We start from the raw sequence: 132,959 nt of genomic DNA, 5'->3' as shown, positions 1-132,959 counted from the left end.
GAGATGTAGCTCCTGGTCCTCGTGTCGGGAACGCCCCCACACTACACGTCGTCGTGTCCTACCAGAGCCTCTCGTCGTCCCACCGTTTAGCGCGTCGTCTCCGTGCCTCCTCACTGCAGGTCCGTCCTCCTCCTTGACTTCTTGAAGGTTGGAGTCGGTCTCCTGGCCGTCGTCTTCTCCCAGCAACGGCTGTCGCCTACGTCTCAGCTACAGTCGTTCGGTTTCCCCAACTAGTCCTCTCTTCCTCAGCTACCCAGTGGCTCTGTCAGCCACTACGCTGTCACGAACTGGTGAATTGCCACAGACGTCAACATACGTCACTGCACGGCTTCACTGCTACTGGCACAGTACCTGACTGGAGCACTTGTTGCTCAAATAACCGTCAATTCCCTCTTCTGGTTCAACACATGAACTAGGGAAGACTTCTCAGAGTACTGGCGGACTTCAGGTGACGCGTAAATCCACGGTAGTGGGAAACAGCTGTCCGACAGACAGGACCACTCGTCGCACGTCCGACCTCTATGACGTGTCGTGTTTGACTGATGGCGCCAGCCCGGCGCGCTGGCCGGACCCCCTTCCTTCGTGACGTCACTTTCGCCACGGGAGGTTTTCATTGGCTCCCAGTGCCACATTGCTGTCGGTGACCAATCCGGTGCCACTGACGTCACACGGTTTTGGCGGGAGATCAGAGAGGCCAGCGCCATCTTGGCTCCCTAAAGGGCCTAAACCACAGGCCAAAACATTACTATTTCACAAATTTCTCGGCTCTCCGAGAACACTTCACTCTCTCCCATATATCAAATTGTAGCCTGCAACGTAGAGAACGCTTGGGAAAAGTAGACATGACTCTTACTGCAGGCGTGGGAGAATTATAAGGGGGGGAACTCCGTCACAGGGTGAAGGTTGGTGTGTGGATAAAGGTTGGTGTGTGGGCGCAGGCTGATGTGAAGGTGAAGGTTGGTGTCAAGGTGAAGGTTGGTGTGTGGGTGAAGGTAGGTGTGTGGGTGAAAGTTGGTGTGTGGGTGAAAGTTGGTGTGAGGGAGAAGGTTGGTGTGTGGGAGAAGGTCGGTGTTTGGGAGAAGGTTGGTGTGTGGGTGAAGGTTGGTGTGTGGGTGAAGGTTGGTGTGAGGGAGAAGGTTGGTGTGTGTGTGAAGGTTGGTGTGTGGGTGAAGGTTGGCGTGAGGGAGAAGGTTGGTGTGTGGGAGAAGGTTGGTGTGAGAGTGAAGGTTGGTGTGTGGGTGAAGGTTGGTGTGAGGGCGAAGGATGGTGTGAGGGCGCAGGATGGTTTGAAGGCGCAGATTGGTGTGAAGTTGAAGGTTGGTGTATGGGACAAGGTTGGTGTGTGGGTGAAGGTTGGTGTGTGGGTTAAGGTTCGTGTGTGGGTGAAGGTTGGTGTGTGGGTGAAGGTTGGTGTGTGGGTGAAGGTTGGTGTGTGGGTGAAGGTTGGTGTGTGGGAGAAGGTTGGTGTGTAGTTGAAAGTTGGTGTGTGGGAGAAGGTTGGTGTGAGGGTGAAGGTTGGTGTGTGGGTGAAGGTTGGTGTGTGGGTGAAAGTTGGTGTGAGGGAGAAGGTTGGTGTGTGGGAGAAGGTTGGTGTGTGTGGGAGAAGGTTGGTGTGTGGGTGAAGGTTGGTGTGTGGGTGAAGGTTGGTGTGAGGGAGAAGGTTGGTGTGTGGGTGAAGGTTGGTGTGAGGGTGAAGGTTGGTGTGTGGGTGAAGGTTGGTGTGTGGGTGAAGGTTGGTGCGTGGGAGAAGGTTGGTGTGTGGGTGAAGGTTGGTGTGTGGGAGAAGGTTGGTGTGAGGGTGAAGGTTGGTGTGTGGGAGAAGGTTGGTGTGAGGGTGAAGGTTGGTGTGTGGGTGAAAGTTGGTGTGTGGGTGAAGGTGGGTGTGTGGGTGAAAGTTGGTGTGTGGATGAAGGTTGGTGTGTGGGCGCAGGTTGGTGTGAAGGTGAAGGTTGGTGTCAAGGTGAAGGTTGGTGTGTGGGTGAAGGTTGGTGTGTGGGAGAAGGTTGGTGTGTGGGTGAAGGTTGGTGTGTGGGAGAAGGTTGGTGTGAGAGTGAAGGTTGGTGTGTGGGTGAAGGTTGGTGTGTGGGTGAAAGTTGGTGTGAGGGAGAAGGTTGGTGTGTGGGAGAAGGTTGGTGTGTAAGAGAAGGTTGGAGTGTGGGTGAAGGTTGGTGTGTGGGTGAAGGTTGGTGTGAGGGAGAAGGTTGGTGTGAGATTGAAGGTTGGTGTGTGGGTGAAGGTTAGTGTGAGGGAGAAGGTTGGGATGAGGGTGAAGGTTGGTGTGTGGGTGAAGGTTGGTGTGTGGGTGAAGGTTGGTGTGTGGGAGAAGGTTGGTGTGTGGGTGAAGGTTGGTGTGTGGGAGAAGGTTGGTGTGAGGGTGAAGGTTGGTGTGTGGGTGAAGGTTGGTGTGTGGATGAAGGTTGGTGTGTGGATGAAGGTTGGTGTGTGGGCGCAGGTTGGTGTGTGGGTGAAGGTTGGTGTGTGGGAGAAGGTTGGTGTGTGGGTGAAGGTTGGTGTGTGGGAGAAGGTTGGTGTGAGGGTGAAGGTTGGTGTGTGGGTGAAGGATGGTGTGTGGGAGAAGGTTGGTGTGTGGGTGAAGGTTAGTGTATGGGAGAAGGTTGGTGTGTGGGTGAAGGTTAGTGTATGGGAGAAGGTTGGTGTGAGGGTGAAGGTTGGTGTGTGGGAGAAGGTTGGTGTGAGGGTGAAGGTTGGTGTGTGGGTGAAGGTTGGTGTGTGGGAGAAGGTTGGTGTGTGGGTGAAGGTTGGTATGTGGGAGAAGGTTGGTGTGAGGGTGAAGGTTGGTGTGTGGGTGAAGGTTGGTGTGTGGGTGAAGGTTAGTGTATGGGAGAAGGTTGGTGTGAGGGTGAAGGTTGGTGTGTGGGAGAAGGTTGGTGTGAGGGTGAAGGTTGGTGTGTGGGTGAAGGTTGGTGTGTGGGAGAAGGTTGGTGTGTGGGTGAAGGTTGGTGTGTGGGAGAAGGTTGGTGTGAGGGTGAAGGTTGGTGTGTGGGTGAAGGTTGGTGTGTGGGTGAAGGTTGGTGTGTGGATGAAGGTTGGTGTGTGGATGAAGGTTGGTGTGTGGGTGAAGGTTGGTGTGTGGGAGAAGGTTGGTGTGTGGGTGAAGGTTGGTGTGTGGGAGAAGGTTGGTGTGAGGGTGAAGGTTGGTGTGTGGGTGAAGGTTGGTGTGTGGGTGAAGGTTGGTGTGTGGATGAAGGTTGGTGTGTGGATGAAGGTTGGTGTGTGGGCGCAGGTTGGTGTGTGGGTGAAGGTTGGTGTGAGGGAGAAGGTTGGTGTGTGGGTGAAGGTTGGTGTGTGGGTGAAGGTTGGAGTGTGGGTGAAAGTTGGTGTGAGGGAGAATGATGGTGTGAGGGTGAAGGTTGGTGTGAGGGAGAAGGTTGGTGTGTGGGTGAAGGTTGGTGTGTGGGTGAAGGTTGGTGTGTGGGTGAAGAATGGTGTGGGGGTGAAGGTTGGTGTGTGGGAGAAGGTTGGTGTGTAGTTGAAAGTTGGTGTGTGGGAGAAGGTTGGTGTGAGGGTGAAGGTTGGTGTGTGGGTGAAGGTTGGTGTGTGGGTGAAAGTTGGTGTGAGGGAGAAGGTTGGTGTGTGGGAGAAGGTCGGTGTGTGGGAGAAGGTTGGTGTGTGGGTGAAGGTTGGTGTGTGGGTGAAGGTTGGTGTGAGGGAGAAGGTTGGTGTGTGTGTGAAGGTTGGTGTGTGGGTGAAGGTTGGCGTGAGGGAGAAGGTTGGTGTGTGGGAGAAGGTTGGTGTGAGAGTGAAGGTTGGTGTGTGGGTGAAGGTTGGTGTGAGGGCGAAGGATGGTGTGAGGGCGCAGGATGGTTTGAAGGCGCAGGTTGGTGTGAAGTTGAAGGTTGGTGTATGGGACAAGGTTGGTGTGTGGGTGAAGGTTGGTGTGTGGGTTAAGGTTGGTGTGTGGGTGAAGGTTGGTGTGTGGGTGAAGGTTGGTGTGTGGGTGAAGGTTGGTGTGTGTGTGAAGGTTGGTGTGTGGGAGAAGGTTGGTGTGTAGTTGAAAGTTGGTGTGTGGGAGAAGGTTGGTGTGAGGGTGAAGGTTGGTGTGTGGGTGAAGGTTGGTGTGTGGGTGAAAGTTGGTGTGAGGGAGAAGGTTGGGATGACGGTGAAGGTTGGTGTGTGGGTGAAGGTTGGTGTGTGGGTGAAGGTTGGTGTGTGGGAGAAGGTTGGTGTGTGGGTGAAGGTTGGTGTGTGGGAGAAGGTTGGTGTGAGGGTGAAGGTTGGTGTGTGGGTGAAGGTTGGTGTGTGGATGAAGGTTGGTGTGTGGATGAAGGTTGGTGTGTGGGCGCAGGTTGGTGTGTGGGTGAAGGTTGGTGTGTGGGAGAAGGTTGGTGTGTGGGTGAAGGTTGGTGTGTGGGAGAAGGTTGGTGTGAGGGTGAAGGTTGGTGTGTGGGTGAAGGATGGTGTGTGGGAGAAGGTTGGTGTGTAAGTGAAGGTTAGTGTATGGGAGAAGGTTGGTGTGTGGGTGAAGGTTAGTGTATGGGAGAAGGTTGGTGTGAGGGTGAAGGTTGGTGTGTGGGAGAAGGTTGGTGTGAGGGTGAAGGTTGGTGTGTGGGTGAAGGTTGGTGTGTGGGAGAAGGTTGGTGTGTGGGTGAAGGTTGGTGTGTGGGAGAAGGTTGGTGTGAGGGTGAAGGTTGGTGTGTGGGTGAAGGTTGGTGTGTGGGTGAAGGTTGGTGTGTGGATGAAGGTTGGTGTGTGGATGAAGGTTGGTGTGTGGGCGCAGGTTGGTGTGTGGGTGAAGGTTGGTGTGTGGGAGAAGGTTGGTGTGTGGGTGAAGGTTGGTGTGTGGGAGAAGGTTGGTGTGAGGGTGAAGGTTGGTGTGAGGGTGAAGGTTGGTGTGAGGGAGAAGGTTGGTGTGTGGGTGTAGGTTGGTGTGTGGGGGAAGGTTGGTGTGAGGGAGAAGGTTGGTATGTGGGTGAAGGTTGGTGTGTGGGTGAAGGTTGGAGTGTGGGTGAAAGTTGGTGTGAGGGAGAATGATGGTGTGAGGGTGAAGGTTGGTGTGAGGGAGAAGGTTGGTGTGTGGGTGAAGGTTGGTGTGTGGGTGAAGGTTGGTGTGTGGGTGAAGAATGGTGTGGGGGTGAAGGTTGGTGTGTGAGAGAAGGTTGGTGTGTAGTTGAAAGTTGGTGTGTGGGAGAAGGTTGGTGTGAGGCTGAAGGTTGGTGTGTGGGTGAAGGTTGGTGTGAGGGAGAAGCTTGGTGTGTGTGTGAAGGTTGGTGTGAAGTTGAAGGTTGGTGTGTGGGTGAAGTTTGGTGTGAGGGTGAAGATTGGTGTTTGGGTGTAGGTTGGTGTGTGGGTGAAGGTTGGTGTGTGGGTGAAGGTTGTTGTGTGGGTGAAGGTTGGTGTGTGGGTGAAGGTTGGTGTGTGGGTGAATGTTGGTGTGAGAGTGAAGGTTGGTGTGTGGGTGAAGGTCGGTGTGTGGGAGAAGATTTGTGTGAGGGTGAAGGTTGGTGTGTGGGTGAAGGTTGGTGTGAGGGAGAAGGTTGGTGTGTGTGTGAAGGTTGGTGTGTGGGTGAAGGTTGGTGTGAGGGAGAAGGTTGGTGTGTGGGTGAAGGTTGGTGTGTGGGTGAAGGTTGGTGTGAGGGCGAAGGATGGTGTGAGGGCGCAGGTTGGTGTGAAGGCGCAGGTTGGTGTGAAGTTGAAGGTTGGTGTGTGGGAGAAGGTTGGTGTGTGGGTGAAGGTTCGTGTGTGGGTTAAGGTTGGTGTGTGGGTGAAGGTTGGTGTGTGGGTGAAGGTTGGTGTGTGGGTGAAGGTTGGTGTGTGGGTGAAGGTTGGTGTGTGGGTTAAGGTTGGTGTTTGGGTGAAGGTTGGTGTGTGGGTGAAGGTTGGTGTGTGGGCCCAGGTTGGTGTGAGGGCGCAGGTTGGTGTGAGGGAGAAGGTTGGTGTGTGGGTGAAGGTTAGTGTGTGGGAGAAGGTTGGTGTGTGGGAGAAGGTTGGTGTGAGGGTGAAGGTTGGTGTGTGGGTGAAGGTTAGTGTGTGGGAGAAGGTTGGTGTGTGGGAGAAGGTTGGTGTGAGGGTGAAGGTTCGTGTGTGGGAGAAGGTTGGTGTGAGGGCGAAGGATGGTGTGAGGGCGCAGGTTGGTGTGTGGGTGAAGGTTGGTGTGTGGGAGAAGGTTGGTGTGTGGATGAAGGTTGGTGTGTGGGTAAAGGTTGGTGTGAGGGAGAAGGTTGGTGTGTGGGTGAAGGTTGGTGTGTGGGCGAAGGATGGTATGAGGGCGCAGGTTGGTGTGTGGGTGAAGGTTGGTGTGAGGGAGAAGGTTGGTGTGAGGGCGAAGGTTCGTGTGAAGGTGAAGGATGGTGTGAGGGCGAAGGTTGGTGTGTAGGTGAAGGTTGGTGTGTGGATGAAGGTTGATGTGAGGGTGAAAGTTGGTGTGAAGGAGAAGGTTGGTGTGTGGGTGAAGGTTGGTGTGTGGGTGAAGGTTGGTGTGAGGGAGAAGGTTGGTGTGTGGGTAAAAGTTGGTGTGTGGGAGAAGGTTGGTGTGAGTGGGAGAAGGTTGGTATGAGGGTGAAGGTTGGTGTGTGGGTGATGGTTGGTGTGTGGGTGAAGGTTGGTGTGTGGGAGAAGCTTGGTGTGTGGGTGTAGGTTGGTGTGTGGGTGAAGGTTGGTGTGTGGGTGAAGGTTGGTGTGAGGGGCGCAAGTTGGTGTGAGGGCGCAGGTTTGTGAGAAGGTGAAGGTTGGTGTGTGGGTGAAGGTTGGTGTGTGGGTGAAGGTTGGTGTGTGGGTGAAGGTTGGTGTGTGGGTGAAGGTTGGTGTGAGGGGCGCATGTTGGTGTGAGGGCGCAGGTTGGTGTGAGGGCGAAAGTTGGTGTGAGGGCGCAGGTTTGTGAGAAGGTGAAGGTTGGTGTGAGAGAGAAGCTTGGTGTGTGGGTGAAGGTTGGTGTGTGGGAGAAGGTTGGTGTGTGGGTGAAGGTTGGTGTTTCGGAGAAGGTTGTTGTGAGGGTGAAGGTTGGTGTGTGGGAGAAGGTTGGTGTGTGAGTGAAAGTTTGTGTGAGGGAGAAGGTTGGTGTGCGGGAGAAAGTTGGTGTGTGGGAGAAGGTTGGTGTGTAGGTGAAGGTTGGTATGTGGGTTAAGGTTGGTGTGAGGGAGAAAGGTAATGTGTGGGTGAAGGTTGGTGTGAGGGTTAAGTTTGGTGTGTGGGTGTAGGTTGGTGTGAGGGAGAAGGTTGGGATGAGGGTGAAGGTTGGTGTGTGAGTGAAGGTTGGTGTGTGGGTGAAGGTTGGTGTGTGGGAGAAGGTTGGTGAGTGGGAGAAGGTTGGTGTGTGGGAGAAGGTTGGTGTGAGGGTGAAGGTTGGTGTGTGGGGTGAAGGTTGGTGTGTGGGTGAAGGTTGGTGTGTTGATGAAGGTTGGTGTGAGGGCGAAGGATGTTGTGAGGGCGCAGGTTGGTGTGAGGGAGAAGGTTGGTGTGTATGTGAAGGTTGGTGTGAGGACGAAGGTTGGTGTGAGGGTGAAGGTTGGTGTGTGGGTGAAGGTTGGTGTGAGGGAGAAGCTTGGTGTGTGTGTGAAGGTTGGTGTGAAGTTGAAGGTTGGTGTGTGGGTGAAGTTTGGTGTGAGGGTGAAGATTGGTGTTTGGGTGTAGGTTGGTGTGTGGGTGAAGGTTGGTGTGTGGGTGAAGGTTGTTGTGTGGGTGAAGGTTGGTGTGTGGGTGAAGGTTGGTGTGTGGGTGAATGTTGGTGTGAGAGTGAAGGTTGGTGTGTGGGTGAAGGTCGGTGTGTGGGAGAAGATTTGTGTGAGGGTGAAGGTTGGTGTGTGGGTGAAGGTTGGTGTGAGGGAGAAGGTTGGTGTGTGTGTGAAGGTTGGTGTGTGGGTGAAGGTTGGTGTGAGGGAGAAGGTTGGTGTGTGGGTGAAGGTTGGTGTGTGGGTGAAGGTTGGTGTGAGGGCGAAGGATGGTGTGAGGGCGCAGGTTGGTGTGAAGGCGCAGGTTGTTGTGAAGTTGAAGGTTGGTGTGTGGGAGAAGGTTGGTGTGTGGGTGAAGGTTCGTGTGTGGGTTAAGGTTGGTGTGTGGGTGAAGGTTGGTGTGTGGGTGAAGGTTGGTGTGTGGGTGAAGGTTGGTGTGTGGGTTAAGGTTGGTGTGTGGGTGAAGGTTGGTGTGTGGGTGAAGGTTGGTGTGTGGGTGAAGTTTGGTGTGAGAGTGAAGGTTGATGTTTGGGTGTAGGTTGGTGTGTGGGTGAAGGTTGGTGTGTGGGTGAAGGTTGTTGTGAGGACGAAGGTTGGTGTGTGGGAGAAGGTTGGTGTGAGAGTGAAGGTTGGTGTGTGGGTGAAGGTTGGTGTCAGGGAGAAGGATGGTGTGAGGGCGCAAGTTGGTGTGAAGTTGAAGGTTGGTGTGTGGGAGAAGGTTGGTGTGTGGGTGAAGGTTCGTGTGTGGGTTAAGGTTGGTGTGTGGGTGAAGGTTGGTGTGTGGGTGAAGGTTGGTGTGTGGGTGAAGGTTGGTGTGTGGGTGAAGGTTGGTGTGTGGGTTAAGGTTGGTGTGTGGGTGAAGGTTGGTGTGTGGGTGAAGGTTGGTGTGTGGGCCCAGGTTGGTGTGAGGGCGCAGGTTGGTGTGAGGGAGAAGGTTGGTGTGTGGGTGAAGGTTAGTGTGTGGGAGAAGGTTGGTGTGTGGGAGAAGGTTGGTGTGAGGGTGAAGGTTGGTGTGTGGGTGAAGGTTAGTGTGTGGGAGAAGGTTGGTGTGTGGGAGAAGGTTGGTGTGAGGGTGAAGGTTCGTGTGTGGGAGAAGGTTGGTGTGAGGGCGAAGGATGGTGTGAGGGCGCAGGTTGGTGTGTGGGTGAAGGTTGGTGTGTGGGAGAAGGTTGGTGTGTGGATGAAGGTTGGTGTGTGGGTAAAGGTTGGTGTGAGGGAGAAGGTTGGTGTGTGGGTGAAGGTTGGTGTGTGGGCGAAGGATGGTATGAGGGCGCAGGTTGGTGTGTGGGTGAAGGTTGGTGTGAGGGAGAAGGTTGGTGTGAGGGCGAAGGTTCGTGTGAAGGTGAAGGATGGTGTGAGGGCGAAGGTTGGTGTGTAGGTGAAGGTTGGTGTGTGGATGAAGGTTGATGTGAGGGTGAAAGTTGGTGTGAAGGAGAAGGTTGGTGTGTGGGTGAAGGTTGGTGTGTGGGTGAAGGTTGGTGTGAGGGAGAAGGTTGGTGTGTGGGTAAAAGTTGGTGTGTGGGAGAAGGTTGGTGTGAGTGGGAGAAGGTTGGTATGAGGGTGAAGGTTGGTGTGTGGGTGATGGTTGGTGTGTGGGTGAAGGTTGGTGTGTGGGAGAAGCTTGGTGTGTGGGTGTAGGTTGGTGTGTGGGTGAAGGTTGGTGTGTGGGTGAAGGTTGGTGTGAGGGGCGCAAGTTGGTGTGAGGGCGCAGGTTTGTGAGAAGGTGAAGGTTGGTGTGTGGGTGAAGGTTGGTGTGTGGGTGAAGGTTGGTGTGTGGGTGAAGGTTGGTGTGTGGGTGAAGGTTGGTGTGAGGGGCGCATGTTGGTGTGAGGGCGCAGGTTGGTGTGAGGGCGAAAGTTGGTGTGAGGGCGCAGGTTTGTGAGAAGGTGAAGGTTGGTGTGAGAGAGAAGCTTGGTGTGTGGGTGAAGGTTGGTGTGTGGGAGAAGGTTGGTGTGTGGGTGAAGGTTGGTGTTTCGGAGAAGGTTGTTGTGAGGGTGAAGGTTGGTGTGTGGGAGAAGGTTGGTGTGTGAGTGAAAGTTTGTGTGAGGGAGAAGGTTGGTGTGCGGGAGAAAGTTGGTGTGTGGGAGAAGGTTGGTGTGTAGGTGAAGGTTGGTATGTGGGTTAAGGTTGGTGTGAGGGAGAAAGTTAATGTGTGGGTGAAGGTTGGTGTGAGGGTTAAGTTTGGTGTGTGGGTGTAGGTTGGTGTGAGGGAGAAGGTTGGGATGAGGGTGAAGGTTGGTGTGTGAGTGAAGGTTGGTGTGTGGGTGAAGGTTGGTGTGTGGGAGAAGGTTGGTGAGTGGGAGAAGGTTGGTGTGTGGGAGAAGGTTGGTGTGAGGGTGAAGGTTGGTGTGTGGGGTGAAGGTTGGTGTGTGGGTGAAGGTTGGTGTGTTGATGAAGGTTGGTGTGAGGGCGAAGGATGTTGTGAGGGCGCAGGTTGGTGTGAGGGAGAAGGTTGGTGTGTATGTGAAGGTTGGTGTGAGGACGAAGGTTGGTGTGAGGGTGAAGGTTGGTGTGTGGGTGAAGGTTGGTGTGAGGGAGAAGCTTGGTGTGTGTGTGAAGGTTGGTGTGAAGTTGAAGGTTGGTGTGTGGGTGAAGTTTGGTGTGAGGGTGAAGATTGGTGTTTGGGTGTAGGTTGGTGTGTGGGTGAAGGTTGGTGTGTGGGTGAAGGTTGTTGTGTGGGTGAAGGTTGGTGTGTGGGTGAAGGTTGGTGTGTGGGTGAATGTTGGTGTGAGAGTGAAGGTTGGTGTGTGGGTGAAGGTCGGTGTGTGGGAGAAGATTTGTGTGAGGGTGAAGGTTGGTGTGTGGGTGAAGGTTGGTGTGAGGGAGAAGGTTGGTGTGTGTGTGAAGGTTGGTGTGTGGGTGAAGGTTGGTGTGAGGGAGAAGGTTGGTGTGTGGGTGAAGGTTGGTGTGTGGGTGAAGGTTGGTGTGAGGGCGAAGGATGGTGTGAGGGCGCAGGTTGGTGTGAAGGCGCAGGTTGTTGTGAAGTTGAAGGTTGGTGTGTGGGAGAAGGTTGGTGTGTGGGTGAAGGTTCGTGTGTGGGTTAAGGTTGGTGTGTGGGTGAAGGTTGGTGTGTGGGTGAAGGTTGGTGTGTGGGTGAAGGTTGGTGTGTGGGTTAAGGTTGGTGTGTGGGTGAAGGTTGGTGTGTGGGTGAAGGTTGGTGTGTGGGTGAAGTTTGGTGTGAGAGTGAAGGTTGATGTTTGGGTGTAGGTTGGTGTGTGGGTGAAGGTTGGTGTGTGGGTGAAGGTTGTTGTGAGGACGAAGGTTGGTGTGTGGGAGAAGGTTGGTGTGAGAGTGAAGGTTGGTGTGTGGGTGAAGGTTGGTGTCAGGGAGAAGGATGGTGTGAGGGCGCAAGTTGGTGTGAAGTTGAAGGTTGGTGTGTGGGAGAAGATTGGCGTGTGGGTGAAGGTTGGTGTTTGGGTTAAAGTTTGTGTGTGGGTGAAGGTTGGTGTGAGGGTGAAGGTTGGTGTCTGGGTGAAGGTTGGTGTGTGGGTGAAGGTTGGTGTGTAGGTGAAGGTTGGTGTGAGGGTTAAGGTTGGTGTGTGGGTGAAGGTTGGTGTGTGGGTGAAGGTTGGTGTGTGGGTGAAGGTTGATGTGTGGGTGAAGGTTGGTGTGTGGGTGAAGGTTGCTGTGTAGGAGAAGGTTGGTGTGAGGGAGAAGGTTGGTGTGTGGGTGAAGGTTGGTGTGTGGGTGAAGGTTGGTGTGTGGGTGAAGGTTGGTGTGTGGATAAAGGTTGGTGTGTGGGCGCAGGCTGGTGTGAAGGTGAAGGTTGGTGTCAAGGTGAAGGTTGGTGTGTGGGTGAAGGTAGGTGTGTGGGTGAAAGTTGGTGTGTGGGTGAAAGTTGGTGTGAGGGAGAAGGTTGGTGTGTGGGAGAAGGTCGGTGTTTGGGAGAAGGTTGGTGTGTGGGTGAAGGTTGGTGTGTGGGTGAAGGTTGGTGTGAGGGAGAAGGTTGGTGTGTGTGTGAAGGTTGGTGTGTGGGTGAAGGTTGGCGTGAGGGAGAAGGTTGGTGTGTGGGAGAAGGTTGGTGTGAGAGTGAAGGTTGGTGTGTGGGTGAAGGTTGGTGTGAGGGCGAAGGATGGTGTGAGGGCGCAGGATGGTTTGAAGGCGCAGATTGGTGTGAAGTTGAAGGTTGGTGTATGGGACAAGGTTGGTGTGTGGGTGAAGGTTGGTGTGTGGGTTAAGGTTGGTGTGTGGGTGAAGGTTGGTGTGTGGGTGAAGGTTGGTGTGTGGGTGAAGGTTGGTGTGTGGGTGAAGGTTGGTGTGTGGGAGAAGGTTGGTGTGTAGTTGAAAGTTGGTGTGTGGGAGAAGGTTGGTGTGAGGGTGAAGGTTGGTGTGTGGGTGAAGGTTGGTGTGTGGGTGAAAGTTGGTGTGAGGGAGAAGGTTGGTGTGTGGGAGAAGGTTGGTGTGTGTGGGAGAAGGTTGGTGTGTGGGTGAAGGTTGGTGTGTGGGTGAAGGTTGGTGTGAGGGAGAAGGTTGGTGTGTGGGTGAAGGTTGGTGTGAGGGTGAAGGTTGGTGTGTGGGTGAAGGTTGGTGTGTGGGTGAAGGTTGGTGCGTGGGAGAAGGTTGGTGTGTGGGTGAAGGTTGGTGTGTGGGAGAAGGTTGGTGTGAGGGTGAAGGTTGGTGTGTGGGAGAAGGTTGGTGTGAGGGTGAAGGTTGGTGTGTGGGTGAAAGTTGGTGTGTGGGTGAAGGTGGGTGTGTGGGTGAAAGTTGGTGTGTGGATGAAGGTTGGTGTGTGGGCGCAGGTTGGTGTGAAGGTGAAGGTTGGTGTCAAGGTGAAGGTTGGTGTGTGGGTGAAGGTTGGTGTGTGGGAGAAGGTTGGTGTGTGGGTGAAGGTTGGTGTGTGGGAGAAGGTTGGTGTGAGAGTGAAGGTTGGTGTGTGGGTGAAGGTTGGTGTGTGGGTGAAAGTTGGTGTGAGGGAGAAGGTTGGTGTGTGGGAGAAGGTTGGTGTGTAAGAGAAGGTTGGAGTGTGGGTGAAGGTTGGTGTGTGGGTGAAGGTTGGTGTGAGGGAGAAGGTTGGTGTGAGATTGAAGGTTGGTGTGTGGGTGAAGGTTAGTGTGAGGGAGAAGGTTGGGATGAGGGTGAAGGTTGGTGTGTGGGTGAAGGTTGGTGTGTGGGTGAAGGTTGGTGTGTGGGAGAAGGTTGGTGTGTGGGTGAAGGTTGGTGTGTGGGAGAAGGTTGGTGTGAGGGTGAAGGTTGGTGTGTGGGTGAAGGTTGGTGTGTGGATGAAGGTTGGTGTGTGGATGAAGGTTGGTGTGTGGGCGCAGGTTGGTGTGTGGGTGAAGGTTGGTGTGTGGGAGAAGGTTGGTGTGTGGGTGAAGGTTGGTGTGTGGGAGAAGGTTGGTGTGAGGGTGAAGGTTGGTGTGTGGGTGAAGGATGGTGTGTGGGAGAAGGTTGGTGTGTGGGTGAAGGTTAGTGTATGGGAGAAGGTTGGTGTGTGGGTGAAGGTTAGTGTATGGGAGAAGGTTGGTGTGAGGGTGAAGGTTGGTGTGTGGGAGAAGGTTGGTGTGAGGGTGAAGGTTGGTGTGTGGGTGAAGGTTGGTGTGTGGGAGAAGGTTGGTGTGTGGGTGAAGGTTGGTATGTGGGAGAAGGTTGGTGTGAGGGTGAAGGTTGGTGTGTGGGTAAAGGTTGGTGTGTGGGTGAAGGTTAGTGTATGGGAGAAGGTTGGTGTGAGGGTGAAGGTTGGTGTGTGGGAGAAGGTTGGTGTGAGGGTGAAGGTTGGTGTGTGGGTGAAGGTTGGTGTGTGGGAGAAGGTTGGTGTGTGGGTGAAGGTTGGTGTGTGGGAGAAGGTTGGTGTGAGGGTGAAGGTTGGTGTGTGGGTGAAGGTTGGTGTGTGGGTGAAGGTTGGTGTGTGGATGAAGGTTGGTGTGTGGATGAAGGTTGGTGTGTGGGCGCAGGTTGGTGTGTGGGTGAAGGTTGGTGTGTGGGAGAAGGTTGGTGTGTGGGTGAAGGTTGGTGTGTGGGAGAAGGTTGGTGTGAGGGTGAAGGTTGGTGTGAGGGTGAAGGTTGGTGTGAGGGAGAAGGTTGGTGTTTGGGTGTAGGTTGGTGTGTGGGGGAAGGTTGGTGTGAGGGAGAAGGTTGGTGTGTGGGTGAAGGTTGGTGTGTGGGTGAAGGTTGGAGTGTGGGTGAAAGTTGGTGTGAGGGAGAATGATGGTGTGAGGGTGAAGGTTGGTGTGAGGGAGAAGGTTGGTGTGTGGGTGAAGGTTGGTGTGTGGGTGAAGGTTGGTGTGTGGGTGAAGAATGGTGTGGGGGTGAAGGTTGGTGTGTGGGAGAAGGTTGGTGTGTAGTTGAAAGTTGGTGTGTGGGAGAAGGTTGGTGTGAGGGTGAAGGTTGGTGTGTGGGTGAAGGTTGGTGTGTGGGTGAAAGTTGGTGTGAGGGAGAAGGTTGGTGTGTGGGAGAAGGTCGGTGTGTGGGAGAAGGTTGGTGTGTGGGTGAAGGTTGGTGTGTGGGTGAAGGTTGGTGTGAGGGAGAAGGTTGGTGTGTGTGTGAAGGTTGGTGTGTGGGTGAAGGTTGGCGTGAGGGAGAAGGTTGGTGTGTGGGAGAAGGTTGGTGTGAGAGTGAAGGTTGGTGTGTGGGTGAAGGTTGGTGTGAGGGCGAAGGATGGTGTGAGGGCGCAGGATGGTTTGAAGGCGCAGGTTGGTGTGAAGTTGAAGGTTGGTGTATGGGACAAGGTTGGTGTGTGGGTGAAGGTTGGTGTGTGGGTTAAGGTTGGTGTGTGGGTGAAGGTTGGTGTGTGGGTGAAGGTTGGTGTGTGGGTGAAGGTTGGTGTGTGTGTGAAGGTTGGTGTGTGGGAGAAGGTTGGTGTGTAGTTGAAAGTTGGTGTGTGGGAGAAGGTTGGTGTGAGGGTGAAGGTTGGTGTGTGGGTGAAGGTTGGTGTGTGGGTGAAAGTTGGTGTGAGGGAGAAGGTTGGGATGACGGTGAAGGTTGGTGTGTGGGTGAAGGTTGGTGTGTGGGTGAAGGTTGGTGTGTGGGAGAAGGTTGGTGAGTGGGAGAAGGTTGGTGTGTGGGAGAAGGTTGGTGTGAGGGTGAAGGTTGGTGTGTGGGTGAAGGTTGGTGTGTGGATGAAGGTTGGTGTGTGGATGAAGGTTGGTGTGTGGGCGCAGGTTGGTGTGTGGGTGAAGGTTGGTGTGTGGGAGAAGGTTGGTGTGTGGGTGAAGGTTGGTGTGTGGGAGAAGGTTGGTGTGAGGGTGAAGGTTGGTGTGTGGGTGAAGGATGGTGTGTGGGAGAAGGTTGGTGTGTGGGTGAAGGTTAGTGTATGGGAGAAGGTTGGTGTGTGGGTGAAGGTTAGTGTATGGGAGAAGGTTGGTGTGAGGGTGAAGGTTGGTGTGTGGGAGAAGGTTGGTGTGAGGGTGAAGGTTGGTGTGTGGGTGAAGGTTGGTGTGTGGGAGAAGGTTGGTGTGTGGGTGAAGGTTGGTGTGTGGGAGAAGGTTGGTGTGAGGGTGAAGGTTGGTGTGTGGGTGAAGGTTGGTGTGTGGGTGAAGGTTGGTGTGTGGATGAAGGTTGGTGTGTGGATGAAGGTTGGTGTGTGGGCGCAGGTTGGTGTGTGGGTGAAGGTTGGTGTGTGGGAGAAGGTTGGTGTGTGGGTGAAGGATGGTGTGTGGGAGAAGGTTGGTGTGAGGGTGAAGGTTGGTGTGAAGGTGAAGGTTGGTGTGAGGGAGAAGGTTGGTGTGTGGGTGTAGGTTGGTGTGTGGGGGAAGGTTGGTGTGAGGGAGAAGGTTGGTATGTGGGTGAAGGTTGGTGTGTGGGTGAAGGTTGGAGTGTGGGTGAAAGTTGGTGTGAGGGAGAATGATGGTGTGAGGGTGAAGGTTGGTGTGAGGGAGAAGGTTGGTGTGTGGGTGAAGGTTGGTGTGTGGGTGAAGGTTGGTGTGTGGGTGAAGAATGGTGTGGGGGTGAAGGTTGGTGTGTGGGAGAAGGTTGGTGTGTAGTTGAAAGTTGGTGTGTGGGAGAAGGTTGGTGTGAGGGTGAAGGTTGGTGTGTGGGTGAAGGTTGGTGTGTGGGTGAAAGTTGGTGTGAGGGAGAAGGTTGGTGTGTGGGAGAAGGTCGGTGTGTGGGAGAAGGTTGGTCTGTGGGTGAAGGTTGGTGTGTGGGTGAAGGTTGGTGTGAGGGAGAAGGTTGGTGTGTGTGTGAAGGTTGGTGTGTGGGTGAAGGTTGGCGTGAGGGAGAAGGTTGGTGTGTGGGAGAAGGTTGGTGTGAGAGTGAAGGTTGGTGTGTGGGTGAAGGTTGGTGTGAGGGCGAAGGATGGTGTGAGGGCGCAGGATGGTTTGAAGGCGCAGGTTGGTGTGAAGTTGAAGGTTGGTGTATGGGACAAGGTTGGTGTGTGGGTGAAGGTTGGTGTGTGGGTTAAGGTTGGTGTGTGGGTGAAGGTTGGTGTGTGGGTGAAGGTTGGTGTGTGGGTGAAGGTTAGTGTGTGTGTGAAGGTTGGTGTGTGGGAGAAGGTTGGTGTGTAGTTGAAAGTTGGTGTGTGGGAGAAGGTTGGTGTGAGGGTGAAGGTTGGTGTGTGGGTGAAGGTTGGTGTGTGGGTGAAAGTTGGTGTGAGGGAGAAGGTTGGTGTGTGGGAGAAGGTTGGTGTGTGTGGGAGAAGGTTGGTGTGTGGGTGAAGGTTGGTGTGTGGGTGAAGGTTGGTGTGTGGGTGAAGAATGGTGTGGGGGTGAAGGTTGGTGTGTGGGAGAAGGTTGGTGTGTAGTTGAAAGTTGGTGTGTGGGAGAAGGTTGGTGTGAGGGTGAAGGTTGGTGTGTGGGTGAAGGTTGGTGTGTGGGTGAAAGTTGGTGTGAGGGAGAAGGTTGGTGTGTGGGAGAAGGTCGGTGTGTGGGAGAAGGTTGGTGTGTGGGTGAAGGTTGGTGTGTGGGTGAAGGTTGGTGTGAGGGAGAAGGTTGGTGTGTGTGTGAAGGTTGGTGTGTGGGTGAAGGTTGGCGTGAGGGAGAAGGTTGGTGTGTGGGAGAAGGTTGGTGTGAGAGTGAAGGTTGGTGTGTGGGTGAAGGTTGGTGTGAGGGCGAAGGATGGTGTGAGGGCGCAGGATGGTTTGAAGGCGCAGGTTGGTGTGAAGTTGAAGGTTGGTGTATGGGACAAGGTTGGTGTGTGGGTGAAGGTTGGTGTGTGGGTTAAGGTTGGTGTGTGGGTGAAGGTTGGTGTGTGGGTGAAGGTTGGTGTGTGGGTGAAGGTTGGTGTGTGTGTGAAGGTTGGTGTGTGGGAGAAGGTTGGTGTGTAGTTGAAAGTTGGTGTGTGGGAGAAGGTTGGTGTGAGGGTGAAGGTTGGTGTGTGGGTGAAGGTTGGTGTGTGGGTGAAAGTTGGTGTGAGGGAGAAGGTTGGTGTGTGGGAGAAGGTTGGTGTGTGTGGGAGAAGGTTGGTGTGTGGGTGAAGGTTGGTGTGTGGGTGAAGGTTGGTGTGAGGGAGAAGGTTGGTGTGTGGGTGAAGGTTGGTGTGAGGGTGAAGGTTGGTGTGTGGGTGAAGGTTGGTGTGAGGGAGAAGGTTGGGATGAGGGTGAAGGTTGGTGTGTGGGTGAAGGTTGGTGTGTGGGTGAAGGTTGGTGTGTGGGAGAAGGTTGGTGTGTGGGTGAAGGTTGGTGTGTGGGAGAAGGTTGGTGTGAGGGTGAAGGTTGGTGTGTGGGAGAAGGTTGGTGTGAGGGTGAAGGTTGGTGTGTGGGTGAAGGTAGGTGTGTGGGTGAAGGTTGGTGTGTGGGTGAAGGTTGGTGTGTGGATGAAGGTTGGTGTGTGGGCGCAGGTTGGTGTGAAGTTGAAGGTTGGTGTCAAGGTGAAGGTTGGTGTGTGGGTGAAGGTTGGTGTGTGGGAGAAGGTTGGTGTGTGGGTGAAGGTTGGTGTGTGGGAGAAGGTTGGTGTGAGGGTGAAGGTTGGTGTGTGGGTAAAGGTTGGTGTGTGGGTGAAAGTTGGTGTGAGGGAGAAGGTTGGTGTGTGGGAGAAGGTTGGTGTGTGTGGGAGAAGGTTGGTGTGTGGGTGAAGGTTGGTGTGTGGGTGAAGGTTGGTGTGAGGGAGAAGGTTGGTGTGTGGGTGAAGGTTGGTGTGAGGGTGAAGGTTGGTGTGTGGGTGAAGGTTGGTGTGAGGGAGAAGGTTGGGATGAGGGTGAAGGTTGGTGTGTGGGTGAAGGTTGGTGTGTGGGTGAAGGTTGGTGTGTGGGAGAAGGTTGGTGTGTGGGTGAAGGTTGGTGTGTGGGAGAAGGTTGGTGTGAGGGTGAAGGTTGGTGTGTGGGAGAAGGTTGGTGTGAGGGTGAAGGTTGGTGTGTGGGTGAAGGTTGGTGTGTGGGTGAAGGTTGGTGTGTGGGTGAAGGTTGGTGTGTGGATGAAGGTTGGTGTGTGGGCGCAGGTTGGTGTGAAGGTGAAGGTTGGTGTCAAGGTGAAGGTTGGTGTGTGGGTGAAGGTTGGTGTGTGGGAGAAGGTTGGTGTGTGGGTGAAGGTTGGTGTGTGGGAGAAGGTTGGTGTGAGGGTGAAGGTTGGTGTGTGGGTGAAGGTTGGTGTGTGGGTGAAAGTTGGTGTGAGGGAGAAGGTTGGTGTGTGGGAGAAGGTTGGTGTGTAAGAGAAGGTTGGAGTGTGGGTGAAGGTTGGTGTGTGGGTGAAGGTTGGTGTGAGGGAGAAGGTTGGTGTGTGGGTGAAGGTTGGTGTGAGAGTGAAGGTTGGTGTGTGGGTGAAGGTTAGTGTGAGGGAGAAGGCTGGGATGAGGGTGAAGGTTGGTGTGTGGCTGAAGGTTGGTGTGTGGGTGAAGGTTAGTGTGTAGGAGAAGGTTGGTGTGTGGGTGAAGGTTGGTGTGTGGGAGAAGGTTGGTGTGAGGGTGAAGGTTGGTGTGTGGGTGAAGGTTGGTGTGTGGGTAAAGGTTGGTGTGTGGATGAAGGTTGGTGTGTGGATGAAGGTTGGTGTGTGCGCGCAGGTTGGTGTGTGGGTGAAGGTTGGTGTGTGGGAGAAGGTTGGTGTGTGGGTGAAGGTTGGTGTGTGGGAGAAGGTTGGTGTGAGGGTGAAGGTTGGTGTTTGGATGAAGGATGGTGTGTGGGAGAAGGTTGGTGTGTGGGTGAAGGTTAGTGTATGGGAAAAGGTTGGTGTGTGGGTGAAGGTTAGTGTATGGGAGAAGGTTGGTGTGAGGGTGAAGGTTGGTGTGTGGGAGAAGGTATGTGTGAGGGTGAAGGTTAGTGTGTGGGTGAAGGTTGGTGTGTGGGAGAAGGTTGGTGTGTGGGTGAAGGTTGGTGTGTGGGAGAAGGTTGGTGTGAGGGTGAAGGTTGGTGTGTGGGTGAAGGTTGGTGTGTGGGTGAAGGTTGGTGTGTGGATGAAGGTTGGTGTGTGGATGAAGGTTGGTGTGTGGATGAAGGTTGGTGTGTGGGAGAAGGTTGGTGTGTAAGAGAAGGTTGGAGTGTGGGTGAAGGTTGGTGTGTGGATGAAGGTTGGTGTGTGGATGAAGGTTGGTGTGTGGGCGCAGGTTGGTGTGTGGGTGAAGGTTGGTGTGTGGGAGAAGGTTGGTGTGTGGGTGAAGGTTGGTGTGTGGGAGAAGGTTGGTGTGAGGGTGAAGGTTGGTGTGAGGGTGAAGGTTGGTGTGAGGGAGAAGGTTGGTGTTTGGGTGTAGGTTGGTGTGTGGGGGAAGGTTGGTGTGAGGGAGAAGGTTGGTGTGTGGGTGAAGGTTGGTGTGTGGGTGAAGGTTGGAGTGTGGGTGAAAGTTGGTGTGAGGGAGAATGATGGTGTGAGGGTGAAGGTTGGTGTGAGGGAGAAGGTTGGTGTGTGGGTGAAGGTTGGTGTGTGGGTGAAGGTTGGTGTGTGGGTGATGAATGGTGTGGGGGTGAAGGTTGGTGTGTGGGAGAAGGTTGGTGTGTAGTTGAAAGTTGGTGTGTGGGAGAAGGTTGGTGTGAGGGTGAAGGTTGGTGTGTGGGTGAAGGTTGGTGTGTGGGTGAAAGTTGGTGTGAGGGAGAAGGTTGGTGTGTGGGAGAAGGTCGGTGTGTGGGAGAAGGTTGGTGTGTGGGTGAAGGTTGGTGTGTGGGTGAAGGTTGGTGTGAGGGAGAAGGTTGGTGTGTGTGTGAAGGTTGGTGTGTGGGTGAAGGTTGGCGTGAGGGAGAAGGTTGGTGTGTGGGAGAAGGTCGGTGTGTGGGTGAAAGTTGGTGTGTGGGTGAAAGTTGGTGTGAGGGAGAAGGTTGGTGTGTGGGAGAAGGTCGGTGTTTGGGAGAAGGTTGGTGTGTGGGTGAAGGTTGGTGTGTGGGTGAAGGTTGGTGTCGGAAAATCCGACACCATTTAATCATACAGATAATAACTGTATTACCAACAAGTTACCCATAGAAAACGTAACTTGTAGTGGAATTACCGTCTATAGAAAACGGGATATCATCACCACATACTATTATAATTCACCAGCTATTCTGCTGGGAATTGTTCTTAAATACATTAGTCTTTGGACTTTACCATCATAAAAACATCTTATATAAATTAACTTAATTATCAATATTAAAGTAGAGTAAATGTGACCCTTCTATCACTTTCTGAAATCTGGACAAAGTAGGCCAGGTCAGAGTGAGGAAGGAGGGAGCCATTGTTGTGTCACCTCCGAGACGTGTGGAGCAAATTTAGCTCCTATCATTCTGGACAATGTCGGCCAGTAACGTCAATAGGATGGAGTGTTAAACAGCCATTGTTTATATTGAGACCAGAGGCTCACACGGGAGCAAATTCGGCTCCTGTTAATTTACTTGGACGTAGTGTTATGGAAACCAAAGGTACCATCTCCAACACGATGTCTACAATCAAGTTAAGTGTCTATCCGAAACCCGTTTATCATTCATTTATGGCCATTAATGTCAGGATATAGGGTGACCCGGTTAGATCACATGGAAGCCTCAAACTAAAGGTAATTAAGCCAGGTCTTCATGTTCCATGTACTGTTTTCTCTGATATACTTGTCATATATAGGTATCTGGCTTCACAGCTAGCGCACTTTTGACAGGTCAAGACGAGGATGCAAGATTTGTGCACCAGTTACTGGGTGATATGGAAGCTACCTCAAAGAGGATAATTTGGTGTCTACACCCTAGTTATACCTGGTGGACTAACCTGCTGTACTATAAGATAAGGAACCTCTTCAATGGCTGCATATATATATTAATATAATAAACCCCCCTAATGTGTAGAGGATCGATTTGTGAGATTATAAGATTATTGCAGAAATACAGTCCACTTAACATTATACAAATTGCTATCGAAGTATATAAATTAACGTAAATATAAATCTCACAGGTCGGTTCCCACATTATTTGGTCATCTTCGAACCGGATGACGGATTATTTGATCCTTTGAACCCACATTTGGTCATCTTAGTACCGGATGAACCAGTTAACCAGTGGATTCATTAAATATACTAGTGCAGTGTTATTTAAACAAAAGCCAGCCAGTCATAGACAGCGGCGTTGCCTCGTGGGAGCTCAGGAGCCTCCCTCAGCCCAGTTCAGCTTCGTCAGCGGTTTCATTCACACCCACAGATATTTGGTGGCGTGTTATTTCGTGAAATGACAGCGCTAATATAGAAGCCAGCCTAATTAGTGACTGTGTCTTCGCGATATTGTTCACGGATTTCGTGGTGTTACATTTCGTGAGAGATTATCCACGAATTTTGTGGACTTTATTTCGCGAGGTCACTAATAACATTTAATACTTCTAGATAATATTAGAAGTTTCATAGAGGCTAATTAAGAGGCTATTAACAATAATTGTGTATATTATTTCTCCAAAATAGAGAATTATTTAATATATATTGCACTAGTGATCACAGTATAATATTTACTAATTGCCAACCCACAACAGGGTAGGATATTACCATTGACTAGTTGAACTATTATTGTTGATCCTAGTCCCATTATTACTATAGTCAGTTGTACTATATTGAACAACCTAACACCATTAATGAATGGTCCAGACCCTATTTTGGGTGTAATTTTTATCAACTCGAATTGAGTTGTATATATAATAATTTACTTATGATTATTACACCTTTGAGTGATTAATTAGTGTCTCTACCATCCTAGGGTGATATAGAAGAGCTAACCTAAAGGTACTTCCAGTGACACTGGTTTATCACTCAAATCATTAGTGTGTATGATTGTATATATATAATGTGTATTAATTTTAAGTGCTAACCTCTAGTAGAGGTAGGATTATTGCCTAGTGAGTTCAGAATTTACCCTAGGCTACCATTAGTGTTTGTTCAGTATTATGAGCAGCCCAAGTACAAGCCCCACAAGGCTTCACCAACTAGCCAGTATGGATAATGCAGGGAGAATGAAAAGAACCCTTGCAGGTCTTAAAGGCCACTTAACAAGACAGATCAAGAAATGTGAAGATTTGTCACAACAATCTCAAGTTGATTATGCTGACCTGGAAAGCTATTATCAAGCAGCTGCGGGTAAATTTGAGCAAATCAAATGCCAAATGGCTGTCCTTGTGGGGACAGACTACTACCATCAATTCATTGGTAGCCCTACTAAATATCAGGGCATAACCATGTTAAACTCTGCAGGAGGTAAATTACTCTCAGGCCCAGTATCAAGCCTGAGGAGACCTATGCCTGCAGATAAACAATACCAGTAGAAATCTAAATTTGTCAGCTGATTATATTTCTCCAGTAGCATTATACTAAGGAGATTACAGCTGACTATAGTAACAGAGGTTGATGTTAGTATCATCATTTGAAGCTGAAGATGAGTTCATGAGGCCTCAGTGGCAAATCAGTGAACAGTAGCTTAAGCAGCTACAAGTCACTGCGACCAATGTCACTGAACCCACTGCAGTCTCAGAACCATACTTTACTTTAATGATGAGCTATTCAATCTTCTGAATCAATTAACTAAATTAAACCCCAGTAAATCTGATGACTGATTTGATACATTTATTATTTAATCAAGATGTATTCCATGGGCCTCAGTGTTTATATATCAGTGACCAGTTACCTGAAGAAACTTCAAGTTATATCTAATGTCACTGATCTCACTGCAGTCCCTGAATCATACTTGACTGTAGTACTTGATCACATCCAGTCTTCTGGGTTAAATAATATGTAATAAGGCTTGAATATTAGCCTTTCAAGAGTTGACAGGGAAATGAAATTGCATTAGACTTCTAACCCCTGCAACTCTAGTACGGGACATCCGTCCTGTACGAACAGACACACAAATGTGTGATTACTAACTACTAACATCAAATTAATCTAATAATTCGAAGGAGGAGTATCGGTGTTCGTCTGTTCTAATTAGGACTTCGACCCGTGAGCAGCCCCCTGGGGAATTATGTCGGAAAATCCGACACCATTTAATCATACAGATAATAACTGTATTACCAACAAGTTACCCATAGAAAACGTAACTTGTAGTGGAATTACCGTCTATAGAAAACGGGATATCATCACCACATACTATTATAATTCACCAGCTATTCTGCTGGGAATTGTTCTTAAATACATTAGTCTTTGGACTTTACCATCATAAAAACATCTTATATAAATTAACTTAATTATCAATATTAAAGTAGAGTAAATGTGACCCTTCTATCACTTTCTGAAATCTGGACAAAGTAGGCCAGGTCAGAGTGAGGAAGGAGGGAGCCATTGTTGTGTCACCTCCGAGACGTGTGGAGCAAATTTAGCTCCTATCATTCTGGACAATGTCGGCCAGTAACGTCAATAGGATGGAGTGTTAAACAGCCATTGTTTATATTGAGACCAGAGGCTCACACGGGAGCAAATTCGGCTCCTGTTAATTTACTTGGACGTAGTGTTATGGAAACCAAAGGTACCATCTCCAACACGATGTCTACAATCAAGTTAAGTGTCTATCCGAAACCCGTTTATCATTCATTTATGGCCATTAATGTCAGGATATATGGTGACCCGGTTAGATCACATGGAAGCCTCAAACTAAAGGTAATTAAGCCAGGTCTTCATGTTCCATGTACTGTTTTCTCTGATATACTTGTCATATATAGGTATCTGGCTTCACAGCTAGCGCACTTTTGACAGGTCAAGACGAGGATGCAAGATTTGTGCACCAGTTACTGGGTGATATGGAAGCTACCTCAAAGAGGATAATTTGGTGTCTACACCCTAGTTATACCTGGTGGACTAACCTGCTGTACTATAAGATAAGGAACCTCTTCAATGGCTGCATATATATATTAATATAATAAACCCCCCTAATGTGTAGAGGATCGATTTGTGAGATTATAAGATTATTGCAGAAATACAGTCCACTTAACATTATACAAATTGCTATCGAAGTATATAAATTAACGTAAATATAAATCTCACAGGTCGGTTCCCACAGTTGGTGTGAGGGAGAAGGTTGGTGTGTGTGTGAAGGTTGGTGTGTGGGTGAAGGTTGGCGTGAGGGAGAAGGTTGGTGTGTGGGAGAAGGTTGGTGTGAGAGTGAAGGTTGGTGTGTGGGTGAAGGTTGGTGTGAGGGCGAAGGATGGTGTGAGGGCGCAGGATGGTTTGAAGGCGCAGATTGGTGTGAAGTTGAAGGTTGGTGTATGGGACAAGGTTGGTGTGTGGGTGAAGGTTGGTGTGTGGGTTAAGGTTGGTGTGTGGGTGAAGGTTGGTGTGTGGGTGAAGGTTGGTGTGTGGGTGAAGGTTGGTGTGTGGGTGAAGGTTGGTGTGTGGGAGAAGGTTGGTGTGTAGTTGAAAGTTGGTGTGTGGGAGAAGGTTGGTGTGAGGGTGAAGGTTGGTGTGTGGGTGAAGGTTGGTGTGTGGGTGAAAGTTTGTGTGAGGGAGAAGGTTGGTGTGTGGGAGAAGGTTGGTGTGTGTGGGAGAAGGTTGGTGTGTGGGTGAAGGTTGGTGTGTGGGTGAAGGTTGGTGTGAGGGAGAAGGTTGGTGTGTGGGTGAAGGTTGGTGTGAGGGTGAAGGTTGGTGTGTGGGTGAAGGTTGGTGTGTGGGTGAAGGTTGGTGCGTGGGAGAAGGTTGGTGTGTGGGTGAAGGTTGGTGTGTGGGAGAAGGTTGGTGTGAGGGTGAAGGTTGGTGTGTGGGAGAAGGTTGGTGTGAGGGTGAAGGTTGGTGTGTGGGTGAAAGTTGGTGTGTGGGTGAAGGTGGGTGTGTGGGTGAAAGTTGGTGTGTGGATGAAGGTTGGTGTGTGGGCGCAGGTTGGTGTGAAGGTGAAGGTTGGTGTCAAGGTGAAGGTTGGTGTGTGGGTGAAGGTTGGTGTGTGGGAGAAGGTTGGTGTGTGGGTGAAGGTTGGTGTGTGGGAGAAGGTTGGTGTGAGAGTGAAGGTTGGTGTGTGGGTGAAGGTTGGTGTGTGGGTGAAAGTTGGTGTGAGGGAGAAGGTTGGTGTGTGGGAGAAGGTTGGTGTGTAAGAGAAGGTTGGAGTGTGGGTGAAGGTTGGTGTGTGGGTGAAGGTTGGTGTGAGGGAGAAGGTTGGTGTGAGATTGAAGGTTGGTGTGTGGGTGAAGGTTAGTGTGAGGGAGAAGGTTGGGATGAGGGTGAAGGTTGGTGTGTGGGTGAAGGTTGGTGTGTGGGTGAAGGTTGGTGTGTGGGAGAAGGTTGGTGTGTGGGTGAAGGTTGGTGTGTGGGAGAAGGTTGGTGTGAGGGTGAAGGTTGGTGTGTGGGTGAAGGTTGGTGTGTGGATGAAGGTTGGTGTGTGGATGAAGGTTGGTGTGTGGGCGCAGGTTGGTGTGTGGGTGAAGGTTGGTGTGTGGGAGAAGGTTGGTGTGTGGGTGAAGGTTGGTGTGTGGGAGAAGGTTGGTGTGAGGGTGAAGGTTGGTGTGTGGGTGAAGGATGGTGTGTGGGAGAAGGTTGGTGTGTGGGTGAAGGTTAGTGTATGGGAGAAGGTTGGTGTGTGGGTGAAGGTTAGTGTATGGGAGAAGGTTGGTGTGAGGGTGAAGGTTGGTGTGTGGGAGAAGGTTGGTGTGAGGGTGAAGGTTGGTGTGTGGGTGAAGGTTGGTGTGTGGGAGAAGGTTGGTGTGTGGGTGAAGGTTGGTATGTGGGAGAAGGTTGGTGTGAGGGTGAAGGTTGGTGTGTGGGTGAAGGTTGGTGTGTGGGTGAAGGTTAGTGTATGGGAGAAGGTTGGTGTGAGGGTGAAGGTTGGTGTGTGGGAGAAGGTTGGTGTGAGGGTGAAGGTTGGTGTGTGGGTGAAGGTTGGTGTGTGGGAGAAGGTTGGTGTGTGGGTGAAGGTTGGTGTGTGGGAGAAGGTTGGTGTGAGGGTGAAGGTTGGTGTGTGGGTGAAGGTTGGTGTGTGGGTGAAGGTTGGTGTGTGGATGAAGGTTGGTGTGTGGATGAAGGTTGGTGTGTGGGCGCAGGTTGGTGTGTGGGTGAAGGTTGGTGTGTGGGAGAAGGTTGGTGTGTGGGTGAAGGTTGGTGTGTGGGAGAAGGTTGGTGTGAGGGTGAAGGTTGGTGTGAGGGTGAAGGTTGGTGTGAGGGAGAAGGTTGGTGTTTGGGTGTAGGTTGGTGTGTGGGGGAAGGTTGGTGTGAGGGAGAAGGTTGGTGTGTGGGTGAAGGTTGGTGTGTGGGTGAAGGTTGGAGTGTGGGTGAAAGTTGGTGTGAAGGGGAATGATGGTGTGAGGGTGAAGGTTGGTGTGAGGGAGAAGGTTGGTGTGTGGGTGAAGGTTGGTGTGTGGGTGAAGGTTGGTGTGTGGGTGAAGAATGGTGTGGGGGTGAAGGTTGGTGTGTGGGAGAAGGTTGGTGTGTAGTTGAAAGTTGGTGTGTGGGAGAAGGTTGGTGTGAGGGTGAAGGTTGGTGTGTGGGTGAAGGTTGGTGTGTGGGTGAAAGTTGGTGTGAGGGAGAAGGTTGGTGTGTGGGAGAAGGTCGGTGTGTGGGAGAAGGTTGGTGTGTGGGTGAAGGTTGGTGTGTGGGTGAAGGTTGGTGTGAGGGAGAAGGTTGGTGTGTGTGTGAAGGTTGGTGTGTGGGTGAAGGTTGGCGTGAGGGAGAAGGTTGGTGTGTGGGAGAAGGTTGGTGTGAGAGTGAAGGTTGGTGTGTGGGTGAAGGTTGGTGTGAGGGCGAAGGATGGTGTGAGGGCGCAGGATGGTTTGAAGGCGCAGGTTGGTGTGAAGTTGAAGGTTGGTGTATGGGACAAGGTTGGTGTGTGGGTGAAGGTTGGTGTGTGGGTTAAGGTTGGTGTGTGGGTGAAGGTTGGTGTGTGGGTGAAGGTTGGTGTGTGGGTGAAGGTTGGTGTGTGTGTGAAGGTTGGTGTGTGGGAGAAGGTTGGTGTGTAGTTGAAAGTTGGTGTGTGGGAGAAGGTTGGTGTGAGGGTGAAGGTTGGTGTGTGGGTGAAGGTTGGTGTGTGGGTGAAAGTTGGTGTGAGGGAGAAGGTTGGGATGACGGTGAAGGTTGGTGTGTGGGTGAAGGTTGGTGTGTGGGTGAAGGTTGGTGTGTGGGAGAAGGTTGGTGTGTGGGTGAAGGTTGGTGTGTGGGAGAAGGTTGGTGTGAGGGTGAAGGTTGGTGTGTGGGTGAAGGTTGGTGTGTGGATGAAGGTTGGTGTGTGGATGAAGGTTGGTGTGTGGGCGCAGGTTGGTGTGTGGGTGAAGGTTGGTGTGTGGGAGAAGGTTGGTGTGTGGGTGAAGGTTGGTGTGTGGGAGAAGGTTGGTGTGAGGGTGAAGGTTGGTGTGTGGGTGAAGGATGGTGTGTGGGAGAAGGTTGGTGTGTGGGTGAAGGTTAGTGTATGGGAGAAGGTTGGTGTGTGGGTGAAGGTTAGTGTATGGGAGAAGGTTGGTGTGAGGGTGAAGGTTGGTGTGTGGGAGAAGGTTGGTGTGAGGGTGAAGGTTGGTGTGTGGGTGAAGGTTGGTGTGTGGGAGAAGGTTGGTGTGTGGGTGAAGGTTGGTGTGTGGGAGAAGGTTGGTGTGAGGGTGAAGGTTGGTGTGTGGGTGAAGGTTGGTGTGTGGGTGAAGGTTGGTGTGTGGATGAAGGTTGGTGTGTGGATGAAGGTTGGTGTGTGGGCGCAGGTTGGTGTGTGGGTGAAGGTTGGTGTGTGGGAGAAGGTTGGTGTGTGGGTGAAGGTTGGTGTGTGGGAGAAGGTTGGTGTGAGGGTGAAGGTTGGAGTGTGGGTGAAAGTTGGTGTGAGGGAGAATGATGGTGTGAGGGTGAAGGTTGGTGTGAGGGAGAAGGTTGGTGTGTGGGTGAAGGTTGGTGTGTGGGTGAAGGTTGGTGTGTGGGTGAAGAATGGTGTGGGGGTGAAGGTTGGTGTGTGGGAGAAGGTTGGTGTGTAGTTGAAAGTTGGTGTGTGGGTGAAGGTTGGTGTGAGGGTGAAGGTTGGTGTGTGGGTGAAGGTTGGTGTGTGGGTGAAAGTTGGTGTGAGGGAGAAGGTTGGTGTGTGGGAGAAGGTCGGTGTGTGGGAGAAGGTTGGTGTGTGGGTGAAGGTTGGTGTGTGGGTGAAGGTTGGTGTGAGGGAGAAGGTTGGTGTGTGTGTGAAGGTTGGTGTGTGGGTGAAGGTTGGCGTGAGGGAGAAGGTTGGTGTGTGGGAGAAGGTTGGTGTGAGAGTGAAGGTTGGTGTGTGGGTGAAGGTTGGTGTGAGGGCGAAGGATGGTGTGAGGGCGCAGGATGGTTTGAAGGCGCAGGTTGGTGTGAAGTTGAAGGTTGGTGTATGGGACAAGGTTGGTGTGTGGGTGAAGGTTGGTGTGTGGGTTAAGGTTGGTGTGTGGGTGAAGGTTGGTGTGTGGGTGAAGGTTGGTGTGTGGGTGAAGGTTGGTGTGTGTGTGAAGGTTGGTGTGTGGGAGAAGGTTGGTGTGTAGTTGAAAGTTGGTGTGTGGGAGAAGGTTGGTGTGAGGGTGAAGGTTGGTGTGTGGGTGAAGGTTGGTGTGTGGGTGAAAGTTGGTGTGAGGGAGAAGGTTGGGATGACGGTGAAGGTTGGTGTGTGGGTGAAGGTTGGTGTGTGGGTGAAGGTTGGTGTGTGGGAGAAGGTTGGTGTGTGGGTGAAGGTTGGTGTGTGGGAGAAGGTTGGTGTGAGGGTGAAGGTTGGTGTGTGGGTGAAGGTTGGTGTGTGGATGAAGGTTGGTGTGTGGATGAAGGTTGGTGTGTGGGCGCAGGTTGGTGTGTGGGTGAAGGTTGGTGTGTGGGAGAAGGTTGGTGTGTGGGTGAAGGTTGGTGTGTGGGAGAAGGTTGGTGTGAGGGTGAAGGTTGGTGTGTGGGTGAAGGATGGTGTGTGGGAGAAGGTTGGTGTGTGGGTGAAGGTTAGTGTATGGGAGAAGGTTGGTGTGTGGGTGAAGGTTAGTGTATGGGAGAAGGTTGGTGTGAGGGTGAAGGTTGGTGTGTGGGAGAAGGTTGGTGTGAGGGTGAAGGTTGGTGTGTGGGTGAAGGTTGGTGTGTGGGAGAAGGTTGGTGTGTGGGTGAAGGTTGGTGTGTGGGAGAAGGTTGGTGTGAGGGTGAAGGTTGGTGTGTGGGTGAAGGTTGGTGTGTGGGTGAAGGTTGGTGTGTGGATGAAGGTTGGTGTGTGGATGAAGGTTGGTGTGTGGGCGCAGGTTGGTGTGTGGGTGAAGGTTGGTGTGTGGGAGAAGGTTGGTGTGTGGGTGAAGGTTGGTGTGTGGGAGAAGGTTGGTGTGAGGGTGAAGGTTGGTGTGAGGGTGAAGGTTGGTGTGAGGGAGAAGGTTGGTGTGTGGGTGTAGGTTGGTGTGTGGGGGAAGGTTGGTGTGAGGGAGAAGGTTGGTATGTGGGTGAAGGTTGGTGTGTGGGTGAAGGTTGGAGTGTGGGTGAAAGTTGGTGTGAGGGAGAATGATGGTGTGAGGGTGAAGGTTGGTGTGAGGGAGAAGGTTGGTGTGTAGGTGAAGGTTGGTGTGTGGGTGAAGGTTGGTGTGTGGGTGAAGAATGGTGTGGGGGTGAAGGTTGGTGTGTGGGAGAAGGTTGGTGTGTAGTTGAAAGTTGGTGTGTGGGAGAAGGTTGGTGTGAGGGTGAAGGTTGGTGTGTGGGTGAAGGTTGGTTTGTGGGTGAAAGTTGGTGTGAGGGAGAAGGTTGGTGTGTGGGAGAAGGTCGGTGTGTGGGAGAAGGTTGGTCTGTGGGTGAAGGTTGGTGTGTGGGTGAAGGTTGGTGTGAGGGAGAAGGTTGGTGTGTGTGTGAAGGTTGGTGTGTGGGTGAAGGTTGGCGTGAGGGTGAAGGTTGGTGTGTGGGAGAAGGTTGGTGTGTGGGTGAAGGTTGGTGTGTGGGAGAAGGTTGGTGTGAGGGTGAAGGTTGGTGTGTGGGTGAAGGATGGTGTGTGGGAGAAGGTTGGTGTGTGGGTGAAGGTTAGTGTATGGGAGAAGGTTGGTGTGTGGGTGAAGGTTAGTGTATGGGAGAAGGTTGGTGTGAGGGTGAAGGTTGGTGTGTGGGAGAAGGTTGGTGTGAGGGTGAAGGTTGGTGTGTGGGTGAAGGTTGGTGTGTGGGAGAAGGTTGGTGTGTGGGTGAAGGTTGGTGTGTGGGAGAAGGTTGGTGTGAGGGTGAAGGTTGGTGTGTGGGTGAAGGTTGGTGTGTGGGTGAAGGTTGGTGTGTGGATGAAGGTTGGTGTGTGGATGAAGGTTGGTGTGTGGGCGCAGGTTGGTGTGTGGGTGAAGGTTGGTGTGTGGGAGAAGGTTGGTGTGTGGGTGAAGGTTGGTGTGTGGGAGAAGGTTGGTGTGAGGGTGAAGGTTGGTGTGAGGGTGAAGGTTGGTGTGAGGGAGAAGGTTGGTGTGTGGGTGTAGGTTGGTGTGTGGGGGAAGGTTGGTGTGAGGGAGAAGGTTGGTATGTGGGTGAAGGTTGGTGTGTGGGTGAAGGTTGGAGTGTGGGTGAAAGTTGGTGTGAGGGAGAATGATGGTGTGAGGGTGAAGGTTGGTGTGAGGGAGAAGGTTGGTGTGTGGGTGAAGGTTGGTGTGTGGGTGAAGGTTGGTGTGTGGGTGAAGAATGGTGTGGGGGTGAAGGTTGGTGTGTGGGAGAAGGTTGGTGTGTAGTTGAAAGTTGGTGTGTGGGAGAAGGTTGGTGTGAGGGTGAAGGTTGGTGTGTGGGTGAAGGTTGGTTTGTGGGTGAAAGTTGGTGTGAGGGAGAAGGTTGGTGTGTGGGAGAAGGTCGGTGTGTGGGAGAAGGTTGGTCTGTGGGTGAAGGTTGGTGTGTGGGTGAAGGTTGGTGTGAGGGAGAAGGTTGGTGTGTGTGTGAAGGTTGGTGTGTGGGTGAAGGTTGGCGTGAGGGAGAAGGTTGGTGTGTGGGAGAAGGTTGGTGTGAGAGTGAAGGTTGGTGTGTGTGTGAAGGTTGGTGTGAGGGCGAAGGATGGTGTGAGGGCGCAGGATGGTTTGAAGGCGCAGGTTGGTGTGAAGTTGAAGGTTGGTGTATAGGACAAGGTTGGTGTGTGGGTGAAGGTTGGTGTGTGGGTTAAGGTTGGTGTGTGGGTGAAGGTTGGTGTGTGGGTGAAGGTTGGTGTGTGGGTGAAGGTTAGTGTGTGTGTGAAGGTTGGTGTGTGGGAGAAGGTTGGTGTGTAGTTGAAAGTTGGTGTGTGGGAGAAGGTTGGTGTGAGGGTGAAGGTTGGTGTGTGGGTGAAGGTTGGTGTGTGGGTGAAAGTTGGTGTGAGGGAGAAGGTTGGTGTGTGGGAGAAGGTTGGTGTGTGTGGGAGAAGGTTGGTGTGTGGGTGAAGGTTGGTGTGTGGGTGAAGGTTGGTGTGTGGGTGAAGAATGGTGTGGGGGTGAAGGTTGGTGTGTGGGAGAAGGTTGGTGTGTAGTTGAAAGTTGGTGTGTGGGAGAAGGTTGGTGTGAGGGTGAAGGTTGGTGTGTGGGTGAAGGTTGGTGTGTGGGTGAAAGTTGGTGTGAGGGAGAAGGTTGGTGTGTGGGAGAAGGTCGGTGTGTGGGAGAAGGTTGGTGTGTGGGTGAAGGTTGGTGTGTGGGTGAAGGTTGGTGTGAGGGAGAAGGTTGGTGTGTGTGTGAAGGTTGGTGTGTGGGTGAAGGTTGGCGTGAGGGAGAAGGTTGGTGTGTGGGAGAAGGTTGGTGTGAGAGTGAAGGTTGGTGTGTGGGTGAAGGTTGGTGTGAGGGCGAAGGATGGTGTGAGGGCGCAGGATGGTTTGAAGGCGCAGGTTGGTGTGAAGTTGAAGGTTGGTGTATGGGACAAGGTTGGTGTGTGGGTGAAGGTTGGTGTGTGGGTTAAGGTTGGTGTGTGGGTGAAGGTTGGTGTGTGGGTGAAGGTTGGTGTGTGGGTGAAGGTTGGTGTGTGTGTGAAGGTTGGTGTGTGGGAGAAGGTTGGTGTGTAGTTGAAAGTTGGTGTGTGGGAGAAGGTTGGTGTGAGGGTGAAGGTTGGTGTGTGGGTGAAGGTTGGTGTGTGGGTGAAAGTTGGTGTGAGGGAGAAGGTTGGTGTGTGGGAGAAGGTTGGTGTGTGTGGGAGAAGGTTGGTGTGTGGGTGAAGGTTGGTGTGTGGGTGAAGGTTGGTGTGAGGGAGAAGGTTGGTGTGTGGGTGAAGGTTGGTGTGAGGGTGAAGGTTGGTGTGTGGGTGAAGGTTGGTGTGAGGGAGAAGGTTGGGATGAGGGTGAAGGTTGGTGTGTGGGTGAAGGTTGGTGTGTGGGTGAAGGTTGGTGTGTGGGAGAAGGTTGGTGTGTGGGTGAAGGTTGGTGTGTGGGAGAAGGTTGGTGTGAGGGTGAAGGTTGGTGTGTGGGAGAAGGTTGGTGTGAGGGTGAAGGTTGGTGTGTGGGTGAAGGTAGGTGTGTGGGTGAAGGTTGGTGTGTGGGTGAAGGTTGGTGTGTGGATGAAGGTTGGTGTGTGGGCGCAGGTTGGTGTGAAGGTGAAGGTTGGTGTCAAGGTGAAGGTTGGTGTGTGGGTGAAGGTTGGTGTGTGGGAGAAGGTTGGTGTGTGGGTGAAGGTTGGTGTGTGGGAGAAGGTTGGTGTGAGGGTGAAGGTTGGTGTGTGGGTAAAGGTTGGTGTGTGGGTGAAAGTTGGTGTGAGAGAGAAGGTTGGTGTGTGGGAGAAGGTTGGTGTGTGTGGGAGAAGGTTGGTGTGTGGGTGAAGGTTGGTGTGTGGGTAAAGGTTGGTGTGAGGGAGAAGGTTGGTGTGTGGGTGAAGGTTGGTGTGAGGGTGAAGGTTGGTGTGTGGGTGAAGGTTGGTGTGAGGGAGAAGGTTGGGATGAGGGTGAAGGTTGGTGTGTGGGTGAAGGTTGGTGTGTGGGAGAAGGTTGGTGTGTGGGTGAAGGTTGGTGTGTGGGAGAAGGTTGGTGTGAGGGTGAAGGTTGGTGTGTGGGAGAAGGTTGGTGTGAGGGTGAAGGTTGGTGTGTGGGTGAAGGTTGGTGTGTGGGTGAAGGTTGGTGTGTGGGTGAAGGTTGGTGTGTGGATGAAGGTTGGTGTGTGGGCGCAGGTTGGTGTGAAGGTGAAGGTTGGTGTCAAGGTGAAGGTTGGTGTGTGGGTGAAGGTTGGTGTGTGGGAGAAGGTTGGTGTGTGGGTGATGGTTGGTGTGTGGGAGAAGGTTGGTGTGAGGGTGAAGGTTGGTGTGTGGGTGAAGGTTGGTGTGTGGGTGAAAGTTGGTGTGAGGGAGAAGGTTGGTGTGTGGGAGAAGGTTGGTGTGTAAGAGAAGGTTGGAGTGTGGGTGAAGGTTGGTGTGTGGGTGAAGGTTGGTGTGAGGGAGAAGGTTGGTGTGTGGGTGAAGGTTGGTGTGAGAGTGAAGGTTGGTGTGTGGGTGAAGGTTAGTGTGAGGGAGAAGGCTGGGATGAGGGTGAAGGTTGGTGTGTGGCTGAAGGTTGGTGTGTGGGTGAAGGTTAGTGTGTAGGAGAAGGTTGGTGTGTGGGTGAAGGTTGGTGTGTGGGAGAAGGTTGGTGTGAGGGTGAAGGTTGGTGTGTGGGTGAAGGTTGGTGTGTGGGTAAAGGTTGGTGTGTGGATGAAGGTTGGTGTGTGGATGAAGGTTGGTGTGTGCGCGCAGGTTGGTGTGTGGGTGAAGGTTGGTGTGTGGGAGAAGGTTGGTGTGTGGGTGAAGGTTGGTGTGTGGGAGAAGGTTGGTGTGAGGGTGAAGGTTGGTGTTTGGATGAAGGATGGTGTGTGGGAGAAGGTTGGTGTGTGGGTGAAGGTTAGTGTATGGGAAAAGGTTGGTGTGTGGGTGAAGGTTAGTGTATGGGAGAAGGTTGGTGTGAGGGTGAAGGTTGGTGTGTGGGAGAAGGTATGTGTGAGGGTGAAGGTTAGTGTGTGGGTGAAGGTTGGTGTGTGGGAGAAGGTTGGTGTGTGGGTGAAGGTTGGTGTGTGGGAGAAGGTTGGTGTGAGGGTGAAGGTTGGTGTGAGGGTGAAGGTTGGTGTGAGGGAGAAGGTTGGTGTGTGGGTGTAGGTTGGTGTGTGGGGGAAGGTTGGTGTGAGGGAGAAGGTTGGTGTGTGGGTGAAGGTTGGTGTGTGGGTGAAGGTTGGAGTGTGGGTGAAAGTTGGTGTGAGGGAGAATGATGGTGTGAGGGTGAAGTTTGGTGTGAGGGAGAAGGTTGGTGTGTGGGTGAAGGTTGGTGTGAGGGAGAAGGTTGGGATGAGGGTGAAGGTTGGTGTGTGGGTGAAGGTTTGTGTGTGGGTGAAGGTTGGTGTGTGGGAGAAGGTTGGTGTGTGGGTGAAGGTTGGTGTGTGGGAGAAGGTTGGTGTGAGGGTGAAGGTTGGTGTGTGGGTGAATGTTGGTGTGTGGGTAAAAGTTGGTGTGAGGGAGAAGGTTGGTGTGTGGGAGAAGGATGGTGTGTGGGAGAAGGTTGGTGTGTAGGTGAAGGTTGGTGTGTGGGTGAAGGTTGGTGTGCGGGTGAAGGTTGGAGTGTGGGAGAAGGTTGGTGTGTGGGTGAAGGTTGGTGTGTGAGAGAAGGTTGGTGTGAGGGTGAAGGTTGGCGTGTGGATGAAGGTTAGTGTGTGGGTGAAGGTTGGTGTGTGGATGAAGGGTAGTGTGTGGATGAAGGTTGGTGTGTGGGCGCAGGTTGGTGTGTGGGTGAAGGTTGGTGTGTGGGAGAAGGTTGGTGTGTGGGTGAAGGTTGGTATGTGGGAGAAGGTTGGTGTGAGGGTGAAGGTTGGTGTTGTGGGTGAAGGTTGGTGTGTGGGAGAAGGTTGGTGTGTGGGTGAAGGTTGGTGTGTGGGAGATGGGTGGTGTGAGGGTGAAGGTTGGTATGTGGGTGAAGGTTGGTGTCTGGGTGAAGGTTGGTGTGTGGGTTAAGGTTGGTGTGTGGGTGAAGGTTGGTGTGTGGGTGAAGGTTGGTGTGTGGGTGAAGGTTGGTGTGGGGGTGAAGGTTAGTGTGTGGGAGAAGGTTGGTGTGTAGTTGAAAGTTGGTGTGTGGGAGAAGGTTGGTGTGAGGGTGAAGGTTGGTGTGTGGGTGAAGGTTGGTGTGTGGGTGAAAGTTGGTGTGTGGGTGAAGGTTGGTGTGAGGGAGAAGGTTGGTGTGTGGGTGAAGGTTGGTGTGAGGGAGAAGGTTGGTGTGTGGGTGAAGGTTGGTGTGAGGGTGAAGGTTGGTGTGTGGGTGAAGGTTGGTGTGAGGGAGAAGGTTGGGATGAGGGTGAAGGTTGGTGTGTGGGTGAAGGTTGGTGTGTGGGTGAAGGTTGGTGTGTGGGAGAAGGTTGGTGTGTGGGTGAAGGTTGGTGTGTGGGAGAAGGTTGGTGTGAGGGTGAAGGTTGGTGTGTGGGAGAAGGTTGGTGTGAGGGTGAAGGTTGGTGTGTGGGTGAAGGTTGGTGTGTGGGTGAAGGTTGGTGTGTGGGTGAAGGTTGGTGTGTGGATGAAGGTTGGTGTGTGGGCGCAGGTTGGTGTGAAGGTGAAGGTTGGTGTCAAGGTGAAGGTTGGTGTGTGGGAGAAGGTTAGTGTGTGGGTGAAGGTTGGTGTGTGGGTGAAGGTTGGTGTGTGGATAAAGGTTGGTGTGAGGGAGAAGGTTAGTGTGTGGGTGAAGGTTGGTGTGTGGGTGAAGGTTGGTGTGTGGATAAAGGTTGGTGTGTGGGCGCAGGCTGGTGTGAAGGTGAAGGTTGGTGTCAAGGTGAAGGTTGGTGTGTGGGTGAAGGTAGGTGTGTGGGTGAAAGTTGGTGTGTGGGTGAAAGTTGGTGTGAGGGAGAAGGTTGGTGTGTGGGAGAAGGTCGGTGTGTGAGAGAAGGTTGGTGTGTGGGTGAAGGTTGGTGTGTGGGTGAAGGTTGGTGTGAGGGAGAAGGTTGGTGTGTGTGTGAAGGTTGGTGTGTGGGTGAAGGTTGGCGTGAGGGAGAAGGTTGGTGTGTGGGAGAAGGTTGGTGTGAGAGTGAAGGTTGGTGTGTGGGTGAAGGTTGTTGTGAGGGCGAAGGATGGTGTGAGGGCGCAGGATGGTTTGAAGGCGTAGGTTGGTGTGAAGTTGAAGGTTGGTGTATGGGACAAGGTTGGTGTGTGGGTGAAGGTTGGTGTGTGGGTTAAGGTTGGTGTGTGGGTGAAGGTTGGTGTGTGGGTGAAGGTTGGTGTGTGGGTGAAGGTTGGTGTGTGGGTGAAGGATGGTGTGTGGGAGAAGGTTGGTGTGTAGTTGAAAGTTGGTGTGTGGGAGAAGGTTGGTGTGAGGGTGAAGGTTGGTGTGTGGGTGAAGGTTGGTGTGTGGGTGAAAGTTGGTGTGAGGGAGAAGGTTGGTGTGTGGGAGAAGGTTGGTGTGTGTGGGAGAAGGTTGGTGTGTGGGTGAAGGTTGGTGTGTGGGTGAAGGTTGGTGTGAGGGAGAAGGTTGGTGTGTGGGTGAAGGTTGGTGTGAGGGTGAAGGTTGGTGTGTGGGTGAAGGTTGGTGTGAGGGAGAAGGTTGGGATGAGGGTGAAGGTTGGTGTGTGGGTGAAGGTTGGTGTGTGGGTGAAGGTTGGTGTGTGGGAGAAGGTTGGTGTGTGGGTGAAGGTTGGTGTGTGGGAGAAGGTTGGTGTGAGGGTGAAGGTTGGTGTGTGGGAGAAGGTTGGTGTGAGGGTGAAGGTTGGTGTGTGGGTGAAGGTTGGTGTGTGGGTGAAGGTTGGTGTGTGGGTGAAAGTTGGTGTGTGGATGAAGGTTGGTGTGTGGGCGCAGGTTGGTGTGAAGGTGAAGGTTGGTGTCAAGGTGAAGGTTGGTGTGTGGGTGAAGGTTGGTGTGTGGGAGAAGGTTGGTGTGTGGGTGAAGGTTGGTGTGTGGGAGAAGGTTGGTGTGAGGGTGAAGGTTGGTGTGTGGGTGAAGGTTGGTGTGTGGGTGAAAGTTGGTGTGAGGGAGAAGGTTGGTGTGTGGGAGAAGGTTGGTGTGTAAGAGAAGGTTGGAGTGTGGGTGAAGGTTGGTGTGTGGGTGAAGGTTGGTGTGAGGGAGAAGGTTGGTGTGTGGGTGAAGGTTGGTGTGAGATTGAAGGTTGGTGTGTGGGTGAAGGTTAGTGTGAGGGAGAAGGTTGGGATGAGGGTGAAGGTTGGTGTGTGGGTGAAGTTTGGTGTGTGGGTGAAGGTTGGTGTGTGGGAGAAGGGTGGTGTGTGGGTGAAGGTTGGTGTGTGGGAGAAGGTTGGTGTGAGGGTGAAGGTTGGTGTGTGGGTGAAGGTTGGTGTGTGGATGAAGGTTAGTGTGTGGATGAAGGTTGGTGTGTGGGCGCAGGTTGGTGTGTGGGTGAAGGTTGGTGTGTGGGAGAAGGTTGGTGTGTGGGTGAAGGTTGGTGTGTGGGAGAAGGTTGGTGTGAGGGTGAAGGTTGGTGTGTGGGTGAAGGATGGTGTGTGGGAGAAGGTTGGTGTGTGGGTGAAGGTTAGTGTATGGGAGAAGGTTGGTGTGTGGGTGAAGGTTAGTGTATGGGAGAAGGTTGGTGTGAGGGTGAAGGTTGGTGTGTGGGAGAAGGTTGGTGTGAGGGTGAAGGTTGGTGTGTGCGTGAAGGTTGGTGTGTGGGAGAAGGTTGGTGTGTGGGAGAAGGTTGGTGTGTGGGTGAAGGTTGGTGTGTGGGAGAAGGTTGGTGTGAGGGTGAAGGTTGGTGTGAGGGTGAAGGTTGGTGTGAGGGAGAAGGTTGGTGTGTGGGTGTAGGTTGGTGTGTGGGGGAAGGTTGGTGTTGGGGAGAAGGTTGGTGTGTTGGTGAAGGTTGGTGTGTGGGTGAAGGTTGGAGTGTGGGTGAAAGTTGGTGTGAGGGAGAATGATGGTGTGAGGGTGAAGGTTGGTGTGAGGGAGAAGGTTGGTGTGTGGGTGAAGGTTGGTGTGTGCGTGAAGGTTGGTGTGTGGGTGAAGGTTGGTGTGGGGGTGAAGGTTGGTGTGTGGGAGAAGGTTGGTGTGTAGTTGAAAGTTGGTGTGTGGGAGAAGGTTGGTGTGATGGTGAAGGTTGGTGTGTGGGTGAAGGTTGGTGTGTGGGTGAAAGTTGGTGTGAGGGAGAAGGTTGGTGTGTGGGAGAAGGTCGGTGTGTGGGAGAAGGTTGGTGTGTGGGTGAAGGTTGGTGTGTGGGTGAAGGTTGGTGTGAGGGAGAAGGTTGGTGTGTGTGTGAAGGTTGGTGTGTGGGTGAAGGTTGGCGTGAGGGAGAAGGTTGGTGTGTGGGAGAAGGTTGGTGTGAGAGTGAAGGTTGGTGTGTGGGTGAAGGTTGGTGTGAGGGCGAAGGATGGTGTGAGGGCGCAGGATGGTTTGAAGGCGCAGGTTGGTGTGAAGTTGAAGGTTGGTGTATGGGACAAGGTTGGTGTGTGGGTGAAGGTTGGTGTGTGGGTTAAGGTTGGTGTGTGGGTGAAGGTTGGTGTGTGGGTGAAGGTTGGTGTGTGGGTGAAGGTTGGTGTGTGGGTGAAGGTTGGTGTGTGGGAGAAGGTTGGTGTGTAGTTGAAAGTTGGTGCGTGGGAGAAGGTTGGTGTGAGGGTGAAGGTTGGTGTGTGGGTGAAGGTTGGTGTGTGGGTGAAAGTTGGTGTGAGGGAGAAGGTTGGTGTGTGGGAGAAGGTTGGTGTGTGTGGGAGAAGGTTGGTGTGTGGGTGAAGGTTGGTGTGTGGGTGAAGGTTGGTGTGAGGGAGAAGGTTGGTGTGTGGGTGAAGGTTGGTGTGAGGGTGAAGGTTGGTGTGTGGGTGAAGGTTGGTTTGAGGGAGAAGGTTGGGATGAGGGTGAAGGTTGGTGTGTGGGTGAAGGTTGGTGTGTGGGTGAAGGTTGGTGTGTGGGAGAAGGTTGGTGTGTGGGTGAAGGTTGGTGTGTGGGAGAAGGTTGGTGTGAGGGTGAAGGTTGGTGTGTGGGAGAAGGTTGGTGTGAGGGTGAAGGTTGGTGTGTGGGTGAAGGTAGGTGTGTGGGTGAAGGTTGGTGTGTGGGTGAAGGTTGGTGTGTGGATGAAGGTTGGTGTGTGGGCGCAGGTTGGTGTGAAGGTGAAGGTTGGTGTCAAGGTGAAGGTTGGTGTGTGGGTGAAGGTTGGTGTGTGGGAGAAGGTTGGTGTGTGGGTGAAGGTTGGTGTGTGGGAGAAGGTTGGTGTGAGGGTGAAGGTTGGTGTGTGGGTGAAGGTTGGTGTGTGGGTGAAAGTTGGTGTGAGGGAGAAGGTTGGTGTGTGGGAGAAGGTTGGTGTGTAAGAGAAGGTTGGAGTGTGGGTGAAGGTTGGTGTGTGGGTGAAGGTTGGTGTGAGGGAGAAGGTTGGTGTGTGGGTGAAGGTTGGTGTGAGAGTGAAGGTTGGTGTGTGGGTGAAGGTTAGTGTGAGGGAGAAGGCTGGGATGAGGGTGAAGGTTGGTATGTGGCTGAAGGTTGGTGTGTGGGTGAAGGTTGGTGTGTAGGAGAAGGTTGGTGTGTGGGTGAAGGTTGGTGTGTGGGAGAAGGTTGGTGTGAGGGTGAAGGTTGGTGTGTGGGTGAAGGTTGGTGTGTGGGTAAAGGTTGGTGTGTGGATGAAGGTTGGTGTGTGGATGAAGGTTGGTGTGTGGGCGCAGGTTGGTGTGTGGGTGAAGGTTGGTGTGTGGGAGAAGGTTGGTGTGTGGGTGAAGGTTGGTGTGTGGGAGAAGGTTGGTGTGAGGGTGAAGGTTGGTGTGTGGGTGAAGGATGGTGTGTGGGAGAAGGTTGGGGTGTGGGTGAAGGTTAGTGTATGGGAAAAGGTTGGTGTGTGGGTGAAGGTTAGTGTATGGGAGAAGGTTGGTGTGAGGGTGAAGGTTGGTGTTTGGGAGAAGGTATGTGTGAGGGTGAAGGTTAGTGTGTGGGTGAAGGTTGATGTGTGGGAGAAGGTTGGTGTGTGGGTGAAGGTTGGTGTGTGGGAGAAGGTTGGTGTGAGGGTGAAGGTTGGTGTGTGGGTGAAGGTTGGTGTGTGGGTGAAGGTTGGTGTGTGGATAAAGGTTGGTGTGTGGATGAAGGTTGGTGTGTGGGCGCAGGTTGGTGTGTGGGTGAAGGTTGGTGTGTGGGAGAAGGTTGGTGTGTGGGTGAAGGTTGGTGTGTGGGAGAAGGATGGTGTGAGGGTGAAGGTTGGTGTGAGGGTGAAGGTTGGTGTGAGGGAGAAGGTTGGTGTGTGGGTGTAGGTTGGTGTGTGGGGGAAGGTTGGTGTGAGGGAGAAGGTTGGTGTGTGGGTGAAGGTTGGTGTGTGGGTGAAGGTTGGGATGAGGGTGAAGGTTGGTGTGTGGGAGAAGGTTGGTGTGAGGGGTGAAGGTTGGTGTGTGGGTGAAGGTTGGTGTGTGGGTGAAAGTTGGTGTGAGGGAGAAGGTTGGTGTGTGGTAGAAGGTTGGTGTGTAAGAGAAGGTTGGAGTGTGGGTGAAGGTTGGTGTGTGGGTGAAGGTTGGTGTTAGGGAGAAGGTTGGTGTGTGGGAGAAGGTTGGTGTGAGGGTGAAGGTTGGTGTGTGGGTGAAGGTTGGTGTGTGGGTAAAGGTTGGTGTGTGGATGAAGGTTGGTGTGTGGATGAAGGTTGGTGTGTGGGCGCAGGTTGGTGTGTGGGTGAAGGTTGGTGTGTGGGAGAAGGTTGGTGTGTGGGTGAAGGTTGGTGTGTGGGAGAAGGTTGGTGTGAGGGTGAAGGTTGGTGTGTGGGTGAAGGATGGTGTGTGGGAGAAGGTTGGTGTGTGGGTGAAGGTTAGTGTATGGGAAAAGGTTGGTGTGTGGGTGAAGGTTAGTGTATGGGAGAAGGTTGGTGTGAGGGTGAAGGTTGGTGTTTGGGAGAAGGTATGTGTGAGGGTGAAGGTTAGTGTGTGGGTGAAGGTTGATGTGTGGGAGAAGGTTGGTGTGTGGGTGAAGGTTGGTGTGTGGGAGAAGGTTGGTGTGAGGGTGAAGGTTGGTGTGTGGGTGAAGGTTGGTGTGTGGGTGAAGGTTGGTGTGTGGATAAAGGTTGGTGTGTGGATGAAGGTTGGTGTGTGGGCGCAGGTTGGTGTGTGGGTGAAGGTTGGTGTGTGGGAGAAGGTTGGTGTGTGGGTGAAGGTTGGTGTGTGGGAGAAGGATGGTGTGAGCGTGAAGGTTGGTGTGAGGGTGAAGGTTGGTGTGAGGGAGAAGGTTGGTGTGTGGGTGTAGGTTGGTGTGTGGGGGAAGGTTGGTGTGAGGGAGAAGGTTGGTGTGTGGGTGAAGGTTGGTGTGTGGGTGAAGGTTGGGATGAGGGTGAAGGTTGGTGTGTGGGAGAAGGTTGGTGTGAGGGTGAAGGTTGGTGTGTGGGTGAAGGTTGGTGTGTGGGTGAAAGTTGGTGTGAGGGAGAAGGTTGGTGTGTGGTAGAAGGTTGGTGTGTAAGAGAAGGTTGGAGTGTGGGTGAAGGTTGGTGTGTGGGTGAAGGTTGGTGTTAGGGAGAAGGTTGGTGTGTGGGTGAAGGTTGGTGTGAGAGTGAAGGTTGGTGTGTGGGTGAAGGTTAGTGTGAGGGAGAAGGCTGGGATGAGGGTGAAGGTTGGTGTGTGGGTGAAGGTTGGTTTGTGGGTGAAGGTTGGTGTGTGGGAGAAGGTTGGTGTGTGGGTGAAGGTTGGTGTGTGGGAGAAGGTTGGTGTGAGGGTGAAGGTTGGTGTGTGGGTGAAGGTTGGTGTGTGGGTGAAGGTTGGTGTGTGGATGAAGGTTGGTGTGTGGAAGAAGGTTGGTGTGTGGGCGCAGGTTGGTGTGTGGGTGAAGGTTAGTGTGTGGGAGAAGGTTGGTGTGTGGGTGAAGGTTGGTGTGTGGGAGAAGGTTGGTGTGATGGTGAAGGTTGGTGTGTGGGTGAAGGATGGTGTGTGGGAGAAGGTTGGTGTGTGGGTGAAGGTTAGTGTATGGGAGAAGGTTGGTGTGTGGGTGAAGGTTAGTGTATGGGAGAAGGTTGGTGTGAGGGTGAAGGTTGGTGTGTGGGAGAAGGTTGGTGTGAGGGTGAAGGTTGGTGTGTGGGTGAAGGTTGGTGTGTGGGAGAAGGTTGGTGTGTGGGTGAAGGTTGGTGTGTGGGAGAAGGTTGGTGTGAGGGTGAAGGTTGGTGTGTGGGTGAAGGTTGGTGTGTGGGTGAAGGTTGGTGTGTGGATGAAGGTTGATGTGTGGATGAAGGTTGGTGTGTGGGCGCAGGTTGGTGTGTGGGTGAAGGTTGGTGTGTGGGAGAAGGTTGGTGTGTGGGTGAAGGTTGGTGTGTGGGAGAAGGTTGGTGTGAGGGTGAAGGTTGGTGTGAGGGTGAAGGTTGGTGTGAGGGAGAAGGTTGGTGTGTGGGTGTAGGTTGGTGTGTGGGGGAAGGTTGGTGTGAGGGAAAAGGTTGGTGTGTGGGTGAAGGTTGGTGTGTGGGTGAAGGTTGGAGTGTGGGTGAAAGTTGGTGTGAGGGAGAATGATGGTGTGAGGGTGAAGGTTAGTGTGAGGGAGAAGGTTGGTGTGTGGGTGAAGGTTGGTGTGAGGGAGAAGGTTGGGATGAGGGTGAAGGTTGGTGTGTGGGTGAAGGTTTGTGTGTGGGTGAAGGTTGGTGTGTGGGAGAAGGTTGGTGTGTGGGTGAAGGTTGGTGTGTGGGAGAAGGTTGGTGTGAGGGTGAAGGTTGGTGTGTGGGTGAATGTTGGTGTGTGGGTAAAAGTTGGTGTGAGGGAGAAGGTTGGTGTGTGGGAGAAGGTTGGTGTGTGGGAGAAGGTTGGTGTGTGGGTGAAGGTTGGTGTGTGGGTGAAGGTTGGTGTGAGGGAGAAGGTTGGTGTGAGGGAGAAGGTTGGGATGAGGGTGAAGGTTGGTGTGTGGGTGAAGGTTGGTGTGCGGGTGAAGGTTGGAGTGTGGGAGAAGGTTGGTGTGTGGGTGAAGGTTGGTGTGTGAGAGAAGGTTGGTGTGAGGGTGAAGGTTGGCGTGTGGATGAAGGTTAGTGTGTGGGTGAAGGTTGGTGTGTGGATGAAGGGTAGTGTGTGGATGAAGGTTGGTGTGTGGGCGTAGGTTGGTGTGTGGGTGAAGGTTGGTGTGTGGGAGAAGGTTGGTGTGTGGGTGAAGGTTGGTGTGTGGGAGAAGGTTGGTGTGAGGGTGAAGGTTGGTGTTGTGGGTAAGGTTGGTGTGTGGGAGAAGGTTGGTGTGTGGGTGAAGGCTGGTGTGTGGGAGATGGGTGGTGTGAGGGTGAAGGTTGGTATGTGGGTGAAGGTTGGTGTGTGGGTTAAGGTTGGTGTGTGGGTGAAGGTTGGTGTGTGGATGAAGGTTGGTGTGCGGGCGCAGGCTGGTGTGAAGGTGAAGGTTGGTGTCAAGGTGAAGGTTGGTGTGTGGGTGAAGGTAGGTGTGTGGGTGAAAGTTGGTGTGTGGGTGAAAGTTGGTGTGAGGGAGAAGGTTGGTGTGTGGGAGAAGGTCGGTGTGTGGGAGAAGGTTGGTGTGAGGGTGAAGGTTGGTGTGTGGGTGAAGGTTGGTGTGAGGGAGAATGTTGGTGTGTGTGTGAAGGTTGGTGTGTGGGTGAAGGTTGGTGTGAGGGAGAAGGTTGGTGTGTGGGAGAAGGTTGGTGTGAGAGTGAAGGTTGGTGTGTGGGTGAAGGTTGGTGTGAGGGCGAAGGATGGTGTGAAGGCCCAGGTTTGTGTGAAGTTGAAGGTTGGTGTATGGGACAAGGTTGGTGTGTGGGTGAAGATTGGTGTGTGGGTTAAGGTTGGTGTGTGGGTGAAGGTTGGTGTGTGGGTGAAGGTTGGTGTGTTGGTGAAGGTTGGTGTGTGGGTGAAGGTTGGTGTGTGTCAGAAGGTTGGTGTGTAGTTGAAAGTTGGTGTGTGGGAGAAGGTTGGTGTGAGGGTGAAGGTTGGTGTGTGGGTGAAGGTTGGTGTGTGGGTGAAAGTTGGTGTGAGGGAGAAGGTTGGTGTGTGGGAGAAGGTTGGTGTGTGTGGGAGAAGGTTGGTGTGTGGGTGAAGGTTGGTGTGTGGGAGAAGGTTGGTGTGTGGGTGAAGGTTGGTGTGTGGGAGAAGGTTGGTGTGAGGGTGAAGGTTGGTGTGTGGGTGAAGGTTGGTGTGTGGGTGAAGGTTGGTGTGTGGATGAAGGTTGGTGTGTGGATGAAGGTTGGTGTGTGGGCGCAGGTTGGTGTGTGGGTGAAGGTTGGTGTGTGGGAGAAGGTTGGTGTGTGGGTGAAGGTTGGTGTGTGGGAGAAGGTTGGTGTGAGCGTGAAGGTTGGTGTGTGGGTGAAGGTTGGTGTGTGGGAGAAGGTTGGTGTGTGGGTGAAGGTTGGTGTGTGGGAGAAGGTTGGTGTGAGGGTGAAGGATAGTGTGTGGGTGAAGGTTGGTGTGTTGGTGAAGGTTGGTGTGTAGGTGAAGGTTGGTGTGTGGATGAAGGTTGGTGTGTGGGCGCAGGTTGGTGTGAAGGTGAAGGTTGGTGTCAAGGTGAAGGTTGGTGTGTGGGTGAAGGTTGGTGTGTGGGTGAAAGTTGGTGTGAGGGAGAAGGTTGGTGTGTGGGAGAAGGTTGGTGTGTGGGAGAAGGTTGGTGTGTGGGTGAAAGTTGATGTGTGGGTGAAGGTTGGTGTGAGGGAGAAGGTTGGTGTGAGGGTGAAGGTTGGTGTGTGGGTGAAGGTTGGTGTGTGGGAGAGGTTGGTGTGTGGGTGAAGGTTGGTGTGTGGGAGAAGGTTGGTGTGAGGGTGAAGGTTGGTGTGTGGGTGAAGGTTGGTGTGTGGGTGAAGGTTGGTGTGTGGATGAAGGTTGGTGTGTGGGCGCAGGTTGGTGTGAAGGTGAAGGTTGGTGTCAAGGTGAAGGTTGGTGTCAAGGTGAAGGTTGGTGTGTGGGTGAAAGTTGGTGTGTGGATGAAAGTTGGTGTGAGGGAGAAGGTTAGTGTGAGGGTGAATGTTGGTGTGTGGGTGAAAGTTGGTGTGAGGGAGAAGGTTGGTGTGTGGGTGAAGGTTGGTGTGTGGGTGAAAGTTGGTGTGAGGGAGAAGGTTGGTGTGTGGGAGAAAATCGGTGTGTGGGAGAAGGTTGGTGTGAGGGTGAAGGTTGGTGTGTGGGTGATGGTTGGTGTGAGGGAGAAGGTTGGTGTGTGAGAGAAGGTTGGTGTGAGAGTGAAGGTTGGTTTGTGGGAGAAGGTTGGTGTGAGGGCGAAAGATGGTGTGAGGGCGCAGGATGGTGTGAAGGCGCAGGTTGGTGTGAAGTTGAAGGTTGGTGTGTGGGAGAAGGTTGGTGTGTGGGTGAAGGTTGGTGTTTGGGAGAAGGTTGGTGTGTGGGTGAAGGTTGGTGTGTGGGTGAAGGTTGGTGTGTGGGTGAAGGTTGGTGTGTGGGTGAAGGTTGGTGTGTGGGTGAAGGTTGGTGTGTGGGTTAAGGTTGGTGTGTGGGTGAAGGTTGGTGTGTGGGTGAAGGTTGGTGTAAGGGCGCAGGTTGGTGTGAGGGAGAAGGTTGGTGTGAGAGCGCAGGTTGGTGTGTGGGCGAAGGTTGGTGTGCGGTCACAGGTTGGTGTGAGGGAGAAAGTTGGTGTGAAGGCGCAGGTTGGTGTGAGGGCGAAGGTTGGTGTGAGAGCGACGGTTGGTGTGAGGGAGACGGTTGATGTTTAGGGCGCAGGTTGGTGTGAGGGAGAAGGTTGTTGTGAGGGAGAAGGTTGGTGTGAGGGCGAAGGTTGGTGTGAAGGTGAAGGTTGGTATGAGGGAGAAGGTTGGTGTGTGGGTGAAGGATGTTGTGCGGGAGAAGGTTGGTGTGAGGGAGAAGGTTGGTGTGAGGGAGAAGGTTGGTGTGAGGGCGAAGGATGTTGTGAGGGCGCAGGTTGGTGTGTGGGTGAAGGTTGGTGTGAAGTTGAAGGTTGGTTGTGAGGGAGAAGGTTGGTGTGTGAGCGAAGGTTGGTGTGTGGGTGAAGGTTGGTTTGTGGATGAAGGTTGGTGTGTGGGTGAAGGTTGGTGTGTGGGTGAAAGTTGGTGTGAGGGAGAAGGTTGGTGTGTGGGAGAAGGTTGGTGTGTGGGAGAAGGTTGGTGTGTTGGTGAAGGTTGGTGTGTGGGTGAAGGTTGGTGTGAGGGAGAAGGTTGGTGTGTGGGTGAAGGTTGGTGTGAGAGTGAAGGTTGGTGTGTGGGTGAAGGTTGGTGTGAGGGAGAAGGTTGGGATGAGGGTGAAGGTTGGTTTGTGGGTGAAGGGGCCAAGTCACCCGAAAATCCGATGAAAAATGGAATATTTACGAAAAATTACGAAAAATACTACAACGTTCTGGCAACACTGTGGTCCAAACCGTTTAATGATATCTTGAAAAATAACGTAATTAGAATCAAATTTCCCGCTGCAACTTTCGTGAATCTGGTCCTCGCGCCGTGAGTACGCCGCGGGGTATTGTATCTTACGTTGTAGATGTATTATTTTTCGTAATAGCGTTGAAAATAACATGTTATGCATAAAATGAATATAAACTAAACATATGGCAACACAACATATGGTCTGACACGAGGGTGGTGCAGTCAGTGACTGCGTGACTCTCATGGAGAGAGGATGTATGCTGACGCGCTCACACAATATCTCCCAGAACATGCTATTTTTGCTATTTTTAGCTATTTGTACTGCAATATGACTTACCAAACGAACAAGAGAGAAGCATTGACAGCTACATGCATGCGAGCTCTCCATACGAGCTGGCCGCAATGCGTAAATCACCAGTCACGAGTGACAGCAGGTTGAGAAACTTTGAGAGCGCGCTACGCAACTCCAACTTTTACAACTAGATAAAATTTCACAGCCTTTATTTATTATTCTATTTACATGAAACTTGCACATTATATGTAGAGTTTACGCCTCTATAAACGCATGTCATTATTCTTATCTACGTAGATTTATTGATTTTATAAATAATGATACACCTCATTTTGTTGCATACGTTTTTGGGAAACTTTTATAAAATCTGTATTATTGCACTAAATACATCTGGGATAATAATGTGACATGCAAATCTTTATTATATAGGAAGGTCATAGCTGAGTGTCGTATAAATGATTTTGGTTCACAATTGTGGGCTGTGAAATTTTTTGAACATGGTTGAAAAATTCGTCTTTTTTTTTTTTTTTTTTTTTTTTCCGTCTCTATTTAGGCTGAGATGCTGAAACTTGGCCTAGGTGCAGCACCTTTCACATGTATCAGGATAATAAATTATGAATACCCTACAACAATTTTTTAAATCCGGGTGACTTGGCCCCTGAAGGTTGGTGTGTGGGTGAAGGTTGGTGTGTGGGAGAAGGTTGGTGTGTGGGTGAAGGTTGGTGTGTGGGAGATGGTTGGTGTGAGGGTGAAGGTTGGTGTGTGGGTGAAGGTTGGTGTGTGGGTGAAGGTTGGTGTGTGGATGAAGGTTGGTGTGTGGATGAAGGTTGGTGTGTGGGCGCAGGTTGGTGTGTGGGTGAAGGTTGGTGTGTGGGAGAAGGTTGGTGTGTGGGTGAAGGTTGGTGTGTGGGAGAAGGTTGGTGTGAGGGTGAAGGTTGGTGTGTGGGTGAAGGTTGGTGTGTGGGAGAGGTTGGTGTGTGGGTGAAGGTTGGTGTGTGGGAGAAGGTTGGTGTGAGGGTGAAGGTTGGTGTGTGGGTGAAGGTTGGTGTGTGGATAAAGGTTGGTGTGTGGATGAAGGTTGGTGTGTGGGCGCAGGTTGGTGTGAAGGTGAAGGTTGGTGTGTGGGAGAAGGTTGGTGTGTGGGTGAAGGTTGGTGTGTGGGAGAAGGATGGTGTGAGGGTGAAGGTTGGTGTGAGGGTGAAGGTTGGTGTGAGGGAGAAGGTTGGTGTGTGGGTGTAGGTTGGTGTGTGGGGGAAGGTTGGTGTGAGGGAGAAGGTTGGTGTGTGGGTGAAGGTTGGTGTGTGGGTGAAGGTTGGAGTGTGGGTGAAAGTTGGTGTGAGGGAGAATGATGGTGTGAGGGTGAAGGTTGGTGTGAGGGAGAAGGTTGGTGTGTGGGTGAAGGTTGGTGTGAGGGTGTCGGAAAATCCGACACCATTTAATAATCATACAGATAATAGCTGTATTACCAACAAGTTACCCATAGAAAACGTAACTTGTAGTGGAATTACCGTCTAAAGAAAACGGGATATCATCACCACATACTATTATAATTCACCAGCTATTCTGCTGGGAATTATTCTTAAATACATTAGTCTTTGGACTTTACCATCATAAAAACATCTTATATAAATTAACTTAATTATCAATATTAAAGTAGAGTAAATGTGACCCTTCTATCACGTTCTGAAATCTGGACAAAGTAGGCCAGGCGTCAGAGTGGGGAAGGAGGGCAGCCATTGTTGTGTCACCTCCGAGACGTGTGGAGCAAATTCGGCTCCTATCATTCTGGACAATGTCGGCCAGTAACGTCAATAGTATGGAGTGTTAAACAGCCATTGTTGAGACTAGACCAGAGGCTCACACGGGAGCAAATTCGGCTCCTGTTAATTTACTTGGACGTAGTGTTATGGAAACCAAAGGTGTACCATTTTTCAACACGCTGTCTACATATCAAGTTAAGTGTCTATCCGAAACCCGTTTATCATTCATTTATGGCCATTAATGTCAGGATATAGGGTGATCCGGTTAGATCACGTGGAAGCCTCAAACTAATGGTAATTAAGCCAGGTCTTCAATGTTCCATGTACAGTTTTCTCTGAAATACTTGTCATATATAGGTTTGTGGCTTCACAGCTAGCGCACTTTTGACAGGTCAAGACGAGGAAGCAAGATTTGTGCACCAGTTACTGGGTGATATGGAAGCTACCTCAAAGAGGATAATTTGGTGTCTACACCCTAGTTATACCTGGTGGACTAACCTGCTGTACTATAAGATAAGGAACCTCTTCAATGTATGTAGTTACTGTAGTTTGATTGGCTGCATATATAAACTAATAAACCCCCCCTAATGTGTAGAGGATCGATTTGTGAGATTATGAGATTATTGCAGAAATACAGTCCACTTATCATTATACAAATTGCTATCGAAGTATATAAATTAACGTAAATATAAATTCATATAAATTAAATAAATATAAATCTCACAGGTCGGTGCCCACAGAGGGAGAAGGTTGGGATGAGGGTGAAGGTTGGTGTGTGGGTGAAGGTTTGTGTGTGGGTGAAGGTTGGTGTGTGGGAGAAGGTTGGTGTGTGGGTGAAGGTTGGTGTGTGGGAGAAGGTTGGTGTGAGGGTGAAGGTTGGTGTGTGGGTGAATGTTGGTGTGTGGGTAAAAGTTGGTGTGAGGGAGAAGGTTGGTGTGTGGGAGAAGGATGGTGTGTGGGAGAAGGTTGGTGTGTGGGTGAAGGTTGGTGTGTGGGTGAAGGTTGTTGTGAGGGAGAAGGTTGGTGTGAGGGAGAAGGTTGGGATGAGGGTGAAGGTTGGTGTGTGGGTGAAGGTTGGTGTGCGGGTGAAGGTTGGAGTGTGGGAGAAGGTTGGTGTGTGGGTGAAGGTTAGTGTGTGAGAGAAGGTTGGTGTGAGGGTGAAGGTTGGCGTGTGGATGAAGGTTAGTGTGTGGGTGAAGGTTGGTGTGTGGATGAAGGGTAGTGTGTGGATGAAGGTTGGTGTGTGGGCGCAGGTTGGTGTGTGGGTGAAGGTTGGTGTGTGGGAGAAGGTTGGTGTGTGGGTGAAGGTTGGTGTGTGGGAGAAGGTTGGTGTGAGGGTGAAGGTTGGTGTTGTGGGTGAAGGTTGGTGTGTGGGAGAAGGTTGGTGTGTGGGTGAAGGTTGGTGTGTGGGAGATGGGTGGTGTGAGGGTGAAGGTTGGTATGTGGGTGAAGGTTGGTGTGTGGGTGAAGGTTGGTGTGTGGGTTAAGGTTGGTGTGTGGGTGAAGGTTGGTGTGTGGGTGAAGGTTGGTGTGTGGGTGAAGGTAGGTGTGGGGGTGAAGGTTGGTGTGTGGGAGAAGGTTGGTGTGTAGTTGAAAGTTGGTGTGTGGGAGAAGGTTGGTGTGAGGGTGAAGGTTGGTGTGTGGGTGAAGGTTGGTGTGTGGGTGAAAGTTGGTGTGAGGGAGAAGGTTGGTGTGTGGGAGAAGGTTGGTGTGTGTGGGAGAAGGTTGGTGTGTGGGTGAAGGTTGGTGTGTGGGTGAAGGTTGGTGTGAGGGAGAAGGTTGGTGTGTGGGTGAAAGTTGGTGTGAGGGTGAAGGTTGGTGTGTGGGTGAAGGTTGGTGTGAGGGAGAAGGTTGGGATGAGGGTGAAGCTTGGTGTGTGGGTGAAGGTTGGTGTGTGGGTGAAGGTTGGTGTGTGGGAGAAGGTTGGTGTGTGGGTGAAGGTTGGTGTGTGGGAGAAGGTTGGTGTGAGGGTGAAGGTTGGTGTGTGGGAGAAGGTTGGTGTGAGGGTGAAGGTTGGTGTGTGGGTGAAGGTTGGTGTGTGGGTGAAGGTTGGTGTGTGGGTGAAGGTTGGTGTGTGGATGAAGGTTGGTGTGTGGGCGCAGGTTGGTGTGAAGGTGAAGGTTGGTGTCAAGGTGAAGGTTGGTGTGTGGGTGAAGGTTGGTGTGTGGGAGAAGGTTGGTGTGTGGGTGAAGGTTGGTGTGTGGGAGAAGGTTGGTGTGAGGGTGAAGGTTGGTGTGTGGGTGAAGGTTGGTGTGTGGGTGAAAGTTGGTGTGAGGGAGAAGGTTGGTGTGTGGGAGAAGGTTGGTGTGTAAGAGAAGGTTGGAGTGTGGGTGAAGGTTGGTGTGTGGGTGAAGGTTGGTGTGAGGGAGAAGGTTGGTGTGTGGGTGAAGGTTGGTGTGAGAGTGAAGGTTGGCGTGTGGGTGAAGGTTAGTGTGAGGGAGAAGGCTGGGATGAGGGTGAAGGTTGGTGTGTGGGTGAAGGTTGGTTTGTGGGTGAAGGTTGGTGTGTGGGAGAAGGTTGGTGTGTGGGTGAAGGTTGGTGTGTGGGAGAAGGTTGGTGTGAGGGTGAAGGTTGGTGTGTGGGTGAAGGTTGGTGTGTGGGTGAAGGTTGGTGTGTGGATGAAGGTTGGTGTGTGGATGAAGGTTGGTGTGTGGGCGCAGGTTGGTGTGTGGGTGAAGGTTAGTGTGTGGGAGAAGGTTGGTGTGTGGGTGAAGGTTGGTGTGTGGGAGAAGGTTGGTGTGAGGGTGAAGGTTGGTGTGTGGGTGAAGGATGGTGTGTGGGAGAAGGTTGGTGTGTGGGTGAAGGTTAGTGTATGGGAGAAGGTTGGTGTGTGGGTGAAGGTTAGTGTATGGGAGAAGGTTGGTGTGAGGGTGAAGGTTGGTGTGTGGGAGAAGGTTGGTGTGAGGGTGAAGGTTGGTGTGTGGGTGAAGGTTGGTGTGTGGGAGAAGGTTGGTGTGTGGGTGAAGGTTGGTGTGTGGGAGAAGGTTGGTGTGAGGGTGAAGGTTGGTGTGTGGGTGAAGGTTGGTGTGTGGGTGAAGGTTGGTGTGTGGATGAAGGTTGATGTGTGGATGAAGGTTGGTGTGTGGGCGCAGGTTGGTGTGTGGGTGAAGGTTGGTGTGTGGGAGAAGGTTGGTGTGTGGGTGAAGGTTGGTGTGTGGGAGAAGGTTGGTGTGAGGGTGAAGGTTGGTGTGAGGGTGAAGGTTGGTGTGAGGGAGAAGGTAGGTGTGTGGGTGTAGGTTGGTGTGTGGGGGAAGGTTGGTGTGAGGGAAAAGGTTGGTGTGTGGGTGAAGGTTGGTGTGTGGGTGAAGGTTGGAGTGTGGGTGAAAGTTGGTGTGAGGGAGAATGATGGTGTGAGGGTGAAGGTTAGTGTGAGGGAGAAGGTTGGTGTGTGGGTGAATGTTGGTGTGAGGGAGAAGGTTGGGATGAGGGTGAAGGTTGGTGTGTGGGTGAAGGTTTGTGTGTGGGTGAAGGTTGGTGTGTGGGAGAAGGTTGGTGTGTGGGTGAAGGTTGGTGTGTGGGAGAAGGTTGGTGTGAGGGTGAAGGTTGGTGTGTGGGTGAATGTTGGTGTGTGGGTAAAAGTTGGTGTGAGGGAGAAGGTTGGTGTGTGGGAGAAGGTTGGTGTGTGGGAGAAGGTTGGTGTGTGGGTGAAGGTTGGTGTGTGGGTGAAGGTTGGTGTGAGGGAGAAGGTTGGTGTGAGGGAGAAGGTTGGGATGAGGGTGAAGGTTGGTGTGTGGGTGAAGGTTGGTGTGCGGGTGAAGGTTGGAGTGTGGGAGAAGGTTGGTGTGTGGGTGAAGGTTGGTGTGTGAGAGAAGGTTGGTGTGAGGGTGAAGGTTGGCGTGTGGATGAAGGTTAGTGTGTGGGTGAAGGTTGGTGTGTGGATGAAGGGTAGTGTGTGGATGAAGGTTGGTGTGTGGGCGTAGGTTGGTGTGTGGGTGAAGGTTGGTGTGTGGGAGAAGGTTGGTGTGTGGGTGAAGGTTGGTGTGTGGGAGAAGGTTGGTGTGAGGGTGAAGGTTGGTGTTGTGGGTGAAGGTTGGTGTGTGGGAGAAGGTTGGTGTGTGGGTGAAGGTTGGTGTGTGGGAGATGGGTGGTGTGAGGGTGAAGGTTGGTATGTGGGTGAAGGTTGGTGTGTGGGTTAAGGTTGGTGTGTGGGTGAAGGTTGGTGTGTGGATGAAGGTTGGTGTGCGGGCGCAGGCTGGTGTGAAGGTGAAGGTTGGTGTCAAGGTGAAGGTTGGTGTGTGGGTGAAGGTAGGTGTGTGGGTGAAAGTTGGTGTGTGGGTGAAAGTTGGTGTGAGGGAGAAGGTTGGTGTGTGGGAGAAGGTCGGTGTGTGGGAGAAGGTTGGTGTGAGGGTGAAGGTTGGTGTGTGGGTGAAGGTTGGTGTGAGGGAGAATATTCGTGTGTGTGTGAAGGTTGGTGTGTGGGTGAAGGTTGGTGTGAGGGAGAAGGTTGGTGTGTGGGAGAAGGTTGGTGTGAGAGTGAAGGTTGGTGTGTGGGTGAAGGTTGGTGTGAGGGCGAAGGATGGTGTGAAGGCCCAGGTTTGTGTGAAGTTGAAGGTTGGTGTATGGGACAAGGTTGGTGTGTGGGTGAAGATTGGTGTGTGGGTTAAGGTTGGTGTGTGGGTGAAGGTTGGTGTGTGGGTGAAGGTTGGTGTGTTGGTGAAGGTTGGTGTGTGGGTGAAGGTTGGTGTGTGTCAGAAGGTTGGTGTGTGGATGAAGGTTGATGTGTGGATGAAGGTTGGTGTGTGGGCGCAGGTTGGTGTGTGGGTGAAGGTTGGTGTGTGGGAGAAGGTTGGTGTGTGGGTGAAGGTTGGTGTGTGGGAGAAGGTTGGTGTGAGGGTGAAGGTTGGTGTGAGGGTGAAGGTTGGTGTGAGGGAGAAGGTTGGTGTGTGGGTGTAGGTTGGTGTGTGGGGGAAGGTTGGTGTGAGGGAAAAGGTTGGTGTGTGGGTGAAGGTTGGTGTGTGGGTGAAGGTTGGAGTGTGGGTGAAAGTTGGTGTGAGGGAGAATGATGGTGTGAGGGTGAAGGTTAGTGTGAGGGAGAAGGTTGGTGTGTGGGTGAAGGTTGGTGTGAGGGAGAAGGTTGGGATGAGGGTGAAGGTTGGTGTGTGGGTGAAGGTTTGTGTGTGGGTGAAGGTTGGTGTGTGGGAGAAGGTTGGTGTGTGGGTGAAGGTTGGTGTGTGGGAGAAGGTTGGTGTGAGGGTGAAGGTTGGTGTGTGGGTGAATGTTGGTGTGTGGGTAAAAGTTGGTGTGAGGGAGAAGGTTGGTGTGTGGGAGAAGGTTGGTGTGTGGGAGAAGGTTGGTGTGTGGGTGAAGGTTGGTGTGTGGGTGAAGGTTGGTGTGAGGGAGAAGGTTGGTGTGAGGGAGAAGGTTGGGATGAGGGTGAAGGTTGGTGTGTGGGTGAAGGTTGGTGTGCGGGTGAAGGTTGGAGTGTGGGAGAAGGTTGGTGTGTGGGTGAAGGTTGGTGTGTGAGAGAAGGTTGGTGTGAGGGTGAAGGTTGGCGTGTGGATGAAGGTTAGTGTGTGGGTGAAGGTTGGTGTGTGGATGAAGGGTAGTGTGTGGATGAAGGTTGGTGTGTGGGCGTAGATTATGAGATTATTGCAGAAATACAGTCCACTTATCATTATACAAATTGCTATCGAAGTATATAAATTAACGTAAATATAAATTCATATAAATTAAATAAATATAAATCTCACAGGTCGGTGCCCACAGAGGGAGAAGGTTGGGATGAGGGTGAAGGTTGGTGTGTGGGTGAAGGTTTGTGTGTGGGTGAAGGTTGGTGTGTGGGAGAAGGTTGGTGTGTGGGTGAAGGTTGGTGTGTGGGAGAAGGTTGGTGTGAGGGTGAAGGTTGGTGTGTGGGTGAATGTTGGTGTGTGGGTAAAAGTTGGTGTGAGGGAGAAGGTTGGTGTGTGGGAGAAGGATGGTGTGTGGGAGAAGGTTGGTGTGTGGGTGAAGGTTGGTGTGTGGGTGAAGGTTGGTGTGAGGGAGAAGGTTGGTGTGAGGGAGAAGGTTGGGATGAGGGTGAAGGTTGGTGTGTGGGTGAAGGTTGGTGTGCGGGTGAAGGTTGGAGTGTGGGAGAAGGTTGGTGTGTGGGTGAAGGTTAGTGTGTGAGAGAAGGTTGGTGTGAGGGTGAAGGTTGGCGTGTGGATGAAGGTTAGTGTGTGGGTGAAGGTTGGTGTGTGGATGAAGGGTAGTGTGTGGATGAAGGTTGGTGTGTGGGCGCAGGTTGGTGTGTGGGTGAAGGTTGGTGTGTGGGAGAAGGTTGGTGTGTGGGTGAAGGTTGGTGTGTGGGAGAAGGTTGGTGTGAGGGTGAAGGTTGGTGTTGTGGGTGAAGGTTGGTGTGTGGGAGAAGGTTGGTGTGTGGGTGAAGGTTGGTGTGTGGGAGATGGGTGGTGTGAGGGTGAAGGTTGGTATGTGGGTGAAGGTTGGTGTGTGGGTGAAGGTTGGTGTGTGGGTTAAGGTTGGTGTGTGGGTGAAGGTTGGTGTGTGGGTGAAGGTTGGTGTGTGGGTGAAGGTTGGTGTGGGGGTGAAGGTTGGTGTGTGGGAGAAGGTTGGTGTGTAGTTGAAAGTTGGTGTGTGGGAGAAGGTTGGTGTGAGGGTGAAGGTTGGTGTGTGGGTGAAGGTTGGTGTGTGGGTGAAAGTTGGTGTGAGGGAGAAGGTTGGTGTGTGGGAGAAGGTTGGTGTGTGTGGGAGAAGGTTGGTGTGTGGGTGAAGGTTGGTGTGTGGGTGAAAGTTGGTGTGAGGGTGAAGGTTGGTGTGTGGGTGAAGGTTGGTGTGAGGGAGAAGGTTGGGATGAGGGTGAAGGTTGGTGTGTGGGTGAAGGTTGGTGTGTGGGTGAAGGTTGGTGTGTGGGAGAAGGTTGGTGTGTGGGTGAAGGTTGGTGTGTGGGAGAAGGTTGGTGTGAGGGTGAAGGTTGGTGTGTGGGAGAAGGTTGGTGTGAGGGTGAAGGTTGGTGTGTGGGTGAAGGTTGGTGTGTGGGTGAAGGTTGGTGTGTGGGTGAAGGTTGGTGTGTGGATGAAGGTTGGTGTGTGGGCGCAGGTTGGTGTGAAGGTGAAGGTTGGTGTCAAGGTGAAGGTTGGTGTGTGGGTGAAGGTTGGTGTGTGGGAGAAGGTTGGTGTGTGGGTGAAGGTTGGTGTGTGGGAGAAGGTTGGTGTGAGGGTGAAGGTTGGTGTGTGGGTGAAGGTTGGTGTGTGGGTGAAAGTTGGTGTGAGGGAGAAGGTTGGTGTGTGGGAGAAGGTTGGTGTGTAAGAGAAGGTTGGAGTGTGGGTGAAGGTTGGTGTGTGGGTGAAGGTTGGTGTGAGGGAGAAGGTTGGTGTGTGGGTGAAGGTTGGTGTGAGAGTGAAGGTTGGCGTGTGGGTGAAGGTTAGTGTGAGGGAGAAGGCTGGGATGAGGGTGAAGGTTGGTGTGTGGGTGAAGGTTGGTTTGTGCGTGAAGGTTGGTGTGTGGGAGAAGGTTGGTGTGTGGGTGAAGGTTGGTGTGTGGGAGAAGGTTGGTGTGAGGGTGAAGGTTGGTGTGTGGGTGAAGGTTGGTGTGTGGGTGAAGGTTGGTGTGTGGATGAAGGTTGGTGTGTGGATGAAGGTTGGTGTGTGGGCGCAGGGTGGTGTGTGGGTGAAGGTTAGTGTGTGGGAGAAGGTTGGTGTGTGGGTGAAGGTTGGTGTGTGGGAGAAGGTTGGTGTGAGGGTGAAGGTTGGTGTGTGGGTGAAGGATGGTGTGTGGGAGAAGGTTGGTGTGTGGGTGAAGGTTAGTGTATGGGAGAAGGTTGGTGTGTGGGTGAAGGTTAGTGTATGGGAGAAGGTTGGTGTGAGGGTGAAGGTTGGTGTGTGGGAGAAGGTTGGTGTGAGGGTGAAGGTTGGTGTGTGGGTGAAGGTTGGTGTGTGGGAGAAGGTTGGTGTGTGGGTGAAGGTTGGTGTGTGGGAGAAGGTTGGTGTGAGGGTGAAGGTTGGTGTGTGGGTGAAGGTTGGTGTGTGGGTGAAGGTTGGTGTGTGGATGAAGGTTGATGTGTGGATGAAGGTTGGTGTGTGGGCGCAGGTTGGTGTGTGGGTGAAGGTTGGTGTGTGGGAGAAGGTTGGTGTGTGGGTGAAGGTTGGTGTGTGGGAGAAGGTTGGTGTGAGGGTGAAGGTTGGTGTGAGGGTGAAGGTTGGTGTGAGGGAGAAGGTTGGTGTGTGGGTGTAGGTTGGTGTGTGGGGGAAGGTTGGTGTGAGGGAGAAGGTTGGGATGAGGGTGAAGGTTGGTGTGTGGGTGAAGGTTTGTGTGTGGGTGAAGGTTGGTGTGTGGGTGATTGTTGGTGTGTGGGTAAAAGTTGGTGTGAGGGAGAAGGTTGGTGTGTGGGAGAAGGTTGGTGTGTGGGAGAAGGTTGGTGTGTGGGTGAAGGTTGGTGTGTGGGTGAAGGTTGGTGTGAGGGAGAAGGTTGGTGTGAGGGAGAAGGTTGGGATGAGGGTGAAGGTTGGTGTGTGGGTGAAGGTTGGTGTGCGGGTGAAGGTTGGAGTGTGGGAGAAGGTTGGTGTGTGGGTGAAGGTTGGTGTGTGAGAGAAGGTTGGTGTGAGGGTGAAGGTTGGCGTGTGGATGAAGGTTAGTGTGTGGGTGAAGGTTGGTGTGTGGATGAAGGGTAGTGTGTGGATGAAGGTTGGTGTGTGGGCGTAGGTTGGTGTGTGGGTGAAGGTTGGTGTGTGGGAGAAGGTTGGTGTGTGGGTGAAGGTTGGTGTGTGGGAGAAGGTTGGTGTGAGGGTGAAGGTTGGTGTTGTGGGTGAAGGTTGGTGTGTGGGAGAAGGTTGGTGTGTGGGTGAAGGTTGGTGTGTGGGAGATGGGTGGTGTGAGGGTGAAGGTTGGTATGTGGGTGAAGGTTGGTGTGTGGGTTAAGGTTGGTGTGTGGGTGAAGGTTGGTGTGTGGATGAAGGTTGGTGTGCGGGCGCAGGCTGGTGTGAAGGTGAAGGTTGGTGTCAAGGTGAAGGTTGGTGTGTGGGTGAAGGTAGGTGTGTGGGTGAAAGTTGGTGTGTGGGTGAAAGTTGGTGTGAGGGAGAAGGTTGGTGTGTGGGAGAAGGTCGGTGTGTGGGAGAAGGTTGGTGTGAGGGTGAAGGTTGGTGTGTGGGTGAAGGTTGGTGTGAGGGAGAATATTCGTGTGTTTGTGAAGGTTGGTGTGTGGGTGAAGGTTGGTGTGAGGGAGAAGGTTGGTGTGTGGGAGAAGGTTGGTGTGAGAGTGAAGGTTGGTGTGTGGGTGAAGGTTGGTGTGAGGGCGAAGGATGGTGTGAAGGCCCAGGTTTGTGTGAAGTTGAAGGTTGGTGTATGGGACAAGGTTGGTGTGTGGGTGAAGATTGGTGTGTGGGTTAAGGTTGGTGTGTGGGTGAAGGTTGGTGTGTGGGTGAAGGTTGGTGTGTTGGTGAAGGTTGGTGTGTGGGTGAAGGTTGGTGTGTGTCAGAAGGTTGGTGTGTGGATGAAGGTTGATGTGTGGATGAAGGTTGGTGTGTGGGCGCAGGTTGGTGTGTGGGTGAAGGTTGGTGTGTGGGAGAAGGTTGGTGTGTGGGTGAAGGTTGGTGTGTGGGAGAAGGTTGGTGTGAGGGTGAAGGTTGGTGTGAGGGTGAAGGTTGGTGTGAGGGAGAAGGTTGGTGTGTGGGTGTAGGTTGGTGTGTGGGGGAAGGTTGGTGTGAGGGAAAAGGTTGGTGTGTGGGTGAAGGTTGGTGTGTGGGTGAAGGTTGGAGTGTGGGTGAAAGTTGGTGTGAGGGAGAATGATGGTGTGAGGGTGAAGGTTAGTGTGAGGGAGAAGGTTGGTGTGTGGGTGAAGGTTGGTGTGAGGGAGAAGGTTGGGATGAGGGCGAAGGTTGGTGTGTGGGTGAAGGTTTGTGTGTGGGTGAAGGTTGGTGTGTGGGAGAAGGTTGGTGTGTGGGTGAAGGTTGGTGTGTGGGAGAAGGTTGGTGTGAGGGTGAAGGTTGGTGTGTGGGTGAATGTTGGTGTGTGGGTAAAAGTTGGTGTGAGGGAGAAGGTTGGTGTGTGGGAGAAGGTTGGTGTGTGGGAGAAGGTTGGTGTGTGGGTGAAGGTTGGTGTGTGGGTGAAGGTTGGTGTGAGGGAGAAGGTTGGTGTGAGGGAGAAGGTTGGGATGAGGGTGAAGGTTGGTGTGTGGGTGAAGGTTGGTGTGCGGGTGAAGGTTGGAGTGTGGGAGAAGGTTGGTGTGTGGGTGAAGGTTGGTGTGTGAGAGAAGGTTGGTGTGAGGGTGAAGGTTGGCGTGTGGATGAAGGTTAGTGTGTGGGTGAAGGTTGGTGTGTGGATGAAGGGTAGTGTGTGGATGAAGGTTGGTGTGTGGGCGTAGGTTGGTGTGTGGGTGAAGGTTGGTGTGTGGGAGAAGGTTGGTGTGTGGGTGAAGGTTGGTGTGTGGGAGAAGGTTGGTGTGAGGGTGAAGGTTGGTGTTGTGGGTAAGGTTGGTGTGTGGGAGAAGGTTGGTGTGTGGGTGAAGGTTGGTGTGTGGGAGATGGGTGGTGTGAGGGTGAAGGTTGGTATGTGGGTGAAGGTTGGTGTGTGGGTGAAGATTGGTGTGTGGGTTAAGGTTGGTGTGTGGGTGAAGGTTGGTGTGTGGGAGAAGGTTGGTGTGTTGGTGAAGGTTGGTGTGTGGGTGAAGGTTGGTGTGTGTCAGAAGGTTGGTGTGTAGTTGAAAGTTGGTGTGTGGGAGAAGGTTGGTGTGAGGGTGAAGGTTGGTGTGTGGGTGAAGGTTGGTGTGTGGGTGAAAGTTGGTGTGAGGGAGAAGGTTGGTGTGTGGGAGAAGGTTGGTGTGTGTGGGAGAAGGTTGGTGTGTGGGTGAAGGTTGGTGTGTGGGAGAAGGATGGTGTGTGGGTGAAGGTTGGTGTGTGGGAGAAGGTTGGTGTGAGGGTGAAGGTTGGTGTGTGGGTGAAGGTTGGTGTGTGGGTGAAGGTTGGTGTGTGGATGAAGGTTGGTGTGTGGATGAAGGTTGGTGTGTGGGCGCAGGTTGGTGTGTGGGTGAAGGTTGGTGTGTGGGAGAAGGTTGGTGTGTGGGTGAAGGTTGGTGTGTGGGAGAAGGTTGGTGTGAGCGTGAAGGTTGGTGTGTGGGTGAAGGTTGGTGTGTGGGAGAAGGTTGGTGTGTGGGTGAAGGTTGGTGTGTGGGAGAAGGTTGGTGTGAGGGTGAAGGTTAGTGTGTGGGTGAAGGTTGGTGTGTTGGTGAAGGTTTGTGTGTAGGTGAAGGTTGGTGTGTGGATGAAGGTTGGTGTGTGGGCGCAGGTTGGTGTGAAGGTGAAGGTTGGTGTCAAGGTGAAGGTTGGTGTGTGGGTGAAGGTTGGTGTGTGGGTGAAAGTTGGTGTGAGGGAGAAGGTTGGTGTGTGGGAGAAGGTTGGTGTGTGGGAGAAGGTTGGTGTGTGGGTGAAAGTTGATGTGTGGGTGAAGGTTGGTGTGAGGGAGAAGGTTGGTGTGAGGGTGAAGGTTGGTGTGTGGGTGAAGGTTGGTGTGTGGGAGAGGTTGGTGTGTGGGTGAAGGTTGGTGTGTGGGAGAAGGTTGGTGTGAGGGTGAAGGTTGGTGTGTGGGTGAAGGTTGGTGTGTGGGTGAAGGTTGGTGTGTGGATGAAGGTTGGTGTGTGGGCGCAGGTTGGTGTGAAGGTGAAGGTTGGTGTCAAGGTGAAGGTTGGTGTCAAGGTGAAGGTTGGTGTGTGGGTGAAAGTTGGTGTGTGGATGAAAGTTGGTGTGAGGGAGAAGGTTAGTGTGAGGGTGAATGTTGGTGTGTGGGTGAAAGTTGGTGTGAGGGAGAAGGTTGGTGTGTGGGTGAAGGTTGGTGTGTGGGTGAAAGTTGGTGTGAGGGAGAAGGTTGGTGTGTGGGAGAAAATCGGTGTGTGGGAGAAGGTTGGTGTGAGGGTGAAGGTTGGTGTGTGGGTGATGGTTGGTGTGAGGGAGAAGGTTGGTGTGTGAGAGAAGGTTGGTGTGAGAGTGAAGGTTGGTTTGTGGGAGAAGGTTGGTGTGAGGGCGAAAGATGGTGTGAGGGCGCAGGATGGTGTGAAGGCGCAGGTTGGTGTGAAGTTGAAGGTTGGTGTGTGGGAGAAGGTTGGTGTGTGGGTGAAGGTTGGTGTTTGGGAGAAGGTTGGTGTGTGGGTGAAGGTTGGTGTGTGGGTGAAGGTTGGTGTGTGGGTGAAGGTTGGTGTGTGGGTGAAGGTTGGTGTGTGGGTGAAGGTTGGTGTGTGGGTTAAGGTTGGTGTGTGGGTGAAGGTTGGTGTGTGGGTGAAGGTTGGTGTAAGGGCGCAGGTTGGTGTGAGGGAGAAGGTTGGTGTGAGAGCGCAGGTTGGTGTGTGGGCGAAGGTTGGTGTGCGGTCACAGGTTGGTGTGAGGGAGAAAGTTGGTGTGAAGGCGCAGGTTGGTGTGAGGGCGAAGGTTGGTGTGAGAGCGACGGTTGGTGTGAGGGAGACGGTTGATGTTTAGGGCGCAGGTTGGTGTGAGGGAGAAGGTTGTTGTGAGGGAGAAGGTTGGTGTGAGGGCGAAGGTTGGTGTGAAGGTGAAGGTTGGTATGAGGGAGAAGGTTGGTGTGTGGGTGAAGGATGTTGTGCGGGAGAAGGTTGGTGTGAGGGAGAAGGTTGGTGTGAGGGAGAAGGTTGGTGTGAGGGCGAAGGATGTTGTGAGGGCGCAGGTTGGTGTGTGGGTGAAGGTTGGTGTGAAGTTGAAGGTTGGTTGTGAGGGAGAAGGTTGGTGTGTGAGCGAAGGTTGGTGTGTGGGTGAAGGTTGGTTTGTGGATGAAGGTTGGTGTGTGGGTGAAGGTTGGTGTGTGGGTGAAAGTTGGTGTGAGGGAGAAGGTTGGTGTGTGGGAGAAGGTTGGTGTGTGGGAGAAGGTTGGTGTGTCGGTGAAGGTTGGTGTGTGGGTGAAGGTTGGTGTGAGGGAGAAGGTTGGTGTGTGGGTGAAGGTTGGTGTGAGAGTGAAGGTTGGTGTGTGGGTGAAGGTTGGTGTGAGGGAGAAGGTTGGGATAAGGGTGAAGGTTGGTTTGTGGGTGAAGGGGCCAAGTCACCCGAAAATCCGATGAAAAATGGAATATTTACGAAAAATTACGAAAAATACTACAACGTTCTGGCAACACTGTGGTCCAAACCGTTTAATGATATCTTGAAAAATAACGTAATTAGAATCAAATTTCCCGCTGCAACTTTCGTGAATCTGGTCCTCGCGCCGTGAGTACGCCGCGGGGTATTGTATCTTACGTTGTAGATGTATTATTTTTCGTAATAGCGTTGAAAATAACATGTTATGCATAAAATGAATATAAACTAAACATATGGCAACACAACATATGGTCTGACACGAGGGTGGTGCAGTCAGTGACTGCGTGACTCTCATGGAGAGAGGATGTATGCTGACGCGCTCACACAATATCTCCCAGAACATGCTATTTTTGCTATTTTTAGCTATTTGTACTGCAATATGACTTACCAAACGAACAAGAGAGAAGCATTGACAGCTACATGCATGCGAGCTCTCCATACGAGCTGGCCGCAATGCGTAAATCACCAGTCACGAGTGACAGCAGGTTGAGAAACTTTGAGAGCGCGCTACGCAACTCCAACTTTTACAACTAGATAAAATTTCACAGCCTTTATTTATTATTCTATTTACATGAAACTTGCACATTATATGTAGAGTTTACGCCTCTATAAACGCATGTCATTATTCTTATCTACGTAGATTTATTGATTTTATAAATAATGATACACCTCATTTTGTTGCATACGTTTTTGGGAAACTTTTATAAAATCTGTATTATTGCACTAAATACATCTGGGATAATAATGTGACATGCAAATCTTTATTATATAGGAAGGTCATAGCTGAGTGTCGTATAAATGATTTTGGTTCACAATTGTGGGCTGTGAAATTTTTTGAACATGGTTGAAAAATTCGTCTTTTTTTTTTTTTTTTTTTTTTTCCGTCTCTATTTAGGCTGAGATGCTGAAACTTGGCCTAGGTGCAGCACCTTTCACATGTATCAGGATAATAAATTATGAATACCCTACAACAATTTTTTAAATCCGGGTGACTTGGCCCCTGAAGGTTGGTGTGTGGGTGAAGGTTGGTGTGTGGGAGAAGGTTGGTGTGTGGGTGAAGGTTGGTGTGTGGGAGATGGTTGGTGTGAGGGTGAAGGTTGGTGTGTGGGTGAAGGTTGGTGTGTGGGTGAAGGTTGGTGTGTGGATGAAGGTTGGTGTGTGGATGAAGGTTGGTGTGTGGGCGCAGGTTGGTGTGTGGGTGAAGGTTGGTGTGTGGGAGAAGGTTGGTGTGTGGGTGAAGGTTGGTGTGTGGGAGAAGGTTGGTGTGAGGGTGAAGGTTGGTGTGTGGGTGAAGGTTGGTGTGTGGGAGAGGTTGGTGTGTGGGTGAAGGTTGGTGTGTGGGAGAAGGTTGGTGTGAGGGTGAAGGTTGGTGTGTGGGTGAAGGTTGGTGTGTGGATAAAGGTTGGTGTGTGGATGAAGGTTGGTGTGTGGGCGCAGGTTGGTGTGAAGGTGAAGGTTGGTGTGTGGGAGAAGGTTGGTGTGTGGGTGAAGGTTGGTGTGTGGGAGAAGGATGGTGTGAGGGTGAAGGTTGGTGTGAGGGTGAAGGTTGGTGTGAGGGAGAAGGTTGGTGTGTGGGTGTAGGTTGGTGTGTGGGGGAAGGTTGGTGTGAGGGAGAAGGTTGGTGTGTGGGTGAAGGTTGGTGTGTGGGTGAAGGTTGGAGTGTGGGTGAAAGTTGGTGTGAGGGAGAATGATGGTGTGAGGGTGAAGGTTGGTGTGAGGGAGAAGGTTGGTGTGTGGGTGAAGGTTGGTGTGAGGGTGTCGGAAAATCCGACACCATTTAATAATCATACAGATAATAGCTGTATTACCAACAAGTTACCCATAGAAAACGTAACTTGTAGTGGAATTACCGTCTAAAGAAAACGGGATATCATCACCACATACTATTATAATTCACCAGCTATTCTGCTGGGAATTATTCTTAAATACATTAGTCTTTGGACTTTACCATCATAAAAACATCTTATATAAATTAACTTAATTATCAATATTAAAGTAGAGTAAATGTGACCCTTCTATCACGTTCTGAAATCTGGACAAAGTAGGCCAGGCGTCAGAGTGGGGAAGGAGGGCAGCCATTGTTGTGTCACCTCCGAGACGTGTGGAGCAAATTCGGCTCCTATCATTCTGGACAATGTCGGCCAGTAACGTCAATAGTATGGAGTGTTAAACAGCCATTGTTGAGACTAGACCAGAGGCTCACACGGGAGCAAATTCGGCTCCTGTTAATTTACTTGGACGTAGTGTTATGGAAACCAAAGGTGTACCATTTTTCAACACGCTGTCTACATATCAAGTTAAGTGTCTATCCGAAACCCGTTTATCATTCATTTATGGCCATTAATGTCAGGATATAGGGTGATCCGGTTAGATCACGTGGAAGCCTCAAACTAATGGTAATTAAGCCAGGTCTTCAATGTTCCATGTACAGTTTTCTCTGAAATACTTGTCATATATAGGTTTCTGGCTTTACAGCTAGCGCACTTTTGACAGGTCAAGACGAGGAAGCAAGATTTGTGCACCAGTTACTGGGTGATATGGAAGCTACCTCAAAGAGGATAATTTGGTGTCTACACCCTAGTTATACCTGGTGGACTAACCTGCTGTACTATAAGATAAGGAACCTCTTCAATGTATGTAGTTACTGTAGTTTGATTGGCTGCATATATAAACTAATAAACCCCCCCTAATGTGTAGAGGATCGATTTGTGAGATTATGAGATTATTGCAGAAATACAGTCCACTTATCATTATACAAATTGCTATCGAAGTATATAAATTAACGTAAATATAAATTCATATAAATTAAATAAATATAAATCTCACAGGTCGGTGCCCACAGAGGGAGAAGGTTGGGATGAGGGTGAAGGTTGGTGTGTGGGTGAAGGTTTGTGTGGGTGAAGGTTGGTGTGTGGGAGAAGGTTGGTGTGTGGGTGAAGGTTGGTGTGTGGGAGAAGGTTGGTGTGAGGGTGAAGGTTGGTGTGTGGGTGAATGTTGGTGTGTGGGTAAAAGTTGGTGTGAGGGAGAAGGTTGGTGTGTGGGAGAAGGATGGTGTGTGGGAGAAGGTTGGTGTGTGGGTGAAGGTTGGTGTGTGGGTGAAGGTTGGTGTGAGGGAGAAGGTTGGTGTGAGGGAGAAGGTTGGGATGAGGGTGAAGGTTGGTGTGTGGGTGAAGGTTGGTGTGCGGGTGAAGGTTGGAGTGTGGGAGAAGGTTGGTGTGTGGGTGAAGGTTAGTGTGTGAGAGAAGGTTGGTGTGAGGGTGAAGGTTGGCGTGTGGATGAAGGTTAGTGTGTGGGTGAAGGTTGGTGTGTGGATGAAGGGTAGTGTGTGGATGAAGGTTGGTGTGTGGGCGCAGGTTGGTGTGTGGGTGAAGGTTGGTGTGTGGGAGAAGGTTGGTGTGTGGGTGAAGGTTGGTGTGTGGGAGAAGGTTGGTGTGAGGGTGAAGGTTGGTGTTGTGGGTGAAGGTTGGTGTGTGGGAGAAGGTTGGTGTGTGGGTGAAGGTTGGTGTGTGGGAGATGGGTGGTGTGAGGGTGAAGGTTGGTATGTGGGTGAAGGTTGGTGTGTGGGTGAAGGTTGGTGTGTGGGTTAAGGTTGGTGTGTGGGTGAAGGTTGGTGTGTGGGTGAAGGTTGGTGTGTGGGTGAAGGTTGGTGTGGGGGTGAAGGTTGGTGTGTGGGAGAAGGTTGGTGTGTAGTTGAAAGTTGGTGTGTGGGAGAAGGTTGGTGTGAGGGTGAAGGTTGGTGTGTGGGTGAAGGTTGGTGTGTGGGTGAAAGTTGGTGTGAGGGAGAAGGTTGGTGTGTGGGAGAAGGTTGGTGTGTGTGGGAGAAGGTTGGTGTGTGGGTGAAGGTTGGTGTGTGGGTGAAGGTTGGTGTGAGGGAGAAGGTTGGTGTGTGGGTGAAAGTTGGTGTGAGGGTGAAGGTTGGTGTGTGGGTGAAGGTTGGTGTGAGGGAGAAGGTTGGGATGAGGGTGAAGGTTGGTGTGTGGGTGAAGGTTGGTGTGTGGGTGAAGGTTGGTGTGTGGGAGAAGGTTGGTGTGTGGGTGAAGGTTGGTGTGTGGGAGAAGGTTGGTGTGAGGGTGAAGGTTGGTGTGTGGGAGAAGGTTGGTGTGAGGGTGAAGGTTGGTGTGTGGGTGAAGGTTGGTGTGTGGGTGAAGGTTGGTGTGTGGGTGAAGGTTGGTGTGTGGATGAAGGTTGGTGTGTGGGCGCAGGTTGGTGTGAAGGTGAAGGTTGGTGTCAAGGTGAAGGTTGGTGTGTGGGTGAAGGTTGGTGTGTGGGAGAAGGTTGGTGTGTGGGTGAAGGTTGGTGTGTGGGAGAAGGTTGGTGTGAGGGTGAAGGTTGGTGTGTGGGTGAAGGTTGGTGTGTGGGTGAAAGTTGGTGTGAGGGAGAAGGTTGGTGTGTGGGAGAAGGTTGGTGTGTAAGAGAAGGTTGGAGTGTGGGTGAAGGTTGGTGTGTGGGTGAAGGTTGGTGTGAGGGAGAAGGTTGGTGTGTGGGTGAAGGTTGGTGTGAGAGTGAAGGTTGGCGTGTGGGTGAAGGTTAGTGTGAGGGAGAAGGCTGGGATGAGGGTGAAGGTTGGTGTGTGGGTGAAGGTTGGTTTGTGGGTGAAGGTTGGTGTGTGGGAGAAGGTTGGTGTGTGGGTGAAGGTTGGTGTGTGGATGAAGGTTGGTGTGTGGATGAAGGTTGGTGTGTGGGCGCAGGTTGGTGTGTGGGTGAAGGTTAGTGTGTGGGAGAAGGTTGGTGTGTGGGTGAAGGTTGGTGTGTGGGAGAAGGTTGGTGTGAGGGTGAAGGTTGGTGTGTGGGTGAAGGATGGTGTGTGGGAGAAGGTTGGTGTGTGGGTGAAGGTTAGTGTATGGGAGAAGGTTGGTGTGTGGGTGAAGGTTAGTGTATGGGAGAAGGTTGGTGTGAGGGTGAAGGTTGGTGTGTGGGAGAAGGTTGGTGTGAGGGTGAAGGTTGGTGTGTGGGTGAAGGTTGGTGTGTGGGAGAAGGTTGGTGTGTGGGTGAAGGTTGGTGTGTGGGAGAAGGTTGGTGTGAGGGTGAAGGTTGGTGTGTGGGTGAAGGTTGGTGTGTGGGTGAAGGTTGGTGTGTGGATGAAGGTTGATGTGTGGATGAAGGTTGGTGTGTGGGCGCAGGTTGGTGTGTGGGTGAAGGTTGGTGTGTGGGAGAAGGTTGGTGTGTGGGTGAAGGTTGGTGTGTGGGAGAAGGTTGGTGTGAGGGTGAAGGTTGGTGTGAGGGTGAAGGTTGGTGTGAGGGAGAAGGTTGGTGTGTGGGTGTAGGTTGGTGTGTGAGGGAAGGTTGGTGTGAGGGAAAAGGTTGGTGTGTGGGTGAAGGTTGGTGTGTGGGTGAAGGTTGGAGTGTGGGTGAAAGTTGGTGTGAGGGAGAATGATGGTGTGAGGGTGAAGGTTAGTGTGAGGGAGAAGGTTGGTGTGTGGGTGAAGGTTGGTGTGAGGGAGAAGGTTGGGATGAGGGTGAAGGTTGGTGTGTGGGTGAAGGTTTGTGTGTGGGTGAAGGTTGGTGTGTGGGAGAAGGTTGGTGTGTGGGTGAAGGTTGGTGTGTGGGAGAAGGTTGGTGTGAGGGTGAAGGTTGGTGTGTGGGTGAATGTTGGTGTGTGGGTAAAAGTTGGTGTGAGGGAGAAGGTTGGTGTGTGGGAGAAGGTTGGTGTGTGGGAGAAGGTTGGTGTGTGGGTGAAGGTTGGTGTGTGGGTGAAGGTTGGTGTGAGGGAGAAGGTTGGTGTGAGGGAGAAGGTTGGGATGAGGGTGAAGGTTGGTGTGTGGGTGAAGGTTGGTGTGCGGGTGAAGGTTGGAGTGTGGGAGAAGGTTGGTGTGTGGGTGAAGGTTGGTGTGTGAGAGAAGGTTGGTGTGAGGGTGAAGGTTGGCGTGTGGATGAAGGTTAGTGTGTGGGTGAAGGTTGGTGTGTGGATGAAGGGTAGTGTGTGGATGAAGGTTGGTGTGTGGGCGTAGGTTGGTGTGTGGGTGAAGGTTGGTGTGTGGGAGAAGGTTGGTGTGTGGGTGAAGGTTGGTGTGTGGGAGAAGGTTGGTGTGAGGGTGAAGGTTGGTGTTGTGGGTGAAGGTTGGTGTGTGGGAGAAGGTTGGTGTGTGGGTGAAGGTTGGTGTGTGGGAGATGGGTGGTGTGAGGGTGAAGGTTGGTATGTGGGTGAAGGTTGGTGTGTGGGTTAAGGTTGGTGTGTGGGTGAAGGTTGGTGTGTGGATGAAGGTTGGTGTGCGGGCGCAGGCTGGTGTGAAGGTGAAGGTTGGTGTCAAGGTGAAGGTTGGTGTGTGGGTGAAGGTAGGTGTGTGGGTGAAAGTTGGTGTGTGGGTGAAAGTTGGTGTGAGGGAGAAGGTTGGTGTGTGGGAGAAGGTCGGTGTGTGGGAGAAGGTTGGTGTGAGGGTGAAGGTTGGTGTGTGGGTGAAGGTTGGTGTGAGGGAGAATATTCGTGTGTGTGTGAAGGTTGGTGTGTGGGTGAAGGTTGGTGTGAGGGAGAAGGTTGGTGTGTGGGAGAAGGTTGGTGTGAGAGTGAAGGTTGGTGTGTGGGTGAAGGTTGGTGTGAGGGCGAAGGATGGTGTGAAGGCCCAGGTTTGTGTGAAGTTGAAGGTTGGTGTATGGGACAAGGTTGGTGTGTGGGTGAAGATTGGTGTGTGGGTTAAGGTTGGTGTGTGGGTGAAGGTTGGTGTGTGGGTGAAGGTTGGTGTGTTGGTGAAGGTTGGTGTGTGGGTGAAGGTTGGTGTGTGTCAGAAGGTTGGTGTGTAGTTGAAAGTTGGTGTGTGGGAGAAGGTTGGTGTGAGGGTGAAGGTTGGTGTGTGGGTGAAGGTTGGTGTGTGGGTGAAAGTTGGTGTGAGGGAGAAGGTTGGTGTGTGGGAGAAGGTTGGTGTGTGTGGGAGAAGGTTGGTGTGTGGGTGAAGGTTGGTGTGTGGGAGAAGGTTGGTGTGTGGGTGAAGGTTGGTGTGTGGGAGAAGGTTGGTGTGAGGGTGAAGCTTGGTGTGTGGGTGAAGGTTGGTGTGTGGGTGAAGGTTGGTGTGAAGTTGAAGGTTGGTTGTGAGGGAGAAGGTTGGTGTGTGAGCGAAGGTTGGTGTGTGGGTGAAGGTTGGTTTGTGGGTGAAGGTTGGTGTGTGGGTGAAGGTTGGTGTGTGGGTGAAAGTTGGTGTGAGGGAGAAGGTTGGTGTGTGGGAGAAGGTTGGTGTGTCGGTGAAGGTTGGTGTGTGGGTGAAGGTTGGTGTGAGGGAGAAGGTTGGTGTGTGGGTGAAGGTTGGTGTGAGAGTGAAGGTTGGTGTGTGGGTGAAGGTTGGTGTGAGGGAGAAGGTTGGGATGAGGGTGAAGGTTGGTTTGTGGGTGAAGGGGCCAAGTCACCCGAAAATCCGATGAAAAATGGAATATTTACGAAAAATTACGAAAAATACTACAACGTTCTGGCAACACTGTGGTCCAAACCGTTTAATGATATCTTGAAAAATAACGTAATTAGAGTCAAATTTCCCGCTGCAACTTTCGGGAATCTGGTCCTCGCGCCGTGAGTACGCCGCGGGGTATTGTATCTTACGTTGTAGATGTATTATTTTTCGTAATAGCGTTGAAAATAACATGTTATGCATAAAATGAATATAAACTAAACATATGGCAACACAACATATGGTCTGACACGAGGGTGGTGCAGTCAGTGACTGCTGTCTCTCATGGAGAGAGGATGTATGCTGACGCGCTCACACAATATCTCCCAGAACATGCTATTTTTGCTATTTTTAGCTATTTGTACTGCAATATGACTTACCAAACGAACAAGAGAGAAGCATTGACAGCTACATGCATGCGAGCTCTCCATACGAGCTGGCCGCAATGCGTGTGGGAACCGACCTGTGAGATTTATATTTATTTAATTTATATGAATTTATATTTACGTTAATTTATATACTTCGATAGCAATTTGTATAATGTTAAGTGGACTGTATTTCTGCAATAATCTCAATCTCACAAATCGATCCTCTACACATTAGGGGGGTTTATTAAATTAATATATATGCAGCCAATCAAACTACAGTAACTACATACATTGAAGAGGTTCCTTATCTTATAGTACAGCAGGTTAGTCCACCAGGTATAACTAGGGTGTAGACACCAAATTATCCTCTTTGAGGTAGCTTCCATATCACCCAGTAACTGGTGCACAAAATCTTCCTCCTCGTCTTGACCTGTCAAAAGTGTGCTAGCTGTGAAGCCAGAATCCTATATATGACAAGTATTTCAGAGAAAACTGTACATGGAACATGAAGACCTGGCTTAATTACCTTTAGTTTGAGGCTTCCACGTGATCTAACCGGATCACCCTATATCCTGACATTAATGGCCATAAATGAATGATAAACGGGTTTCGGATAGACACTTAACTTGAATTGTAGACATCGTGTTGGAGATGGTACCTTTGGTTTCCATAACACTACGTCCAAGTAAAATTAACAGGAGCCGAATTTGCTCCCATGTGAGCCTCTGGTCTAGTATAAAACAACAATGGCTGTTTAACACTCCATACTATTGACGTTACTGGCCGACATTGTCCAGAATGATAGGAGCCGAATTTGCTCCACACGTCTCGGAGGTGACACAACAATCGCTCCCTCCTTCCCCACTGACGCCTGGCCTACTTTGTCCAGATTTCAGAAAGTGATAGAAGGGTCACATTTACTCTACTTTAATATTGATAATTAAGTTAATTTATATAAGATGTTTTTATGATGGTAAAGTCCAAAGACTAATGTATTTAAGAATAATTCCCAGCAGAATAGCTGGTGAATTATAATAGTATGTGGTGATGATATCCCGTTTTCTTTAGACGGTAATTCCACTACAAGTTACGTTTTCTATGGGTAACTTGTTGGTAATACAGCTATTATCTGTATGATTATTAAATGGTGTCGGATTTTCCGACAATGCGTAAATCACCAGTCACGAGTGACAGCAGGTTGAGAAACTTTGAGAGCGCGCTACGCAACTCCAACTTTTACAACTAGATAAAATTTCACAGCCTTTATTTATTATTCTATTTACATGAAACTTGCACATTATATGTAGAGTTTACGCCTCTATAAACGCATGTCATTATTATTATCTACGTAGATTTATTGATTTTATAAATAATGATACACCTCATTTTGTTGCATACGTTTTTGGGAAACTTTTATAAAATCTGTATTATTGCACTAAATACATCTGGGATAATAATGTGACATGCAAATCTTTATTATATAGGAAGGTCATAGCTGAGTGTCGTATAAATGATTTTGGTTCACAATTGTGGGCTGTGAAATTTTTTGAACATGGTTGAAAAATTCGTCTTTTTTTTTTTTTTTTTTTTCTCCGTCTCTATTTAGGCTGAGATGCTGAAACTTGGCCTAGGTGCAGCACCTTTCACATGTATCAGGATAATAAATTATGAATACCCTACAACAATTTTTTAAATCCGGGTGACTTGGCCCCTGAAGGTTGGTGTGTGGGTGAAGGTTGGTGTGTGGGAGAAGGTTGGTGTGTGGGTGAAGGTTGGTGTGTGGGAGATGGTTGGTGTGAGGGTGAAGGTTGGTGTGTGGGTGAAGGTTGGTGTGTGGGTGAAGGTTGGTGTGTGGATGAAGGTTGGTGTGTGGATGAAGGTTGGTGTGTGGGCGCAGGTTGGTGTGTGGGTGAAGGTTGGTGTGTGGGAGAAGGTTGGTGTGTGGGTGAAGGTTGGTGTGTGGGAGAAGGTTGGTGTGAGGGTGAAGGTTGGTGTGTGGGTGAAGGTTGGTGTGTGGGAGAGGTTGGTGTGTGGGTGAAGCTTGGTGTGTGGGAGAAGGTTGGTGTGAGGGTGAAGGTTGGTGTGTGGGTGAAGGTTGGTGTGTGGGTGAAGGTTGGTGTGTGGATGAAGGTTGGTGTGTGGGCGCAGGTTGGTGTGAAGGTGAAGGTTGGTGTCAAGGTGAAAGTTGGTGTGTGGGTGAAAGTTGGTGTGAGAGAGAAGGTTGGTGTGTGGGTGAAGGTTGGTGTGTGGGTGAAAGTTGGTGTGAGGGAGAAGGTTGGTGTGTGGGTGAAGGTTGGTGTGTGGGTGAAAGTTGGTGTGAGGGAGAAGGTTGGTGTGTGGGAGAAAATCGGTGTGTAGGAGAAGGTTGGTGTGAGGGTGAAGGTTGGTGTGTGGGTGATGGTTGGTGTGAGGGAGAAGGTTGGTGTGTGGGAGAAGGTTGGTGTGAGAGTGAAGGTTTGTGTGTGGGTGAAGTTTGGTGTGAGGGTGAAGGATGGTGTGAGGGCGCAGGATGGTGTGAAGGCGCAGGTTGGTGTGAAGTGGAAGGTTGGTGTGTGGGAGAAGGTTGGTGTGAGGGTGAAGGTTGGTGTGTGGGTGAAGGTTGGTGTGTGGGTGAAGGTTGGTGTGTGGATGAAGGTTGGGGTGTGGATGAAGGTTGGTGTGTGGGCGCAGGTTGGTGTGTGGGTGAAGGTTGGTGTGTGGGAGAAGGTTGGTGTGTGGGTGAAGGTTGGTGTGTGGGAGAAGGTTGGTGTGAGGGTGAAGGTTGGTGTGTGGGTGAAGGTTGGTGTGTGGGAGAGGTTGGTGTGTGGGTGAAGGTTGGTGTGTGGGAGAAGGTTGGTGTGAGGGTGAAGGTTGGTGTGTGGGTGAAGGTTGGTGTGTGGGTGAAGGTTGGTGTGTGGATGAAGGTTGGTGTGTGGGCGCAGGTTGGTGTGAAGGTGAAGGTTGGTGTCAAGGTGAAGGTTCGTGTGTGGGTGAAGGTTGGTGTGTGGGTGAAAGTTGGTGTGTGGGTGAATGTTGGTGTGAGGGAGAAGGTTGGTGTGTGGGTGAAGGTTGGTGTGTGGGTGAAAGTTGGTGTGAGGGAGAAGGTTGGTGTGTGGGTGAAGGTTGGTGTGTGGGTGAAAGTTGGTGTGAGGGAGAAGGTTGGTGTGTGGGAGAAAATCGGTGTGTGGGAGAAGGTTGGTGTGAGGGTGAAGGTTGGTGTGTGGGTGATGGTTGGTGTGAGGGAGAAGGTTGGTGTGTGGGAGAAGGTTGGTGTGAGAGTGAAGGTTGGTGTGTGGGTGAAGGTTGGTGTGAGGGCGAAGGATGGTGTGAGGGCGCAGGATGGTGTGAAGGCGCAGGTTGATGTGAAGTGGAAGGTTGGTGTGTGGGAGAAGGTTGGTGTGTGGGTGAAGGTTGGTGTGTGGGTTAAGGTTGGTGTGTGGGTGAAGGTTGGTGTGTGGGTGAAGGTTGGTGTGTGGGTGAAGGTTGGTGTGTGGGTGAAGGTTGGTGTGTAGGTGAAGGTTGGTGTGTGGGTTAAGGTTGTTGTGTGGGTTTTAAGGTTGGTGTGTGGGTGAAGGTTGGTGTAAGGGCGCAGGTTGGTGTGAGGGAGAAGGTTGGTGTGAGAGCGCAGGTTGGTGTGTAGGCGAAGGTTGGTGTGCGGTCACAGGTTGGTGTGAGGGAGAAAGTTGGTGTGAAGGCGCAGGTTGGTGTGAGGGCGAAGGTTGGTGTGAGGGCGACGGTTGGTGTGAGGGAGACGGTTGGTGTGAGGGCGCAGGGTGGTGTGAGGGAGAACGTTGTTGTGAGGGAGAAGGTTGGTGTAAGGGCGAAGGTTGGTGTGAGGGAGAAGGTTGGTGTGAGGGTCAAGGTTGGTGTGAGGGTGAAGGTTGGTGTGAGGGTGAAGGTTGGTGTGAGGGCGAAGGTTGGTGTGAGGGTGAAGGTTGGTGTGAGGGCGAAGGTTGGTGTGTGAGCGAAGGTTGGTGTGTGGGTGAAGGTTGGTTTGTGGGTGAAGGTTGGTGTGTGGGTGAAGGTTGGAGTGTGGGTGAAAGTTGGTGTGAGGGAGAAGGTTGGTGTGTGGGAGAAGGTTGGTGTGTGGGAGAAGGTTGGTGTGTGGGTGAAGGTTGGTGTGTGGGTGAAGGTTGGTGTGAGGGAGAAGGTTGGTGTGTGGGTGAAGGTTGGTGTGAGAGTGAAGGTTGGTGTGTGGGTGAAGGTTGGTGTGAGGGAGAAGGTTGGAATGAGGGTGAAGGTTGGTTTGTGGGTGAAGGTTGGTGTGTGGGTGAAGGTTGGTGTGTGGGAGAAGGTTGGTGTGTGGGTGAAGGTTGGTGTGTGGGAGATGGTTGGTGTGAGGGTGAAGGTTGGTGTGTGGGTGAAGGTTGGTGTGTGGGTGAAGGTTGGTGTGTGGATGAAGGTTGGTGTGTGGATGAAGGTTGGTGTGTGGGCGCAGGTTGGTGTGTGGGTGAAGGTTGGTGTGTGGGAGAAGGTTGGTGTGTGGGTGAAGGTTGGTGTGTGGGAGAAGGTTGGTGTGAGGGTGAAGGTTGGTGTGTGGGTGAAGGTTGGTGTGTGGGAGAGGTTGGTGTGTGGGTGAAGGTTGGTGTGTGGGAGAAGGTTGGTGTGAGGGTGAAGGTTGGTGTGTGGGTGAAGGTTGGTGTGTGGGTGAAGGTTGGTGTGTGGATGAAGGTTGGTGTGTGGGCGCAGGTTGGTGTGAAGGTGAAGGTTGGTGTCAAGGTGAAGGTTGGTGTGAAGTGGAAGGATGGTGTGTGGGAGAAGGTTGGTGTGAGGGTGAAGGTTGGTGTGTGGGTGAAGGTTGGTGTGTGGGTGAAGGTTGGTGTGTGGATGAAGGTTGGGGTGTAGATGAAGGTTGGTGTGTGGGCACAGGTTGGTGTGTGGGTGAAGGTTGGTGTGTGAGCGAAGGTTGGTGTGTGGGTGAAGGTTGGTTTGTGGGTGAAGGTTGGTGTGTGGGTGAAGGTTGGTGTGTGGGTGAAAGTTGGTGTGAGGGAGAAGGTTGGTGTGTGGGAGAAGGTTGGTGTGTGGGAGAAGGTTGGTGTGTCGGTGAAGGTTGGTGTGTGGGTGAAGGTTGGTGTGAGGGAGAAGGTTGGTGTGTGGGTGAAGGTTGGTGTGAGAGTGAAGGTTGGTGTGTGGGTGAAGGTTGGTGTGAGGGAGAAGGTTGGGATGAGGGTGAAGGTTGGTTTGTGGGTGAAGGGGCCAAGTCACCCGAAAATCCGATGAAAAATGGAATATTTACGAAAAATTACGAAAAATACTACAACGTTCTGGCAACACTGTGGTCCAAACCGTTTAATGATATCTTGAAAAATAACGTAATTAGAGTCAAATTTCCCGCTGCAACTTTCGTGAATCTGGTCCTCGCGCCGTGAGTACGCCGCGGGGTATTGTATCTTACGTTGTAGATGTATTATTTTTCGTAATAGCGTTGAAAATAACATGTTATGCATAAAATGAATATAAACTAAACATATGGCAACACAACATATGGTCTGACACGAGGGTGGTGCAGTCAGTGACTGCGTGTCTCTCATGGAGAGAGGATGTATGCTGACGCGCTCACACAATATCTCCCAGAACATGCTATTTTTGCTATTTTTAGCTATTTGTACTGCAATATGACTTACCAAACGAACAAGAGAGAAGCATTGACAGCTACATGCATGCGAGCTCTCCATACGAGCTGGCCGCAATGCGTGTGGGAACCGACCTGTGAGATTTATATTTATTTAATTTATATGAATTTATATTTACGTTAATTTATATACTTCGATAGCAATTTGTATAATGTTAAGTGGACTGTATTTCTGCAATAATCTCAATCTCACAAATCGATCCTCTACACATTAGGGGGGTTTATTAAATTAATATATATGCAGCCAATCAAACTACAGTAACTACATACATTGAAGAGGTTCCTTATCTTATAGTACAGCAGGTTAGTCCACCAGGTATAACTAGGGTGTAGACACCAAATTATCCTCTTTGAGGTAGCTTCCATATCACCCAGTAACTGGTGCACAAAATCTTCCTCCTCGTCTTGACCTGTCAAAAGTGTGCTAGCTGTGAAGCCAGAATCCTATATATGACAAGTATTTCAGAGAAAACTGTACATGGAACATGAAGACCTGGCTTAATTACCTTTAGTTTGAGGCTTCCACGTGATCTAACCGGTTCACCCTATATCCTGACATTAATGGCCATAAATGAATGATAAACGGGTTTCGGATAGACACTTAACTTGAATTGTAGACATCGTGTTGGAGATGGTACCTTTGGTTTCCATAACACTACGTCCAAGTAAAATTAACAGGAGCCGAATTTGCTCCCATGTGAGCCTCTGGTCTAGTATAAAACAACAATGGCTGTTTAACACTCCATACTATTGACGTTACTGGCCGACATTGTCCAGAATGATAGGAGCCGAATTTGCTCCACACGTCTCGGAGGTGACACAACAATCGCTCCCTCCTTCCCCACTGACGCCTGGCCTACTTTGTCCAGATTTCAGAAAGTGATAGAAGGGTCACATTTACTCTACTTTAATATTGATAATTAAGTTAATTTATATAAGATGTTTTTATGATGGTAAAGTCCAAAGACTAATGTATTTAAGAATAATTCCCAGCAGAATAGCTGGTGAATTATAATAGTATGTGGTGATGATATCCCGTTTTCTTTAGACGGTAATTCCACTACAAGTTACGTTTTCTATGGGTAACTTGTTGGTAATACAGCTATTATCTGTATGATTATTAAATGGTGTCGGATTTTCCGACAATGCGTAAATCACCAGTCACGAGTGACAGCAGGTTGAGAAACTTTGAGAGCGCGCTACGCAACTCCAACTTTTACAACTAGATAAAATTTCACAGCCTTTATTTATTATTCTATTTACATGAAACTTGCACATTATATGTAGAGTTTACGCCTCTATAAACGCATGTCATTATTATTATCTACGTAGATTTATTGATTTTATAAATAATGATACACCTCATTTTGTTGCATACGTTTTTGGGAAACTTTTATAAAATCTGTATTATTGCACTAAATACATCTGGGATAATAATGTGACATGCAAATCTTTATTATATAGGAAGGTCATAGCTGAGTGTCGTATAAATGATTTTGGTTCACAATTGTGGGCTGTGAAATTTTTTGAACATGGTTGAAAAATTCGTCTTTTTTTTTTTTTTTTTTTTCTCCGTCTCTATTTAGGCTGAGATGCTGAAACTTGGCCTAGGTGCAGCACCTTTCACATGTATCAGGATAATAAATTATGAATACCCTACAACAATTTTTTAAATCCGGGTGACTTGGCCCCTGAAGGTTGGTGTGTGGGTGAAGGTTGGTGTGTGGGAGAAGGTTGGTGTGTGGGTGAAGGTTGGTGTGTGGGAGATGGTTGGTGTGAGGGTGAAGGTTGGTGTGTGGGTGAAGGTTGGTGTGTGGGTGAAGGTTGGTGTGTGGATGAAGGTTGGTGTGTGGATGAAGGTTGGTGTGTGGGCGCAGGTTGGTGTGTGGGTGAAGGTTGGTGTGTGGGAGAAGGTTGGTGTGTGGGTGAAGGTTGGTGTGTGGGAGAAGGTTGGTGTGAGGGTGAAGGTTGGTGTGTGGGTGAAGGTTGGTGTGTGGGAGAGGTTGGTGTGTGGGTGAAGCTTGGTGTGTGGGAGAAGGTTGGTGTGAGGGTGAAGGTTGGTGTGTGGGTGAAGGTTGGTGTGTGGGTGAAGGTTGGTGTGTGGATGAAGGTTGGTGTGTGGGCGCAGGTTGGTGTGAAGGTGAAGGTTGGTGTCAAGGTGAAAGTTGGTGTGTGGGTGAAAGTTGGTGTGAGAGAGAAGGTTGGTGTGTGGGTGAAGGTTGGTGTGTGGGTGAAAGTTGGTGTGAGGGAGAAGGTTGGTGTGTGGGTGAAGGTTGGTGTGTGGGTGAAAGTTGGTGTGAGGAAGAAGGTTGGTGTGTGGGAGAAAATCGGTGTGTAGGAGAAGGTTGGTGTGAGGGTGAAGGTTGGTGTGTGGGTGATGGTTGGTGTGAGGGAGAAGGTTGGTGTGTGGGAGAAGGTTGGTGTGAGAGTGAAGGTTTGTGTGTGGGTGAAGTTTGGTGTGAGGGTGAAGGATGGTGTGAGGGCGCAGGATGGTGTGAAGGCGCAGGTTGGTGTGAAGTGGAAGGTTGGTGTGTGGGAGAAGGTTGGTGTGAGGGTGAAGGTTGGTGTGTGGGTGAAGGTTGGTGTGTGGGTGAAGGTTGGTGTGTGGATGAAGGTTGGGGTGTGGATGAAGGTTGGTGTGTGGGCGCAGGTTGGTGTGTGGGTGAAGGTTGGTGTGTGGGAGAAGGTTGGTGTGTGGGTGAAGGTTGGTGTGTGGGAGAAGGTTGGTGTGAGGGTGAAGGTTGGTGTGTGGGTGAAGGTTGGTGTGTGGGAGAGGTTGGTGTGTGGGTGAAGGTTGGTGTGTGGGAGAAGGTTGGTGTGAGGGTGAAGGTTGGTGTGTGGGTGAAGGTTGGTGTGTGGGTGAAGGTTGGTGTGTGGATGAAGGTTGGTGTGTGGGCGCAGGTTGGTGTGAAGGTGAAGGTTGGTGTCAAGGTGATGGTTCGTGTGTGGGTGAAGGTTGGTGTGTGGGTGAAAGTTGGTGTGTGGGTGAATGTTGGTGTGAGGGAGAAGGTTGGTGTGTGGGTGAAGGTTGGTGTGTGGGTGAAAGTTGGTGTGAGGGAGAAGGTTGGTGTGTGGGTGAAGGTTGGTGTGTGGGTGAAAGTTGGTGTGAGGGAGAAGGTTGGTGTGTGGGAGAAAATCGGTGTGTGGGAGAAGGTTGGTGTGAGGGTGAAGGTTGGTGTGTGGGTGATGGTTGGTGTGAGGGAGAAGGTTGGTGTGTGGGAGAAGGTTGGTGTGAGAGTGAAGGTTGGTGTGTGGGTGAAGGTTGGTGTGAGGGCGAAGGATGGTGTGAGGGCGCAGGATGGTGTGAAGGCGCAGGTTGATGTGAAGTGGAAGGTTGGTGTGTGGGAGAAGGTTGGTGTGTGGGTGAAGGTTGGTGTGTGGGTTAAGGTTGGTGTGTGGGTGAAGGTTGGTGTGTGGGTGAAGGTTGGTGTGTGGGTGAAGGTTGGTGTGTGGGTGAAGGTTGGTGTGTAGGTGAAGGTTGGTGTGTGGGTTAAGGTTGTTGTGTGGGTTTTAAGGTTGGTGTGTGGGTGAAGGTTGGTGTAAGGGCGCAGGTTGGTGTGAGGGAGAAGGTTGGTGTGAGAGCGCAGGTTGGTGTGTAGGCGAAGGTTGGTGTGCGGTCACAGGTTGGTGTGAGGGAGAAAGTTGGTGTGAAGGCGCAGGTTGGTGTGAGGGCGAAGGTTGGTGTGAGGGCGACGGTTGGTGTGAGGGAGACGGTTGGTGTGAGGGCGCAGGGTGGTGTGAGGGAGAACGTTGTTGTGAGGGAGAAGGTTGGTGTAAGGGCGAAGGTTGGTGTGAGGGAGAAGGTTGGTGTGAGGGTCAAGGTTGGTGTGAGGGTGAAGGTTGGTGTGAGGGTGAAGGTTGGTGTGAGGGCGAAGGTTGGTGTGAGGGTGAAGGTTGGTGTGAGGGCGAAGGTTGGTGTGTGAGCGAAGGTTGGTGTGTGGGTGAAGGTTGGTTTGTGGGTGAAGGTTGGTGTGTGGGTGAAGGTTGGAGTGTGGGTGAAAGTTGGTGTGAGGGAGAAGGTTGGTGTGTGGGAGAAGGTTGGTGTGTGGGAGAAGGTTGGTGTGTGGGTGAAGGTTGGTGTGTGGGTGAAGGTTGGTGTGAGGGAGAAGGTTGGTGTGTGGGTGAAGGTTGGTGTGAGAGTGAAGGTTGGTGTGTGGGTGAAGGTTGGTGTGAGGGAGAAGGTTGGAATGAGGGTGAAGGTTGGTTTGTGGGTGAAGGTTGGTGTGTGGGTGAAGGTTGGTGTGTGGGAGAAGGTTGGTGTGTGGGTGAAGGTTGGTGTGTGGGAGATGGTTGGTGTGAGGGTGAAGGTTGGTGTGTGGGTGAAGGTTGGTGTGTGGGTGAAGGTTGGTGTGTGGATGAAGGTTGGTGTGTGGATGAAGGTTGGTGTGTGGGCGCAGGTTGGTGTGTGGGTGAAGGTTGGTGTGTGGGAGAAGGTTGGTGTGTGGGTGAAGGTTGGTGTGTGGGTGAAGGTTGGTGTGAGGGAGAAGGTTGGAATGAGGGTGAAGGTTGGTTTGTGGGTGAAGGTTGGTGTGTGGGTGAAGGTTGGTGTGTGGGAGAAGGTTGGTGTGTGGGTGAAGGTTGGTGTGTGGGAGAGGTTGGTGTGTGGGTGAAGGTTGGTGTGTGGGAGAAGGTTGGTGTGAGGGTGAAGGTTGGTGTGTGGGTGAAGGTTGGTGTGTGGGTGAAGGTTGGTGTGTGGATGAAGGTTGGTGTGTGGGCGCAGGTTGGTGTGAAGGTGAAGGTTGGTGTCAAGGTGAAGGTTGGTGTGAAGTGGAAGGATGGTGTGTGGGAGAAGGTTGGTGTGAGGGTGAAGGTTGGTGTGTGGGTGAAGGTTGGTGTGTGGGAGAAGGTTGGTGTGTGGGTGAAGGTTGGTGTGTGGGAGATGGTTGGTGTGAGGGTGAAGGTTGGTGTGTGGGTGAAGGTTGGTGTGTGGGTGAAGGTTGGTGTGTGGATGAAGGTTGGTGTGTGGATGAAGGTTGGTGTGTGGGCGCAGGTTGGTGTGTGGGTGAAGGTTGGTGTGTGGGAGAAGGTTGGTGTGTGGGTGAAGGTTGGTGTGTGGGAGAAGGTTGGTGTGAGGGTGAAGGTTGGTGTGTGGGTGAAGGTTGGTGTGTGGGAGAGGTTGGTGTGTGGGTGAAGGTTGGTGTGTGGGAGAAGGTTGGTGTGAGGGTGAAGGTTGGTGTGTGGGTGAAGGTTGGTGTGTGGGTGAAGGTTGGTGTGTGGATGAAGGTTGGTGTGTGGGCGCAGGTTGGTGTGAAGGTGAAGGTTGGTGTCAAGGTGAAGGTTGGTGTGAAGTGGAAGGATGGTGTGTGGGAGAAGGTTGGTGTGAGGGTGAAGGTTGGTGTGTGGGTGAAGGTTGGTGTGTGGGTGAAGGTTGGTGTGTGGATGAAGGTTGGGGTGTAGATGAAGGTTGGTGTGTGGGCACAGGTTGGTGTGTGGGTGAAGGTTGGTGTGTGAGCGAAGGTTGGTGTGTGGGTGAAGGTTGGTTTGTGGGTGAAGGTTGGTGTGTGGGTGAAGGTTGGTGTGTGGGTGAAAGTTGGTGTGAGGGAGAAGGTTGGTGTGTGGGAGAAGGTTGGTGTGTGGGAGAAGGTTGGTGTGTCGGTGAAGGTTGGTGTGTGGGTGAAGGTTGGTGTGAGGGAGAAGGTTGGTGTGTGGGTGAAGGTTGGTGTGAGAGTGAAGGTTGGTGTGTGGGTGAAGGTTGGTGTGAGGGAGAAGGTTGGGATGAGGGTGAAGGTTGGTTTGTGGGTGAAGGGGCCAAGTCACCCGAAAATCCGATGAAAAATGGAATATTTACGAAAAATTACGAAAAATACTACAACGTTCTGGCAACACTGTGGTCCAAACCGTTTAATGATATCTTGAAAAATAACGTAATTAGAGTCAAATTTCCCGCTGCAACTTTCGTGAATCTGGTCCTCGCGCCGTGAGTACGCCGCGGGGTATTGTATCTTACGTTGTAGATGTATTATTTTTCGTAATAGCGTTGAAAATAACATGTTATGCATAAAATGAATATAAACTAAACATATGGCAACACAACATATGGTCTGACACGAGGGTGGTGCAGTCAGTGACTGCGTGTCTCTCATGGAGAGAGGATGTATGCTGACGCGCTCACACAATATCTCCCAGAACATGCTATTTTTGCTATTTTTAGCTATTTGTACTGCAATATGACTTACCAAACGAACAAGAGAGAAGCATTGACAGCTACATGCATGCGAGCTCTCCATACGAGCTGGCCGCAATGCGTGTGGGAACCGACCTGTGAGATTTATATTTATTTAATTTATATGAATTTATATTTACGTTAATTTATATACTTCGATAGCAATTTGTATAATGTTAAGTGGACTGTATTTCTGCAATAATCTCAATCTCACAAATCGATCCTCTACACATTAGGGGGGTTTATTAAATTAATATATATGCAGCCAATCAAACTACAGTAACTACATACATTGAAGAGGTTCCTTATCTTATAGTACAGCAGGTTAGTCCACCAGGTATAACTAGGGTGTAGACACCAAATTATCCTCTTTGAGGTAGCTTCCATATCACCCAGTAACTGGTGCACAAAATCTTCCTCCTCGTCTTGACCTGTCAAAAGTGTGCTAGCTGTGAAGCCAGAATCCTATATATGACAAGTATTTCAGAGAAAACTGTACATGGAACATGAAGACCTGGCTTAATTACCTTTAGTTTGAGGCTTCCACGTGATCTAACCGGATTCACCCTATATCCTGACATTAATGGCCATAAATGAATGATAAACGGGTTTCGGATAGACACTTAACTTGAATTGTAGACATCGTGTTGGAGATGGTACCTTTGGTTTCCATAACACTACGTCCAAGTAAAATTAACAGGAGCCGAATTTGCTCCCATGTGAGCCTCTGGTCTAGTATAAAACAACAATGGCTGTTTAACACTCCATACTATTGACGTTACTGGCCGACATTGTCCAGAATGATAGGAGCCGAATTTGCTCCACACGTCTCGGAGGTGACACAACAATCGCTCCCTCCTTCCCCACTGACGCCTGGCCTACTTTGTCCAGATTTCAGAAAGTGATAGAAGGGTCACATTTACTCTACTTTAATATTGATAATTAAGTTAATTTATATAAGATGTTTTTATGATGGTAAAGTCCAAAGACTAATGTATTTAAGAATAATTCCCAGCAGAATAGCTGGTGAATTATAATAGTATGTGGTGATGATATCCCGTTTTCTTTAGACGGTAATTCCACTACAAGTTACGTTTTCTATGGGTAACTTGTTGGTAATACAGCTATTATCTGTATGATTATTAAATGGTGTCGGATTTTCCGACAATGCGTAAATCACCAGTCACGAGTGACAGCAGGTTGAGAAACTTTGAGAGCGCGCTACGCAACTCCAACTTTTACAACTAGATAAAATTTCACAGCCTTTATTTATTATTCTATTTACATGAAACTTGCACATTATATGTAGAGTTTACGCCTCTATAAACGCATGTCATTATTCTTATCTACGTAGATTTATTGATTTTATAAATAATGATACACCTCATTTTGTTGCATACGTTTTTGGGAAACTTTTAAAAAATCTGTATTATTGCACTAAATACATCTGGGATAATAATGTGACATGCAAATCTTTATTATATAGGAAGGTCATAGCTGAGTGTCGTATAAATGATTTTGGTTCACAATTGTGGGCTGTGAAATTTTTTGAACATGGTTGAAAAATTCGTCTTTTTTTTTTTTTTTTTTTTTCTCCGTCTCTATTTAGGCTGAGATGCTGAAACTTGGCCTAGGTGCAGCACCTTTCACATGTATCAGGATAATAAATTATGAATACCCTACAACAATTTTTTAAATCCGGGTGACTTGGCCCCTGAAGGTTGGTGTGTGGGTGAAGGTTGGTGTGTGGGAGAAGGTTGGTGTGTGGGTGAAGGTTGGTGTGTGGGAGATGGTTGGTGTGAGGGTGAAGGTTGGTGTGTGGGTGAAGGTTGGTGTGTGGGTGAAGGTTGGTGTGTGGATGAAGGTTGGTGTGTGGATGAAGGTTGGTGTGTGGGCGCAGGTTGGTGTGTGGGTGAAGGTTGGTGTGTGGGAGAAGGTTGGTGTGTGGGTGAAGGTTGGTGTGTGGGAGAAGGTTGGTGTGAGGGTGAAGGTTGGTGTGTGGGTGAAGGTTGGTGTGTGGGTGAAGGTTGGTGTGTGGATGAAGGTTGGTGTGTGGGCGCAGGTTGGTGTGAAGGTGAAGGTTGGTGTGAAGGTGAAGGTTGGTGTGAAGTGGAAGGATGGTGTGTGGGAGAAGGTTGGTGTGAGGGTGAAGGTTGGTGTGTGGGTGAAGGTTGGTGTGTGGGTGAAGGTTGGTGTGTGGATGAAGGTTGGGGTGTAGATGAAGGTTGGTGTGTGGGCACAGGTTGGTGTGTGGGTGAAGGTTGGTGTGTGAGCGAAGGTTGGTGTGTGGGTGAAGGTTGGTTTGTGGGTGAAGGTTGGTGTGTGGGTGAAGGTTGGTGTGTGGGTGAAAGTTGGTGTGAGGGAGAAGGTTGGTGTGTGGGAGAAGGTTGGTGTGTGGGAGAAGGTTGGTGTGTCGGTGAAGGTTGGTGTGTGGGTGAAGGTTGGTGTGAGGGAGAAGGTTGGTGTGTGGGTGAAGGTTGGTGTGAGAGTGAAGGTTGGTGTGTGGGTGAAGGTTGGTGTGAGGGAGAAGGTTGGGATGAGGGTGAAGGTTGGTTTGTGGGTGAAGGGGCCAAGTCACCCGAAAATCCGATGAAAAATGGAATATTTACGAAAAATTACGAAAAATACTACAACGTTCTGGCAACACTGTGGTCCAAACCGTTTAATGATATCTTGAAAAATAACGTAATTAGAGTCAAATTTCCCGCTGCAACTTTCGTGAATCTGGTCCTCGCGCCGTGAGTACGCCGCGGGGTATTGTATCTTACGTTGTAGATGTATTATTTTTCGTAATAGCGTTGAAAATAACATGTTATGCATAAAATGAATATAAACTAAACATATGGCAACACAACATATGGTCTGACACGAGGGTGGTGCAGTCAGTGACTGCGTGTCTCTTATGGAGAGAGGATGTATGCTGACGCGCTCACACAATATCTCCCAGAACATGCTATTTTTGCTATTTTTAGCTATTTGTACTGCAATATGACTTACCAAACGAACAAGAGAGAAGCATTGACAGCTACATGCATGCGAGCTCTCCATACGAGCTGGCCGCAATGCGTGTGGGAACCGACCTGTGAGATTTATATTTATTTAATTTATATGAATTTATATTTACGTTAATTTATATACTTCGATAGCAATTTGTATAATGTTAAGTGGACTGTATTTCTGCAATAATCTCAATCTCACAAATCGATCCTCTACACATTAGGGGGGTTTATTAAATTAATATATATGCAGCCAATCAAACTACAGTAACTACATACATTGAAGAGGTTCCTTATCTTATAGTACAGCAGGTTAGTCCACCAGGTATAACTAGGGTGTAGACACCAAATTATCCTCTTTGAGGTAGCTTCCATATCACCCAGTAACTGGTGCACAAAATCTTCCTCCTCGTCTTGACCTGTCAAAAGTGTGCTAGCTGTGAAGCCAGAATCCTATATATGACAAGTATTTCAGAGAAAACTGTACATGGAACATGAAGACCTGGCTTAATTACCTTTAGTTTGAGGCTTCCACGTGATCTAACCGGATCACCCTATATCCTGACATTAATGGCCATAAATGAATGATAAACGGGTTTCGGATAGACACTTAACTTGAATTGTAGACATCGTGTTGGAGATGGTACCTTTGGTTTCCATAACACTACGTCCAAGTAAAATTAACAGGAGCCGAATTTGCTCCCATGTGAGCCTCTGGTCTAGTATAAAACAACAATGGCTGTTTAACACTCCATACTATTGACGTTACTGGCCGACATTGTCCAGAATGATAGGAGCCGAATTTGCTCCACACGTCTCGGAGGTGACACAACAATCGCTCCCTCCTTCCCCACTGACGCCTGGCCTACTTTGTCCAGATTTCAGAAAGTGATAGAAGGGTCACATTTACTCTACTTTAATATTGATAATTAAGTTAATTTATATAAGATGTTTTTATGATGGTAAAGTCCAAAGACTAATGTATTTAAGAATAATTCCCAGCAGAATAGCTGGTGAATTATAATAGTATGTGGTGATGATATCCCGTTTTCTTTAGACGGTAATTCCACTACAAGTTACGTTTTCTATGGGTAACTTGTTGGTAATACAGCTATTATCTGTATGATTATTAAATGGTGTCGGATTTTCCGACAATGCGTAAATCACCAGTCACGAGTGACAGCAGGTTGAGAAACTTTGAGAGCGCGCTACGCAACTCCAACTTTTACAACTAGATAAAATTTCACAGCCTTTATTTATTATTCTATTTACATGAAACTTGCACATTATATGTAGAGTTTACGCCTCTATAAACGCATGTCATTATTCTTATCTACGTAGATTTATTGATTTTATAAATAATGATACACCTCATTTTGTTGCATACGTTTTTGGGAAACTTTTATAAAATCTGTATTATTGCACTAAATACATCTGGGATAATAATGTGACATGCAAATCTTTATTATATAGGAAGGTCATAGCTGAGTGTCGTATAAATGATTTTGGTTCACAATTGTGGGCTGTGAAATTTTTTGAACATGGTTGAAAAATTCGTCTTTTTTTTTTTTTTTTTTTTTCTCCGTCTCTATTTAGGCTGAGATGCTGAAACTTGGCCTAGGTGCAGCACCTTTCACATGTATCAGGATAATAAATTATGAATACCCTACAACAATTTTTTAAATCCGGGTGACTTGGCCCCTGAAGGTTGGTGTGTGGGTGAAGGTTGGTGTGTGGGAGAAGGTTGGTGTGTGGGTGAAGGTTGGTGTGTGGGAGATGGTTGGTGTGAGGGTGAAGGTTGGTGTGTGGGTGAAGGTTGGTGTGTGGGTGAAGGTTGGTGTGTGGATGAAGGTTGGTGTGTGGATGAAGGTTGGTGTGTGGGCGCAGGTTGGTGTGTGGGTGAAGGTTGGTGTGTGGGAGAAGGTTGGTGTGTGGGTGAAGGTTGGTGTGTGGGAGAAGGTTGGTGTGAGGGTGAAGGTTGGTGTGTGGGTGAAGGTTGGTGTGTGGGAGAGGTTGGTGTGTGGGTGAAGCTTGGTGTGTGGGAGAAGGTTGGTGTGAGGGTGAAGGTTGGTGTGTGGGTGAAGGTTGGTGTGTGGGTGAAGGTTGGTGTGTGGATGAAGGTTGGTGTGTGGGCGCAGGTTGGTGTGAAGGTGAAGGTTGGTGTCAAGGTGAAAGTTGGTGTGTGGGTGAAAGTTGGTGTGAGAGAGAAGGTTGGTGTGTGGGTGAAGGTTGGTGTGTGGGTGAAAGTTGGTGTGAGGGAGAAGGTTGGTGTGTGGGTGAAGGTTGGTGTGTGGGTGAAAGTTGGTGTGAGGGAGAAGGTTGGTGTGTGGGAGAAAATCGGTGTGTAGGAGAAGGTTGGTGTGAGGGTGAAGGTTGGTGTGTGGGTGATGGTTGGTGTGAGGGAGAAGGTTGGTGTGTGGGAGAAGGTTGGTGTGAGAGTGAAGGTTTGTGTGTGGGTGAAGGTTGGTGTGAGGGTGAAGGATGGTGTGAGGGCGCAGGATGGTGTGAAGGCGCAGGTTGGTGTGAAGTGGAAGGTTGGTGTGTGGGAGAAGGTTGGTGTGAGGGTGAAGGTTGGTGTGTGGGTGAAGGTTGGTGTGTGGGTGAAGGTTGGTGTGTGGATGAAGGTTGGGTGTGGATGAAGGTTGGTGTGTGGGCGCAGGTTGGTGTGTGGGTGAAGGTTGGTGTGTGGGAGAAGGTTGGTGTGTGGGTGAAGGTTGGTGTGTGGGAGAAGGTTGGTGTGAGGGTGAAGGTTGGTGTGTGGGTGAAGGTTGGTGTGTGGGAGAGGTTGGTGTGTGGGTGAAGGTTGGTGTGTGGGAGAAGGTTGGTGTGAGGGTGAAGGTTGGTGTGTGGGTGAAGGTTGGTGTGTGGGTGAAGGTTGGTGTGTGGATGAAGGTTGGTGTGTGGGCGCAGGTTGGTGTGAAGGTGAAGGTTGGTGTCAAGGTGAAGGTTCGTGTGTGGGTGAAGGTTGGTGTGTGGGTGAAAGTTGGTGTGTGGGTGAATGTTGGTGTGAGGGAGAAGGTTGGTGTGTGGGTGAAGGTTGGTGTGTGGGTGAAAGTTGGTGTGAGGGAGAAGGTTGGTGTGTGGGTGAAGGTTGGTGTGTGGGTGAAAGTTGGTGTGAGGGAGAAGGTTGGTGTGTGGGAGAAAATCGGTGTGTGGGAGAAGGTTGGTGTGAGGGTGAAGGTTGGTGTGTGGGTGATGGTTGGTGTGAGGGAGAAGGTTGGTGTGTGGGAGAAGGTTGATGTGAGAGTGAAGGTTGGTGTGTGGGTGAAGGTTGGTGTGAGGGCGAAGGATGGTGTGAGGGCGCAGGATGGTGTGAAGGCGCAGGTTGATGTGAAGTGGAAGGTTGGTGTGTGGGAGAAGGTTGGTGTGTGGGTGAAGGTTGGTGTGTGGGTTAAGGTTGGTGTGTGGGTGAAGGTTGGTGTGTGGGTGAAGGTTGGTGTGTGGGTGAAGGTTGGTGTGTGGGTGAAGGTTGGTGTGTAGGTGAAGGTTGGTGTGTGGGTTAAGGTTGTTTTGTGGGTTTTAAGGTTGGTGTGTGGGTGAAGGTTGGTGTAAGGGCGCAGGTTGGTGTGAGGGAGAAGGTTGGTGTGAGAGCGCAGGTTGGTGTGTAGGCGAAGGTTGGTGTGCGGTCACAGGTTGGTGTGAGGGAGAAAGTTGGTGTGAAGGCGCAGGTTGGTGTGAGGGCGAAGGTTGGTGTGAGGGCGACGGTTGGTGTGAGGGAGACGGTTGGTGTGAGGGCGCAGGGTGGTGTGAGGGAGAACGTTGTTGTGAGGGAGAAGGTTGGTGTAAGGGCGAAGGTTGGTGTGAGGGAGAAGGTTGGTGTGAGGGTCAAGGTTGGTGTGAGGGTGAAGGTTGGTGTGAGGGTGAAGGTTGGTGTGAGGGCGAAGGTTGGTGTGAGGGTGAAGGTTGGTGTGAGGGCGAAGGTTGGTGTGTGAGCGAAGGTTGGTGTGTGGGTGAAGGTTGGTTTGTGGGTGAAGGTTGGTGTGTGGGTGAAGGTTGGAGTGTGGGTGAAAGTTGGTGTGAGGGAGAAGGTTGGTGTGTGGGAGAAGGTTGGTGTGTGGGAGAAGGTTGGTGTGTGGGTGAAGGTTGGTGTGTGGGTGAAGGTTGGTGTGAGGGAGAAGGTTGGTGTGTGGGTGAAGGTTGGTGTGAGAGTGAAGGTTGGTGTGTGGGTGAAGGTTGGTGTGAGGGAGAAGGTTGGGATGAGGGTGAAGGTTGGTTTGTGGGTGAAGGTTGGTGTGTGGGTGAAGGTTGGTGTGTGGGAGAAGGTTGGTGTGTGGGTGAAGGTTGGTGTGTGGGAGATGGTTGGTGTGAGGGTGAAGGTTGGTGTGTGGGTGAAGGTTGGTGTGTGGGTGAAGGTTGGTGTGTGGATGAAGGTTGGTGTGTGGATGAAGGTTGGTGTGTGGGCGCAGGTTGGTGTGTGGGTGAAGGTTGGTGTGTGGGAGAAGGTTGGTGTGTGGGTGAAGGTTGGTGTGTGGGAGAAGGTTGGTGTGAGGGTGAAGGTTGGTGTGTGGGTGAAGGTTGGTGTGTGGGAGAGGTTGGTGTGTGGGTGAAGGTTGGTGTGTGGGAGAAGGTTGGTGTGAGGGTGAAGGTTGGTGTGTGGGTGAAGGTTGGTGTGTGGGTGAAGGTTGGTGTGTGGATGAAGGTTGGTGTGTGGGCGCAGGTTGGTGTGAAGGTGAAGGTTGGTGTCAAGGTGAAGGTTGGTGTGAAGTGGAAGGATGGTGTGTGGGAGAAGGTTGGTGTGAGGGTGAAGGTTGGTGTGTGGGTGAAGGTTGGTGTGTGGGTGAAGGTTGGTGTGTGGATGAAGGTTGGGGTGTAGATGAAGGTTGGTGTGTGGGCACAGGTTGGTGTGTGGGTGAAGGTTGGTGTATGGGAGAAGGTTGGTGTGTGGGGGAAGGTTGGTGTGTGGGAGAAGGTTGGTGTGAGGGTGAAGGTTGGTGTGTGGGTGAAGGTTGGTGTGTGGGAGAGGTTGGTGTGTGGGTGAAGGTTGGTGTGTGGGAGAACGTTGGTGTGAGGGTGAAGGTTGGTGTGTGGGTGAAGGTTGGTGTGTGGGTGAAGGTTGGTGTGTGTATGAAGGTTGGTGTGTGGGCGCAGGTTGGTGTGAAGGTGAAGGTTGGTGTCAAGGTGAAGGTTCGTGTGTGGGTGAAGGTTGGTGTGTGGGTGAAAGTTGGTGTGTGGGTGAAAGTTGGTGTGAGGGAGAAGGTTGGTGTGTGGGTGAAGGTTGGTGTGTGGGTGAAAGTTGGTGTGAGGGAGAAGGTTGGTGTGAGGGTGAAGGTTGGTGTGTGGGTGATGGTTGGTGTGAGGGAGAAGGTTGGTGTGTGGGAGAAGGTTGGTGTGAGAGTGAAGGTTGGTGTGTGGGTGAAGGTTGGTGTGAGGGCGAAGGATGGTGTGAGGGCGCAGGATGGTGTGAAGGCGCAGGTTGATGTGAAGTGGAAGGTTGGTGTGTGGGAGAAGGTTGGTGTGTGGGTGAAGGTTGGTGTGTGGGTTAAGGTTGGTGTGTGGGTGAAGGTTGGTGTGTGGGTGAAGGTTGGTGTGTGGGTGAAGGTTGGTGTGTGGGTGAAGGTTGGTGTGTAGGTGAAGGTTGGTGTGTGGGTTAAGGTTGTTGTGTGGGTTTTAAGGTTGGTGTGTGGGTGAAGGTTGGTGTGCGGTCACAGGTTGGTGTGAGGGAGAAAGTTGGTGTGAAGGCGCAGGTTGGTGTGAGGGCGAAGGTTGGTATGAGGGAGACGGTTGGTGTGAGGGCGCAGGGTGGTGTGAGGGAGAAGGTTGTTGTGAGGGAGAAGGTTGGTGTGAGGGCGAAGGTTGGTGTGAGGGTGAAGGTTGGTATGAGGGAGAAGGTTGGTGTGTGAGTGAAGGATGTTGTGCGGGAGAAGGTTGGTGTGAGGGCGAAGGTTGGTGTGAGGGCGAAGGTTGGTGTGAGGGAGAAGGTTGGTATGTGGGTGAAGGTTGGTGTGAGGGCGAAGGTTGGTGTGTGAGCGAAGGTTGGTGTGTGGGTTAAGGTTGGTGTGAGGGGGAAGGTTGGTGTGTGAGTGAAAGTTGGTGTGAGGGAGAAGGTTGGTGTGAGGGCGCAGGTTGGTGTGAGGGCGAAGGTTGGTGTGTGAGCGAAGGTTGGTGTGAGGGAGAAGGTTGGTGTGAGGGCGCAGGTTGGTGTGAGGGTGAAGGTTGGTGTGTGGGTGAAAGTTGGTGTGAGGGAGAAGGTTGGTGTGAGGGAGAAGGTTGGTGTGAGGGCGCAGGTTGGTGTGAGGGTGAAGGTTGGTGTGTGGGTGAAAGTTGGTGTGAGGGAGAAGGTTGGTGTGAGGGCGCAGGTTGGTGTGAGGGTGAAGGTTGCTGTGTGGGTGAAAGTTGGTGTGAGGGAGAAGGTTGGTGTGAGGGCGCAGGTTGGTGTTAGTGAGAAGGTTGGTGTGAGGGAGAAGGTTGGTGTGAGGGCGCAGGTTGGTGTGAGGGCGAAGGTTGGTGTGAGGGCGAAGGTTGGTGTGAGGGAGAAGGTTGGTGTGAGGGCGCAGGTTGGTGTGAGGGGGAAGGTTGTTGTGAGGGAGAAGGGTGGTGTGAGGGCGAATGTTGGTGTGAGGGTGAAGGTTGGTATGAGGAAGAAGGTTGGTGTGTGGGTGAAGGATGTTGTGAGGGAGAAGGTTGGTGTGAGGGCGAAGGTTGGTGTGAGGGTGAAGGTTGGTGTGAGGGAGAAGTTTGGTGTGAGGGCGAAGGATGTTGTGAGGGCGAAGGTTGGTGTGTGTGTGAAGGTTGGTGTGAAGTTGAAGGTTGGTGTGAGGGAGAAGGTTGGTGTGTGGGTGAAGGTTGGTGTGTGGGTGAAGGTTGGAGTGTGGGTGAAAGTTGGTGTGAGGGAGAAGGATGGTGTGAGGGTGAAGGTTGGTGTGAGGGAGAAGGTTGGTGTGTGGGCGTAGGTTGGTGTGTGGGTGAAGATTTGTGTGAGGGAGAAGGTTGGTGTGTGGGTGAAGGTTGGTGTGTGGGTGAAGGTTGGAGTGTGGGTGAAAGTTGGTGTGAGGGAGAAGGATGGTGTGAGGGTGAAGGTTGGTGTGAGGGAGAAGGTTGGTGTGTGGGTGAAGGTTGGTGTGAGGGAGAAGGTTGGGATGAGGGTGAAGGTTGGTGTGTGGGTGAAGGTTGGTGTGTGGGTGAAGGTTGGTGTGTGGGAGAAGGTTGGTGTGTGGGTGAAGGTTGGTGTGTGGGAGAAGGTTGGTGTGAGGGTGAAGGTTGGTGTGTGGGTGAAGGTTGGTGTGTGGGTGAAAGTTGGTGTGAGGGAGAAGGTTGGTGTGTGGGAGAAGGTTGGTGTGCGGTCACAGGTTGGTGTGAGGGAGAAAGTTGTTGTGAAGGCGCAGGTTGGTGTGAGGGCAAAGGTTGGTGTGAGGGCGACGGTTGGTGTGAGGGAGACGGTTGGTGTGAGGGCGCAGGGTGGTGTGAGGGAGAAGGTTGTTGTGAGGGAGAAGGTTGGTGTGAGGGCGAAGGTTGGTGTGAGGGTGAAGGTTGGTGTGAGGGTGAAGGTTGGTGTGAGGGTGAAGGTTGGTGTGAGGGTGAAGGTTGGTGTGAGGGCGCTGGTTGGTGTGAGGGTGAAGGTTGGTGTGAGGGCGAAGGTTGGTGTGAGGGTGAAGGTTGGTGTGAGGGTGAAGGTTGGTGTGAGGGCGAAGGTTGGTGTGAGGGTGAAGGTTGGTGTGAGGGCGAAGGTTGGTGTGAGGGCGACGGTTGGTGTGAGGGAGAAGGTTGGTGTGAGGGTGAAGGTTGGTGTGTGGGTGAAGGTTGGTGTGTGGGTGAAGGTTGGTGTGTAGTGAAGGTTGGTGTGTGGGTGAAGGTTGGTGAGGGTGAAGGTTGGTGTGTGTGTGAAGGTTGGTGTGGGTGAAGGTTGGTGTGTGGGTGAAGGTTGGCGTGTAGGTAAAGGTTGGTGTGTGGGTGAACGTTGGTGTGTGGGTGAACGTTGGTGTAAGGGAGAAGGTTGGTATGTGGGAGAAAGTTGGTGTGTGGGAGCAGGTTGGTGTGAGGTGAAGGTTGGTGTGTGGGTGATGGTTGGTGTGTGGGTGAAGGTTGGTGTGAAGGTAAAGGTTGGTGTGTGGGTAAAAGTTGGTGTGAGGGAGAAGGTTAGTGTGATGGAGAAGGTCGGTGTGTGGGACAAGGTTGGTGTGAGGGTGAAAGTTGGTGTGTGGGTGAAGGTTGGTGTGAATGAGAAGGTTGGTGTGTGTGTAAAGGTTGGTGTGTGGGTGAAGGTTGGTGTGAGGGAGAAGGTTGGTGAACGGGTGAAGGTTGGTGTGTAGGTGAAGGTTGGTGTGAGGGCGAAGGATGGTGTGAGGGCGCAGGTTGGTGTGAAGGCGCAGGTTGGGGTGAAGTTGAAGGTTGGTGTGTGGGAGAAGGTTGGTGTGTGGGTGAAGGTTGGTGTGTGGGTGAAGGTTGGTGTGTGGGAGAAGGTTGGTGTGAGGGTGAAGGTTGGTGTGTGGGTGAAGGTTGGTGTGTGGGTGAAAGTTGGTGTGAGGGAGAAGGTTGGTGTGTGGGAGAAGGTTTGTGTGTGGGAGAAGGTTGGTGTGTGGGTGAAGGTTGGTGTGTGGGTGAAGGTTGGTGTGTGGATGAAGGTTGGGGTGTGGATGAAGGTTGGTGTGTGGGCGCAGGTTGGTGTGTGGGTGAAGGTTGGTGTGTGGGAGAAGGTTGGTGTGTGGGTGAAGGTTGGTGTGTGGGAGAAGGTTGGTGTGAGGGTGAAGGTTGGTGTGTGGGTGAAGGTTGGTGTATGGAAGAGGTTCGTGTGTGGGTGAAGGTTGGTGTGTGGGAGAAGGTTGGTGTGAGGGTGAAGGTTGGTGTGTTGGTGAAGGTTGGTGTGTGGGTGAAGGTTGGTGTGTGGATGAAGGTTGGTGTGTGGGCGCAGGTTGGTGTGAAGGTGAAGGTTGGTGTCAAGGTGAAGGTTCGTGTGTGGGTGAAGATTGGTGTGTGGGTGAAAGTTGGTGTGTGGGTGAAAGTTGGTGTGAGGGAGAAGGTTGGTGAGTGGGTGAAGGTTGGTGTGTGGGTGAAAGTTGGTGTGAGGGAGAAGGTTGGTGTGCGGGTGAAGGTTGGTGTGTGGGTGAAAGTTGGTGTGAGGGAGAAGGTTGGTGTGTGGGAGAAAATCGGTGTGTGGGAGAAGGTTGGTGTGAGGGTGAAGGTTGGTGTGTGGGTGATGGTTGGTGTGAGGGAGAAGGTTGGTGTGTGGTAGAAGGTTGGTGTGAGAGTGAAGGTTGGTGTGTGGGTGAAGGTTGGTGTGAGGGCGAAGGATGGTGTGAGGGCGCAGGATGGTGTGAAGGCGCAGGTTGATGTGAAGTGGAAGGTTGGTGTGTGGGAGAAGGTTGGTGTGTGGGTGAAGGTTGGTGTGTGGGAGAAGGTTGGTGTTTGGGTGAAGGTTGGTGTGTGGGTTAAGGTTGGTGTGTGGGTGAAGGTTGGTGTGTTGGTGAGGGTTGGTGTGTGGGTGAAGGATGGTGTGTGGGTGAAGGTTGGTGTGTAGGTGAAGGTTGGTGTGTGGGTTAAGGTTGTTGTGTGTGTTTTAAGGTTGGTGTGTGGGTGAAGGTTGGTGTAAGGGCGCAGGTTGGTGTGAGGGAGAAGGTTGGTGTGAGAGCGCAGGTTGGTGTGTGGGCGAAGGTTGGTGTGCGGTCACAGGTTGGTGTGAGGGAGAAAGTTGTTGTGAAGGCGCAGGTTGGAGTGAGGGCAAAGGTTGGTGTGAGGGCGACGGTTGGTGTGAGGGAGACGGTTGGTGTGAGGGCGCAGGGTGGTGTGAGGGAGAAGGTTGTTGTGAGGGAGAATGTTGGTGTGAGGGCGAAGGTTGGTGTGAGGGTGAAGGTTGGTGTGAGGGTGAAGGTTGGTGTGAGGGTGAAGGTTGGTGTGAGGGTGAAGGTTGGTGTGAGGGCGCTGGTTGGTGTGAGGGTGAAGGTTGGTGTGAGGGCGAAGGTTGGTGTGAGGGTGAAGGTTGGTGTGAGGGTGAAGGTTGGTGTGAGGGCGAAGGTTGGTAGTGAGGGTGAAGGTTGGTGTGAGGGCGAAGGTTGGTGTGAGGGCGACGGTTGGTGTGAGGGAGAAGGTTGGTGTGAGGGTGAAGGTTGGTGTGTGGGTGAAGGTTGGTGTGTGGGTGAAGGTTGGTGTGTAGTGAAGGTTGGTGTGTGGGTGAAGGTTGGTGAGGGTGAAGGTTGGTGTGTGTGTGAAGGTTGGTGTGGGTGAAGGTTGGTGTGTGGGTGAAGGTTGGCGTGTAGGTAAAGGTTGGTGTGTGGGTGAACGTTGGTGTGTGGGTGAACGTTGGTGTAAGGGAGAAGGTTGGTATGTGGGAGAAAGTTGGTGTGTGGGAGCAGGTTGGTGTGAGGTGAAGGTTGGTGTGTGGGTGATGGTTGGTGTGTGGGTGAAGGTTGGTGTGAAGGTAAAGGTTGGTGTGTGGGTAAAAGTTGGTGTGAGGGAGAAGGTTAGTGTGATGAAGAAGGTCGGTGTGTGGGACAAGGTTGGTGTGAGGGTGAAAGTTGGTGTGTGGGTGAAGGTTGGTGTGAATGAGAAGGTTGGTGTGTGTGTAAAGGTTGGTGTGTGGGTGAAGGTTGGTGTGAGGGAGAAGGTTGGTGAACGGGTGAAGGTTGGTGTGTAGGTGAAGGTTGGTGTGAGGGCGAAGGATGGTGTGAGGGCGCAGGTTGGTGTGAAGGCGCAGGTTGGGGTGAAGTTGAAGGTTGGTGTGTGGGAGAAGGTTGGTGTGTGGGTGAAGGTTGGTGTGTGGGTTAAGGTTGGTGTGTGGGTGAAGGTTGGTGTGTGGGTGAAGGTTGGTGTGTGGGTGAAGGTTGGTGTTTGGGTGAAAGTTGGTGTGTGGGTGAAGGTTGGTGTGTAGGAGAAGGTTGGTGTGAGGGAGAAGGTTGGTGTGTGGGTGAAGGTTGGTGTGTGGGTGAAGGTTGGTGTGTGGGTGAAGGTTGATGTGTGGGAGAAGGTTGGTGTGAGGGAGAAGGTTGGTTTGTGGGTGAAAGTTGGTGTGTGGGTGAAGGTTGGTGTGTGGGTGAAGGTTGGTGTGAGGGAGAAGGTTAGTGTGTGGGTGAAGGTTGGTGTGAGGGATAAGGTTGGTGTGTGGGTGAAGGTTGGTGTGTGGGTGAAGGTTTGTGTGTGGGTGAAGGTTGGTGTGAGGGAAAAGGTTGGTGTGTGGGTGAAGGTTGGTGTGAAGGTAAAGGTTGGTGTGTGGGTGAAGGTTGGTGTGGGTGAAGGTTGGTGTGTGGGTGAAGGTTGGTGTGGGTGAAGGTTGGTGTGAGGGTGAAGGTTGGTGTGTGGGCGAAGGTTGGAGTGAGGGCGAAGGATGTTGTGAGGGCGCAGGTTGGTGTGAGGGAGAAGGTTGGTGTGTGGGTGAAGGTTGGTGTGAGGGCGCAGGTTGGTGTGTGGGTGAATGTTGGTGTTTGGGTGAAGGTTGGTGTGTGGGTGAAGGTTGGTGTGTGGGTGAAGGTTTGTGTTTGGGTGATTGTTGGTGTGTGGGTGAAGGTTGGTGTGTGGGTGAAGGTTGGTGTGTGGGTGAAGGTTGGTGTGTGGGCGCAGGTTGGTGTGAGGTCGCAGGTTGGTGTGAGGGAGAAGGTTGGTGTGTGGGTGAAGGTTAGTGTGTGGGAGAAGGTTGGTGTGTGGGAGAAGGTTGGTGTGAGGGTGAAGGTTGGTGTGTGGGTGAAGGTTAGTGTGTGGGAGAAGGTTGGTGTGTGGGAGAAGGTTGGTGTGAGGGTGAAGGTTGGTGTGTGGGTGAAGGTTGGTGTGAGGGCGAAGGATGGTGTGAGGGCGCAGGTTGGTGTGTGGGTGAAGGTTGGTGTGTGGGAGAAGGTTGGTGTGTGGATGAAGGTTGGTGTGTGGGTAAAGGTTGGTGTGTGGGTGAAGGTTGGTGTGTGGGTGAAGGTTGATGTGTGGGAGAAGGTTGGTGTGAGGGAGAAGGTTGGTTTGTGGGTGAAAGTTGGTGTGTGGGTGAAGGTTGGTGTGTGGGTGAAGGTTGGTGTGAGGGAGAAGGTTAGTGTGTGGGTGAAGGTTGGTGTGAGGGAGAAGGTTGGTGTGTGGGTGAAGGTTGGTGTGTGGCTGAAGGTTTGTGTGTGGGTGAAGGTTGGTGTGAGGGGTGAAGGTTGGTGTGTGGGTGAAGGTTGGTGTGTGTGTGAAGGTTGGTGTGTGGGTGAAGGTTGATGTGTGGGTGAAGGTTGGTGTGAGGGAAAAGGTTGGTGTGTGGGTGAAGGTTGGTGTGAAGGTAAAGGTTGGTGTGTGGGTGAAGGTTGGTGTGGGTGAAGGTTGGTGTGTGGGTGAAGGTTGGTGTGGGTGAAGGTTGGTGTGAGGGAGAAGGTTGGTGTGTGGGAGAAGGTCGGTGTGAGGGCGAAGGATGTTGTGAGGGCGCAGGTTGGTGTGAGGATGAAGGTTGGTGTGTGGGCGAAGGTTGGTGTGAGGGCGAAGGATGTTGTGAGGGCGCAGGTTGGTGTGAGGGAGAAGGTTGGTGTGTGGGTGAAGGTTGGTGTGAGGGCGCAGGTTGGTGTGTGGGTGAATGTTGGTGTTTGGGTGAAGGTTGGTGTGTGGGTGAAGGTTGGTGTGTGGGTGAAGGTTGGTGTGAGGGAGAAGGTTGGTGTGAGGGTGAAGGTTGGTGTGAGGGCGAAGGTTGGTGTGAGGGCGACGGTTGGTGTGAGGGCGACGGTTGGTGTGAGGGAGAAGGTTGGTGTGAGGGTGAAGGTTGGTGTGTGGGTGAAGGTTGGTGTGTGGGTGAAGGTTGGTGTGTGGATGAAGGTTGGTGTGTGGATGAAGGTTGGTGTGTGGGCGCAGGTTGGTGTGTGGATGAAGGTTGGTGTGTGGATGAAGGTTGGTGTGTGGGCGCAGGTTGGTGTGAGGGAGAAGGTTGGTGTGTGGGAGAAGGTCGGTGTGAGGGCGAAGGATGTTGTGAGGGCGCAGGTTGGTGTGAGGGTGAAGGTTGGTGTGTGGGCGAAGGTTGGTGTGAGGGCGAAGGATGTTGTGAGGGCGCAGGTTGGTGTGAGGGAGAAGGTTGGTGTGTGGGTGAAGGTTGGTGTGAGGGCGCAGGTTGGTGTGTGGGTGAATGTTGGTGTTTGGGTGAAGGTTGGTGTTTGGGTGAAGGTTGGTGTGTGGGTGAAGGTTGGTGTGAGGGAGAAGGTTGGTGTGTGGGAGAAGGTTAGTGTGAGGGCGAAGGATGTTGTGAGGGCGCAGGTTGGTGTGAGGGAGAAGGTTGGTGTGAGGGTGAAGGTTTGTGTTTGGGTGATTGTTGGTGTGTGGATGAAGGTTGGTGTGTGGGTGAAGGTTGGTGTGTGGGTGAAGGTTGGTGTGTGGGCGCAGGTTGGTGTGAGGTCGCAGGTTGGTGTGAGGGAGAAGGTTGGTGTGTGGGTGAAGGTTAGTGTGTGGGAGAAGGTTGGTGTGTGGGAGAAGGTTGGTGTGAGGGTGAAGGTTGGTGTGTGGGTGAAGGTTAGTGTGTGGGAGAAGGTTGGTGTGTGGGAGAAGGTTGGTGTGAGGGTGAAGGTTGGTGTGTGGGTGAAAGTTGGTGTGAGGGCGAAGGATGGTGTGAGAGCGCAGGTTGGTGTGTGGGTGAAGGTTGGTGTGTGGGAGAAGGTTGGTGTGTGGATGAAGGTTGGTGTGTGGGTAAAGGTTGGTGTGTGGGTGAAGGTTGGTGTGTGGGTGAAGGTTGATGTGTGGGAGAAGGTTGGTGTGAGGGAGAAGGTTGGTTTGTGGGTGAAAGTTGGTGTGTGGGTGAAGGTTGGTGTGTGGGTGAAGGTTGGTGTGAGGGAGAAGGTTAGTGTGTGGGTGAAGGTTGGTGTGAGGGAGAAGGTTGGTGTGTGGGTGAAGGTTGGTGTGTGGGTGAAGGTTTGTGTGTGGGTGAAGGTTGGTGTGAGGGGTGAAGGTTGGTGTGTGGGTGAAGGTTGGTGTGTGGGTGAAGGTTGGTGTGTGGGTGAAGGTTGATGTGTGGGTGAAGGTTGGTGTGAGGGAAAAGGTTGGTGTGTGGGTGAAGGTTGGTGTGAAGGTAAAGGTTGGTGTGTGGGTGAAGGTTGGTGTGGGTGAAGGTTGGTGTGTGGGTGAAGGTTGGTGTGGGTGAAGGTTGGTGTGAGGGAGAAGGTTGGTGTGTGGGAGAAGGTCGGTGTGAGGGCGAAGGATGTTGTGAGGGCGCAGGTTGGTGTGAGGATGAAGGTTGGTGTGTGGGCGAAGGTTGGTGTGAGGGCGAAGGATGTTGTGAGGGCGCAGGTTGGTGTGAGGGAGAAGGTTGGTGTGTGGGAGAAGGTTGGTGTGAGGGCGCAGGTTGGTGTGTGGGTGAATGTTGGTGTTTGGGTGAAGGTTGGTGTGTGGGTGAAGGTTGGTGTGTGGGTGAAGGTTGGTGTGAGGGAGAAGGTTGGTGTGAGGGTGAAGGTTGGTGTGAGGGTGAAGGTTGGTGTGAGGGCGAAGGTTGGTGTGAGGGTGAAGGTTGGTGTGTGGGTGAAGGTTGGTGTGTGGGTGAAGGTTGGTGTGTAGTGAAGGTTGGTGTGTGGGTGAAGGTTGGTGAGGGTGAAGGTTGGTGTGAAGGTAAAGGTTGGTGTGTGGGTGAAGGTTGGTGTGAGGGAGAAGGTTGGTGTGAGGGTGAAGGTTGGTGTGTGGGTGAAGGTTGGTGTGTGGGTGAAGGTTGGTGTGTAGTGAAGGTTGGTGTGTGGGTGAAGGTTGGTGAGGGTGAAGGTTGGTGTGAAGGTAAAGGTTGGTGTGTGGGTAAAAGTTGGTGTGAGGGAGAAGGTTAGTGTGTGGGAGAAGGTCGGTGTGTGGGACAAGGTTGGTGTGAGGGTGAAAGTTGGTGTGTGGGTGAAGGTTGGTGTGAATGAGAAGGTTGGTGTGTGTGTAAAGGTTGGTGTGTGGGTGAAGGTTGGTGTGAGGGAGAAGGTTGGTGAACGGGTGAAGGTTGGTGTGTAGGTGAAGGTTGGTGTGAGGGCGAAGGATGGTGTGAGGGCGCAGGTTGGTGTGAAGGCGCAGGTTGGTGTGAAGTTGAAGGTTGGTGTGTGGGAGAAGGTTGGTGTGTGGGTGAAGGTTGGTGTGTGGGTTAAGGTTGGTGTGTGGGTGAAGGTTGGTGTGTGGGTGAAGGTTGGTGTGTGGGTGAAGGTTGGTGTTTGGGTGAAAGTTGGTGTGTGGGTGAAGGTTGGTGTGTAGGAGAAGGTTGGTATGAGGGAGATAGTTGGTGTGTGGGTGAAGGTTGGTGTGTGGGTGAAGGTTGGTGTGTGGGTGAAGGTTGATGTGTGGGAGAAGGTTGGTGTGAGGGAGAAGGTTGGTTTGTGGGTGAAAGTTGGTGTGTGGGTGAAGGTTGGTGTGTGGGTGAAGGTTGGTGTGAGGGAGAAGGTTAGTGTGTGGGTGAAGGTTGGTGTGAGGGAGAAGGTTGGTGTGTGGGTGAAGGTTGGTGTGTGGGTGAAGGTTTGTGTGTGGGTGAAGGTTGGTGTGAGGGGTGAAGGTTGGTGTGTGGGTGAAGGTTGGTGTGTGGGTGAAGGTTGGTGTGTGGGTGAAGGTTGATGTGTGGGTGAAGGTTGGTGTGAGGGAAAAGGTTGGTGTGTGGGTGAAGGTTGGTGTTTGGGTGAAAGTTGGTGTGTGGGTGAAGGTTGGTGTGTAGGAGAAGGTTGGTGTGAGGGAGAAGGTTGGTGTGTGGGTGAAGGTTGGTGTGTGGGTGAAGGTTGGTGTGTGGGTGAAGGTTGTTGTGTAGGAGAAGGTTGGTGTGAGGGAGAAGGTTGGTTTGTGGGTGAAAGTTGGTGTGTGGGTGAAGGTTGGTGTGTGGGTGAAGGTTGGTGTGAGGGAGAAGGTTAGTGTGTGGGTGAAGGTTGGTGTGAGGGAGAAGGTTGGTGTGAGGGAGAAGGTTGGTGTGTGGGTGAAGGTTGGTGTGTGGGTGAAGGTTTGTGTGTGGGTGAAGGTTGGTGTGAGGGAAAAGGTTGGTGTGTGGGTGAAGGTTTGTGTGAAGGTAAAGGTTGGTGTGTGGGTGAAGGTTGGTGTGGGTGAAGGTTGGTGTGTGGGTGAAGGTTGGCGTGGGTGAAGGTTGGTGTGAGGGAGAAGGTTGGTGTGTGGGAGAAGGTCGGTGTGAGGGCGAAGGATGTTGTGAGGGCGCAGGTTGGTGTGAGGGTGAAGGTTGGTGTGTGGGCGAAGGTTGGTGTGAGGGCGAAGGATGTTGTGAGGGCGCAGGTTGGTGTGAAGGTAAAGGTTGGTGTGTGGGTGAAGGTTGGTGTGGGTGAAGGTTGGTGTGTGGGTGAAGGTTGGTGTGGGTGAAGGTTGGTGTGAGGGAGAAGGTTGGTGTGTGGGAGAAGGTCGGTGTGAGGGCGAAGGATGTTGTGAGGGCGCAGGTTGGTGTGAGGATGAAGGTTGGTGTGTGGGCGAAGGTTGGTGTGAGGGCGAAGGATGTTGTGAGGGCGCAGGTTGGTGTGAGGGAGAAGGTTGGTGTGTGGGTGAAGGTTGGTGTGAGGGCGCAGGTTGGTGTGTGGGTGAATGTTGGTGTTTGGGTGAAGGTTGGTGTGTGGGTGAAGGTTGGTGTGTGGGTGAAGGTTGGTGTGAGGGAGAAGGTTGGTGTGAGGGTGAAGGTTGGTGTGAGGGTGAAGGTTGGTGTGAGGGCGAAGGTTGGTGTGAGGGTGAAGGTTGGTGTGAGGGCGAAGGTTGGTGTGAGGGCGACGGTTGGTGTGAGGGAGAAGGTTGGTGTGAGGGTGAAGGTTGGTGTGTGGGTGAAGGTTGGTGTGTGGGTGAAGGTTGGTGTGTGGATGAAGGTTGGTGTGTGGATGAAGGTTGGTGTGTGGGCGCAGGTTGGTGTGTGGATGAAGGTTGGTGTGTGGATGAAGGTTGGTGTGTGGGCGCAGGTTGGTGTGAGGGAGAAGGTTGGTGTGTGGGAGAAGGTCGGTGTGAGGGCGAAGGATGTTGTGAGGGCGCAGGTTGGTGTGAGGGTGAAGGTTGGTGTGTGGGCGAAGGTTGGTGTGAGGGCGAAGGATGTTGTGAGGGCGCAGGTTGGTGTGAGGGAGAAGGTTGGTGTGTGGGTGAAGGTTGGTGTGAGGGCGCAGGTTGGTGTGTGGGTGAATGTTGGTGTTTGGGTGAAGGTTGGTGTTTGGGTGAAGGTTGGTGTGTGGGTGAAGGTTGGTGTGAGGGAGAAGGTTGGTGTGTGGGAGAAGGTTAGTGTGAGGGCGAAGGATGTTGTGAGGGCGCAGGTTGGTGTGAGGGAGAAGGTTGGTGTGAGGGTGAAGGTTTGTGTTTGGGTGATTGTTGGTGTGTGGATGAAGGTTGGTGTGTGGGTGAAGGTTGGTGTGTGGGTGAAGGTTGGTGTGTGGGCGCAGGTTGGTGTGAGGTCGCAGGTTGGTGTGAGGGAGAAGGTTGGTGTGTGGGTGAAGGTTAGTGTGTGGGAGAAGGTTGGTGTGTGGGAGAAGGTTGGTGTGAGGGTGAAGGTTGGTGTGTGGGTGAAGGTTAGTGTGTGGGAGAAGGTTGGTGTGTGGGAGAAGGTTGGTGTGAGGGTGAAGGTTGGTGTGTGGGTGAAAGTTGGTGTGAGGGCGAAGGATGGTGTGAGGGCGCAGGTTGGTGTGTGGGTGAAGGTTGGTGTGTGGGAGAAGGTTGGTGTGTGGATGAAGGTTGGTGTGTGGGTAAAGGTTGGTGTGTGGGTGAAGGTTGGTGTGTGGGTGAAGGTTGATGTGTGGGAGAAGGTTGGTGTGAGGGAGAAGGTTGGTTTGTGGGTGAAAGTTGGTGTGTGGGTGAAGGTTGGTGTGTGGGTGAAGGTTGGTGTGAGGGAGAAGGTTAGTGTGTGGGTGAAGGTTGGTGTGAGGGAGAAGGTTGGTGTGTGGGTGAAGGTTGGTGTGTGGGTGAAGGTTTGTGTGTGGGTGAAGGTTGGTGTGAGGGGTGAAGGTTGGTGTGTGGGTGAAGGTTGGTGTGTGGGTGAAGGTTGGTGTGTGGGTGAAGGTTGATGTGTGGGTGAAGGTTGGTGTGAGGGAGAAAGGTTGGTGTGTGGGTGAAGGTTGGTGTGAAGGTAAAGGTTGGTGTGTGGGTGAAGGTTGGTGTGGGTGAAGGTTGGTGTGTGGGTGAAGGTTGGTGTGGGTGAAGGTTGGTGTGAGGGAGAAGGTTGGTGTGTGGGAGAAGGTCGGTGTGAGGGCGAAGGATGTTGTGAGGGCGCAGGTTGGTGTGAGGATGAAGGTTGGTGTGTGGGCGAAGGTTGGTGTGAGGGCGAAGGATGTTGTGAGGGCGCAGGTTGGTGTGAGGGAGAAGGTTGGTGTGTGGGAGAAGGTTGGTGTGAGGGCGCAGGTTGGTGTGTGGGTGAATGTTGGTGTTTGGGTGAAGGTTGGTGTGTGGGTGAAGGTTGGTGTGTGGGTGAAGGTTGGTGTGAGGGAGAAGGTTGGTGTGAGGGTGAAGGTTGGTGTGAGGGTGAAGGTTGGTGTGAGGGCGAAGGTTGGTGTGAGGGTGAAGGTTGGTGTGTGGGTGAAGGTTGGTGTGTGGGTGAAGGTTGGTGTGTAGTGAAGGTTGGTGTGTGGGTGAAGGTTGGTGAGGGTGAAGGTTGGTGTGAAGGTAAAGGTTGGTGTGTGGGTGAAGGTTGGTGTGAGGGAGAAGGTTGGTGTGAGGGTGAAGGTTGGTGTGTGGGTGAAGGTTGGTGTGTGGGTGAAGGTTGGTGTGTAGTGAAGGTTGGTGTGTGGGTGAAGGTTGGTGAGGGTGAAGGTTGGTGTGAAGGTAAAGGTTGGTGTGTGGGTAAAAGTTGGTGTGAGGGAGAAGGTTAGTGTGTGGGAGAAGGTCGGTGTGTGGGACAAGGTTGGTGTGAGGGTGAAAGTTGGTGTGTGGGTGAAGGTTGGTGTGAATGAGAAGGTTGGTGTGTGTGTAAAGGTTGGTGTGTGGGTGAAGGTTGGTGTGAGGGAGAAGGTTGGTGAACGGGTGAAGGTTGGTGTGTAGGTGAAGGTTGGTGTGAGGGCGAAGGATGGTGTGAGGGCGCAGGTTGGTGTGAAGGCGCAGGTTGGTGTGAAGTTGAAGGTTGGTGTGTGGGAGAAGGTTGGTGTGTGGGTGAAGGTTGGTGTGTGGGTTAAGGTTGGTGTGTGGGTGAAGGTTGGTGTGTGGGTGAAGGTTGGTGTGTGGGTGAAGGTTGGTGTTTGGGTGAAAGTTGGTGTGTGGGTGAAGGTTGGTGTGTAGGAGAAGGTTGGTATGAGGGAGATAGTTGGTGTGTGGGTGAAGGTTGGTGTGTGGGTGAAGGTTGGTGTGTGGGTGAAGGTTGATGTGTGGGAGAAGGTTGGTGTGAGGGAGAAGGTTGGTTTGTGGGTGAAAGTTGGTGTGTGGGTGAAGGTTGGTGTGTGGGTGAAGGTTGGTGTGAGGGAGAAGGTTAGTGTGTGGGTGAAGGTTGGTGTGAGGGAGAAGGTTGGTGTGTGGGTGAAGGTTGGTGTGTGGGTGAAGGTTTGTGTGTGGGTGAAGGTTGGTGTGAGGGGTGAAGGTTGGTGTGTGGGTGAAGGTTGGTGTGTGGGTGAAGGTTGGTGTGTGGGTGAAGGTTGATGTGTGGGTGAAGGTTGGTGTGAGGGAAAAGGTTGGTGTGTGGGTGAAGGTTGGTGTTTGGGTGAAAGTTGGTGTGTGGGTGAAGGTTGGTGTGTAGGAGAAGGTTGGTGTGAGGGAGAAGGTTGGTGTGTGGGTGAAGGTTGGTGTGTGGGTGAAGGTTGGTGTGTGGGTGAAGGTTGTTGTGTGGGAGAAGGTTGGTGTGAGGGAGAAGGTTGGTTTGTGGGTGAAAGTTGGTGTGTGGGTGAAGGTTGGTGTGTGGGTGAAGGTTGGTGTGAGGGAGAAGGTTAGTGTGTGGGTGAAGGTTGGTGTGAGGGAGAAGGTTGGTGTGAGGGAGAAGGTTGGTGTGTGGGTGAAGGTTGGTGTGTGGGTGAAGGTTTGTGTGTGGGTGAAGGTTGGTGTGAGGGAAAAGGTTGGTGTGTGGGTGAAGGTTTGTGTGAAGGTAAAGGTTGGTGTGTGGGTGAAGGTTGGTGTGGGTGAAGGTTGGTGTGTGGGTGAAGGTTGGCGTGGGTGAAGGTTGGTGTGAGGGAGAAGGTTGGTGTGTGGGAGAAGGTCGGTGTGAGGGCGAAGGATGTTGTGAGGGCGCAGGTTGGTGTGAGGGTGAAGGTTGGTGTGTGGGCGAAGGTTGGTGTGAGGGCGAAGGATGTTGTGAGGGCGCAGGTTGGTGTGAGGGAGAAGGTTGGTGTGTGGGTGAAGGTTGGTGTGAGGGCGCAGGTTGGTGTGTGGGTGAATGTTGGTGTTTCGGTGAAGGTTGGTGTGTGGGTGAAGGTTGGTGTGTGGATGAAGGTTGGTGTGAGGGAGAAGGTTGGTGTGTGGGAGAAGGTTAGTGTGAGGGCGAAGGATGTTGTGAGGGCGCAGGTTGGTGTGAGGGAGAAGGTTGGTGTGAGGGTGAAGGTTTGTGTTTGGGTGATTGTTGGTGTGTGGGTGAAGGTTGGTGTGTGGGTGAAGGTTGGTGTGTGGGTGAAGGTTGGTGTGTGGGCGCAGGTTGGTGTGGGGTCGCAGGTTGGTGTGAGGGAGAAGGTTGGTGTGTGGGTGAAGGTTAGTGTGTGGGAGAAGGTTGGTGTGTGGGAGAAGGTTGGTGTGAGGGTGAAGGTTGGTGTATGGGTGAAGGTTAGTGTGTGGGAGAAGGTTGGTGTGTGGGAGAAGGTTGGTGTGAGGGTGAAGGTTGGTGTGTGGGTGAAGGTTGGTGTGAGGGCGAAGGATGGTGTGAGGGCGCAGGTTGGTGTGTGGGTGAAGGTTGGTGTGTGGGAGAAGGTTGGTGTGTGGATGAAGGTTGGTGTGTGGGTAAAGGTTGGTGGGTGGGTGAAGGTTGGTGTGTGGGTGAAGGTTGATGTGTGGGAGAAGGTTGGTGTGAGGGAGAAGGTTGGTTTGTGGGTGAAAGTTGGTGTGTGGGTGAAGGTTGGTGTGTGGGTGAAGGTTGGTGTGAGGGAGAAGGTTAGTGTGTGGGTGAAGGTTGGTGTGAGGGAGAAGGTTGGTGTGTGGGTGAAGGTTGGTGTGTGGGTGAAGGTTTGTGTGTGGGTGAAGGTTGGTGTGAGGGGTGAAGGTTGGTGTGTGGGTGAAGGTTGGTGTGTGGGTGAAGGTTGGTGTGTGGGTGAAGGTTGATGTGTGGGTGAAGGTTGGTGTGAGGGAAAAGGTTGGTGTGTGGGTGAAGGTTGGTGCGAAGGTAAAGGTTGGTGTGTGGGTGAAGGTTGGTGTGGGTGAAGGTTGGTGTGTGGGTGAAGGTTGGTGTGGGTGAAGGTTGGTGTGAGGGAGAAGGTTGGTGTGTGGGAGAAGGTCGGTGTGAGGGCGAAGGATGTTGTGAGGGCGCAGGTTGGTGTGAGGGTGAAGGTTGGTGTGTGGGCGAAGGTTGGTGTGAGGGCGAAGGATGTTGTGAGGGCGCAGGTTGGTGTGAGGGAGAAGGTTGGTGTGAGGGAGAAGGTTGGTGTGAGGGTGAAGGTTGGTGTGAGGGTGAAGGTTGGTGTGAGGGCGAAGGTTGGTGTGAGGGTGAAGGTTGGTGTGTTGGTGAAGGTTGGTGTGTGGGTGAAGGTTGGTGTGTAGTGAAGGTTGGTGTGTGGGTGAAGGTTGGTGAGGGTGAAGGTTGGTGTGTGTGTGAAGGTTGGTGTGGGTGAAGGTTGGTGTGTGGGTGAAGGTTGGCGTGTAGGTAAAGGTTGGTGTGTGGGTGAACGTTGGTGTGTGGGTGAACGTTGGTGTAAGGGAGAAGGTTGGTATGTGGGAGAAAGTTGGTGTGTGGGAGCAGGTTGGTGTGAGGGTGAAGGTTGGTGTGTGGGTGAAGGTTGGTGTGTGGGTGAAGGTTGGAGTGAAGGTAAAGGTTGGTGTGTGGGTAAAAGTTGGTGTGAGGGAGAAGGTTAGTGTGTGGGAGAAGGTCGGTGTGTGGGACAAGGTTGGTGTGAGGGTGAAAGTTGGTGTGTGGGTGAAGGTTGGTGTGAATGAGAAGGTTGGTGTGTGTGTAAAGGTTGGTGTGTGGGTGAAGGTTGGTGTGAGGGAGAAGGTTGGTGAACGGGTGAAGGTTGGTGTGTAGGTGAAGGTTGGTGTGAGGGCGAAGGATGGTGTGAGGGCGCAGGTTGGTGTGAAGGCGCAGGTTGGTGTGAAGTTGAAGGTTGGTGTGTGGGAGAAGGTTGGTGTGTGGGTGAAGGTTGGTGTTTGGGTGAAAGTTGGTGTGTGGGTGAAGGTTAGTGTGTAGGAGAAGGTTGGTGTGAGGGAGAAGGTTGGTGTGTGGGTGAAGGTTGGTGTGTGGGTGAAAGTTGGTGTGTGGGTGAAGGTTGGTGTGTGGGTGAAGGTTGGTGTGAGGGAGAAGGTTAGTGTGTGGGTGAAGGTTGGTGTGAGGGAGACGGTTGGTGTGTGGGTGAAGGTTGATGTGTGGGTGAAGGTTGGTGTGAGGGAAAAGGTTGGTGTGTGGGTGAAGGTTGGTGTGAAAGTAAAGGTTGGTGTGTGGGTGAAGGTTGGTGTGGGTGAAGGTTGGTGTGTGGGTGAAGGTTGGTGTGGGTGAAGGTTGGTGTGAGGGAGAAGGTTGGTGTGTGGGAGAAGGTCGGTGTGAGGGCGAAGGATGATGTGAGGGCGCAGGCTGGTGTGAGGGTGAAGGTTGGTGTGTGGGCGAAGGTTGGTGTGAGGGCGAAGGATGTTGTGAGGGCGCAGGTTGGTGTGAGGGAGAAGGTTGGTGTGTGGGTGAAGGTTGGTGTGAGGGCGCAGGTTGGTGTGTGGGTGAATGTTGGTGTTTGGGTGAAGGTTGGTGTGTGGGTGAAGGTTGGTGTGTGGGTGAAGGTTGGTGTGAGGGAGAAGGTTGGTGTGTGGGAGAAGGTTAGTGTGAGGGCGAAGGATGTTGTGAGGGCGCAGGTTGGTGTGAGGGAGAAGGTTGGTGTGAGGGTGAAGGTTTGTGTTTGGGTGAAGGTTGGTGTGTGGGTGAAGGTTGGTGTGTGGGTGAAGGTTGGTGTGTGGGTGAAGGTTGGTGTGTGGGCGCAGGTTGGTGTGAGGGCGCAGGTTGGTGTGAGGGAGAAGGTTGGTGTGTGGGTGAAGATTAGTGTGTGGGAGAAGGTTGGTGTGTGGGAGAAGGTTGGTGTGAGGGTGAAGGTTGGTGTGTGGGTGAAGGTTAGTGTGTGGGAGAAGGTTGGTGTGTGGGAGAAGGTTGGTGTGAGGGTGAAGGTTGGTGTGTGGGTGAAGGTTGGTGTGAGGGCGAAGGATGGTGTGAGGGCGCAGGTTGGTGTGTGGGTGAAGGTTGGTGTGTGGGAGAAGGTTGGTGTGTGGATGAAGGTTGGTGTGTGGGTAAAGGTTGGTGTGAGGGAGAAGGTTGGTGTGTGGGTGAAGGTTGGTGTGTGGGCGAAGGATGGTATGAGGGCGCAGGTTGGTGTGTGGGTGAAGGTTGGTGTGAGGGTGAAGGTTGGTGTGAGGGCGAAGGTTGGTGTGAAGGTGAAGGATGGTGTGAGGGCGAAGGTTGGTGTGTAGGTGAAGGTTGGTGTGTGGGTGAAGGTTGGTGTGTGGGTGAAGGTTGGTGTGAGGGAGAAGGTTGGTGTGTGGGTAAAAGTTGGTGTGTAGGAGAAGGTTGGTGTGTGTGGGAGAAGGTTGGTATGAGGGTGAAGGTTGGTGTGTGGGTGATGGTTGGTGTGTGGGTGAAGGTTGGTGTGTGGGAGAAGGTTGGTGAGTGGGTGAAGGTTGGTGTGTGGGTGAAGGTTAATGTGTGGGTGAAGGTTGGTGTGAGGGGCGCAAGTTGGTGTGAGGGCGCAGGTTTGTGAGAAGGTGAAGGTTGGTGTGTGGGTGAAGGTTGGTGTGTGGGTGAAGGTTGGTGTGTGGGTGAAGGTTGGTGTGTGGGTGAAGGTTGGTGTGAGGGGCGCAGGTTGGTGTGAGGGCGCAGGTTGGTGTGAGGGCGAAAGTTGGTGTGAGGGCGCAGGTTTGTGAGAAGGTGAAGGTTGGTGTGAGAGAGAAGGTTGGTGTGTGGGTGAAGGTTGGTGTGTGGGAGAAGGTTGGTGTGTGGGTGAAGGTTGGTGTGTGGGAGAAGGTTGTTGTGAGGGTGAAGGTTGGTGTGTGGGTGAAGGTTGGTGTGTGAGTGAAAGTTTGTGTGAGGGAGAAGGTTGGTGTGCGGGAGAAAGCTGGTGTGTGGGAGAAGGTTGGTGTGTAGGTGAAGGTTGGTATGTGGGTGAAGGTTGGTGTGAGGGAGAAATTTAATGTGTGGGTGAAGGTTGGTGTGAGGGTTAAGTTTGGTGTGTGGGTGAAGGTTGGTGTGAGGGTGAAGGTTGGTGTGTTGATGAAGGTTGGTGTGTGGGCGGAGGTTGGTGTGAAGGTGTAGGTTGGTGTCAAGGTGAAGGTTGGTGTGTGGGTGAAGGTTGGTGTGTGGGTGAGTGTTGGTGTGTGGGTGAAAGTTGGTGTGAGGGAGAAGGTTGGTGTGTGGGAGAAGGTCGGTGTGAGGGTGAAGGTTGGTGTGTGGGTGAAGGTTGGTGTGTGGGTGAAGGTTGGTGTGTTGATGAAGGTTGGTGTGTGGGCGGAGGTTGGTGTGAAGGTGTAGGTTGGTGTCAAGGTGAAGGTTGGTGTGTGGGTGAAGGTTGGTGTGTGGGTGAGTGTTGGTGTGTGGGTGAAAGTTGGTGTGAGGGAGAAGGTTGGTGTGTGGGAGAAAGTTGGTGTGTGGGAGCAGGTTGCGGTGAGGGTGAAGATTGGTGTGTGGGTGAAGGTTGGTTTGAGGGAGAAGGTTGGTTTGAGGGAGAAGGTTGGTGTGTGGGAGAAGGTTGGTGTGAGGGCGAAGGATGTTGTGAGGGCGCAGGTTGGTGTGTGGGTGAAGGTTGGTGTGTGGGTGAAGGTTGGTGTGTGGGTGAAGGTTGGTGTGAGGGTGAAGATTGGTGTGAGGGAGAAGGTTGGTGTGTGGGAGAAGGTTGGTGTGAGGGCGAAGGATGTTGTGAGGGCGCAGGTTGGTGTGAGGGAGAAGGTTGGTGTGTATGTGAAGGTTGGTGTGAGGACGAAGGTTGGTGTGAGGGTGAAGGTTGGTGTGTGGGTGAAGGTTGGTGTGAGGGAGAAGGTTGGTGTGTGTGTGAAGGTTGGTGTGAAGTTGAAGGTTGGTGTGTGGGTGAAGTTTGGTGTGAGGGTGAAGATTGGTGTTTGGGTGTAGGTTGGTGTGTGGGTGAAGGTTGGTGTGTGGGTGAAGGTTGTTGTGTGGGTGAAGGTTGGTGTGTGGGTGAAGGTTGGTGTGTGGGTGAATGTTGGTGTGAGAGTGAAGGTTGGTGTGTGGGTGAAGGTCGGTGTGTGGGAGAAGATTTGTGTGAGGGTGAAGGTTGGTGTGTGGGTGAAGGTTGGTGTGAGGGAGAAGGTTGGTGTGTGTGTGAAGGTTGGTGTGTGGGTGAAGGTTGGTGTGAGGGAGAAGGTTGGTGTGTGGGTGAAGGTTGGTGTGTGGGCGAAGGATGGTGTGAGGGCGCAGGTTGGTGTGTGGGTGAAGGTTGGTGTGTGGGAGAAGGTTGGTGTGTGGATGAAGGTTGGTGTGTGGGTAAAGGTTGGTGTGAGGGAGAAGGTTGGTGTGTGGGTGAAGGTTGGTGTGTGGGCGAAGGATGGTATGAGGGCGCAGGTTGGTGTGTGGGTGAAGGTTGGTGTGAGGGTGAAGGTTGGTGTGAGGGCGAAGGTTGGTGTGAAGGTGAAGGATGGTGTGAGGGCGAAGGTTGGTGTGTAGGTGAAGGTTGGTGTGTGGGTGAAGGTTGGTGTGTGGGTGAAGGTTGGTGTGAGGGAGAAGGTTGGTGTGTGGGTAAAAGTTGGTGTGTAGGAGAAGGTTGGTGTGTGTGGGAGAAGGTTGGTATGAGGGTGAAGGTTGGTGTGTGGGTGATGGTTGGTGTGTGGGTGAAGGTTGGTGTGTGGGAGAAGGTTGGTGTGTGGGTGAAGGTTGGTGTGTGGGTGAAGGTTAATGTGTGGGTGAAGGTTGGTGTGAGGGGCGCAAGTTGGTGTGAGGGCGCAGGTTTGTGAGAAGGTGAAGGTTGGTGTGTGGGTGAAGGTTGGTGTGTGGGTGAAGGTTGGTGTGTGGGTGAAGGTTGGTGTGTGGGTGAAGGTTGGTGTGAGGGGCGCAGGTTGGTGTGAGGGCGCAGGTTGGTGTGAGGGCGAAAGTTGGTGTGAGGGCGCAGGTTTGTGAGAAGGTGAAGGTTGGTGTGAGAGAGAAGGTTGGTGTGTGGGTGAAGGTTGGTGTGTGGGAGAAGGTTGGTGTGTGGGTGAAGGTTGGTGTGTGGGAGAAGGTTGTTGTGAGGGTGAAGGTTGGTGTGTGGGTGAAGGTTGGTGTGTGAGTGAAAGTTTGTGTGAGGGAGAAGGTTGGTGTGCGGGAGAAAGTTGGTGTGTGGGAGAAGGTTGGTGTGTAGGTGAAGGTTGGTATGTGGGTGAAGGATGGTGTGAGGGAGAAAGTTAATGTGTGGGTGAAGGTTGGTGTGTTGATGAAGGTTGGTGTGTGGGCGGAGGTTGGTGTGAAGGTGTAGGTTGGTGTCAAGGTGAAGGTTGGTGTGTGGGTGAAGGTTGGTGTGTGGGTGAGTGTTGGTGTGTGGGTGAAAGTTGGTGTGAGGGAGAAGGTTGGTGTGTGGGAGAAGGTCGGTGTGAGGGTGAAGGTTGGTGTGTGGGTGAAGGTTGGTGTGTGGGTGAAGGTTGGTGTGTTGATGAAGGTTGGTGTGTGGGCGGAGGTTGGTGTGAAGGTGTAGGTTGGTGTCAAGGTGAAGGTTGGTGTGTGGGTGAAGGTTGGAGTGTGGGTGAGTGTTGGTGTGTGGGTGAAAGTTGGTGTGAGGGAGAAGGTTGGTGTGTGGGAGAAGGTCGGTGTGTGGGAGAAGGTTGGTGTGTGGGTGAAGGTTGGTGTGAAGGTAAAGGTTGGTGTGTGGGTGAAAGTTGGTGTGAGGGAGAAGGTTGGTATGTGGGAGAAAGTTGGTGTGTGGGAGCAGGTTGGGGTGAGGGTGAAGGTTGGTGTGTGGGTGAAGGTTGGTTTGAGGGAGAAGGTTGGTTTGAGGGAGAAGGTTGGTGTGTGGGAGAAGGTTGGTGTGAGGGCGAAGGATGTTGTGAGGGCGCAGGTTGGTGTGTGGGTGAAGGTTGGTGTGTGGGTGAAGGTTGGTGTGTGGGTGAAGGTTGGTGTGAGGGTGAAGATTGGTGTGAGGGAGAAGGTTGGTGTGTGGGAGAAGGTTGGTGTGAGGGCGAAGGATGTTGTGAGGGCGCAGGTTGGTGTGAGGGAGAAAATTGGTGTGTATGTGAAGGTTGGTGTGAGGACGAAGGTTGGTGTGAGGGTGAAGGTTGGTGTGTGGGTGAAGGTTGGTGTGAGGGAGAAGGTTGGTGTGTGTGTGAAGGTTGGTGTGAAGTTGAAGGTTGGTGTGTGGGTGAAGTTTGGTGTGAGGGTGAAGATTGGTGTTTGGGTGTAGGTTGGTGTGTGGGTGAAGGTTGGTGTGTGGGTGAAGGTTGTTGTGTGGGTGAAGGTTGGTGTGTGGGTGAAGGTTGGTGTGTGGGTGAATGTTGGTGTGAGAGTGAAGGTTGGTGTGTGGGTGAAGGTCGGTGTGTGGGAGAAGATTTGTGTGAGGGTGAAGGTTGGTGTGTGGGTGAAGGTTGGTGTGAGGGAGAAGGTTGGTGTGTGTGTGAAGGTTGGTGTGTGGGTGAAGGTTGGTGTGAGGGAGAAGGTTGGTGTGTGGGTGAAGGTTGGTGTGTGGGTGAAGGTTGGTGTGAGGGCGAAGGATGGTGTGAGGGCGCAGGTTGGTGTGAAGGCGCAGGTTGGTGTGAAGTTGAAGGTTGGTGTGTGGGAGAAGGTTGGTGTGTGGGTGAAGGTTCGTGTGTGGGTTAAGGTTGGTGTGTGGGTGAAGGTTGGTGTGTGGGTGAAGGTTGGTGTGTAGGTGAAGGTTGGTGTGTGGGTTAAGGTTGGTGTGTGGGTGAAGGTTGGTGTGTGGGTGAAGGTTGGTGTGTGGGTGAGGTTTGGTGTGAGAGTGAAGGTTGGTGTTTGGGTGTAGGTTGGTGTGTGGGTGAAGGTTGGTGTGTGGGTGAAGGTTGTTGTGTGGGCGCAGGTTGGTGTGAGGCGCAGGTTGGTGTGTGGGTGAAGGTTGGTGTGAGGACGAAGATTGGTGTGTGGGAGAAGGTTGGTGTGAGAGTGAAGGTTGGTGTGTGGGAGAAGGTTGGTGTGAGGGCGAAGGATGGTGTGAGGGCGCAGGTTGGTGTGAAGGCGCAAGTTGGTGTGAAGTTGAAGGTTGGTGTGTGGGAGAAGGTTGGCGTGTGGGTGAAGGTTGGTGTTTGGGTTAAGGTTTGTGTGTGGGTGAAGGTTGGTGTGAGGGTGAAGGTTGGTGTGTGGGTGAAGGTTGGTGTGTGAGTGAAAGTTTGTGTGAGGGAGAAGGTTGGTGTGCGGGAGAAAGTTGGTGTGTGGGAGAAGGTTGGTGTGTAGGTGAAGGTTGGTATGTGGGTGAAGGTTGGTGTGAGGGAGAAAGTTAAAGTGTGGGTGAAGGTTGGTGTGAGGGTTAAGTTTGGTGTGTGGGTGAAGGTTGGTGTGAGGGTGAAGGTTGGTGTGTTGATGAAGGTTGGTGTGTGGGCGGAGGTTGGTGTGAAGGTGTTAGGTTGGTGTCAAGGTGAAGGTTGGTGTGTGGGTGAAGGTTGGTGTGTGGGTGAGTGTTGGTGTGTGGGTGAAAGTTGGTGTGAGTGAGAAGGTTGGTGTGTGGGAGAAGGTCGGTGTGAGGGTGAAGGTTGGTGTGTGGGTGAAGGTTGGTGTGTGGGTGAAGGTTGGTGTGTTGATGAAGGTTGGTGTGTGGGCGGAGGTTGGTGTGAAGGTGTAGGTTGGTGTCAAGGTGAAGGTTGGTGTGCAGGGTGAAGGTTGGTGTGTGGGTGAGTGTTGGTGTGTGGGTGAAAGTTGGTGTGAGGGAGAAGGTTGGTGTGTGGGAGAAGGTCGGTGTGTGGGAGAAGGTTGGTGTGTGGGTGAAGGTTGGTGTGAAGGTAAAGGTTGGTGTGTGGGTGAAAGTTGGTGTGAGGGAGAAGGTTGGTATGTGGGAGAAAGTTGGTGTGTGGGAGCAGGTTGGGGTGAGGGTGAAGGTTGGTGTGTGGGTGAAGGTTGGTTTGAGGGAGAAGGTTGGTTTGAGGGAGAAGGTTGGTGTGTGGGAGAAGGTTGGTGTGAGGGCGAAGGATGTTGTGAGGGCGCAGGTTGGTGTGTGGGTGAAGGTTGGTGTGTGGGTGAAGGTTGGTGTGTGGGTGAAGGTTGGTGTGAGGGTGAAGATTGGTGTGAGGGAGAAGGTTGGTGTGTGGGAGAAGGTTGGTGTGAGGGCGAAGGATGTTGTGAGGGCGCAGGTTGGTGTGAGGGAGAAGGTTGGTGTGTATGTGAAGGTTGGTGTGAGGACGAAGGTTGGTGTGAGGGTGAAGGTTGGTGTGTGGGTGAAGGTTGGTGTGAGGGAGAAGGTTGGTGTGTGTGTGAAGGTTGGTGTGAAGTTGAAGGTTGGTGTGTGGGTGAAGTTTGGTGTGAGGGTGAAGATTGGTGTTTGGGTGTAGGTTGGTGTGTGGGTGAAGGTTGGTGTGTGGGTGAAGGTTGTTGTGTGGGTGAAGGTTGGTGTGTGGGTGAAGGTTGGTGTGTGGGTGAATGTTGGTGTGAGAGTGAAGGTTGGTGTGTGGGTGAAGGTCGGTGTGTGGGAGAAGATTTGTGTGAGGGTGAAGGTTGGTGTGTGGGTGAAGGTTGGTGTGAGGGAGAAGGTTGGTGTGTGTGTGAAGGTTGGTGTGTGGGTGAAGGTTGGTGTGAGGGAGAAGGTTGGTGTGTGGGTGAAGGTTGGTGTGTGGGTGAAGGTTGGTGTGAGGGCGAAGGATGGTGTGAGGGCGCAGGTTGGTGTGAAGGCGCAGGTTGGTGTGAAGTTGAAGGTTGGTGTGTGGGAGAAGGTTGGTGTGTGGGTGAAGGTTCGTGTGTGGGTTAAGGTTGGTGTGTGGGTGAAGGTTGGTGTGTGGGTGAAGGTTGGTGTGTAGGTGAAGGTTGGTGTGTGGGAGAAGGTTGGTGTGTGGGTGAAGGTTGGTGTGTGGGTGAGGTTTGGTGTGAGAGTGAAGGTTGGTGTTTGGGTGTAGGTTGGTGTGTGGGTGAAGGTTGGTGTGTGGGTGAAGGTTGTTGTGTGGGCGCAGGTTGGTGTGAGGCGCAGGTTGGTGTGTGGGTGAAGGTTGGTGTGAGGACGAAGAGTGGTGTGTGGGAGAAGGTTGGTGTGAGAGTGAAGGTTGGTGTGTGGGTGAAGGTTGGTGTGAGGGCGAAGGATGGTGTGAGGGCGCAGGTTTGTGTGAAGGCGCAAGTTGGTGTGAAGTTGAAGGTTGGTGTGTGGGAGAAGGTTGGCGTGTGGGTGAAGGTTGGTGTTTGGGTTAAGGTTTGTGTGTGGGTGAAGGTTGGTGTGAGGGTGAAGGTTGGTGTCTGGGTGAAGGTTGGTGTGTGGGTGAAGGTTGGTGTGTAGGTGAAGGTTGGTGTGAGGGTTAAGGTTGGTGTGTGGGTGAAGGTTGGTGTGTGGGTGAAGGTTGGTGTGTTGGTGAAGGTTGATGTGTGGGTGAAGGTGGGTGTGTGGGTGAAGGTTGCTGTGTAGGAGAAGGTTGGTGTGAGGGAGAAGGTTGGTGTGTGGGTGAAGGTTGGTGTGTGGGTGAAAGTTGGTGTGAGGGAGAAGGTTGGTGTGTGGGAGAAGGTCGGTGTGAGGGTGAAGGTTGGTGTGTGGGTGAAGGTTGGTGTGTGGGTGAAGGTTGGTGTGTTGATGAAGGTTGGTGTGTGGGCGGAGGTTGGTGTGAAGGTGTAGGTTGGTGTCAAGGTGAAGGTTGGTGTGTGGGTGAAGGTTGGTGTGTGGGTGAGTGTTGGTGTGTGGGTGAAAGTTGGTGTGAGGGAGAAGGTTGGTGTGTGGGAGAAGGTCGGTGTGTGGGAGAAGGTTGGTGTGTGGGTGAAGGTTGGTGTGAAGGTAAAGGTTGGTGTGTGGGTGAAAGTTGGTGTGAGGGAGATGGTTGGTATGTGGGAGAAAGTTGGTGTGTGGGAGCAGGTTGCGGTGAGGGTGAAGGTTGGTGTGTGGGTGAAGGTTGGTTTGAGGGAGAAGGTTGGTTTGAGGGAGAAGGTTGGTGTGCGGGAGAAGGTTGGTGTGAGGGCGAAGGATGTTGTGAGGGCGCAGGTTGGTGTGTGGGTGAAGGTTGGTGTGTGGGTGAAGGTTGGTGTGTGGGTGAAGGTTGGTGTGAGGGTGAAGATTGGTGTGAGGGAGAAGGTTGGTGTGTGGGAGAAGGTTGGTGTGAGGGCGAAGGATGTTGTGAGGGCGCAGGTTGGTGTGAGGGAGAAGGTTGGTGTGTATGTGAAGGTTGGTGTGAGGACGAAGGTTGGTGTGAGGGTGAAGGTTGGTGTGTGGGTGAAGGTTGGTGTGAGGGAGAAGGTTGGTGTGTGTGTGAAGGTTGGTGTGAAGTTGAAGGTTGGTGTGTGGGTGAAGTTTGGTGTGAGGGTGAAGATTGGTGTTTGGGTGTAGGTTGGTGTGTGGGTGAAGGTTGGTGTGTGGGTGAAGGTTGTTGTGTGGGTGAAGGTTGGTGTGTGGGTGAAGGTTGGTGTGTGGGTGAATGTTGGTGTGAGAGTGAAGGTTGGTGTGTGGGTGAAGGTCGGTGTGTGGGAGAAGATTTGTGTGAGGGTGAAGGTTGGTGTGTGGGTGAAGGTTGGTGTGAGGGGGAAGGTTGGTGTGTGTGTGAAGGTTGGTGTGTGGGTGAAGGTTGGTGTGAGGGAGAAGGTTGGTGTGTGGGTGAAGGTTGGTGTGTGGGCGAAGGATGGTGTGAGGGCGCAGGTTGGTGTGTGGGTGAAGGTTGGTGTGTGGGAGAAGGTTGGTGTGTGGATGAAGGTTGGTGTGTGGGTAAAGGTTGGTGTGAGGGAGAAGGTTGGTGTGTGGGTGAAGGTTGGTGTGTGGACGAAGGATGGTATGAGGGCGCAGGTTGGTGTGTGGGTGAAGGTTGGTGTGAGGGTGAAGGTTGGTGTGAGGGCGAAGGTTGGTGTGAAGGTGAAGGATGGTGTGAGGGCGAAGGTTGGTGTGTAGGTGAAGGTTGGTGTGTGGGTGAAGGTTGGTGTGTGGGTGAAGGTTGGTGTGAGGGAGAAGGTCTGTGTGTGGGTAAAAGTTGGTGTGTAGGAGAAGGTTGGTGTGTGTGGGAGAAGGTTGGTATGAGGGTGAAGGTTGGTGTGTGGGTGATGGTTGGTGTGTGGGTGAAGGTTGGTGTGTGGGAGAAGGTTGGTGTGTGGGTGAAGGTTGGTGTGTGGGTGAAGGTTAATGTGTGGGTGAAGGTTGGTGTGAGGGGCGCAAGTTGGTGTGAGGGCGCAGGTTTGTGAGAAGGTGAAGGTTGGTGTGTGGGTGAAGGTTGGTGTGTGGGTGAAGGTTGGTGTGTGGGTGAAGGTTGGTGTGTGGGTGAAGGTTGGTGTGAGGGGCGCAGGTTGGTGTGAGGGCGCAGGTTGGTGTGAGGGCGAAAGTTGGTGTGAGGGCGCAGGTTTGTGAGAAGGTGAAGGTTGGTGTGAGAGAGAAGGTTGGTGTGTGGGTGAAGGTTGGTGTGTGGGAGAAGGTTGGTGTGTGGGTGAAGGTTGGTGTGTGGGAGAAGGTTGTTGTGAGGGTGAAGGTTGGTGTGTGGGTGAAGGTTGGTGTGTGAGTGAAAGTTTGTGTGAGGGAGAAGGTTGGTGTGCGGGAGAAAGTTGGTGTGTGGGAGAAGGTTGGTGTGTAGGTGAAGGTTGGTATGTGGGTGAAGGATGGTGTGAGGGAGAAAGTTAATGTGTGGGTGAAGGTTGGTGTGAGGGTTAAGTTTGGTGTGTGGGTGAAGGTTGGTGTGAGGGTGAAGGTTGGTGTGTTGATGAAGGTTGGTGTGTGGGCGGAGGTTGGTGTGAAGGTGTAGGTTGGTGTCAAGGTGAAGGTTGGTGTGTGGGTGAAGGTTGGTGTGTGGGTGAGTGTTGGTGTGTGGGTGAAAGTTGGTGTGAGGGAGAAGGTTGGTGTGTGGGAGAAGGTCGGTGTGAGGGTGAAGGTTGGTGTGTGGGTGAAGGTTGGAGTGTGGGTGAAGGTTGGTGTGTTGATGAAGGTTGGTGTGTGGGCGGAGGTTGGTGTGAAGGTGTAGGTTGGTGTCAAGGTGATGGTTGGTGTGTGGGTGAAGGTTGGTGTGTGGGTGAGTGTTGGTGTGTGGGTGAAAGTTGGTGTGAGGGAGAAGGTTGGTGTGTGGGAGAAGGTCGGTGTGTGGGAGAAGGTTGGTGTGTGGGTGAAGGTTGGTGTGAAGGTAAAGGTTGGTGTGTGGGTGAAAGTTGGTGTGAGGGAGAAGGTTGGTATGTGGGAGAAAGTTGGTGTGTGGGAGCAGGTTGGGGTGAGGGTGAAGGTTGGTGTGTGGGTGAAGGTTGGTTTGAGGGAGAAGGTTGGTTTGAGGGAGAAGGTTGGTGTGTGGGAGAAGGTTGGTGTGAGGGCGAAGGATGTTGTGAGGGCGCAGGTTGGTGTGTGGGTGAAGGTTGGTGTGAGGGTGAAGGTTGGTGTGTGGGTGAAGGTTGGTGTGAGGGTGAAGATTGGTGTGAGGGAGAAGGTTGGTGTGTGGGAGAAGGTTGGTGTGAGGGCGAAGGATGTTGTGAGGGCGCAGGTTGGTGTGAGGGAGAAGGTTGGTGTGTATGTGAAGGTTGGTGTGAGGACGAAGGTTGGTGTGAGGGTGAAGGTTGGTGTGTGGGTGAAGGTTGGTGTGAGGGAGAAGGTTGGTGTGTGTGTGAAGGTTGGTGTGAAGTTGAAGGTTGGTGTGTGGGTGAAGTTTGGTGTGAGGGTGAAGATTGGTGTTTGGGTGTAGGTTGGTGTGTAGGTGAAGGTTGGTGTGTGGGTGAAGGTTGTTGTGTGGGTGAAGGTTGGTGTGTGGGTGAAGGTTGGTGTGTGGGTGAATGTTGGTGTGAGAGTGAAGGTTGGTGTGTGGGTGAAGGTCGGTGTGTGGGAGAAGATTTGTGTGAGGGTGAAGGTTGGTGTGTGGGTGAAGGTTGGTGTGAGGGAGAAGGTTGGTGTGTGTGTGAAGGTTGGTGTGTGGGTGAAGGTTGGTGTGAGGGAGAAGGTTGGTGTGTGGGTGAAGGTTGGTGTGTTGGTGAAGGTTGGTGTGAGGGCGAAGGATGGTGTGAGGGCGCAGGTTGGTGTGAAGGCGCAGGTTGGTGTGAAGTTGAAGGTTGGTATGTGGGAGAAGGTTGGTGTGTGGGTGAAGGTTCGTGTGTGGGTTAAGGTTGGTGTGTGGGTGAAGGTTGGTGTGTGGGTGAAGGTTGGTGTGTAGGTGAAGGTTGGTGTGTGGGTTAAGGTTGGTGTGTGGGTGAAGGTTGGTGTGTGGGTGAAGGTTGGTGTGTGGGTGAGGTTTGGTGTGAGAGTGAAGGTTGGTGTTTGGGTGTAGGTTGGTGTGTGGGTGAAGGTTGGTGTGAGGACGAAGATTGGTGTGTGGGAGAAGGTTGGTGTGAGAGTGAAGGTTGGTGTGTGGGTGAAGGTTGGTGTGAGGGCGAAGGATGGTGTGAGGGCGCAGGTTGGTGTGAAGGCGCAAGTTGGTGTGAAGTTGAAGGTTGGTGTGTGGGAGAAGGTTGGCGTGTGGGTGAAGGTTGGTGTTTGGGTTAAGGTTTGTGTGTGGATGAAGGTTGGTGTGAGGGTGAAGGTTGGTGTGTGGGTGAAGGTTGGTGTGTGAGTGAAAGTTTGTGTGAGGGAGAAGGTTGGTGTGCGGGAGAAAGTTGGTGTGTGGGAGAAGGTTGGTGTGTAGGTGAAGGTTGGTATGTGGGTGAAGGTTGGTGTGAGGGAGAAAGTTAATGTGTGGGTGAAGGTTGGTGTGAGGGTTAAAGTTTGGTGTGTGGGTGAAGGTTGGTGTGAGGGTGAAGGTTGGTGTGTTGATGAAGGTTGGTGTGTGGGCGGAGGTTGGTGTGAAGGTGTAGGTTGGTGTCAAGGTGAAGGTTGGTGTGTGGGTGAAGGTTGGTGTGTGGGTGAGTGTTGGTGTGTGGGTGAAAGTTGGTGTGAGGGAGAAGGTTGGTGTGTGGGAGAAGGTCGGTGTGAGGGTGAAGGTTGGTGTGTGGGTGAAGGTTGGTGTGTGGGTGAAGGTTGGTGTGTTGATGAAGGTTGGTGTGTGGGCGGAGGTTGGTGTGAAGGTGTAGGTTGGTGTCAAGGTGAAGGTTGGTGTGTGGGTGAAGGTTGGTGTGTGGGTGAGTGTTGGTGTGTGGGTGAAAGTTGGTGTGAGGGAGAAGGTTGGTGTGTGGGAGAAGGTCGGTGTGTGGGAGAAGGTTGGTGTGTGGGTGAAGGTTGGTGTGAAGGTAAAGGTTGGTGTGTGGGTGAAAGTTGGTGTGAGGGAGAAGGTTGGTATGTGGGAGAAAGTTGGTGTGTGGGAGCAGGTTGGGGTGAGGGTGAAGGTTGGTGTGTGGGTGAAGGTTGGTTTGAGGGAGAAGGTTGGTTTGAGGGAGAAGGTTGGTGTGTGGGAGAAGGTTGGTGTGAGGGCGAAGGATGTTGTGAGGGCGCAGGTTGGTGTGTGGGTGAAGGTTGGTGTGTGGGTGAAGGTTGGTGTGTGGGTGAAGGTTGGTGTGAGGGTGAAGATTGGTGTGAGGGAGAAGGTTGGTGTGTGGGAGAAGGTTGGTGTGAGGGCGAAGGATGTTGTGAGGGCGCAGGTTGGTGTGAGGGAGAAGGTTGGTGTGTATGTGAAGGTTGGTGTGAGGACGAAGGTTGGTGTGAGGGTGAAGGTTGGTGTGTGGGTGAAGGTTGGTGTGAGGGAGAAGGTTGGTGTGTGTGTGAAGGTTGGTGTGAAGTTGAAGGTTGGTGTGTGGGTGAAGTTTGGTGTGAGGGTGAAGATTGGTGTTTGGGTGTAGGTTGGTGTGTGGGTGAAGGTTGGTGTGTGGGGGAAGGTTGTTGTGTGGGTGAAGGTTGGTGTGTGGGTGAAGGTTGGTGTGTGGGTGAATGTTGGTGTGAGAGTGAAGGTTGGTGTGTGGGTGAAGGTCGGTGTGTGGGAGAAGATTTGTGTGAGGGTGAAGGTTGGTGTGTGGGTGAAGGTTGGTGTGAGGGAGAAGGTTGGTGTGTGTGTGAAGGTTGGTGTGTGGGTGAAGGTTGGTGTGAGGGAGAAGGTTAATGTGTGGGTGAAGGTTGGTGTGTGGGTGAAGGTTGGTGTGAGGGCGAAGGATGGTGTGAGGGCGCAGGTTGGTGTGAAGGCGCAGGTTGGTGTGAAGTTGAAGGTTGGTGTGTGGGAGAAGGTTGGTGTGTGGGTGAAGGTTCGTGTGTGGGTTAAGGTTGGTGTGTGGGTGAAGGTTGGTGTGTGGGTGAAGGTTGGTGTGTAGGTGAAGGTTGGTGTGTGGGTGAAGGTTGGTGTGTGGGTGAAGGTTGGTGTGTGGGTGAGGTTTGGTGTGAGAGTGAAGGTTGGTGTTTGGGTGTAGGTTGGTGTGTGGGTGAAGGTTGGTGTGTGGGTGAAGGTTGTTGTGTGGGCGCAGGTTGGTGTGAGGCGCAGGTTGGTGTGTGGGTGAAGGTTGGTGTGAGGACGAAGATTGGTGTGTGGGAGAAGGTTGGTGTGAGAGTGAAGGTTGGTGTGTGGGTGAAGGTTGGTGTGAGGGCGAAGGATGGTGTGAGGGCGCAGGTTGGTGTGAAGGCGCAAGTTGGTGTGAAGTTGAAGGTTGGTGTGTGGGAGAAGGTTGGCGTGTGGGTGAAGGTTGGTGTTTGGGTTAAGGTTTGTGTGTGGGTGAAGGTTGGTGTGAGGGTGAAGGTTGGTGTCTGGGTGAAGGTTGGTGTGTGGGTGAAGGTTGGTGTGTAGGTGAAGGTTGGTGTGAGGGTTAAGGTTGGTGTGTGGGTGAAGGTTGGTGTGTGGGTGAAGGTTGGTGTGTTGGTGAAGGTTGATGTGTGGGTGAAGGTGGGTGTGTGGGTGAAGGTTGCTGTGTAGGAGAAGGTTGGTGTGAGGGAGAAGGTTGGTGTGTGGGTGAAGGTTGGTGTGTGGGTGAAGGTTTGTGTGTGGGTGAAGGTTGGTGTGTGGGAGAAGGTTGGTGTGAGGGAGAAGGTTGGTGTGTGGGTTAAGATTGGTGTGTGGGTGAAGGTTGGTGTGAGGGTGAAGGTTGGTGTGAGGGAGAAGGTTAGTGTGTGGGTGAAGGTTGGTGTGTGGGTGAAGGTTGGTGTGTGGATAAAGGTTGGTGTGTGGGCGCAGGCTGGTGTGAAGGTGAAGGTTGGTGTCAAGGTGAAGGTTGGTGTGTGGGTGAAGGTAGGTGTGTGGGTGAAAGTTGGTGTGTGGGTGAAAGTTGGTGTGAGGGAGAAGGTTGGTGTGTGGGAGAAGGTCGGTGTGTGGGAGAAGGTTGGTGTGTGGGTGAAGGTTGGTGTGTGGGTGAAGGTTGGTGTGAGGGAGAAGGTTGGTGTGTGTGTGAAGGTTGGTGTGTGGGTGAAGGTTGGTGTGAGGGAGAAGGTTGGTGCGTGGGAGAAGGTTGGTGTGAGAGTGAAGGTTGGTGTGTGGGTGAAGGTTGGTGTGAGAGCGAAGGATGGTGTGAGGGCGCAGGATGGTTTGAAGGCGCAGGTTGGTGTGAAGTTGAAGGTTGTTGTATGGGACAAGGTTGGTGTGTGGGTGAAGGTTGGTGTGTGGGTTAAGGTTGGTGTGTGGGTAAAGGTTGGTGTGTGGGTGAAGGTTGGTGTGTGGGTGAAGGTTGGTGTGTGGGTGAAGGTTGGTGTGTGGGAGAAGGTTGGTGTGTTGTTGAAAGTTGGTGTGTGGGAGAAGGTTGGTGTGAGGGTGAAGGTTGGTGTGTGGGTGAAGGTTGGTGTGTGGGTGAAAGTTGGTGTGAGGGAGAATGTTGGTGTGTGGGAGAAGGTTGGTGTGTGTGGGAGAAGGTTGGTGTGTGGGTGAAGGTTGGTGTGTGTGTGAAGGTTGGTGTGAGGGAGAAGGTTGGTGTGTGGGTGAAGGTTGGTGTGAGGGTGAAGGTTGGTGTGTGGGTGAAGGTTGGTGTGAGGGAGAAGGTTGGGATGTGGGTGAAGGTTGGTGTGTGGGTGAAGGTTGGTGTGTGGGTGAAGGTTGGTGTGTGGGAGAAGGTTGGTGTGAGGGTGAAGGTTGGTGTGTGGGAGAAGGTTGGTGTGAGGGTGAAGGTTGGTGTGTGGGTGAAGGTTGGTGTGTGGGTGAAGGTTGGTGTGTGGGTGAAGGTTGGTGTGTGGATGAAGGTTGGTGTGTGGGCGCAGGTTGGTGTGAAGGTGAAGGTTGGTGTCAAGGTGAAGGTTGGTGTGTGGGTGAAGGTTGGTGTGTGGGAGAAGGTTGGTGTGTGGGTGAAGGTTGGTGTGTGGGAGAAGGTTGGTGTGAGGGTGAAGGTTGGTGTGTGGGTGAAGGTTGGTGTGTGGGTGAAAGTTGGTGTGAGGGAGAAGGTTGGTGTGTGGGAGAAGGTTGGTGTGAAAGAGAAGGTTGGAGTGTGGGTGAAGGTTGGTGTGTGGGTGAAGGTTGGTGTGAGGGAGAAGGTTGGTGTGTGGGTGAAGGTTGGTGTGAGAGTGAAGGTTGGTGTGTGGGTGAAGGTTAGTGTGAGGGAGAAGGTTGGGATGAGGGTGAAGGTTTGTGTGTGGGTGAAGGTTGGTGTGTGGGTGAAGGTTGGTGTGTGGGAGAAGGTTGGTGTGTGGGTGAAGGTTGGTGTGTGGGAGAAGGTTGGTGTGAGGGTGAAGGTTGGTGTGTGGGTGAAGGTTGGTGTGTGGGTGAAGGTTGGTGTGTGGATGAAGGTTGGTGTGTGGATGAAGGTTGGTGTGTGGGCGCAGGTTGGTGTGTGGGTGAAGGTTGGTGTGTGGGAGAAGGTTGGTGTGTGGGTGAAGGTTGATGTGTAGGAGAAGGTTGGTGTGAGGGTGAAGGTTGGTGTGTGGGTGAAGGTTGGTGTGTGGGAGAGGTTGGTGTGTGGGTGAAGGTTGGTGTGTGGGAGAAGGTTGGTGTGAGGGTGAAGGTTGGTGTTTGGGTGAAGGTTGGTGTGTGGGTGAAGGTTGGTGTGTGGATGAAAGTTGGTGTGTGGGCGCAGGTTGGTGTGAAGGTGAAGGTTGGTGTCAAGGTGAAGGTTGGTGTGTGGGAGAAGGTTGGTGTGTGGGTGAAAGTTGGTGTGTGGGAGAGGGTTGGTGTGAGGGTGAAGGTTGGTGTGTAGGTGAAGGTTGGTGTGTGGGTGAAAGTTGGTGTGAGGGAGAAGGTTGGGGTGTGGGTGAAGGTTGGTGTGTGGGTGAAAGTTGGTGTGAGGGAGAAGGTTGGTGTGTGGGAGAAGGTTGGTGTGTGGGTGAAAGTTGGTGTGAGGGAGAATGTTGGTGTGTGGGTGAAAATCGGTGTGTGGGAGAAGGTTGGTGTGAGGGTGAAGGTTGGTGTGTGGGTGATGGTTGGTGTGAGAGTGAAGGTTGGTGTGTGGGTGAAGGTTGGTGTGAGGGCGAAAGATGGTATGAGGGCGCAGGATGGTGTGAAGGCTCAGGTTGGTGTGAAGTTGAAGGTTGGTGTGTGGGAGAAGGTTGGTGTGTGGGTGAAGGTTGGTGTGTGGGTTAAGGTTGGTGTGTGGGTGAAGGTTGGTGTGTGGGTGAAGGTTGGTGTGTGGGTGAAGGTTGGTGTGTGGGTGAAGGTTGGTGTGTGGGTGAAGGTTGGTGTGTGGGTTAAGGTTGGTGTGTGGGTGAAGGTTGGTGTGTGAGTGAAGGTTGGTGTAAGGGTGCAGGTTGGTGTGAGGGAGAAGGTTGGTGTGAGAGCGCAGGTTGGTGTGTGGGCGAAGGTTGGTGTGCGGTCACAGGTTGGTGTGAGGGAGAATGTTGGTGTGAAGGCGCAAGTTGGTGTGAGGGCGAAGGTTGGTGTGAGGGCGACGGTTGGTGTGAGGGAGACTGTTGGTGTGAGGGCGAAGGTTGGTGTGAGGGAGAAGGTTGTTGTGAGGGAGAAGGTTGGTGTGAGGGCGAAGGTTGGTGTGAGGGTGAAGGTTGGTATGAGGGAGAAGGTTGGTGTGTGGGTGAAGGATGTTGTGAGGGAGAAGGTTGGTGTGAGGGCGAAGGTTGGTGTGAGGGTGAAGGTTGGTGTGTGGGTGAAGGTTGGTGTGTGGGTGAAGGTTGGTGTGAGGGTGAAAGTTGGTGTGAGGGAGAAGGTTGGTGTGAGGGCGCAGGTTGGTGTGTGGGTGAAGGTTGGTGTGTGGGTGAAAGTTGGTGTGAGGGAGAAGGTTGGTGTGAGGGCGCAGGTTGGTGTTAGGGAGAAGGTTGGTGTGAGGGAGAAGGTTGGTGTGAGGGCGCAGGTTGGTGTGAGGGCGAAGGTTGGTGTGTGGGAGAAGGTTGGTGTGTGGGTGAAGGTTGGTGTGTGGGTGAAGGTTGGTGTGAGGGTGAAGGTTGGTGTGAGGGAGAAGGTTGGGATGAGGGTGAAGGTTGGTGTGTGGGTGAAGGTTGGTGTTTGGGTGAAGGTTGGTGTGTGGGAGAAGGTTGGAGTGTGGGTGAAGGTTGGTGTGTGGGAGAAGGTTGGTGTGAGGGTGAAGGTTGGTGTGTGGGTGAAGGTTGGTGTGTGGGTGAAGGTTGGTGTGTGGATGAAGGTTAGTGTGTGGATGAAGGTTGGTGTGTGGGCGCAGGTTGGTGTGTGGGTGAAGGTTGGTGTGTGGGAGAAGGTTGGTGTGTGGGTGAAGGTTGGTGTGTGGGAGAAGGTTGGTGTGAGGGTGAAGGTTGGTGTTGTGGGTGAAGGTTGGTGTGTGGGAGAAGGTTGGTGTGTGGGTGAAGGTTGGTGTGTGGGAGAAGGTTGGTGTGAGGGTGAAGGTTGGTGTGTGGGTGAAGGTTGGTGTGTGGGTGAAGGTTGGTGTGTGGGTGAAGGTTGGTGTGTGGATGAAGGTTGGTGTGTGAGAGAAGGTTGGTGTTTGGGTGAAGGTTGGTGTGAGGGCGAAGGATGGTGTGTGTGTGAAGGTTGGTGTGTGGGTGAAGGTTGGTGTGAGGGCGAAGGATGGTGTGAGGGCGCAGGATGGTGTGAAGGCGCAGGTTGGTGTGAAGTTGAAGGTTGGTGTGTGGGACAAGGTTGGTGTGTGGGTGAAGGTTGGTGTGTGGGTTAAGGTTGGTGTGTGGGTGAAGGTTGGTGTGTGGGTGAAGGTTGGTGTTTGGGTGAAGGTTGGTGTGTGGGAGAAGGTTGGTGTGTAGTTGAAAGTTGGTGTGTGGGAGAAGGTTGGTGTGAGGGTGAAGGTTGGTGTGTGGGTGAAGGTTGGTGTGTGGGTGAAAGTTGGAGTGAGGGAGAAGGTTGGTGTGTGGGAGAAGGTTGGTGTGTGGGAGAAGGTTGGTCTGTGGGTGAAGGTTGGTGTGTGGGTGAAGGTTGGTGTGGGGGAGAAGGGTGGTGTGTGGGTGAAGGTTGGTGTGAGGGTGAAGGTTGGTGTGTGGGTGAAGGTTGGTGTGAGGGAGAAGGTTGGTGTGTGGGTGAAAGTTGGTGTGTGGATGAAGGTTGGTGTGTGGATGAAGGTTGGTGTGTGGGAGAAGGTTGGTGTGTGGGTGAAGGTTGGTGTGTGGGAGAAGGTTAGTGTGAGGGTGAAGGTTGGTGTGTGGGTGAAGGTTGGTGTGTGGGTGAAAGTTGGTGTGTGGATGAAGGTTGGTGTGTGGGTGAAGGTTGGTGTGTGGATAAAGGTTGGTGTGTGGGCGCCGGCTGGTGTGAAGGTGAAGGTTGGTGTCAAGGTGAAGGTTGGTGTGTGGGTGAAGGTAGGTGTGTGGGTGAAAGTTGGTGTGTGGGTGAAAGTTGGTGTGAGGGAGAAGGTTGGTGTGTGGGAGAAGGTCGGTGTGTGGGAGAAGGTTGGTGTGTGGGTGAAGGTTGGTGTGTGGGTGAAGGTTGGTGTGAGGGAGAAGGTTGGTGTGTGTGTGAAGGTTGGTGTGTGGGTGAAGGTTGGTGTGAGGGAGAAGGTTGGTGCGTGGGAGAAGGTTGGTGTGAGAGTGAAGGTTGGTGTGTGGGTGAAGGTTGGTGTGAGAGCGAAGGATGGTGTGAGGGCGCAGGATGGTTTGAAGGCGCAGGTTGGTGTGAAGTTGAAGGTTGTTGTATGGGACAAGGTTGGTGTGTGGGTGAAGGTTGGTGTGTGGGTTAAGGTTGGTGTGTGGGTAAAGGTTGGTGTGTGGGTGAAGGTTGGTGTGTGGGTGAAGGTTGGTGTGTGGGTGAAGGTTGGTGTGTGGGAGAAGGTTGGTGTGTTGTTGAAAGTTGGTGTGTGGGAGAAGGTTGGTGTGAGGGTGAAGGTTGGTGTGTGGGTGAAGGTTGGTGTGTGGGTGAAAGTTGGTGTGAGGGAGAATGTTGGTGTGTGGGAGAAGGTTGGTGTGTGTGGGAGAAGGTTGGTGTGTGGGTGAAGGTTGGTGTGTGTGTGAAGGTTGGTGTGAGGGAGAAGGTTGGTGTGTGGGTGAAGGTTGGTGTGAGGGTGAAGGTTGGTGTGTGGGTGAAGGTTGGTGTGAGGGAGAAGGTTGGGATGTGGGTGAAGGTTGGTGTGTGGGTGAAGGTTGGTGTGTGGGTGAAGGTTGGTGTGTGGGAGAAGGTTGGTGTGAGGGTGAAGGTTGGTGTGTGGGAGAAGGTTGGTGTGAGGGTGAAGGTTGGTGTGTGGGTGAAGGTTGGTGTGTGGGTGAAGGTTGGTGTGTGGGTGAAGGTTGGTGTGTGGATGAAGGTTGGTGTGTGGGCGCAGGTTGGTGTGAAGGTGAAGGTTGGTGTCAAGGTGAAGGTTGGTGTGTGGGTGAAGGTTGGTGTGTGGGAGAAGGTTGGTGTGTGGGTGAAGGTTGGTGTGTGGGAGAAGGTTGGTGTGAGGGTGAAGGTTGGTGTGTGGGTGAAGGTTGGTGTGTGGGTGAAAGTTGGTGTGAGGGAGAAGGTTGGTGTGTGGGAGAAGGTTGGTGTGTAAGAGAAGGTTGGAGTGTGGGTGAAGGTTGGTGTGTGGGTGAAGGTTGGTGTGAGGGAGAAGGTTGGTGTGTGGGTGAAGGTTGGTGTGAGAGTGAAGGTTGGTGTGTGGGTGAAGGTTAGTGTGAGGGAGAAGGTTGGGATGAGGGTGAAGGTTGGTGTGTGGGTGAAGGTTGGTGTGTGGGTGAAGGTTGGTGTGTGGGAGAAGGTTGGTGTGTGGGTGAAGGTTGGTGTGTGGGAGAAGGTTGGTGTGAGGGTGAAGGTTGGTGTGTGGGTGAAGGTTGGTGTGTGGGTGAAGGTTGGTGTGTGGATGAAGGTTGGTGTGTGGATGAAGGTTGGTGTGTGGGCGCAGGTTGGTGTGTGGGTGAAGGTTGGTGTGTGGGAGAAGGTTGGTGTGTGGGTGAAGGTTGATGTGTAGGAGAAGGTTGGTGTGAGGGTGAAGGTTGGTGTGTGGGTGAAGGTTGGTGTGTGGGAGAGGTTGGTGTGTGGGTGAAGGTTGGTGTGTGGGAGAAGGTTGGTGTGAGGGTGAAGGTTGGTGTTTGGGTGAAGGTTGGTGTGTGGGTGAAGGTTGGTGTGTGGATGAAAGTTGGTGTGTGGGCGCAGGTTGGTGTGAAGGTGAAGGTTGGTGTCAAGGTGAAGGTTGGTGTGTGGGAGAAGGTTGGTGTGTGGGTGAAAGTTGGTGTGTGGGAGAGGGTTGGTGTGAGGGTGAAGGTTGGTGTGTAGGTGAAGGTTGGTGTGTGGGTGAAAGTTGGTGTGAGGGAGAAGGTTGGGGTGTGGGTGAAGGTTGGTGTGTGGGTGAAAGTTGGTGTGAGGGAGAAGGTTGGTGTGTGGGAGAAGGTTGGTGTGTGGGTGAAAGTTGGTGTGAGGGAGAAGGTTGGTGTGTGGGTGAAAATCGGTGTGTGGGAGAAGGTTGGTGTGAGGGTGAAGGTTGGTGTGTGGGTGATGGTTGGTGTGAGAGTGAAGGTTGGTGTGTGGGTGAAGGTTGGTGTGAGGGCGAAAGATGGTATGAGGGCGCAGGATGGTGTGAAGGCTCAGGTTGGTGTGAAGTTGAAGGTTGGTGTGTGGGAGAAGGTTGGTGTGTGGGTGAAGGTTGGTGTGTGGGTTAAGGTTGGTGTGTGGGTGAAGGTTGGTGTGTGGGTGAAGGTTGGTGTGTGGGTGAAGGTTGGTGTGTGGGTGAAGGTTGGTGTGTGGGTGAAGGTTGGTGTGTGGGTTAAGGTTGGTGTGTGGGTGAAGGTTGGTGTGTGAGTGAAGGTTGGTGTAAGGGTGCAGGTTGGTGTGAGGGAGAAGGTTGGTGTGAGAGCGCAGGTTGGTGTGTGGGCGAAGGTTGGTGTGCGGTCACAGGTTGGTGTGAGGGAGAATGTTGGTGTGAAGGCGCAAGTTGGTGTGAGGGCGAAGGTTGGTGTGAGGGCGACGGTTGGTGTGAGGGAGACTGTTGGTGTGAGGGCGAAGGTTGGTGTGAAGGAGAAGGTTGTTGTGAGGGAGAAGGTTGGTGTGAGGGCGAAGGTTGGTGTGAGGGTGAAGGTTGGTATGAGGGAGAAGGTTGGTGTGTGGGTGAAGGATGTTGTGAGGGAGAAGGTTGGTGTGAGGGCGAAGGTTGGTGTGAGGGTGAAGGTTGGTGTGTGGGTGAAGGTTGGTGTGTGGGTGAAGGTTGGTGTGAGGGTGAAAGTTGGTGTGAGGGAGAAGGTTGGTGTGAGGGCGCAGGTTGGTGTGTGGGTGAAGGTTGGTGTGTGGGTGAAAGTTGGTGTGAGGGAGAAGGTTGGTGTGAGGGCGCAGGTTGGTGTTAGGGAGAAGGTTGGTGTGAGGGAGAAGGTTGGTGTGAGGGCGCAGGTTGGTGTGAGGGCGAAGGTTGGTGTGAGGGAGAAGGTTGGTGTGTGGGTGAAGGTTGGTGTGTGGGTGAAGGTTGGTGTGAGGGTAAAGGTTGGTGTGAGGGAGAAGGTTGGGATGAGGGTGAAGGTTGGTGTGTGGGTGAAGGTTGGTGTTTGGGTGAAGGTTGGTGTGTCGGAGAAGGTTGGAGTGTGGGTGAAGGTTGGTGTGTGGGAGAAGGTTGGTGTGAGGGTGAAGGTTGGTGTGTGGGTGAAGGTTGGTGTGTGGGTGAAGGTTGGTGTGTGGATGAAGGTTAGTGTGTGGATGAAGGTTGGTGTGTGGGCGCAGGTTGGTGTGTGGGTGAAGGTTGGTGTGTGGGAGAAGGTTGGTGTGTGGGTGAAGGTTGGTGTGTGGGAGAAGGTTGGTGTGAGGGTGAAGGTTGGTGTTGTGGGTGAAGGTTGGTGTGTGGGAGAAGGTTGGTGTGTGGGTGAAGGTTGGTGTGTGGGAGAAGGTTGGTGTGAGGGTGAAGGTTGGTGTGTGGGTGAAGGTTGGTGTGTGGGTGAAGGTTGGTGTGTGGGTGAAGGTTGGTGTGTGGATGAAGGTTGGTGTGTGAGAGAAGGTTGGTGTTTGGGTGAAGGTTGGTGTGAGGGCGAAGGATGGTGTGTGTGTGAAGGTTGGTGTGTGGGTGAAGGTTGGTGTGAGGGCGAAGGATGGTGTGAGGGCGCAGGATGGTGTGAAGGCGCAGGTTGGTGTGAAGTTGAAGGTTGGTGTGTGGGACAAGGTTGGTGTGTGGGTGAAGGTTGGTGTGTGGGTTAAGGTTGGTGTGTGGGTGAAGGTTGGTGTGTGGGTGAAGGTTGGTGTTTGGGTGAAGGTTGGTGTGTGGGAGAAGGTTGGTGTGTAGTTGAAAGTTGGTGTGTGGGAGAAGGTTGGTGTGAGGGTGAAGGTTGGTGTGTGGGTGAAGGTTGGTGTGTGGGTGAAAGTTGGAGTGAGGGAGAAGGTTGGTGTGTGGGAGAAGGTTGGTGTGTGGGAGAAGGTTGGTGTGTGGGTGAAGGTTGGTGTGTGGGTGAAGGTTGGTGTGGGGGAGAAGGGTGGTGTGTGGGTGAAGGTTGGTGTGAGGGTGAAGGTTGGTGTGTGGGTGAAGGTTGGTGTGAGGGAGAAGGTTGGTGTGTGGGTGAAAGTTGGTGTGTGGATGAAGGTTGGTGTGTGGATGAAGGTTGGTGTGTGGGAGAAGGTTGGTGTGTGGGTGAAGGTTGGTGTGTGGGAGAAGGTTAGTGTGAGGGTGAAGGTTGGTGTGTGGGTGAAGGTTGGTGTGTGGGTGAAAGTTGGTGTGTGGATGAAGGTTGGTGTGTGGATGAAGGTTGGTGTGTGGGCGCAGGTTGGTGTGTGGGTGAAGGTTGGTGTGTGGGAGAAGGTTGGTGTGTGGGTGAAGGTTGGTGTGTGGGAGAAGGTTGGTGTGTGGGTGAAGGTTGGTGTGTGGGTGAAGGTTGGTGTGTGGATGAAGGTTGGTGTGTGGGCGCAGGTTGGTGTGAAGGTGAAGGTTGGTGTCAAGGTGAAGGTTGGTGTGTGGGTGAAGGTTGGTGTATGGGAGAAGGTTGGTGTGTGGGTGAAGGTTGGTGTGTGGGAGAAGGTTGGTGTGAGGGTGAAGTTTGGTGTGTGGGTGAAGGTTGGTGTGTGGGAGAAGGCTGGTGTGTGGGAGAAGGCTGGTGTGTGGGTGAAGGTTGGTGTGTGGGAGAAGGTTGGGATGAGGGTGAAGGGTGGTGTGTGGGTAAAGATTGGTGTGTGGATGAAGGTTGGTGTGTGGGAGAAGGTTGGTGTGTGGGTGAAGGTTGGTGTGTGGGAGAAGGTTGGTGTGAGGGTGAAGGTTGGTGTGTGGGTGAAGGTTGGTGTGTGGGTGAAGGTTGGTGTGTGGATGAAGGTTGGTGTGTGGATGAAGGTTGGTGTGTGGCCGCAGGTTGGTGTGTGGGTGAAGGTTGGTGTGTGGGAGAAGGTTGGTGTGTGGGTGAAGGTTGGTGTGTGGGAGAAGGTTGGTGTGAGGGTGAAGGTTGGTGTGTGGGTGAAGGTTGGTGTGTGGGAGAAGGTTGGTGTGTGGGTGAAGGTTGGTGTGTGGGAGAAGGTTGGTGTGAGGGTGAAGGTTGGTGTGTGGGTGAAGGTTGGTGTGTGGGTGAAGGTTGGTGTGTGGATGAAGGTTGGTGTGTGGGCGCAGGTTGGTGTGAAGGTGAAGGTTGGTGTGTGGGTGATGGTTGGTGTGAGGGTGAAGGTTGGTGTGTGGGTGATGGTTGGTGTGAGGGAGAAGGTTGGTGTGTGGGAGAAGGTTGGTGTGAGAGTGAAGGTTGGTGTGTGGGTGAAGGTTGGTGTGAGGGCGAAGGATGGTGTGAGGCGCAGGATGGTGTGAAGGCGCAGGTTGGTGTGAAGTTGAAGGTTGGTGTGTATGAGAAGGTTGGTGTGTGGGTGAAGGTTGGTGTGTGGGTTAAGGTTGGTGTGTGGGTGAAGGTTGGTGTGTGGGTGAAGGTTGGTGTGTGGGTGAAGGTTGGTGTGTGGGTGAAGGTTGGTGTGTGGGTGAAGGTTGGTGTGTGGGTTAAGGTTGGAGTGTGGGTGAAGGTTGGTGTGTGGGTGAAGGTTGGTGTAAGGGCGCAGGTTGGTGTGAGGGAGAAGGTTGGTGTGAGAGCGCAGGTTGGTGTGTGGGCGAAGGTTGGTGTGCGGTCACAGGTTGGTGTGAGGGAGAAAGTTGGTGTGTGGGTGAAGGTTGGTGTGTGGGTGAAGGTTGATGTGTGGGTTAAGGTTGGAGTGTGGGTGAAGGTTGGTGTGTGGGTGAAGGTTGGTGTAAGGGCGCAGGTTGGTGTGAGGGAGAAGGTTGGTGTGAGAGCGCAGGTTGGTGTGTGGGCGAAGGTTGGTGTGCGGTCACAGGTTGGTGTGAGGGAGAAAGTTGGTGTGAGGGAGAAGGTTCGTGTGTGGGTGAAGGTTGGTGTGAGGGAGAAGGTTGGTGTGAGGGAGAAGGTTGGTGTGTGGGTGAAGGTTGGTGTGTGGGTGAAGGTTGGAGTGTGGGTGAAAGTTGGTGTGAGGGAGAAGGATGGTGTGAGGGTGAAGGTTGGTGTGAGGGAGAAGGTTGGTGTGTGGGTGAAGGTTGGTGTGAGGGAGAAGGTTGGGATGAGGGTGAAGGTTGGTGTGTGGGTGAAGGTTGGTGTGTGGGTGAAGGTTGGTGTGTGGGAGAAGGTTGGTGTGTGGGTGAAGGTTGGTGTGTGGGAGAAGGTTGGTGTGAGGGTGAAGGTTGGTGTGTGGGTGAAGGTTGGTGTGGGTGAAAGTTGGTGTGAGGGAGAAGGTTGGTGTGTGGGAGAAGGTTGGTGTGTGGGAGAAGGTTGGTGTGTGGGTGAAGGTTGGTGTGTGGGTGAAGGTTGGTGTGAGGGAGAAGGTTGGTGTGAGGGTGAAGGTTGGTGTGTGGGTGAAGGTTGGTGTGTGGGTGAAGGTTGGTGTGTGGGTGAAGGTTGGTGTGTGGATGAAAGTTTGTGTGTGGGAGAAGGTTGGTGTGAGGGTGAAGGTTGGAGTGTGGGAGAAAGTTGGTGTGAGGGTGAAGGTTGGTGTTTGGGTGAAGGTTGGTGTGAGGGAGAAGGTTGGGATGAGGGTGAAGGTTGGTGTTTGGGTGAAGGTTGGTGTTTGGGTGAAGGTTGGTGTGTGGGAGAAGGTTGGTGTGTGGGTGAAGGTTGGTGTGTGGGTGAAGGTTGGTGTGAGGGTGAAGGTTGGTGTGTGGGTGAAGGTTGGTGTGAGGGAGAAGGTTGGGATGAGGGTGAAGGTTGGTGTGTGGGTGAAGGTTGGTGTTTGGGTGAAGGTTGGTGTGTGGGAGAAGGTTGGTGTGTGGGTGAAGGTTGGTGTGTGGGAGAAGGTTGGTGTGAGGGTGAAGGTTGGTGTGTGGGTGAAGGTTGGTGTGTGGGTGAAGGTTGGTGTGTGGATGAAGGTTAGTGTGTGGATGAAGGTTGGTGTGTGGGCGCAGGTTGGTGTGTGGGTGAAGGTTGGTGTGTGGGAGAAGGTTGGTGTGTGGGTGAAGGTTGGAGTGTGGGAGAAAGTTGGTGTGAGGGTGAAGGTTGGTGTTGTGGGTGAAGGTTGGTGTGTGGGAGAAGGTTGGTGTGTGGGTGAAGGTTGGTGTGTGGGAGAAGGTTGGTGTGAGGGTGAAGGTTGGTGTGTGGGTGAAGGTTGGTGTGTGGGTGAAGGTTGGTGTGTGGGTGAAGGTTGGTGTGTGGATGAAAGTTGGTGTGTGGGAGAAGGTTGGTGTGAGGGTGAAGGTTGGTGTGTGGGTGAAGGTTGGTGTGTGGGAGAGGTTGGTGTGTGGGTGAAGGTTGGTGTGTGGGACAAGGTTGGTGTGAGGGTGAAGGTTGGTGTGTGGGTGAAGGTTGGTGTGTGGGAGAGGTTGGTGTGTGGGTGAAGGTTGGTGTGTGGGAGAAGGTTGGTGTGAGGGTAAAGGTTGGTGTGTGGGTGAAGGTTGGTGTGTGGGTGAAGGTTGGTGTGTGGGTGAAGGTTGGTGTGTAGGTGAAGGTTGGTGTGAGGGTTAAGGTTGGTGTGTGGGTGAAGGTTGGTGTGTGGGTGAAGGTTGGTGTGTGGGTGAAGGTTGATGTGTGGGTGAAGGTTGGTGTGTGGGTGAAGGTTGCTGTGTAGGAGAAGGTTGGTGTGAGGGAGAAGGTTGGTGTGTGGGTGAAGGTTGGTGTGTGGGTGAAGGTTGGTGTGTGGGTGAAGGTTGGTGTGAGGGTGAAGGTTGGTGTGAGGGAGAAGGTTAGTGTGTGGGTGAAGGTTGGTGTGAGGGAGAAGGTTGGTGTGTGGGTGAAGGTTGGTGTGAAGGTAAAGGTTGGTGTGTGGGTGAAGGTTGGTGTGTGTGTGAAGGTTGGTGTGGGTGAAGGTTGGTGGGTGGGTGAAGGTTGGTGTGAAGGTGAAGGTTGGTGTGTGGGTGAAGGTTGCTGTGAGGGTGAAGATTGGTGTGTGGGTGAAGGTTGGTGTGTGGGTGAAGGTTGGTGTGAGGGTGAAGGTTGGTGTGTGGGTGAAGGTTGGTGTGTGGGTGAAGGTTTATGTGTGGGTGAAGGTTGGTGTGTGTGTGAAGGTTGGTGTGTGGGTGAAGGTTGGTGTGTGGGTGAAGGTTGGTGTGAGAGAGAAGGTTGGTGTGAGGGTGAAGGTTTGTGTGTGGGTGAAGGTTGGTGTGTGGGAGAAGGTTGGTGTGAGGGAGAAGGTTGGTGTGTGGGTGAAGGTTGGTGTGTGGGTGAAGGTTGGTGTGTGGGT

This window comes from Procambarus clarkii, unplaced genomic scaffold (assembly GCF_040958095.1).
Source record: "Procambarus clarkii isolate CNS0578487 unplaced genomic scaffold, FALCON_Pclarkii_2.0 HiC_scaffold_98, whole genome shotgun sequence".
Lineage (NCBI taxonomy): Eukaryota > Metazoa > Arthropoda > Malacostraca > Decapoda > Cambaridae > Procambarus > Procambarus clarkii.
Note: the sequence above shows the minus strand (reverse complement) of the source record.